This window comes from Ictidomys tridecemlineatus, chromosome 5, assembly GCF_052094955.1.
Source record: "Ictidomys tridecemlineatus isolate mIctTri1 chromosome 5, mIctTri1.hap1, whole genome shotgun sequence".
Taxonomy (NCBI): domain Eukaryota; kingdom Metazoa; phylum Chordata; class Mammalia; order Rodentia; family Sciuridae; genus Ictidomys; species Ictidomys tridecemlineatus.
This window is the reverse complement of record NC_135481.1, coordinates 159,380,941-159,498,675: the sequence shown is the minus strand read 5'-3', so window position 1 is coordinate 159,498,675 and position 117,735 is coordinate 159,380,941. Positions and strand designations below refer to the sequence as shown.

At 45.3% G+C, this 117,735-nt stretch overlaps 1 protein-coding gene across 4 annotated transcripts; it reads right to left on the bottom strand.

The window, feature by feature from the left end:
* Positions 1–3,815: 3,815 nt before the first annotated feature.
* On the bottom strand, positions 3,816–73,358 carry Rrbp1 (ribosome binding protein 1). 4 transcript variants are annotated; one of them, XM_078051362.1, is made up of 24 exons: positions 73,224–73,358; positions 47,584–49,906; positions 32,187–32,335; positions 30,948–31,070; positions 28,361–28,513; positions 27,235–27,353; positions 25,047–25,200; positions 20,175–20,313; positions 17,894–18,063; positions 17,749–17,783; positions 14,429–14,519; positions 13,554–13,646; positions 11,911–12,003; positions 11,751–11,834; positions 11,515–11,604; positions 10,696–10,788; positions 10,232–10,303; positions 9,529–9,624; positions 8,766–8,849; positions 6,858–6,974; positions 5,957–6,040; positions 5,531–5,629; positions 4,909–5,052; positions 3,816–4,376 (listed from the first exon to the last, which is right to left on the bottom strand). In XM_078051362.1, exons 2-24 carry the CDS (start codon positions 49,883–49,885, stop codon positions 4,338–4,340), a joined length of 4,623 nt encoding a protein of 1,540 aa, XP_077907488.1. In that variant the 5' UTR covers positions 49,886–49,906; positions 73,224–73,358; the 3' UTR covers positions 3,816–4,337. The 4 variants fall into 4 exon arrangements, with proteins under 4 accessions (XP_077907488.1, XP_077907489.1, XP_077907490.1 ...); XM_078051363.1 differs by having other exon boundaries at positions 6,867–6,974; XM_078051364.1 differs by having other exon boundaries at positions 47,593–49,906.
* Positions 73,359–117,735: the final 44,377 nt, after the last annotated feature.

Genomic DNA, 117,735 nt, shown 5'->3' with positions numbered 1-117,735 from the left:
GTGGAAGACTTAGGGTTCTTTTTGTAGTTACTCTTAGGCCCTGAGAAAGAGCAGGTAAAGCCAGTGCCACAGAATCCAGCCAAACCTTCCTTAGCTATGATGTTTGTTATTTCAGAGAAGAGTACTCTAAGAAAAAGCCCAGTGACTTGGGTAATAGAATCAGGTTTAGTCTAGTGGCCTCCTTTTTGTAGAACTACTGTTGAGAGTGGACACAGTTTCTGTTTCTTGACAGGCTTGTTGCTCTTTGGAACATGGGAGACTGGATTTGCCCAAAGACACACCAATTTCTTATGATTTGGGGCACTTCTGAAATACAGTAACAGGCTCCAGACTAGGAGAGAGGACATAAGTTGTACTATATGGAGTACCTCAAGCTGAGTGACTACATTTGGCTGGCCAGGGCTTTCTCAGAAGGGAATCTGGGAAGGGACTTTCAGGGCCTCTAGCCAGTCCTTCAGTAGCCAGCCCAGAGGTAACTTGCCTAATTACATCTCTCAACTCAAGTGGAAGAACTGGGACAAACTCGGATCTCCTCATTCCCACTAATGAAAATTCCAGTTTGATGCTCACTGGAATTCAAAGGTTAGATCTTGTTCATGCATTGGATGAGATTTAAAAGAGGGGAAAAAAAACGATCATTTCTTTTGGTCTCAGTGTAGATCCAAACCTGAAGGAAGCTCAATGAGGAGGCATTTGGAGGGTGCTGGTCAAGTGGCTTCTAAGGCTGTCCTTGCCCCTCCAGTCCAACACCAATGTCTTGCTGATGTCCCTACTCTCCCTGTCTTTACCACACCGCTTCCTCCTCCAGGTGCGTTAGGTGCTGCCTTACAGGCCAGGCATCCTGGGGCCTTTGCGTTTCAGTGTCATTCGGTAGATGACCAGATTAACATCATCAAAGAGAAGTGGTCTGTGTGATGGGGTTTCCAGGTCTGGTGGAACAGTTTATGAACCATGTGACCCTGGGATGTCTGCACTCTGAAGGGAAGAATTTCGGCTGGATGTTTTTATTCCGCACCCTCCCAGCTCTGGTACTGGAAGAAAGGGTAGCAGCAGCATAAGTCCAGGCCATGGCCCTAAGAATCAGCCCAGGGAGAGCCATGCTTCCTCTGTTAGATTTCTGCTTTCACAGTTAACAGCTTCATCCCAAAGGACTACAAAAGCTAGTTCTCCATTGCTGCCTGAAAACTCCTACATTTCTAGTTTAGCAGGACAGGGATCTTCAAATGGCCAGCCCCATGAGTCGGGCCCCCATAAGGATCTGTACCATGCTAATACTGGAAGAACACAGGGAGCATGTTGGCAGTCATGACACTGTTTTGCAAGCAGTCTGCCAGGGGCTGCGCCTCAGGTGTCCTCCTGAGCAGTTTTCTTCTGCCTTCAGCATGGTGGTGGAACCTTGCCCATGAATAGCTGGGTGACCTGGCCCAGCTAAGGCAAGGCACACTTGGGCTCCCTCTGCTGGCCTTTGAAATGCCACTACTGGGGTAGGTGAGGTCCCCTGAGTTTGAGCTGCAGTAGGAAGGTCCCCATAAGTGGCACTTTCCTGAACTCCCCAGGCCAGCTGGGCCCACACTATGCACTCCCTTTGTCTTGCCTCCTTTCCCACAGGTGGACACAGTGTTTGACAAGGGGGTAGGGCCATGACCAGAAGCCATTGCCTCTTTGAACCCAAGGTGGCTTGATAACCCCAGCAATTTTTCCCTCAGTTCTCCTCTTCTACTAAAAATGAGTAGCCCTCTCATTCCACTGCCTTTGAAGGCATCTACCCAGTGTGGAAGCTCTTCATTTGTGCAGTCAGTGTAATGCGGTGGAGAGGAGTTTATTGGAAATGCAGGCTCCCAGATTCATAATGGCAATTGAGTGGGAGTTCTGGTATAGGGCACAGGTCTGTACCACACCCACTCACCAGGGCCCCAAACCAGTGACCTAAATAAGGCCACCTGTGTGGGGTTAAACTTCTGCCTGGCAAAACTAGGACAGAAATTCAGATCTGCTTCCCTCTACTCCTTTGGAAAATTCCAGCTTAATGCTAACTATAATTCAAAGGTTAGATCTTATTCAGTGGATTGGATGGGTTTGAAAGGGGCAAGAAAAACAATGCATTTCTTTTGGTCTCCGAGCATAGACCCAAACCTGAGGAAAGCACAATGATGAGGCATTTGTGGAGGATATTGGTCAGGTGGCTGCTCAAGCAGTCTCCACCCTTCCTGTCCATCACCAACATCTTGCTAGTGTCCCTGCTCTCCCTCACCCAGAGACTTTCCTTTGGCTCTGAGCCTTGCTTCAGATGCATAGTGCACACAGCAGATGCAGATGCAATTTGGGGCACCACAGACGTATAGGGCCACAGCTATTAGTGGGGTTTGCATCCTTAGAAAACACCTGTGGCCCATTCAGAGTGCCCATGCATGGGGGGGGGGTGAGAAATGGTTTGGAACCAGCCTTGCAGCTTGCCAGGTGAGTACCATCATTTCCATGGGCTCTGGTTCACTTCATGGAAGACCAGGTGCTGTGAGTTGGGTATGAGTGGGCATCAGGTGTTCTTGTCATTTGCTTCCTCATTCTCCTGGTCAGTATTTCAAGACCTGTGGGGTGCCCCTCCACATCGCCTTCCTCCATAGAATCCTAGAACAGGAGTATCCCCCTACACCTGCTTAAAAACCCTTAGTGGCTTCTACCTCCCTGTCTAGTCCAAACCCCTTGGTCTTAATGACTTTTCAGCCTCACCTTCCCCTCTGCACCCACTGTCCCCTGAGGGAACCCTCTTGCAAACTCCAGCTTAAGCCCACTTCTCCAGGGAGACTGCCCAGGATTTTCCCAGCACCTTGTCTCCAATTTAGCCATTAACATTCAAGTGGTTCACACACAGGTGCTGGGATGGGGTGGGGTGGGGTGCTGAATAAAAAGGCAAAAGGACACATCTACCAGCATTACACCTCCCTAGGTTCCTGGGACAGCCACTGGAATCATACCCACCACTCAAGGGGGGCTGAGATACAGATCCCAGAAGTGTAAAAACAACCCTGTCTTGTAGGATCTGCCATCTTAAGTGCCCAACATCCCCTAGCCAAGTTTTGGCAATTAGACTCTCCAAAGGATTTGGAGACTCGGCAGGGCAGGGAGATGAATGTGGAATAGCGCTTGGCCAAGGCAGCCCCTTAACAAGACTGGCTGATATTGGACACTGGACCTGCTCAGACCTACCTTCCCATCCTTGCTTGGTTCAGGCCTTGCTGTGATTCAGGATCTCTAACATTCTGCATAAACTCCAGATTTCAGATTTATTTCTCAGTTAAGAAGCTCCACACTTCTTGGGCCAAAGTTCCCCTGGCCCATTCTGTTATGGGCCAAGAACTCTGGGTCTGAGAGTTGGCAGAAGTCTAAGCTGGCTTCTGCCACAGGACAGGTGGGAGGGGCTGCTCCAGCCCTGAACCCCTCCCAAGGTATGGACCTTCATCCAAGGCCCTGCACACATGGAGACCCTTGTTCATTCACAGAGCTTACTTCATACCACAGTAGGCCACCCACACGCCTGCTCACAGAAACCTCACATCCTCAAGGGTGGGGTATAGCAGTCAGGCCATCTGACCACTGGGTGTCAGGCATTGTTTCCTCATCTGCCCACCAACCACTGAAGCCTGGGAGGCGATGGAAAATACTGGGGCCCCAAAAAAGGTTTTATCCCCATTTTACATAGCTGCTGGTCCCCTGCTTGCAGAGAAACCAAGACTATGCTTACACTTTGTCCCAAAGACAGCCCATCTTGGGCCCAAAGTAAGATGGGGGAACCCCAGAAGACCAGACGACACTGCAGCGCCGGGCAACACATTGGTTTTAATGGCATTAACATCCAGGTGGTCACACGTCAGTTCTGCTTGGCAACTTCCAGGGGTGAGGAGCTGTTGCCTCACTGGGCTGGGCTGAGGCCCTCCAGTCTCCCCAGCCTCTGAGAACTCACCACCTGGTCCGGCCACTTCCCGACCCCAACCCCACTGAAAAAAGACATGACAATTGCACTGATTGACATAGATCCCTAAGCACCCTGGCCTCCCGGCACAACCCGGTCTGTCAGAGTCAACAAGGGCTTTGGCGTCGGCTCAAGGTGGTCCAGGACTGCTCCAGGGAATAGTGTTTATCAAATGTGACAAATGTTCTTGTACAGACTGGGGGTCTGGAAGATTTATTTCTGTGGTTCTAAGAGACTCTTGTCTCTAATGGCTTCTCTCGGAGCTACTGGAAGTTGGGCCTGGATAACGCTGTGTTGTTGGTTTATTTATTTATAAGGAATGTGTAAGGCATTTTGGTAAAGTTGAACAGTAACTTCTTTTTGCAGAGACTCAGACGGAGGTGCCCTCCTTTGAACTGCTGCTATCCTCCTGCAAACAAAGGCAGCCATGTGAGAGAAAAGCTGGGCAAGGAGCCAAGGCATAACCTCTCATGCCATGCTAGGACCTGCAGTCCCCTCCCTAGGCTGACAACCCCAAGCCACTTGTCTGGAGACCCAGAGCTGACTTCCTGGGGCTGGCTGCTTAGGAGTTGGTGGTAGTGAGAATGCAGGATGCAGGAGTGTGAGGGCTTTGAGTCAGGTGAAAAACCCTTCAGATAGGGGCCAGGACAGAGGCAGGGGGACTGGGATGGGGCCCAAGCAGGCTGCAGTGAGAACCATGCTTCCTGGGCTCTGGGCCCTGTGGGCTAATGTCCGTGTTACAAGTATCTGTCCCCAACACCTAGTTCTGTTTCTCCCACTTCCTGCTTGTCCCGCTTCCCTGGGGCTCCAGCATCATACCCAACTCTTTCCAAAAGCTCTCTCCCATCCACCCTCCTGGGGGTCAGGGCCTACCTCCATAACAGGCCAAGCCACAGGGGCTGGGAGCCAGCCCTGTGGCCCCACATGGATGAAGCACTCACTGTTTTTTCCAGCCGTTCTTGCAACTTCTTCACTGTGTCCTTCTCCTTTGCCAGCTGCTCCTGGGTTGTCTTCAAAAGCTCCTGTAGTTTGGTTGCAGCACGTCCCAGATCACTTGTTAACTTCTTCTCTTTTTCTAGTCTCTCCTGTGGGTTTCAGGGTTGGAGAGGATCAGTCCTCACATGACATCAGAGGTAAGACCCTGAGCTGTATACACCCACAGGGCCCAAATACCCGGGACTGGAGCTTTCCAGGAGCACAAGGAAGCTGTCTACGGGCCACTCAACAACAGACAGTGCTGGTTGGCAGGAAATGGTCTGTGTTGACTGTGCTTCCCACCAGCCCCACTTACCTCCTGGCCTAGGACAACAGGTGTGGGCTATTCTGCACTGTCTAATGTGCCAGCCACCAGATATGTATACCTACCAGTACCTAAAACATGACTTCCAAGTTTTATATAAATTATATTAAATAGCTACACTGACTAATAGCTGCCATGTGACGTGGCTCCCTCCAACCATGTGTGACGAGGGAAGCCAGTTCCTAGGGGTCTGTTCTCCCGGTCCTGGCCCCTCTCCAAGGTCAAGATTGGTCAAAGCCGCAGGCCCCAGCCCCCGCCTCTACCTTCAGCTGTACAGCCTCCTCAGTTCCTGAAGACTCCAGGGGACCAATAGCACGGAGCTTCTCCAGCTCTTCTTGTAAGCGACACGCTGTGGTCTGAGCCTTATCAGAGAGCAGAGTGGGCCTGGGTGAGCAGCCTTACCAACATCTCAGCAGTCAATGACCAAATCTACCCGGGGACCAGGGGCATCCCAAGCCTGATGGTGCAACAGCTCAAGCCTGAAGACACAGACTAGCCTTGAGGTTCCAAGAAGGCTTCAGCATCCACCTGCCAGGATCCCATTGTCCTCCCAACCCCCAGCATGCTGATGGCCCAGCCCAGACACCTGGTGGGCAAAGCAGGGGAAGGCCAGCATGACCAGATTGCTCCCCAGAGACTGTAAGAATCTGAAAGCTGATAGGGACTGAGAGCCACCAAGCAGGCCTGACCTCCTCAAACTCAGCCGTGAGCTGCTGCCTCCTTGTCTGCTCGTCCTCCAGGGTGGCTTCTGTCCGCTCCAGCTGCATTCTCAGCTGTGGAGATATCACAAACATTACTTGGGAACCTGGTGAAGGACCCTTTTGGGGCCCAGGGCTCTGGGGCAGGACTAAGACTATAGGTTCTGCCTTTTAGTTGCTTCTAGGGTTCCCCCAGCCTTGCCCTGCCCCAATGAGCCATCCCTGATGCTCCTGTGGGGAGATGGAACCTCAGTTGCAGTCCAGAAGCTGGTGGGTTAAAAGGATTCTGAGGGAACCTCTGTAATCTCAGGAACCTTTAACAGGACCCACAGGACAAGAAAGATGCCTCAGAGCCATGAGATAAGGCCCAAACCCACAGTGGCTACCCTAGTGACAGGCCCCTGCCTCTTGGCAAGAACTCTGTAAGTGGTAGCTCCTTTGGTCAAAACCCTGAAGAGGGCTGGAAGTGCAGCTCAGTGGCAGAGAGCTCACCCAGTATTTTTGAGTCCCTGGGTTCCATCCCCAGGACCACATAAATAATAACCACTCCTCTGGAGAGCAGATATTCTGCTAGTAATATCCCAGCAAGAGCCACAACAGGAGACAAGTCCCCTACAGTGGCTGCAGAACCAACCCAAGGCTGCTCTCTCAGCCTGGTAGGTGCACAGTGCACTCCCAGTCTCAGACTACTCCCACCCCCGCCCGCCTCTCTGCCTGGTCACCTTCCCTCTGCTCTGCATCTTTTGGGTCCTGGGTGCACCTAATCCAGATAAAGAGGGATGGGGAGGGTGCTGGTCAGGACTGGGAGCAACCAACACATCAATCAACATGAAGGCTGCCCACCCTGCACTGTACTTGGGGCTGTTAGTGACACATCTGAGGACCAGCTCACCACCCTAACCTTCACAGGGTCCTGCTCAGCTGGGGAGTCGCCTGTGGGGACAGCTGGGGACCCAGCTACGTCACCATCCTCTACGTGGCTCTTCATCTCACTCAACTGCTGCCTCACCTGAAACAGGGAGGGGCAGGTTTGTGCACAGCCAATCACACACACACACCTTACACACACACACACACACACACACACACACTCCCTAGAGAGGACCGCAGCTGCTCTTAATAGCCGAGGCCCCTAATGGTTTGCTATCTGTGACCGATGTTTGAGTCCCGACCACTACGCAGATTAGCTGGGCAGGGCCACAGCACCCAGTTTGAGCCAAATAGGCCTGGAGGCCAAGAAGCCTCTAGGCCAATGAGACCCATGTGCTAAGCTTCAAAATAAACTGGTGAGCAATCCTCCTTAGGAGTGAGATGGCCCCTGATAGACACAGACCACACAGGCAGTGAGTCCAAAAGGGAGAGAGAGGCTGCCAACAGTTCTGCCTATACCCTTGGTTTCTTCAAGAACCATGGCTTGGAGCCCTTTCTGGGGTCCGGGAAGATTATAAGATGACACCTTGCCTAATAAGTTGCCCCATCCTCAGCTTTATGGCTGAGGGCAAGTGGCACATCCACTGGCTCCCAAGGTTCCCAGACCACTGAGCTTCTTTCTGATTTGAAGGGTGGTAGCATCACTCAGGGAACATGGGTAAAAGTTCTAGTCAGGAGGCATGGTTGGGGACTGCGGTCATGAGTTCTCTAGGTGGTCTCAGGCTCTATTCAAGAGGCCCTGCTCCAAGGGGCAACCTCAACAATCTCTGACCCAACAGCCTGCAAAGGCAAAAGCCAAACTGTAGTTGAAAAGATAAGAAAGCCTAGGGGTGGGATTCTGCACATACCCCTGTATGGGCTGTATACCCTAGGCCTGTAACACCGACCTGGCTTAGCCAATGGCCAAGATGACTGGCCTTAAACTCAGGAGGAGACTTGAGCTGGGTGATACCCCCTCTGGTGTAGTGATCCTGGGTGAGCTCAAGATGGGGACCCAGGGAGCTGGGAGCACCTGCTGGGCTTGGTGGAGGCTGTGGGGGGACACCAGAACTTCTTTCTTCTCAGACATCAGTGCTGCACATTTTAGCCCCAAATATCTCAATCTCTAAATGCTGGTGACTACTTTAAGACTTTTAAGAAAGCCTGTACAGATCTGACAGATGGACTGTGGTTGTAAAGGCTGCCTCAAGCAGGTACTAGATAGAGTGTGACCTCTTTATGGAGGCAAGAGCTGAACCAGTCAAGCAGCTGGGACATGGGATTAGACACCATAGCTGAAAACTAGGCAAGCCCAGCAGGACTCAGGTCACCTGCACAGCGCAGCTCCTCACATCTGAATGGGGCTTGAGCTCTGCACCCAGAACTGGCACTAGGCCAGGTGGGGACTAGGTCATCCCCACACACCTGTGGATTTGACTGAATGGGTCTGAGCCATTGCTGAGGTGAGGAAACCCCAAGAGGGCAAGGCCTTGCTAAGAGCCACAGTGCGGTGGGTAACCAGGCCAGGAGGGATCTACAAGGGATCACTACATCCTCAATGCTCGTAAGTGCTGAAATGGGCTTACAAGGTGAACAGACCCCCAGAACCCCCACTTCCTTGAGCAAGAGAACAGGCTACCAGTGGGAGGGAAATGGGGTGTGCACCCTGGTCCCAGCGGTCACAGGCCCAGCTCAGAATTTTAGGCAAATGTTCCAAGAGGGCCTCAAAGAGCCTTCCTGCCCCACGTGGCTAATGGATGAACACTGTCCCCCTCTGCTAAGCTGCAGAAATCTTTGAGTGAACAAAAAACAAAACTTGACTGGCAGATTCATCTCACACACACGAGCCCCGCACGCCACAGTCCCCATGCTGGACTCCATGTTCACCTACCAGGGCGAGCTCGTCACTCTGTTTCTGGGCTTCACTCTTGGCTGTATCCAGCTGAGATTGAGACTCTAATAAAAGTTGCCTCAACTTGAGGAAGAAACAGCCAGGTGATAGGGAAAAGGAGAGAAGAGAAAACCAATTCCAGTGAATTAGAGGCAAAACAAAAACCTAACATCTATTTATCCAAAACACTAGTGATCATCACAGAGCAGGCTTCCCATAGCTACAATTTCCTTTTTGAAGACTTAGGAAGGATAGTGTTCACTGCACACCGATCTCAGGCCTTCTTAGACATCTGCCCTAATCTCTTGTTCAAAAAAAAAAAAAACAAGGCCCCAAGGGTGAGATTAAACCAGGACTCAGGTTGCCAATTTTTTGCTTTCCTCTTCTGAACAGTCAGAAAACAGTTATCAGATTTAAACCCACTCCCTACTGGAAATGACATCAATCAGTAAGCCAGGCAGAGAATTCTCATGCTCAGGGGATGATCTGGAATGTAAAATGCACCCCCTGCTGCAGTGCCCAGCCAGATCTATCCCTGTTCTGCCCCTGCGCCCCAGAGTGGGGCTGCCTTTTCACAACCTACCCCCAGACACCTCAGATCTCACCCTTTGATGAGGCATAAGCAGGATTTAAGACAAAACCAAATAACACAGACTTCAAGGCTCATGATGACAAGAACAGCTCCCTAAGGGCTGAGGAAGAGCCACTAGGGAGGACCCAGACTTAGCTAGGCAGGGCATACAAGTCCGTGGAGTGCACTCACCCCTGCCACCTCCTTGGCGTAGTTCTGGCACTCAGCGCTGGCAGCTGCCATGTGCTTCTCTAGCTCTGCCTCCAGATGTGAGGTGTGCTCCCTCACCTGGATGGACATACACATACATCAGAGCCTCTAGTTGGCCAGCAGGGGGCACTAGCCACAGAGAGTGGGGTGATGGACATAGAGTCTGGCTGGCTCTGATAAGCTCCTGAGGCCCATCAGTTTACCAAATAAATCAAGACTAACAAGAAACCAAGCCCTAGCAAGAGAACTCCTTGCTGAAAAGAGTACCTCAACTCTAGTACTCCTGGGTCCTGACATGTTTTTGACCTAAGAAGCAGGGGAGAGGGCAATTCTTAGATACACTTGCAAAAGTAGGTACCAGGGGCACTTTCTCCAAGGCCAGGGATTGCTTAGGTGCTTAAAGGAACACCAGGGCTCCCTTGAGCACACCCTTGATTGTGAAGGCCAAGACCAAAGCCACCATTGATCAGGGCTGGACAACTATGCACAGATCTGTAGCTGTCTTAGGCCTCTGAGGTTATTATGAAGGTCTCTCATTAAAGCAAAACAGGATAGGATCACTTGGCTTAGGTGAGAAGCCAGTGATCCTTGAGAGAAGAATAACTCAAATGGCCTCTGCGATGTCACTTTCAAAAAGACTCATAGGACAAGAGAAACCAACTCTCAGAACAGAAGCACCACATACCTGATCTGAGCTTTCAAGTTCTCCTTTTAGCTTCTCTATGGTATCTTCGAGATGTTTCACTGTGACCCGTGACTACAAAGCAAAAGAAATGCCCCGTGAAACATAGGTGTCTGGGGATGTTTCCCAGGACGAGTAGTGCCACCATCTCCAAGCCAAGTTGAAGCTCTGGTGGTCTGTAGCAGTCTCTCCTGGGAGTGGGGATAGAGTCCAGCATGAGAACAGGAGCACAATCTCCTAGAGACTGAGGAGCTCCACTGTCATTCTACAGTTCCGCTTCACAGGGTGTCCCCCAGAAATGCCAACAGCGATATGCATCTCCTAAGTGACAGATCCTGTTAACTTCTCTTGTGGGCTCTGGAATTTCAACCCAGCCATGTGTCTTCAGTAGAGTACACTTGGCTTCCCTGAGCCCAGCAGCAATGTCCATGCCACCAGGCCCTGGGGAGATGCACATGCCAAGATACCTTCTGGAGCTCCTCCTCCGCAACTCCCACTTTGGCCTTCCACACCTGCTCCTCCTCCTCGACACTCTTCTGCAGGTCTCTGAGCATGCCCTCCTGCGGCAAGAAGGAGTAGAGCGGTGAGACAGGACTGTCACCCTCCTCGACCTTGCCCTACACTCAAACGCACTCCTGTCCCCAGGTCCTCTGTAATGATGGCCCGTACTTCCTCTGCTTAAGACTCAGTGTTGTGTAGGGAGGGAAGGTGGCCACTGTCCCAGGAGCGAGGTTTCTATCCTGTGTGCTGGCATGTAGGACCATGCCAGGAAATGAGGTCTGTGATCCAAATGAGGCTCTTAGAACTGTTGTTGCTCTTGGGCTCTGCCACAGGTGCTGATCCCATTGGTGGCCCAGAACAAGGAACATAACACAGAGCTGCTCAGAACTGGGAAGGGCTGGACCCAGCATTGCTCCTGGAGTCAGGGAAGGGTTCAACCCAGTTGGGCCAAAGCTTACCTTGACTTTTCCCACAACTGCCTGCCCAATTATTCCTTGTTGTTATAACCAAGTCCCTTCTCCCGCTGGAGACCAGCCTCAAACCCTCAACTCAGCCCTCTCCTCAGCTTAGAAATAATGAAGACCTAAGAGACTTATCCATCCCATTACCATCCAGTCTAAGAAATGAGGTCTGGAGGGCAGAGGTCTGCCCAGGTCACAGAGAGCCAGAGGGTTTCTGGAGATACTATGCCAACTCCTGCACTCTAGGCACCAAAGCTCTCCTCCTAGCAGCACCCTCTTATCACCCAGCACAGAGTTCCCAGAGACCCTGCCCTGGCTGCTCACCGTTTCTGCCAGGATGGTGCGGTACTGGTCGCACTCAGCCTGCAGGGTGTTCTGGGTCTCCTCAGCCTCCTTCAGCTTGGAGGCCAGGTCCTGAGGGCAGAGGGAGAACAAGTGTCTAGTGAATCCAACACAGCTACCTGCTGAAATGACTCTGGGCACTTTCTTCCTAGGGGTAGGAGAGCTTGGGTGACAGTGGCAGCCCCTGCCAAGGGCACCTGCTTGGCAGCCTTGCTTACCGAGGAGGGCTCTGTGGTCGCTGATGGCTTCTTCAGTAGCTGGGAGCCCTTTTCTTTGAGTTCCTGCAGCCAGTCAGCATAATTCTACGAGGAAACGTGGAAGGTGAGGGTGGGGAATGCTCCTGGGGGAGTACAATCCCTGGGAGCCACCCCCCACTACCTGGTGTTCTGAGACAGAGAGCTCCGGGAGCAGCGCCAGAAGGGCCTCCTTGGTCTGGGCCTCGGCCAGGCGGAGTTGCTTCTCTGATTCCTCCTGGAAGGGGAGAGGGAGAGGGAGAGGACAGGGTTCAGCCTCCTACCAGGAAGGGCCTCAGCTCCTCATCAGGGGTGAGACAAAAATCAAAGGAAAAGATGGGCTTCCCCAGTCTGTGCTCCCAGGAAGGACAATGGGAAGCCCCAGGTGGCAGGTGCCAGTTACCCCACACCTCCCAGCAGTCACTCAGACTCTGCCAGCTCTTATTTTCCCAGCCCTCCCAGCATGCCACAGTTAGGGCCAGTGCCAGCCATGAACAGGTATCCCCAGGGAGCTCATCTCTAGGCACCCATTGGAGGAAGGAAGAATCAACATTCCTAATCTCCAGAGGAAGAAACCAACTCAGAGAAGACAGGGCATCGCTTGGGGTCTCTCCTGAAGCTTGACTTCACACCCTGTATGGGGCTGGACCTGATTTTCCTCAGGTGACAACAGACCCCCAGTCTGACCACAAAACCCCTGGTCTGAACTAAGCCTGAGAAGCAGACCCTTTTTGGCTTGCCCAATTATCCAGAGATGATGCTGTGGCCTGCCCTGGACTCCTGGCCACATGACCACCATGCCCACTCAGGTTCTCCAGTCATGAGTCAGAAGGCAAAGCACATGAGCCTTGGAGGCCACCTTCTGTCTTTCTCTGCCTGTGTGGCCACAAGCTGTCAGCCTGGCAACAGCTTCTGCACTTGCCACACAGTGGCCAGACTATCTCTACACTCACTTCTGGGGGCCAAAAATCTAAGATTCTAATAATCTAATTACAACTTCTGCCCTATTTCCTGCTTTCTGGGTCTCATCTTTATACCCTCAGGCTTTCTGGGAGGATCATGGGAGTCACTACAAAGTTCAGGTACTGGGACAGGCTCTCCCTCTGTTGGAGCAAGGCTGGAAGGGGCTAGCCTTTCACAAGGGATGGAAATGTGTGACAAAAAAGGGTGGGCTCGAGCGTCAGTGCTGCTGCCCTAGTCAGAGCCTCCACCCTGACTCCAGCCAGCCCAGGGCAAATGGGGGCCCCAGTCACAGAGAGTTGGATACAACACCCTAAAAGCTCACTGCTAAAGATGTCCTTCGCTAAGAACACACATGGAACCAACTGGACGGTGACTTCAGAGGGCCTGAGAAAGAAGCAGGACAATTCCAAGTACCTCTGGATAAAAATAATGATTGAAGGCCATGAAGCCGGTGCAACCCTGGGCACACTCACAGAGTGTGCAGTCCACAGCGCTCCCCAAGCCCGCTCAGTCTTTGCTGTGGCCATGCTCAGCTCTGTACCCTCATAACAGAGTGCCCAGTTGAGGAAAAACAATTGAGGGTGCACATTTCCCTCCTTTCTCTTAAAGAAAAATGAAAGGGGGGCAGGAAGGAATAGGGAGAGGAAGGAAAGAATGAAGAGACTAGAGGACACTGCATGCTGAGCCTGGGGGCCCTGGTACAGATTTATGAAACACTGAGGCCAAGACTGTCCCCTACACAGTTTCCATATCTTGTGGACTCAGTTAAACCAGGCAGGTGCTGCTATCCCAGCTGGCCAGCCTAAAGATGCCCAGGGCTCTGACCTTGGCCTGGGTCAGGGAACGCAGTTTCTCCTCACAGGCCCGCTCAGCCGAGGCCAGTGCCTCCATCGCCTTCCAGTTCTTCTCTCGGAGGTCCTGGGAAGGGAGATGAGGGGAAGTCAGTAGCCCACACCCGTCAGTCAATGACCAGCTCCTGTGGACTGGTCTCAGCAAGGGCTGGGCTCAGAGAACCCCATGGCCCCACTTCAGACCCTGCATAGGACCCACTCTTTTCTTGGCTCACATTCATGTGGCCTCTCCTGGGGGCACTCAGCACAAGGCCAAGGTGCTGCCACCTGATGCCGGAATGGTCGAACACAGAGGATGAAGAGGCAGGCGCCCTTTCAGTGGAGACTAGACTGCAGGAGGAGGAAGGATGGATCTATTTCCTCAGAGAGGAGGTTCCTGCCACCAAACAGCAAGCTGACTCCCTCGGCTGGCTCTAGGAGTGAGACCTCCTTTGTGAGCAGCAAGGCAACCAGCAAGCCCTGCTCCATGACAAGGGCAGGTGGGAAGGATGTGGGTGAAGGCCCTTGCCCTCTGGAGAGGGCAGGCATGTCTCTCTCCCCTTCTCCTAGCTCCAGCCTCCCTCACCCACATCTGCTCAGGGTGGCTACATGACCCAGACTAATGACGTTACCTGCCCCAAGGGCAGTCAACCCTGAACATATGGAGGAGCTGGAGATGAGGAGGCAGGAAGAGGAAACTCCCGGAGTAAACAACAGTGAGAACAGAAGGAGAAGCAAAGCTGGGCTCCCTGATTGTCCAGGGCAGGTTCTACAGCAGACGCCTTAAGGTGACTCTGTGAAAACCTTTCCGGGGCTCACACGGCTCTGCCTTGGTCCTCCCACCCCAGCTCAGAGGCCCTCCACACTCACATTGTTCTTCCCTTTCTGCTGCTCCACAGCCTCCTTGAGCTCAGTGGCCTCCTTCTCCAGACATGATACTTGTGATTCTAGCTCCTTGAGACTGGTGGGGAGGTGGGAGAGAAAATGGTTACCACAGCAGGTCACCACCTCAGCTCCAAGGGTCCGTGCCTACCCTCCAGTTCCATCTCAGGAGGACCCCTTTCTTCTACCCAGGGCACCCAGCCAGCCTAACACCCCCCTCTACCCAAGGAACACCTGTGAGGCACACACCCTTCTACCTTGCCTCATGCCGACCACTCAGAGGCCAGGGCACTGGCTCCAGAGCAGCCAATGGCCAGCAGAGGATGTGCCCCAGCAGTTAGGTCTCCAGGACATCTACTCTTTGAACTGAGTTTGGTATGACCCATCTTGTCACCACAGAACATGCCAGCTGGCCCTTCCACATGGCTGCACCTGACTCTCAGAACTAGGCTGGGCCTTCTAAGGTGTGAGCTGGAAACTCACAGTAGTGCTGTCACCTCACACCTGGGCACCACTGCTCCTGACAGCTCCCCAAAGCCTGACTTCTAACTTTTCTGAGAACCAAGGACCAATGGAGGACCATTCATTTCTATATCCTGGGATTTGGGGAAGAAATGAGCCTTGAGACGACTCCCCGGCACTGTAGAATCCCTGAATGTCAGTGCCTCACTTCCTTGTGCCCTTCAACCAGAAATGAGAGGTCACCATCACTACAGCACTGTACTCAAGGCTCTCGGGACCAGTTCTGAATGGACACTTTTAACAAGCCCCTTTCCACATTATGATATGCAACAGATGGAGACCCAGGGACATGAGAAATCTAAAGTCTAGAAGTGGTCAACAGTGGTCTGAATCAGCAATTCAAGCCACTTCCTGAGATGCAGGAGGAAGTCCCCAAAGGAGCTAGCACCCCAGCAGCCTGAGGAAGGAGGGCTGTGGTGGACACTGCAGGCCACATGGGGACAGACGTATTTGTGTTTCTTCTTGAAGGTCATGGTCAAAGACCTTTGAAAACAACCATTCTAACACACACTAATGCTGACCATAATGCGAGTGTGGGCTGAGCATGCTGGCTGTCCTGACCATCTATCTATTAATGAAGTCTGGCTTATCACAGCCCTATATTTTTAACCTGCATACAGTTTGCATATAGCCTTGAGAGCTTTGTTGACTTTTGGACATTGAGTTTAGGCCCACAGAACTGTGACCCCACCCTCCAAGTTCTACTGAAAGGCTGGGCGCGGCAGTGCATGCCTGTAATCCCAGCAGCTCAAGAGGTTAAGGCAGGAGGATTGCAAGTTCACAGGCAGCCTCAGCAAAAGTGAAGTGCTAAGCAACTCAGTGGCACCTGTCTCTAAATAAAATACAAAATAGGGCTGAGGATATGGCTCAGTGGCCAAGTCTCCCTGAGTTCAATCCCTGGTACCTGTCCCCGCAAAGCCAAAATTCTACTGAAACCCCTCAGACTATCCCTCCAATCCCTGTATTACACTACAGCATCTTCCAGCAGACCACCTCTGGAGAGACCCCAGAAGAACAAGATCCTGAAGAAGAGTCTGCAGGTCAGTGGTAAGGACACACTGACCCTCATCCCCTTAGCAGCTTCTGTCAAGTTGTAGAAACAAAGTTTGGGACTGAATCACTTCTCTGTATCCCAGAACAGGATGGCCCAGCATAAACAACTTGCAGGTAAACTATTTGAGAAGGAACCAGTTTCGACCAGATCATTTCTGCAAAAATTTGAAATTAAAAAATAACTGCAATGTGACTTAATTATCCTAGTAGTTCATTGAGTGGTTCAAGAATCTGAGCTTAAAGAAAAAAAAAAATAGAGCTTCTCTGCCCCTAAAAAAATAACCACTGTGAGAAATAAAGTTTACCCATGCTTCCTAGGAAAGGAAGAAGGGAAGGGTTGGGTTCTGGGCTTCCACAAGAAGGCGGCTGGGTTCTTTCTCCAGTCCCCAAACCTCAGAGCCTTAGGGATGCTGAGGAACACAGGCTATATGCCTAGGAAGCTGTACCTGCTGAGAAGCATAATAGTAGGTGACTCTTTGGCAACAATGGCCAGAATAAAGGGATCTTATTGGCTGATATCCTAGAATGCGTCCAGAAGTGTTTGAGCAGAGAGAAAAGACATATTCCATGGCTCATCCCACCCAATGTTCAAGGGAACCCTGGCCATGGCAGCCAGGACCCACCTCTCAAGACTGTGAACACCTGTCCCAGAGTTGATGGTCACAAGGACTCTGTTCCCTGATTTCAGCGACTCCACCCAGGTGTCAGCTCTGGCCTTAGCAACAGCAAGCAGCCCCTGAGCAAAAAAGTCCAGGACTGGGGTTGCTGACTGAGGGAAAATGAGATCTGCCAGCAATGAAGTCATCACAAACAAAGGAAAACAGCCCGTGGCAAGGTCAGCTCTAACATCCCAAACCTCTGGTCCAGCAGACAGCCTGGGCCACAACCATTTCCCCATTTGATTTATAGACCTCAGTCCCTAAAATCTCTTGCCTTTTAATCAGCCAGTCTTCCCCCACAGGAGATGACGACTGGATGGATGCAGCTGGCAAGAAGCCCGACCCCAACCTACTGAAGCACTTGCCACTCTTCACACAGATAGGTGTTGCTCCTTGAGAGAGGGCACAGAGCTTGCTATGGTTTGGATGTGGTTTGTCCCGTTCTCCCGCCACACACACACACACCGGGTTCATGTCTTGGAAGCTTATTCCCTGATGGGAGTAATTAAGAGGTGCTGGGATCTTTAAGAGGTGAAGCCTAGTGGGAGACAGCTAGGTCACTGGGAGTGCTGCCTTATGAAGGGGCTGATGCTGGTTTCACTGACTGAGTTGGTTCCTGACAGTGAGTTGCTATTAAAAAAATAAGACTGGCCCTGCCCCGATTTCTGGCTTCCTGGCTCACCATGTGCATGCTTCCTCTTTCATGCTCTTCTATCAGCCCTCACCAAAGGTCAAACACAAGGAGCTGCCCAATCTTGGATTTTCTGCCTGCAAAACTATGAGCTAATAAATCTATTCTTTATAAAGTACCCAGCCTAAGGTATTTTGTTATAGCAACAGAGAATACATACATAGCTCTTTGCAAAGGTGACCGTTTGCCTGCCCAGACCTGTCTCCTGTTCTCTAAACCACTGAATGACAGGAGTAGAAGGGGGCCTCTGAAGACATTCTTCCTGGGAAACTCAAGTGCCATAAAGAAAGCCTGAGTTTCCAGGAGCCTTCAATCACCTCAGCTAAGGCTGAAGTGAGTGGACAAGAGCCCTATGGCCCCCTGCAGCCGCCCTGCCAGCTTACCGCATCTGCTGCTGGTCGGCTTCAGCTTGGCTGGCCTGGAACGAGACACAGAAAATTCCTTGATCTCCACTAGGCTCACTTGTACAGCAACTAGTCAGGAGGGGAGCCCCTTTCCTCAGCAGTATCCTCCCAGGAGTGGGCTGACCTGGTTATCCCGGGCTTGGCCTGCCTCCAGCAGGGCCTCAATGGACCGAATCCTTTCTGTGAGCTGTGAATTCTCTGCCCTGGCCTCCTTGAGCTGCCCATGAAGACCACTCAGCTCCTCACACTTGCTCTTCACCTCCATCTCAGAGGACTGTAATTTGCTGTGCATCTCTATTGCAGGAAAAGGAAAAGGAAAGAGAAGTCAGGGGCTGGAAATGCCTGGGATGAATACCAGGACTGCGGTCCTCTCCATGACAGAGCTCCCTCCCCAGCCTCCTCTGTACCTGGGGATCTTAAGACACACTTTCTAACCACTGGGGCTTCTTAAATCACTGCTGAACAAAATCACAGCCTGGTAGTAGCGTTCTTGAGGACTATTAGGGCAAGATGAAATGCCCAAAGGCCACTAATAAGAAAATGATAGAGATTTAAAATGGATTTTGGTCGAAGTTTCTGAAGATTCATTCTCTAGAACACTCTGGCTCATATTAGCTGAGACCAAGGATAGGGGTGACATGGCCAGAAACTATTTTGAAAGTGACTATATGGATCTCAGGCTATACCCTCCCGAGAGCCTATCCTGCCTGGGGCCCTACTCAGGAGCTGTCCTCTTCTTCAGGTGTTCTTAAAGTCTCATGGCTGAGTATAGTCCACCTGCCTGTGACACTGCTGTCTCCACCAGGACTGACCTCATCCCCAATCCCAGGCTCTGCCACCTGCCACTTCCAAACAAAATCTAATTTAGCAACTCAAACCACGCCTCCTGCCTCCCAGGTCTCATCCTGGTTGCTCTTTTTCCCTTTTCTACCTCTCTCCCACTACTAAAGCATGGGGACTCCACAGTCACCACATGCCAAATCTGTTCCCATCAGTAGCAGCACCTCTGTGATCACCTAAACCAAGCCCTGTCACTCTTCTGGACAACTACAGAAGCCTGCCCGTTCTCCCTGGGCCTTTCCTGCCCCCATGGTCCATTCTCTACCCAAGAAGTGCAAATGAAATTGTACCATTCCCCTGCCCCGACCTTCCTGTTAACACTTTTCACAGGACCCAAAATCCTCACAGGGAGGTGACCAAGGCCCTGCCCATCTGGCCCCACATTAATCATTAGCCTTCTCATTCACTTGTTCACCTTTTTCCAGAGAATGAATCTTTAGAAACTTCCAACTAAAGTCCATTTTAGAGTTCCATCATCTTCTCATTAGTGGTCTGCAGGTATTTCATATTACCCTAGTAGTGCTCATGAACACTGCTTTGTGGCTTTGTAGCTAATAAGAAGCCCCAAGACCAAGTTCAAGTTCATTCCCCTCTCAGGGGTCTATGCTAGCTAGATTACTCTTCATGGGACTGACCCCTTCCATCATTCTGATCTAGGTTTAAATAACCCTCCTGCCTCAGAAAGGCCTCCTGTGTTTAAAGCCACACCAGGCCTTCTAGACCAGTGATCAGTGAGCTGGCTTATAGGCTCCTCTCCTGTGTCTATTTTATAAACAAAGTTTTATTCAACAAGATAAGCCTTCCAGGTGTAGTGGTGCTTACATCTGTAATCTGAGTTACTCAGGATGTGAAACAGGAAGATCTTAAGTTTGAAGCTAGCCTAGATACCTTAGTGAGACCCTGTCTCAAAATAAATAAATAAATGAAAGAAGGGAGGAAGGGAGGAAGGATAGGAGGGCTGGGTAGCTCAGTGGTAAATGCCATAGTTTTCATCTCTAGTGGGTGTGGGGGAATAGCCAAGGCTGCTTGTTTGCACGTTGTTTATGGACACTTTTGTCCACAGCTGCAGAGCTGAGTAGTTGTAATGGAGACTGTCTGACTCAGGAAGCCAAATGTATTTACCATCTGTCCCTTCACAGATTAAGTCCTTGTGTAAAGGGCACTGCTGCATAACCCTGTCCTTGCAGGTGGCACTATTCCTGCCAGCCCAGTGCCCATGGCAGTGGCTCAGGAAATATAGTGAATGAGGGTCAACTTCTCACCAGCCTCACCTGCTGGGTAACCAACCTTTGCAGGCCCTGCCTCTGTCCCCAGACCCCAACCCCACTAGTAGTCCACACAGGCACCATCCTCTATATCCAGCCCTTGCAGGCCCTACTCTCCAAACCCAGTGGGCAGTCTGCTCTTAATTAATCTCACTCTGTGACTCCAGCCAGTCCTGACATCCCTGCCTCTTCAACTTTTGAGGTGTGGGGGTAGGTACAGGCCTGGCCTTGGCAATAGGACAGTCGGCAGACTCCTTTGGGACCCACCCGGAGCAGGGGCCATCAGAACACTGCCCTTACCTGCCAACCGATGCTGCTGCTCCTGTGCCTTTTCGGCATCTGCCCGGAGGCTGGCATGGCTGGTCTGTGTGCGGCACAGCTCCCGGCTGACCTCATCTAGGCGCTTCTGCAGAGCTTCCTCACTCTCCTTGTGAGACACCTAGAGAGGACAGAGAAAAGATGACTGTGAGGAGGGGAGGAGGATGGGCCCTCATCAGTTCCCAGGTTGAAGAAAACAAAAATCTTTACACCTCCTGCCCTTCCCAAAGCCCCATATGGTCTCTGATTTGTGTATAATGTAAAAACTTCCTAGAATTTGCCCAAATTTCACCCAGCATCCTTTCAGTGAGAAAAGCAGCTGCCAGGGACCTACATGCATTTCCCACTTGGGGGGTGGAGGTTGTGAGGTGGGTTTCAATATTTTTTATCTTCTCAAGTGATTTGTAAATACTTGCTTGTAGCAAAAGTCCAAAGATACTGATTCAAACAAAGTATATAAGGAGTTTCCCAATGGAGTCCTTGATGCCTTCTCCAGAAGCAGACAGTTGGCTGGGTCTCCTGCCTATAGCAATATGCGTTTATACCCACATGGATGTGACACATGCTCAGGATCATTAATATGGCAGTTCTCTTAGTTCTTTCATTTAATATTAGAACGACCCACATAAAATTGCCAGTATTCAATCTTTCCTCCACAAAAATGACAATTTCATATTTTTCAATCTGATATCTTACAGACTTCCACATCATTGGGTCCTTAAGAACCACACACAGCTTTGAGGTGCCGAATGTTTCCCAATTTCCCCATTCAGTGGCAGGCAGGCTGCTCTCAACCTCTGGTGGTCCCAGTCAATACTCCAATGGACACTCTAGTCAATGATTCCCAAAACTGAGCTTCTGGAATAAGAATGTCGGTCAAAGCCTCTCACATCACCAGATCTTCAAAGAAACTAATTCTCCAAAGGGCCAGATCCCTGGCTACAGAATTAACAAGCTCATTTTGGACAGGGCCAGGAAGGATCTAACAATAAATGCCCCTCATTGACCCAAGTGAGGCTCCAAGTCCTGCTTCTATCACCACACCCAGCCGCAGTCTGGCTGGGCACAGAATCACGAGCCGCTCAAGCAGGAACAAAACTTTATTTTTGAAAATGCCGCCAATACCCCCTACACGTCTGGCAAGCAAGCCAGTCCACCCATGCGGTCGTGTCTCCCGGAACCCGGGCCCAGGACCTCCCCCGGAATTCCCTCCTACTATCCTTCTCCAACCAATGGGAACTCTCCAGGAGTCCCGTAACATGAGTCCCGTAGCTGGGCAAGGTGAACAGTACAATTTCCATATGAATGTAAATCTTAACATAATCATATCATCTCAATGGCTAGCTGGCAGTCACCTTACAACCAAAAGTGCTATGCATCATATTACTTTGCTGTGGCTCCTAGCATCTGCCCCCTTCTGTTTAATTAAGCAACAGGCAATGTGGCTAGGGACCGTGCCTGTTAGGTATGTCCAATTCAACATATGGTTCTTACCTGTCATCGGAAAACTGACCTCTAGGCGTCAGCCTCCTGTCTTAGGTTGATACCACTGCAACCGAATCATACCCATCACTGACTACCGGTCCAGTATATAGCCATACCTGTGGATAGGCCTATGCACCAGTGGGGGGGTGAGGTTCTTTGCCTCACCTCTGTTGGCCCCCAAATTTGGCCTTGGTGCCGGTGGGGGGGTGAGGTTCTTTGCCTCACCTCAGTTGGCCCCCAAAATTAGACCATCACTAGTAGAAGGGAGGAGGATACAGAAATGCCACGACATCAAGTCAATTGAAGGCTCCTTGGGAAAAATTGTAACACTGGTGACACATCAGCTAAAATATGCCAGCACTACCATAATTCGTTGTATCAACAAATAGAGCACAATGCATACAAGTGATACATTGTCCAGGCAAGTTTTGTAAGCAGTTCAAAGTGGAGGAATCTATCAATAACACCCCAATTTCTTTTTCTTTAGCCCAATGGCTACACAACATGGTGCTAGGCTAAATGCTCTGAAGAGAACCATGAAGGCAGAGGTAGATCTGGAGCCAGAAAAGTCGTTGTCAAGTCATTGCATCAGACTGTAGACAAAATCAGGACAGCTTTAGGGTCCACAATGTTTTCTGCATTGGCATATAGCAAGGGGTCGGTTTCATTCTAACTCTAAGGGATGAAAGAGAAGGAAGGAATGACTGCCACAGGCTCCTCAGGAAGCAGACCAGCTTTTTCTCCTGGGCCCAGCCTCCCTCTCAGAGCTGCAACATCCTTAGCTCTGCTCCTGTCACTGAGATGGTTTTTCCAGATTGTCATTGGAAAAAACCACTAGCAATTTCTTCCTTTCTTTTTCTTCTTTAAGAAAGGGCTGTAGGGAGACTGAATGTTTTTCCATTCATTAGAATAATGATTCCAGGGCTGGGATTATGGCTCAGTGGTGGAGTGCTCGCCTAGCATGGGCGGGACCCGGGTTCGATCCTCAGTACCACATAAAAATAAAGGCATTGTGTTGTGTTCATCTACACCTAAAAAATAAATATTAAAATTAAAGGGCTGGGGATGTGGCTCAAGTGGTAGCGCGCTCGCCTGGCATGCGTGCGGCCCGGGTTCGATCCTCAGCACCACATACCAACAAAGATGTTGTGTCCGCCAAGAACTAAAACATAAATATTAAAAATTCTCTCTCTCCTTTCTCTCTCTCTCTCTCTCTCTCTCTCCTCTCTCACTCTCTCTTTAAAAAAAATCTGTTTAAAATAAATAAATAAATAAATAAACACTTCTAATTAAAAAAATAATAATAAAATAAAAATTAAATTAAATTAAATTAAAAACAAAAAAGAATAATGGTTCCAGCAACAAGCAAACAACCCACCCCCCTTTGGAACCAAAAACTTAGAATCTTCAATGGAACCCATGAGCATACATCTTAGGATCACAGTTGCCTGGAAGGAGAAGGTAGTCAACACAGCCAATCACACTGAGCAATTTCAAAAGCTGGTCCTATGGCCGGTTGGGGATTGGTATAAAATGCTCCTGAGTTTCTAAAATTCAGTTCACTCACTGGAACAAGAAGCCAAGACAAGTGCCTCCAGCACTTTCAAAGGACCCTTTGCACTCTCCTTCACATAGGCCTCATCAAGCCACTAAAGGGGAAGGGAAGAGATGGGGGTCTGCTTCCTGATGCTAAAGCTCTATTCCCAAGGTAAGCACAGGAGGCCACACCCATCCTGGTCCTTGAAGAGCTGGCTCACAGTGAAGACGCCTCGGGTGAGAGAAGGATAAAATGGAAAGAGCCCCATTTCCACTTCAGCACAACAGGGAAAGGCCCTTTCTATAAGCTACACTTCTAGTCAAGAGAAATTTCCTGAATGGGATCCTGGCATTTATTGAACTTGTTTTCTGCTCAAGGCAGAGTTCTTGGTCTAGGCTCTGAGTATGTCAGCACAACTACCAGGACATATCCACAACTACCCTACAGGACAGACACTGAGGCTCTGAAATAACTTGCTGAAATCTGAACCCAATAGCTGCTGCCAGGGGCCTTCACTATCAATATCATGAGGGACAATGCCACATCCCCCAACCTCCCTGACCACATGCCACAGAATTTGTGGTGTTAAACTAGAAAGAATGGACTCCTCTGTCTAGGCCCAGGGTGTGGATGAGAGTCCAGAGACCTCAGGGGCAGCAGACATCTGCAGGTGGTAATTTGCTGGTAAGAGCCAGGGCCAGGCCTCGACCCTTAGGAATGACATGTGACAGAAAACCAGGATGCAATAGTGAAAAGTCCTTCCTCAGATGTATCAGAACCACCTAGGAGCCTTTAAAATATAACCACAGGCAGGCCCACTTCCAAGAATCTGATCTCAGTGGTCTGCTTTCCAAAAAAATCAGAAAATACCAAGTTATCCATCTTGATTCCACCCAAATTCAAACTGTGTTTGTTATGTTCTCTTTTAGTATCTTGTATCCTTTCAAACATCAGTCTTAGAATTTCATGTCTGGCTACTCTAGTCCCATAGCTTGGTTTTGAAGATACAGCAGAAAAAAAACAACCCAAAGCCCCTTGAGTCACCAGGATTTCCTTGTTTTCCAGTGATTTAACCTCCACATGAGTATGGCATCAAAGCTCCTCATGCCTAAGGTAACTGCCCCAAGCCTGGTCAAACTTCCCTGACACAAGCCAGTGGAAACACTGGAAATCATCAGACCTGTGGGCAGCAAAGCCCCCGGGGCTGAAGAAAACATGCTAGATGATGCCCAGTGCACTAAGGGAAAAACCTTCCTCTCTTTGAAGGAGAAAGGACACACTCTTGGGGAAAATAGATTTTAGCTATATCCAAAGGCTAAGAAAGAAGAAAATCCCACCTGTCCTCGAAGCAGTAGGATGTGTATGTAGCCAGTAAGTTCACTGGCTTCTCCACTGCTGCAGGATCACAATGGTGGCAAATATGTGAGGATAAATACAGATCTAGAGCTAGACTCAGGGGGTTCAAATCCTGCCTCTACGGTGTCCTAAATATGATTGCTAACTTCTTTGTGCCTCAAATGTGCTTATAGGTAAAATGCAAACACTAAGAGTAGGTACTTCATAGGGTTACAATGTTTATAAAATGCTATAAACAAAGCTTAGCACACAGAAAGCATCCATTTAATGCTTAGCACATAGAAAGCATTCATTTAATGCTATCACTTTTATTAATGAGGCTAGCTAGGGTTGAGGGTTCAAGAACTGCCTACATCTCCATCTGTTACTCATGGCTAGAAAGGGATGACTTAGTGTGGCTACAAGCCCTGCCCATCCCCATAATGCAGACAGGCTCAATGGACAGTGAATGGTGGCACTGAGGCACCCCTACTCACCTGCAGCTGCAGGACCTGCTTCTCAAAGGCAGCTGCCTTCGCTTCCAGAGCCTTCCGCTGCTGTTCCTCCTGCCTTGAGGCCTCTGACTTCTCCATCAGTTCCTTGCTGACCTTGCTGAGCTCCTGCCGGAGCTTTGCCAACTCTGCATTCTGCCTGCAAGACAGTCACAGGTCCCTGAGAAATAGGTGATATGTGGCCTATGCCTCTCTGGTATATCTGCTCTTTTTTGAAGTATGTGCTCACATCTTGGAGCCATCACCAAGGCCTCTTTTGCATTATCATCCATTGAAGTTTGGTGTGTGTTTTGTCAAAGATGTTGTTTTACCAGTATAGCATATGGACCAGAGAGAGCAAAGGGCAAATTATGTGCCAAGCCTCCCACAGGAGCTCAGAAACTACAGGAAAGTCACACAGAAAAAGGGTCAGATACTCTTCTCATTGCTGACCTGGGTACAAAAGAGCTGCAGATGAGGTAAACATGCCTTGCTTCCTGCAGGGAAGGGCAGCAGCTTGCAGAAGCCATGTGTCCCACTCCACTGGCCTACACAACCATGACCATGCCAGGGAAACCATTCTCAGCCATAGCCCAAGGCACTTATGGAGCAGACCCTTCAACACTGCATGCACTTCAAAGTGGTTCTCAGGACCTGAGAGCAATATTTGGAGTTACAGAAGGAAACTTGATTAAGATGAAGGAGGGCAGCTGTAGGCCTGCTCCTTTGCAAGCGTGAATTGACAATAAGACACCACCAGACAGGGTGGCAAAACCTGGTCTAGGCCAGCCCTGCTCTGCTGACAGGTGGGGTCCCACCTTTCTGACTTGGGTTTCCTCATTTGCATCAGCTCCTGTGCTTTACAATGCCAAGACTCAAGCAACCTGGGGTGGAAGTGGGAGGCTGGGTAGCAGCCCCTTGGGACTGCTTTGGAGCTGAAAAAACCCAACACCAGGCAGGGCTTCCAGACTGAGGCACAGTCACCATAGTCACCACATCCAGACTGACAAGTCCCCATGCTTTAGAGCTTTTCCCAGTAAGGAGGCCACAACAGATTCTGTGTCAGGGAAGCCAGCGTGTTCTTTAGCCCCATGCTCCTCTTGTGCTGTGGCTTTTGAGGAAATGGCAGTCTAGACACTGATGTGTCAGGGAGGAAATGAAGATGTGCACACACACCTGGAGGTGACCTTGATAGAAGGACAGCATGGGAAAACAGCTGTTAGACCTCCCTCCACTCTAGGGAGCCACCAAAAAGCCAGGGCTAGACTTCTTTCCCTGCCCAGCTCCTGTACTAGGTCTCTCCCCATCTGACTCCTGGCTACATGATGAGTGCCAGTGCTTTCTGCCTTAGCCAGTCCTCTCTTGGTAGGAGGACATGCTCTGGGGATAACAGAACCCCATAAAGTCTAAAGTCCCTACAGGGCACTTCAAGCCAAAAGAAGGCAGACAAGCACATGGATAGATAGCCCACTGGGTTTTTTTAAGAGATGGCCCAAGTCAAGGAAGCAGAAGAGAGTATGGCTATACTCAACAGCAGAAGTGAAGAGCTGCCCTCCAGAGCTGACCAACTCACTGTGGGCTCTGTGACATTTTAGCAGAGGCAAGAGAATAGGAATTTTACTCAGCAGGCCTGTGTACTATACAGTATTCATTACCAGGGTGTAAGAATGGAAGAGGGCACTGCCAGTGGAGAATGAGGTCCCCACACCACCAACAAACTTTCATCCTGGACAAACAGCTTGGCTGTGATACTCTAGGTCACAACCAGGAGTTTTATGAAGCCCTCCATGGGGCATGTTATGAAGATGGGCACTGGGCAAGTTTCACTCTTCCAGGAAAGCAAGAAGCTAGCAGCAGCCAGGGGCTGAGGGTACATGATCCCACTGATACCAAGCATGCTAGCAAGGCCAGCCTAAGGTTGGAGCACCCTGACTCTTGCTGAAATCTTCACCACCTGAAAGGTACCAGGCCACCTACCAGAAGATTCAGCTGCTCAAACCCACACAAAAGATGGAAGCTTGGGATGCGGCCCAACACAGGGAGGGAGCAGAAACACCCGCAGCCAGGCCAACCCCACATTCAGTAAGAACTAGAGTGCACTGTGACGGCCTTGCAAGAGACCTGCAGAGTCACTTGGATTCCAAAGCCCTTGGAATGTGACATAAGTGGTTTCTGCATAGAATGCTCAACTTACTTGCTCTCTACCTGGCTTGTGGCCTGGTTCAAGGCATCTCTCAGGATAGAGTTCTCCTGCTGCAAGCAGGCCAGTTGGGTGTTAGGGCCATTCTCCAGCTGTTCCTGAAGAGTTCGGATCTGAAAAGTCATTAATAAGGGCATCAGAGTGTTGACCATATCAAGAAAATAGATCTCTGGGGTAGGGTTAGTGAGGTCACACCTCACCAACAGAAAACCCCAGAGGCTCCACTTGCTCCACATAGAGGTTGGGAAAATGCTATAAAATAAGAGGACTGAAAACAGCATAGCTCCAGTGTCAGGAGCTCAAAGCTAAGTGTAACCCAAAGCAATACACCCTTTCTTCCTCCTCACTGTTCTCAGAACTCAGCCTGAACTCCAGTTGAGCACTCAGCTAAGAGCCTCAGAACCACTCCATGCATGTCTGCCTCCAAAGTCACACGGGTTGACTCTTCTGAGATAAAGTGATAAGCCACAACTACCAGAAATGAGAAAGACTCATTTCTGACCCTCTAACCTCCCTAGCACCTCCTGAGATGTGCAATGGGGAGGCAGCCACGGACCAAGCAAAGGGCAAGTGTCAGGAGATTAAGCTTCAGGCTCTGACAAGGAAGGCCAGCTTGGACAGGCAGCAGCCCCGCAAAGATGTGCTGGGGCCATCCTGGAGCTATGGAATTTCAGGCCTACTATTTTACAGAATCATCCCAACAATATCTGGAGAAGGTGGAGCTGACATTATTCCAGGTTCACTTGGAAGCTAACACCTTGGTCCATGGTGGGCCCCCACAAACTGGGACACAATGCTGGCCACTTGAGGCTAGGCTCTTTTTTTTTTAACTTTTAAGATGTTAATGGGCCTTTATTTTATTCATTTATCTATACGCAGTGCTGAGAATTGAACCTAGGGTTTCACACATGCTAGGCAAGTGCTCTACCTCCAACCTGAGGCTAGGCTCTTTTGGAAGTGTTCTTTAAAATATATTTTATGCCTTTCTGATTATTAACATAAAATGCACACATAACGGGCTGCCTGGCACCATTCAGCCAAATGCCACAGCCTCAGGCCCCTGCAGGCATCCTCAGCCCTGGGCAGACAGACCTTGCACTAAGCCTGTCCCCTTTCATACCTTGCCCTGCAGCTGCTGCACCTCCTTCACATGCTCACGGTAGCTGGCCTGCATGCGAGCCTGCACAGCTGCAATCTCCTGTTCCCGGGCCACCAGTTGTTTTTTCACCTTGGCTTCACCAGCCGCTGCCTTGGCCTTTTCTGCAGCCATCTCCTGGGAGAATTGGAAAGAAGGAGTGGTCAGCAGAGCAGAGATGAGGTCAGATTTCTTCTCTTTCTCTTTTTCTTTCTTTGGCAGTATTGGGGTTTGAACCCAAGTTTATAGCTACCACTGAGCTACTCCAGGAGTACAGGGAAGAAAAGTGGCGAAATACATCTACAAACATTTAACTACTTATAATTAGAGGAAGATATAAAATGCCAACAAAGGTTTTCTCTCAGCTACAGCTGGTCTCAGCCTCTGTGGCCAGAGATTGCTTCCCAAGGCTTGAAGTCTACCACACAAAGATATGTGACAACAACCTCCTCTTGGGTCAGGAGGTAAGCAAAGGTAGGACGCGTGGGGCACAAGTGAGCAACAGGGAAGGGGAGGAAGGCCAGAAGTGGGGTGGGAAAGACGTGGAGCTCAGGGTGTAGACTTAGGGCTGAAGATTAGGAGCCACTGGCAGAGCCTGAAGGGCATCGTCTTAGGACAGATAAGCATTTGGAAGCTCAAGAGGACCTCCTCAGGCTGCAGAGACCAGAATGTGGTCAGGAGACAGAGAGCTGTGGTTGGACATACTGTTAAACTTCTTTTGCCCCAGAGTCAAGGCTGGCAGGTGAGAAGGGGAATAAAAATCATAGGCTGTATCTCTGCAGCTCCTACTAAGGGACACATTCTACTTCCCCAACAGGGGTGGACAGGATACGTATCTCGACCTGATTAAGGTGTCTGGACTGTGGTTTGGAAATTGTGTCATGCAGCTACCTCTGAGGATGATCTTGGGCACTGAATGGCCAGCAAACACAGGGGCCACATCTAAGGGGGCCAACAACAAGAGGCACTCCCTCCCTCACACCTACCACCCTGTCCTTTGTGGACACAGACCCCATAATAGGAAAGAGGGACACTATTCACCACAAATGTGACTCACCACAAAGCCCATTCTAAATAAAAAGGGGGCAGCTACAGGTAACTAGCCAGGCAAAACCAGCTGGCAATGTAAACACCCCCGATTCCTGTCACTTAAATTTTCATGAAATTTCTCAACTTGGTTTAGAAAAAGGATACAGGAAAATGGACTCTTAATCAGTGGGAACGCTAGTCAGTTGGTTCTTGAGTGGTAGGAAAGTTCTGATTCGCAGGACTGGACAAATATTGTGGTGTAATACTCTTTACCACAGCCTAGGCCTAACTCCAGCATGATGTGTGTTGAGTCAGGAGGAGATGTGCATATCTGACACTGATGAACAAGGGCAAGCGGCTCTAGCTGCCCTGCATCTGACCAATAACCCAGGGTGGTTCAAGCAAAGATCATGTGTAGATACATCTTGGAAAAAAGAAAGAAAACAACATGGATGGATAGGTCACTGGGCACAAGGGAAGGTCATGGGAGCCTTGTCTGTTTGTTTGGTTGGTTTCTGCTTCTGGGTAAAACACAAAGAGTAAATATCCAAAGGCTCCCACCCAAAGAACTTTCTTGTCTGGCTCAGAGGTACATCCCCTGAATGAACAATAAAATTATTTCACTTCCAATTCTTCTCAAGTTAGCAGATAGAAATGCCTAGAGGAAGAACTGCAGCCAAGATGGTGTTGGACCCTCCTCAACCTAGGCCATCTCCCCACTGGCAGGTAGGTGAGCAGAGGTCAAGAGCATGCCTGCAGGTCTCTGCAGGGAAAATACAGCTTTCCAAGCAGGCAATACCATCCCTGCAGAAGGCTCCCCTTGCCCTGCCGAGCATTTCCTCCATGAAGGCTAGAGAATCAGGACTCACCCCTCAAAAACAGATAAACCAGGGACAGATCCCAGTGAATTAGGCAGAGGGAAGAGCAGCCCCTTACGCCTTAGATCCTGACCCATTTTGACTGATACCCCCAGTTCACTCCCATAGCACTGCACACCCATTACCAATTACCATTCAGAGTACAACTCTTCCCTGACCCTCCATGGGCTAGTTCTAAGGAGCCAGGTGCTTACTAACACATCATTACACTGACATCAGAAAAAAAGGAGAAAAGCAGTACCTTTTGCCTCCCTGCCCCAATTTTCAAGGAAATTCAATCTTAGAACAACTGTGTCCACTCTCCTTTCTAGAATATTCCCCTGTCACCATGAGATTGACCAGGTTCATCTCCATGACAAACTGAGGTCCCCAATCTTCGCTTGACTTGCATATGTTCCTGCAACCATAAAGAAAGAACCCACTCTGCTCCCGACCCAACCTCATCCCTGGGCTCTTCAAAGACAGCATGTAATCTCCAGCCCCATCAGTCACAGGCTTGATAACAGCTCCATGCCTAGCATGCAAGTTGGATGGGAAAGCTGCCTGTCTCAGAGCTGATCCTGGCCTGGTTATCATGATCAAGCACAATCATGGCCAGGGAGGGGCCGGCAAGGGACTGGAAGGTGTGCTTCCTGAGTGGGCTCGCCTTCCTGCTTGGGCTGTACCTTATTGAGTTCCCTCAGTTTGCTCTTGGCAACAGCTGCATCTTCCTGCTCAGTGGCCAGCAGCTTTTCCTTCTCTTCCAGCTGGCGTTTCAGAATTGCCACAGGGTCGCCCTTCTGAGTGGCCTAGAAATGCCATGGAGCCAATGTTAATACAGGGGATTGACAGACAATTTGCTTGTCCCCTCCCCCCATTCTACCCCAAGCAATCAGGTAAGAGGGTCTGATGAATTGGGAACAAAAGCTTCAAGGCAAGCAGGTCCACACTAACTCCAGGCATCTATAGGGAGAAAAGGTGGCCCTGCTCAGCCACTCAGCCTCTGCAATAGGGATTCCTGGGGTAGTACTTAGGATCCTCATATTTCCAGCCCCCTGAGCCAGTATGTGCAGTCTGGAGGCCACTGGTTGCAGCCCAGGGAACCAGAGGGAGGTGTACTACTCTGGAGACAGTGGCCTGAACTAAGTCTCTTGTGTGGTTACCCTGAACTCCTTCAATACTCATGCCCAGTAGACCCCTAACATTCACTGAGCAAGGAGCTCCCAGTATCGTTGAGATTATACATGATGCATGACACCCCCCAGCAACAGAAAGGAATTAACTCCCACTGGCGTCAGGAAAGAAGCTCCCAGCCTAGCTCTCAGGGCACCCCCAAAACCTCTAGCCACTAAATACTCCAGAAAAGTTACCTTGACTCCAGACTTTGGCTAAGAAAGAAACACATGCACACAGCATTTCTGGGGCAGAGGCACCAAAGGGTAAGACTCAGAACTTGCCTGATAGCATGAGGTCCATCAGAGAAGCTCCTCAGGGCTCACCATCAGGTTCTCTCACCCAGTGTTCCTACACCTTCCTTCCCACACTCTTGAGCTCTGGCCCCAGATCAGTGAGGCCCCACCTTGTGTGTTCTATTCCTCAGACTCCCTGTGATGCAGAGGTCTGCCTCTGACTCTTAAGAGGCTTCCCATTTTGGTAGCCAGGCTGGTAGCCAGAAGCCAAAGCATTTTCAGGGTGATTCACGCTACTTGTGCATGGGCATAAGTGGCTAGGTCCTGCCAGGAAGATGTGAAGAATGTTTTAGGAAAATTCTCTCTGCAGCCTGGCAAGCAAGCATGGTTGATGAATTTCTCCCGGGGATGGAGGTGTCTCGGACCAGGCAACCACTACAGCTCAGTGGTCCCTGAAAGGCAGTGGAGAGGGGCCACCAGCCCCAGCCCACTACAATGGTCTCTGAATGGGCCCACCTTATGCCAGGTGTCCTGAATGATGCCAGTCTTCTCAGACAGGATCTCAATGAGCTGCTGGGCCTCACCCTCATTGAATACCATGCTTCCAACCGTGGAGACCAGTGTCTTGTAAGGCAGGTACAGAGGGCTATTGGAATCCAGGGACACTGAAATTGGAAGGAATAGAGCATTATATTCACACCCCAAAATGACAGACGCCATAACAAAGCCCATCAGAAGGAAAAGGATCTGGTCTGTCCCTCTGCCTGGGTTCAGCAGGCTGGTGGCATTGTGCTCCTTCAGGGCACTGAAAATGAACAAACAATGGTACCCTGCACTGCCCTTTTAACTTGCCAGAGAAAACTCCAGCCTGGGATCGAGTAACATCCCTTTATCATCAGGATGCAGAATTAAGCAAGGGGTACTTTTCCCAAAGTTTTTTCTCCCCTTCTCCACTCCTTTTTTTCTAGCAAATACCTTGGTCTAGTTCTCACCCTGTACAACTCCAGAAGATTTTCCCTTAACTAACATGTCCCTGTGTTCCTATAGGGTCTGACTGCCCAGGGAATCCATCATTGACCACTTGCAGAACCCCCAGGATGGCATACCCCAAGCCACGCAGAAGGATGGAAAATGAGGGAGGCTGCTTCCCATGCATTCAGGGTCAAACACTCTATTTCCAATACTCCCTGAATGAAGCTTAATCAGTGACAGGTTTGGGGAAAGGACAAACTGGGCTAGACTCTTCCAGAACGGGCAGGTCTACTTGGTGGTACCTGAATGACTTCCTAAAGGACACAGAGCCATTCGCCAACAACCAATTATCACTAATGAAGAACTCCTCACCACCTTCCCGCTCCCCATGCACAGTGTCTCTCATCACAGTTCTCATGCAGCCTAGAGGTAAGAAAGGGTAAACTGAGGTGCCTTGCCTGAAATGCTAAGGCAATTCCTTCCACTGAGGCCCCAATCTGCACCATGGCTAAAACAGAGGGCCAAAAATGAGCTAAAACAAGATGAAACAACAACAAAAAGAGAACAGCCTGCAGCAGCACCTTCAGCTAAGCCCACCTTACAGGGACAAAAAATGGGAAAGGTTTCTATAGCAACCTCGAATTTTCTGACTTGTCACAATATTTTTACTTACCAGTCACAATATTTTCATTACAAGTTAAAGCACTTAGCATGATACCTTAATAAGGGGAATGCAGGATGTGGGCGAGCTGGTTGCTATGAACACCTTTTATTTTATAACTTCTTACCCTGGTGAAGCTTGGGAGATTAAAAAGAATGTGGTTCACACTGAAGGCCTAAGAGTTGGTAAGTGCCACAAAAATGGGTATGGGAGGGTATGCCCCCTTCTTTCTTTACACTGGGATATCTGTATATAAAATAATTTTAATTATAAACTTATGCACACAAGAGAAAATTCTGGGTATACACAAGGCAAAAATAAGTAAATAAATACATAAAGACCCCTTGTGAGCTCACCCTCAGAAGACACCCCCATTGGTACCATTTTGGCTATGGTTTCTCGTTTCCCCCCTCAGCCTCCAGATGCATGTTCACTGTCAGCACTGTCCAGGAGAAGAAGACCACCTATTCAAAGACACAGGGAGTTGCAGAAGAGGCAGGACAGCCATGAAAGCCTATGTCCAGCCGATGGCTGCAGAAACATTTCCTTTTCTGATTCAGAAAGGTCCAGCCACACGTGGCCACTGAGCACTTGCAATGTGGCTTGTGAGATTTGAAATATGCTACAAGTGGAAAGTATATACGGGATTTCAAAGACTTGGAGTTTAAAAAAAAAGTGTGAAATAGATGTAATAATTTTATATATTGATTACTTATTGAACTGTTTTGGATAAATTGGGCTAAATATGTCATTAAAATACATTCCATTTGTTTCTTCTTGGCCTATGTTAAGTGGCTCACGAGGAGCATTTCGGTTACGTAAGTGGCACATGGCTGCAACTCACACTATATTTCTCCTGGACTGTAGTCTCTACTCCTTTCCAGTTCTGGGGACCTGTAAAATGCTTCCTGCTGAAATCCTGGCAGGCACTGTCTCTGAAAAGGGTCCCCGGTGACTGAGGACTCTGGCCTCAGTCTTTGAAGACACTCTGTCAGGCCCTGTGGTCCCACTCCACCAGGGGAACATCTGGATAACACCACTGGAGGAGGCCTTGCTAGTGAACACCATTTTCCTCACAGGCTTGCCTCAGCCAGATGCCTCCCCAATCTTGGCACGTGTATGCACTCCTGCATGCTCTGTCCACAGTGTTTCCTAGGGTCTTCTTCCAGTGGTATTCTAATAAATCTTTATTAAAACTTTCTAGTATAATTATATTAAAAATTGTTAGACATTTTAATTTAAAAATATAAGCAACTTATAACAAGTAAAATAATCCTAAGCTACGAAGAGCAAAACTGAACACTCTTCTCTGCCTCCTCACCCCAACAGAAACTTTCACAGAAATTTCTCCATGCTTACACAAACATTCCCTTTTATGTTATTTTTAGAAAGCCATTAACTTCACAAAACTTTTTTCATTAAATATTTTAGGTAAGAATTGCACCACCTCTATTCTCCCCAAATCAGGGACAGTAAAACTGAAAAAAAAAAAAAAAAGGCAAGCACTTAGAAGCAGGAACCAGAACTTCTGAGCTTCTCAGTGAATCACAAACATCATACCCACAGGAGCCTAACATATGCCTGACACCTCACTCAGGTCTCCAACAAATACTTGAGGACTTGGTATTGTGAACTTTTAAGGCACTAAAATCAATCCAAAATATATGCCAAAGATATGTATATGTTAAGCCACAGGGTTCAAAAAAGCATAGGGGCAGGGAATTTTAGAGGACACCAGCTCCCTGAGGGGCAGCTGCTACACTCAGTGTTTGCCCTTCTTGGTGGGTCTCAAAGTCCAAGAAAGGACAGGCCAGGAGGCTTGCAGAAGGAAGAGGAGGAGGAAGAGGAGGGAACAGAAGAGTGAAGGAGATGCAGGCTGTGTCTTGCTGTGATGGTATCATCAGACCCTTGCCTGGTCGTGGACACAGCAAGACAGGTGTTATGACAAATGTCCACACAGGCCTGGTCCCAGGGGATAAGCCTCCCCTCAACTGGGTGGTCCTAGTGTATTACCTCATCTCCAGGTTACGACTCCCAAGAACCCTCAGAGCTGCAGACTTGTCCAAGAGACTAGAAATAAGATTTTCATGTGTACCTCCTGACCCTCGATGCTCACAGCTAACTCAATAAAAAATAAATTAATAAAACCACCATGTGGCTGAACAAATACATCCATGGATCAGGTTCAGTCTGCAGGCCACCTCTGCCCTTGGCCAGAGTAAGGCCTTTGTAGCCAGGTGGCCTGGGCTATAGCTTTTAACTTAACTCCTTCCCTCCTGAGTTCTTTGAACAAGGGGCTTAACCGCATCCCCCCTCCCACTTTGCCTCTCTTTCTCTGTGAAGTAGGAGTAATAATCATTCCTTCCTAACAGTGTGGCTGCAGACAGTATACTGCAACATGCTTGAGACAATGCCTGGCACAAGGTAAAGCACTGAACAATAAATTCACAGGACCAGCCTTCAAGGACCCCAGGAAGAATACAAGACCTTGACCCCCTTCTAAAGAGAGCCCCCTGCCCATTGCCTATTCTCAACAAACAAAGGAATGAAGAAGTCATGCAAGGGTGAAGCTTGGGAACCATCCCCTCCATGGCCAAATCTGTCCAAGAAGATAGGTTGGAGAGAACACCAGAGTTGGGGATCCCCTTGCTCTAGCCTCACACCATTGTCCTTACTCAAGATGCTAAATTTAAGTAAGCAGAGCCTTGTGCTTCTAGAGCTCCCCACCAAGAAGCTTGCAGTGGCTCAGAAAATGTGCTTAAAGCCCCAAACTTCAAAACTACACTGCCTTCTGTGACCACACAGGAAGGCTTTATCACCTAAAATTAAATTTATCTTACAAAAAGGCATTTAGGGGTCTCTTTCTCTTTCGCTGCCAACCATGAATTACTTTGAATAAATTATTCTTTGCCTGCATAATCACCAGGCCTCAGCCATTAAAGGAAGATGTCAACCAAAAGGGGATTCCTGAGACTAGGCAGCCCAGTGCTAGATCAGCAGCTGACCCCCATCTCAACCCCCCAATCTCCAATGTTTAACTGCTGGAAAGTTCCTGCACAGCTCACACTCAACCTCCTTTCCCAAGGGGGAGAGAATCAAACCATTCCAGTTCCAGGAACTGCCTTCTGGGTGCCTGGTGACAGCTGGTGGCTAACAGGAGGGGTTATCACCTCAGCATCAGTTTGGGCCAATCAAAAATCTCCAGCTCAACTCCAGCTGCAGGTACCCAGTTGCCCTGCCCAGAGCAGGCAAGTCCAACTATTCTCCAAACACAAATACTGTACCTACTGTGTACCCAGCAGTATGCAAATACTAGGCCTGAAAAGGCAAATTAGAAGCAGGACTACATGTAGAAAAGGCAGTGGACAGGGGGCAGTCATGCAACAGCATAAGATGAAGGAGACCGGGGGAAGCTCCTACTGTAGCAACATCACTTTAAAGCAGGCTCCTGAGTCAAGCACTACTACAGGAATGGGAGCAGCCCAGGAAAGGCACTGAGACTAGCAGGAGCCTGGCTAGTCAGATTCCAAAAGAGGGAGGTGAAGCTAAAGTAGGTCCAAGGCTTCACAGGCTCCAAGGATCTGGATTTTACCCTGTAGGCAGAGAAATGCCTAAAAGGGAGCAAGGTCTATAGTTTGGGGAAATGATTTCAGTATGCCAAGATGGACCAGGATAGAGGCAGACAGTACAGGTAAAACCCCCAAGACAAGGGTCCAAACCCAAAAGTATTTAAGAAGCCAAGCTAGTGGGAGAAAGGCCCATGCTCCTAACATGGAGCATGATCTTGGGGGCTGGGAAAAGAATCAAAATCAGCTCCAAAATCAGCTCAGGCCAGGCACTGGCCAGCCTTCCTGACAACAGGCAGGCAAAGGAAGAGTGCCTACATTGACCCCTGACTGCTAAGGACAATCACACCTGGCATTCAAGTGCACTGGAAGTAAGCACAAATCAGGTTGGGGCCTTTACTGAGCCCTTTCCCTTTGATTAGAGGAAAAAGTAATGTTACCAAATTAAGAGGACATGTATTAAATGGTTCTAATGAAATTTAAAATGTCCTATAGACTGAATGACTCTGTTTCCTCTGTATACTTCTATTCTCCCCTCCTCCTGGAGATTTCAACAACAACAACCAAAAACAATTTTTTTTTATTTTTTCTGTGGGAAAAAAACCTCACACATCACAATATTTTAAAAAGACAGATAACTAATAGAGGACTTCTGGGCAAGATCCCTCCTTGGGTTTCCTCAGGCATACAAGGTTAGTGGAAGGAGAACACAATTTCAATGACAATCAAGATTTTACCTAATGCCTGCAGAAATAAACAAGATGTTTACAATCTTGGTCTTTCTGACTACAGTTGCCTAGGCAGTGATTAGAGCCCCAGCACTGCCATGCCTTAAAGTGACCTAATGGCGATTTCTGGAAGAATATCATCTAGTGGCTTCTCACTGATACTTGGCTCACTTCCCTAGGGTCCGTTTTTGTTCTCCTTTTTAAAAAAGAGGAAGAAAAGCAAAACTTGGGTTTGAGAACTTAGCACAGAAGGTGAATAATGGCTCAAAAGCCACTGAGAGTTGTCCTCAGAGCCTCAGACCCTGAGAAACTGACTTAAAGTCAAAAGAAAAAGTATCACGACTTGTTGCCAGTGGGCAAAGAGCAGTTTGCAGGGAAGGGCAGTGCTGGAAAACTGCCCAGAGAAACTCTGTGCTGCCATCTGCTGGCTGTGCAACTCCTGCAAGGTCTGAGTTCTACTTTTCCACTTTTTTGAAACAGGAAACCTATAAATCCACTGTACAGAACTGTAGGGGATAAATGCAGGCAAAGGAGTGTCATGAGCCACACATCTCAACACAAACTAAACAGCATAATGGTCACCCTTCCTGTGGTGACCGGCAGGAGGCCTAGGACACAGTGGGCCCAGAATGCAAAAAGGATGGTGGTAGTAGTGAGGAGTAGGAAGGGGTGTTACCATCATTGTAACAAATAGTATAAGTAAGGAATATGCTCTGCTGTGGTTACCTGGAATAATTTTCCTGGTAGCTTTGATAATTCCTCCCTATACAATCTAAGCTCCGCCCTCATTAGGCTATAGACTCAACTCTAGACTTTGGATTGTGTTTCCTATTGTTTATTTCTGCCTAATCTGGTGAAGGTTGAATGGTGGCCCAGGGAGGTTGCACACAACAAGGGCTCACAGGCTCCATCCCACCCTCATCCAACAGGATGCTGCCAGATTACAGGATGTGGGAAACACCTTTAACTTTCCACCTTTCCTCAGCTCATAGACATTTACCAGTGTGTACCAGGGGCTGGGATGAGCATTGGCATCATGATGGAGGCTTGAAAACTGGCCTCCATTCTAATGCCCCAAAAGAAGAAGGTATTCCTTTCTGCTGTTTTCTCCCTCCTAAAGGGTGGTGGGGCTTTCCTGGGCCTTGACACTCTGGCCCCAGAGTAAAATCAGTAAATGTGAGCAGGCTGGAAGAGGGGGTGGGTCACTCAATGAAAAGCCAATCCACAGTCTATGAGAGAAGTACCATGCCCTCAAGGGCCCCCCTTTCCCATCAGGCAGGAACAGAAAGGTCTTTGGTAGGCTCCCCACCTGTGACCTGGTCTCAGACTCTTCCATAGCAACACAGAGTGAGTTAAGTTCCAGTTAAAAGCATACTGTTCTAGACCCATTCTAACTGCGGAGTCCCTAAACAAGAATACTATGCAGATCCCAGTCTCTCATCCATTGCCCATACTACATTGACTTAAACTCAGCTCCAGGTACTGGGACGGAGTAGTTCTTCTGATAGTGTAACACCAAGATGCCAATTAGTAAGCAATCGACAGCCCAGGTATCAGGGCAGAAGGTAATCTGACATAATTACAAGGACAAAGACTAATTCTGAGGATAAAAACAGATTTTTAAAAAACAATCATAACCATATACATATGCTTCCTGTACAAGAAACTGGGCTTTCCTTACATGCTATGCACAAGTTCTGGGCTATCAGCTAAGGTCAGTAATGGCACCCCAAACACAAGACACTTTAGTTCTGGGGAATTTCTACTTTAGGATTCTGCCAATTCTCTTCTCTCTAAACAATTAAAAAAGACTCCAAACTTTTTGTTTCATAGGCCAATGTTTTTGCTCACTCCATGCTGGGGTTATGATGCTCCCCCGTGAACTTACAACCCTTTCCACAGTGCCATAACAAAGACCATGTGAGCAGTGATTAACTCAGAAAACAATTGTGCTGGCCTCTCATCACAAATTGCAAAATGTTTTGGGAGAGCAATGCAATACCATCTTCCTAAATTAAAAATGTACCCACCTTTGACTCAGCAATTACACTTCTAGGAATTTACTTTATAGACACTCATACAGCAATATATGTACATCACTGCAGCATTAATTTTAGCAGCCAAAAAAGCCTGCACAGTACTTAAGCATCATTTAAATAAATTACGATACATTCATGCTTCAGAATGTTATGCAGCTGAATGTGGCCATTTTGCAACTGCAGTGTGGAAAGATGTCACCAATACACTGTTAAGCAGAGAGCAGTTTCTAAGCTGTGTAAACCACTGTTTCCATGTGATGAGTAGGGTCTCCAGGGGGAAGAGGGTGGTGATAGGCATGAAGTGGGAAGACTCAATTTTCCTTCCATGCCTCTATACTTTTGAAATCCTGCTTTCTGGAAACATTTATGTAATAATAAATTTTAAGAAGCAAGGATTAGGAAGGCAGGTGTTCACTGTCAAATTACAGCCATGGACAAGTGGTAAAAACCTGTCACATGGCCCCAGTCTGCTCTTGTAGGAAAATCAGAACAGACGTTCTGGAAGAGTTCCAACTTAGGCCTGCAGAATCATGCCCTATGTTTGCCTCCACACCTGCCAGGTCTCTTCTGGGGCACCTGTCAGCAAGAGCCCCCCCCCCCAACTTACCAGGTGCTAGATAAGACCAAGAAAGCAACGCCAGTTTCTGATAGACCCCAGCAGCTCCAGTGCTGGTTCTGCATTGGGACCTCTCTCATAGCACCCACTGTGATGCAGAGGACAACAGACAGCCCAAATCAAGCAGGAAAGGAGCCATGTATGATTCTAACATAGGGCTGGCAAACACATTTCTGTCTTCACAGGGCTACCTGAAGGTGACCCAAAAGGCCATCTCCCTCCAAATAGCTCTTGTTCACAGCAGGGCTGTCTAACAGGACTTTCTGTCTGATGGAGATGTTCTTTCTTTGCACTAAAAGGCCAGCCACTGGCCACACCTGACTACTGAGCACTTAGGTTGTGGCTAGTGCCACTAAGGAATTGAATCTTTAATTTTATTTACTTTTGACTGATTTAAATGACAATTTAAATGGCCTGTGTGACTAGTAGCTCTCACAGTGGATTGAACAGATCTAGACCTTCACACTCTGTTGTAAACTGTTAAAGGATCCCTGGATCCTTTTTTTTTTTTTTTTTTTTTTTTTTTTTTTTTTTTAATATTTATTTATTTATACAACATCTTTGTATGTGGTGCTGAGGATCGAACCGGGGCCGCACGCATGCCAGGCGAGCGCGCTACCGCTTGAGCCACATCCCCAGCCCGATCCCTGGATCCTTTACCTGCCCAAGTAAAGGTGTCCTAGATCAGTGGGAAGAGCTCCCTTCCCAGTCTGCTCCACACCAGTAATCCAGAACCCAATGCCCATTCATCTCCCTGATCCCAGAAGCATGGTCACCAGGCCACTTCACCCTGTCCTGCCTGAAATTGTGAACACTCAGGGCCAATCAGCCCACCAGGAGTTCTGCCTACAGTTCCCCTTGGTTGGCCACATGTGGCCTCTAGAGCGCAGACAGGCTCTGGATGAACGGAAGTTCAGTCTCAGCTAAGGGGCAAGGAGGCCAAGGGCAGGCCAGTTGGAGCTGACTACACCTTACCAACAAAAGGAGGAACATGTGTCTAACTGCATGGAAACACTAAAGCCTGCTTCTCATTTATGACTGCTCACCTTCCGACAGTCACAGCTGCAAATAAATCAGATTAATTCTGGTACACTAAACTCCATGTACAAGATGTAATGGCAAGAAGTGGAGACCAATTCCATAAGCCTCTGGTAAAAATCTCACCATCAATTCAGATTGGTTCTTCAAACCCTCAGTCACAGTGCTTCACAAAAGCACGGCTGAAGATGAAGAAAAAACTCTAAGGAAATGCTGGACAAAGTGGGAACATCACTGCAAATGACCGAGAGTTCCTGGCCTGGAGAAAGGCCAACATGATGGAAAATGGCCAATACTCTGAAGCACATCACCCACCTGAAGTAGGTCTTCACAGAGCAAGGCCTGAACCGGAATTCTGTCATTTATAGGAAATGTCCTCTCTGTCCCATGTTTCTTTGGTGTTTCTCGCATATTTGTAAGAAGGAAAACCTAAATTGACTGTGTGGGAAAAGGCACACACTTCACTAAGCACACTCTGGGACCTCTATCCTATACATAGCTGCAAAGATGTAGGCACTATGCCAACAGCTCACCTTGCCCTTCTTGCCCTCACTACCTGTCAGTTGCTGGGGGTGGGTCTCCCTCCTGTGCTATTAGCAGGAGGAAGATAGACACGCAAAAATTAAGAAATGTTCCTGGAGCCCTTCAGCTAGAAAGAGTGGAAAATGCATTTGTGCTGGGGAATAAGCAGACTTTCAGAGTCCATATGAGGCAAATTCAAATGGGTCATCTAGTCAAGGACAGCCTGGCCCCAAGAAAACCAGATAAAGCATTCTACATATATTCACCATGTTAACCTCATAACCGATAGTCAGTAGAGACTTCCACTTGCTTTGGACATTCTTAGATAACATCATCACAGAGCAGAGAAAAGTATACCATTCAATTAAAAAAACAGTAACTCCTGAACATGTGATGATGGCCACATGGGGTCTGACAATGTAACTAATGGATACAGTAAAAATACATGATCCTTTACCTCCATCACTATCCACACAGACTAGCTATGGACACCTCCATTTAATGCATGCCAACCTCCTCATATCACAGCAGCACCTCCTTCCCTGCCCTCCATCTAGGAGATATTCAGCTTCTGTCATTCCAGGGACTCAAAGTCTGCCACATCCTGAGTGTAAGTCAGGAAGCTGAGGAGATTCTCACCATTGCAGGGACGTGGGGTATGGGCCACTCTGTCCATGGTAGGAGCAGAAGCTGAGTTTTGAGCATTAAAAGCAAGAATTCTGCAAGGCGTGGTGCCTTGGAGGCTGAGGCAAAGGACTGGAAATTCAAGACCAACCTGCGCAACTTAGTAGACCCTGACTCAAAATTTTAAAAATAGAGGCTGGAGTGACTCAAAATGGGATAGGGAGGAAGAGCATGGGAAGAAGACTACCACTAAATAGGGAAGAGAGGTGGGAGGGAATGGGAGGGAGAAGGGGAGTTGCACAGAAGATGGAAGGAGAACCTCATTGTTATACAGAATACATATATGATATTATAATGAGAAAAAGAAAAAAAAGGGTCACATTAGATTGGATAGAAAGGATGGGAGAGGAGGGGAGGAGTAGGGGGGATAGAAAGGGCAGCAGAATAGACAATATAATTGATGTATGTACATTCCATGTATGTATTATATGTCAAGATACATTCTGCTGTCACGCATGACTAAAAAAAAATTAAAATTAAAAAAAAAATAGAGGCTGGAGACCTCATTCCGTGATAAGAGCACATGCCTAGCTAACGTGTAAGGCCCTGAGGTTGTATACACATGTATACACACACACACTCAAACACATACATTAAAAAAAAGGAAAAGCAAAAATTCTGAATCTTTCTTCCCATAAAGAACAGAAGACATCTACCCATCTACCGGAAGCAACAGAACTTTATGCATATTAAACAGGCACAGAGAGTTCCTGACCTAGAGAAAGGCCAATACTCTGTAGCAAATCATCTACCTGGTATTGGTCTTCACAAAGTATGGCCTGAAATACTTACCTTGGAGACTTTCTAATACACTGTTCTAATTCTATGGAAAAATAATCTACTGCATACATGCTCTTGTCAATTAGGCAGCACCTGGAACTTCGGGACTTACCACCTATCCATGTGTTGGCTAATGACTCCCTTCCAAGTTCATAAATGCCTCCTTTCATCTGTCCTGAGCTTACACTGCTTGAAAATTTTAAGAGGGTCTCCTTAGTACAGCTAGAGCTCTTGACCCAGTCATTAAGGCCATTTTCCCTTAATGACAATTCTGGGTGGCCTCTCCCAGCCTTTGATGATATGAATGACCTTCACCCTCTTGGGTCATCTTCTATGACTCCTACTCAAGGGTCCTTCTCTGCATTTCACCACAACTCTAAGATAAATCCACTGCAGAGGCCTGACATGCTAAGCTATATCTAGAGGGTTTACCAGATGCAGGAAAAGCAGTTCCACCTGCCTCTGACATCCAGGTATCTCTGGATTGTTTTCACATCGGGAAGTATCATTATTGCTGGAGTTGTGTTTTTTTGTTTTTGTTCTTTTGGAATGATGAACAGAGAATTTAAGATAATATATCAAGACCCAATTTTATGCCCCTAAAATAATTTAAAAGGTCATTAAATAAGAAGGATTTTAATAGGAAATTCTCTACTACAACAGCTCATTAGAATTTCTGTCCCATGTGGCCTTGCACAGAAAATTATCAAAGGCCTTCCACACAAGTATTTTCAACTTCAGGGGGCACTGTCACAGCCACAAGATCCTTCTTCAAGGTTACTTTCTGACTTCTCTGAAGAATAAAATATTATTACATTGCAAAAAAAAAAAATCAGAAGACAACTGGACTTATCAATGTGGAAAGTCAGTACTCTGAATCCACAGGTTCCTCATTCACGAATTCAACCAATTATTTACATAGCATCTATACTGTATTAGGTTTAAGTAATCTAGAAATGATTTAAAGTATTAGGGGAAAGCTGGGGGTATAGCTCAGTGGTACAACCCTTGCCTAGCATACATGAGGCACTAGCACTATAAAAACAAAATAATAAGAAAGTATACAGGACAATGCAAATTCTAAGTCATTTTATATAAAGGTCTTAGAGAGTCTGAAATACACAGGGGATAGTCTTGGAATCAATCCCCTTAGTCATGGAGGGAAGACTATACATTTCCTTATTTTTTTTATCAGTTATCACTCATCTAATGTCTTTGTTTTCTATTGTTATGTTGTCTAAAAAAATCTGATATCCTACTTTTCTCAAATGAAAATCATGCTGTAAAGTTTATGCATGTCACGGTGGAATATTCACACCCATCACTGTTGGTGGCTGCTCTGTGTCTGGGTGGGCAGAATGAATGTACCGAGTCCCCAGGCAGTCAAGGCCACTAAACACAAACCCTCTCTGCCACAGCTTACACTTTTTGCTCAGAGGAGAGTCTCAGGAGTAGAAGAAAACTACAAGCCCCTCCAAAAGCTCTTGATATATTTTGCTAAATTGCTTTTTAAAAGGGTCATACAATTCACAATGCCACAATCTTTTTAACCACAGCCATGTTTTCTTGCTTGAAGTAATCATCTTAAATAAAGTTTACTTTATTTGAATATTGTGAATTTTCAAAACTGTCTGATATATGAAAAGGTCCCTCCTAGCCTGTGTGTAGGCCTGGGGTAAGAAGCATCTCCTGGGAACTGGTAAAGAGTACAGTATCGAAGGCCCACCCCAAGCACTCCCCCCAGTTAAGGCACATTTTATCTTAACAAGATCCCCAGGGGATGGTCTGCATATCAAATATGAGAAGAACTGCAGGAGGAGAAACATTCAAGACCTTCAAGGATATTTTTTTTGTGGGGCGGGGGGAGGGCTGTGCGGGGGGTGGGGTGGGGGTAAAGATGGCCTGCATCCACCAACCATGAGAAAATAGCAGAAAATGCACAGTGCAAATTCAGAAAAATGAAAAATACAAAAAAGTACTTTCTCCATATTTCTAGACTCTGAAGAAAAAAGAAATCTGCCTTGCCTTTCCAGTGTCACACCAGTTGCCCATTTCCCGCTTTGTCTTTTCCTGTTGGTCCTGACAATCCCACCTGGTCATCTGTGTAGTCAAGTTTCCCCACACCCCCCTCTCATTACAACCTTGGACTGTCTTCCACCATCTGGGCAGATCAATATTAATTTCTTTTAAAATTAAATATATTTTATCTAAACTTTAAAGTTTTAGAAAGGGTAAGTTTAAGGGGGGAGTAAGTAAGTTTTTATGAACATGGTGTTCAAAATCATTCACTGAACATTTTTTTTCCTACTAAAATCTGATACATCCCTCATGTATGTTCTCAGGGGTGACAAAGTTGATTTCTGGACCATTCTACTTCCCTACTTATAATCACAATATTTGGGAGAAATGTTCCCATAACAGACAGGACAGGCCTTATAAATGCTATTTTAAAAAATCTATTCACTGTTCTTACCTTTTTCCCCTCAGATGGAGCTTTTACAACTTTTGTCAAGTTAGAGGGGGATAGCTCATTGAAAGCTTAACAGGAGACCATAAGTTAACTTGAAATAACTACCATTTTATCTATAATATTTAATCTTTCTTATCAGGATCATGGTAGTTATTTTCCTGGTTCAAATTTTCTTTTCACCTCAATCAAGCTGTTGCATAGATTTAGACAGATCACACATAAGTCTTATTCCTTACAAGGTTCTTTATTACTTGGCATATTAGGGTAATTTCAACTTCCCTTCCAATATTATTATCACCACCACATTTCTGTTTCACATCTTATTTCAGACATCTAAAACCATCCAAGGTAACAATGACCATGTTGTTGTTTTTGCAGGGGTGAGGATAAACCCAGGGCCCAGTACATGCTCCCAAGTGCTCTATCACTGAGTCATATAATCCCAGTCCTAATAATGACCACGGGGCACAGGAAGCACTATACAACTCCATGTGGGAAAATCTGACGCCAGCCAGTTCTCAGCTCTACCCCTATCTGCGGGTGCAGTGGAACAAACATCATGTTAAAGACAGGGCAGTATGCTACTCTCCAGCCTTTGGAAGTAAGCTAAAGCCCAGTTCCTCAGTGTCAAGGTCTTAAAAGGCCAACCTGACCCAGGTGGGCCTCCTGATGCTGAACAGGTCCCAGAGTCAGTCATGTGGGATGGGTTTCCTCATATACTCCGAGGAAATGTCCCATCAGAAACTGGAGTTGGGGGAGACCTGAGAAAGGGAACAAAGTTCAACAGAGGAGCAAAATAGGAAAATTCAACTTTTTAAAAACAAGAGGGCCCTATGCTATATGACACAGGTTCACACCTTCAAATGCCCTAAGATACCTTTCCTTAAAACAAACAGAATTAATTTTCCATTCAGTCAATGGCTATTCAAACACTGGAGGAGGAAAGAAGTGGAGGGGGAGGAGGAGGAGGAGACAAAGTGAAATCAAATGAGTGATGCACTCTGGTCCAATTTCTCTACTAGTATGCACTACACAGATAAAGGCAAATTAATGCTCTACATGATCTAATATCTGTCTATATGAAACAATTCCTACATTAATGTTCCATAAAACTTCCATTACATAACTAGGGTAGGAGCAGGGAAGAGAGGAAGGTTGGAGCAATATGGAAGAATGTGACTGCACCTTAAGAACATTACTCTACTGCTATTAACCCAACAAATATATATAAATGCATAAAACTATACAAAAGCATCAGGTGAAATAAGAACAAAGAACAGTCTGACAGAATACAGTCGGATATTTAAGACTGTATTTAAGACCAGTCCTATGTAGACTATTCCTCATTCTTCAAATCCCCTATCCAACATCACTTTGCAGTCCTTCTCACTGGAGACAGAGCAGACTCCTTGCTCCTTGATTCAGGCTCAGTCACATGATTTTCCCTGGCCAATGATCCCAGGATAGATATGTTTCTACTTGAAATGTCCTTTTGTCCCTCTACCCTGGAGAGCCACTGAATCCCCAGCCCAGACCTCAGAATTAATACATGAGGACCAGACCTGAGCTCAACTTGCAGCAAGGAGCTGACCCAGTTAGACCACAGCTTGAAGCAGAACCTCCAAGCCAAGACATCCCAGCCAACCTCCAGCCAACTCACAGCAGTATGAAGAAGGGTAAGTGACTGCTGTTGTAAGGCATTAAATTTGGGGGATGTTTGTTTCAGGGTCTTATTGTGGCAAAAGCTGACGATTACAGATGGCTCCTCAAGGGAATCCACAAGGCATATAAAGACAGCTTTTCCCTCCAAGGTCACAAAGAGACCAGAGTCACTTACCAGGCTCACCTTTTTTCTTTGAACCAGATTTCTTCTTTGCAGGAGCCTCTTGTTTTGGTGCCTCCTGGCCCTGGACCATGTCTGCATTTTTACCTTGGACAGGAACTGACTCTGACTTTTTACCCTGATTGGCAGCTGCATCCATCTTTTTGCCCTGGTTGGGAGACCCTTCTGCCTTTTTGCCCTGGTTGGGAGTTCCTTCTGTCTTTCTGCTTTGATTAGGGGTTCCTTCAGCTTTTTTCCCCTGGTTCGTGACACACTCTGCCTTTGTGCCCTGATTAGGAACTGAATCTGGTTTTTTGCCCTGGTTGGTGGTCCCCTGTGCCTTTTTGCCTTGGTTAGGGGTCCCTTCTGCCTTTTTGCCCTGGTTGGGGGCTCCCTCTCCCTTTCTGCCCTGGTTGGGGCTCCCCTCTGTTTTTTTGCCTTGGTTAGAAGCCCCCTCCCCCTTTTTGTTCTGATTCTGGGCCCCCTCCCCTTTCTTGCCCTGGTTTGGGGGCCCCTCTCCCTTCTTGCCCTGGTTTTGGGCTCCCTCTCCCTTCTTGCCCTGGTTTGGCATTCCCTCTACCTTTTTGCCCTGGTTCTGAGCCCCCTCTGCTTTTTTACCCTGGTTCTGGGATCCCTCTCCCTTTTTGCCCTGATTCTGGGCCCCCTCAACCTTCTTGCCCTGGTTTGGCGTTCCCTCCAATATTTTACCCTGGTTCTGGGCCCCATCCCCCTTCTTGCCCTGGTTCTGGGCCCCATCCCCTTTCTTGCCCTGGTTCTGAGTCCCTTCCCCCTTCTTGCCCTGGTTCTGAACCCCATCCCCCTTCTTGCCCTGGTTCTGGGCCCCATCCCCCTTCTTGCTCTGGTTCTGAACCCCATCTCCCTTCTTCCCCTGGTTCTGGACCCCATCCCCCTTCTTCCCCTGGTTCTGGGTCCCTTCCCCCTTCTTCCCTTGGTTCTGGGCCCCATCCCCCTTCTTCCCCTGGTTCTGGGCCCCATCCCCCTTCTTGCCCTGGTTCTGGGCCCCATCCCCCTTCTTGCCCTGGTTCTGGTCCCCCTCCCCCTTCTTACCCTGGTTCTGGTCCCCTTCTCCCTTCTTGCCCTGGTTCTGGGCCCCATCCCCTTTCTTACCCTGGTTCTGAACCCCATCCCCTTTCTTGCCCTGGTTCTGGGCCCCATCTCCTTTCTTGCTCTGGTTCTGAACCCCCTCTCCTTTCTTGCCCTGGTTCTGAGCCCCATCCCCTTTCTTTCCCTGGTTCTGAGCACCCTCCCCCTTCTTGCTCTGGTTCTGGGCTCCCTCCAACTTCTTACCTTGGTTTGGAGTTCCCTCCCCCTTCTTGCCCTGGTTCTGAGTTCCCTCTGCCTTCTTACCTTGGTTTGGGGTTCCTTCTATCTTCTTTCCCTGGTTCTGGGTTCCCTCTGCCTTCTTGCCCTGGTTCTGGGTCCCTTCCCCCTTCTTGCCCTGGTTCTGGGTCCCTTCCCCCTTCTTGCCCTGGTTCTGGGTCCCTTCCCCTTTTCTGCCCTGGTTCTGGGTCCCCTCCCCTTTTCTGCCCTGGTTCTGGGTCCCATCCATCTTCTTGCCCTGGTTCTGAGCACCCTCTACCTTCTTGTTCTGATTTGGAGATCCTTCTGCTTTCTTGCTCTGGTTTGGGGTTCCCTCTGCCTTCCTGCCCTGGTTTGGGGTTCCCTCCCCCTTTCTGCCCTGGTTCTGGACCCCTTCTGCCTTCTTGCCTTGAGCAAGGGCAGGGACACTGGTCTTGGCGCCAACTGGGGGCACAACAACCATAGGCACCTCCTTAGGGGAAGCTTCCAAGATGGCAGATTTGGAGGCAAGAACCTGAATGGAATTCACAACAGAACTGACTGCTGGTTCCACTTTGGCCACTTTTTTCTCCTTCTTCTTTCTGTCCTTAGGGGAGGAGGCTGGCTTCTCTTGGGGCATGGCTGGTACCGTAGCTATAGGGGCAACAACGATGGGGGACTGGACTTGGGTCAGGGCCGAAGTCATTTCAGGTGCACGCACTGATTCTTTGAGGAGGATGGTCACATTGGGGGCCAGGTCGTGGTCAGGTATCTTCCCATTAGGTTTCTCTTCCTTTTTCTTGGTCTTTCCTTTCTTCTCCACTGTTTTCTCCTTCTTCTTTTTCTCTACTTTCTGGTGGTGTGTTTTTGCCATCTCTTTGCGTTGGTTAGCTAGGGCTTCTTCATACGACGTCTCCTTCATGGAGAAGGTTGACACCAGGAAGATGCCGATGGCAGAAACAACCATGAACCCACCAAAGACCACAACCCCCAAGGTCTGAGTGTCGTAAATATCCATCTTGGCTGGCTTTCTTTTCACCTGCCAAATACATACATTTGATTACTTTTTGAAGAAACTGAAGCATTTGACAATTTCCATCTCCACCCCTGTCACCAAATCTAAGGTTTCACTAATTCTTTCTTCAGACTAAATTCAGATTAGAAACAAACCCAGGCAATCTTTGGTATCACACATTCTTACCTGCCCCTTTTTAGAAGAGACCAATTTTTATCCAAGATCTGAGCGTCTCTTATTGATGGGAAGTGCAAATAATAGACATTGCAAAGTGCAGATCTATAACAGAGTACTTAATGTCCAGGAGACATTAAGATCAAGTCGCAAATATGATCCCAATTCAAGATGTTCCCCGTGGCAGGGGTCAAAGATGCACTTGAGCACAAGTAAAACCAGATATGAGACAGTGGGGAGTAGTAGGGACTGTGGAGGAAAACGCCCTGCCTAAATTAGGTAGTAGGTTAGACATTCAGCCATAGTTGACTGCCATAGAAATATGAGTACTGAGTTGAGAGATGATCTAATTGTTCACATTAGGCAGAAATCCTTTTCTTCTTCTTCTTCTCTTGATGTGAAATTGACTGATTTTAAAAATACCATGTGAGTAAACTCAAAAACATCAAAGCCTTTTAGCAGTGTACATTTTGGCCAGCAGGCCACTGGCATGCCATCTCTATTTTGTTGCCTCCCTCTTACCCCTAGCACTACTGGGGTCAAAAATAAACAATTGTGCATTACAATCCTAAAACAGTTATCAAGAACTTAGTGAAGGAAAATGTCTTTTTGCCGACAATAGCTCATGCAGTCAGAGAGCCTATAATTTGCAAGTTGGGAAGTAGGAGGGGAAGTCTTGGAAAGCCCATCAGACTCCAGGGTTGGAATTTCACATCTTCGGGCTGCACAAGGGAGGGGACAGTATCAACAGGCCTCTGTCAGGCAACACACCCCACCATTCTCACTGCTGCCTATGGGCAAAAGTCTGAGGGGCCAGAGGCAACAGGGTGCAGACCTTTCTGGCTGATGGCCCAGACTTAGTTCCACTTCACCAAGGAACCAAGGAGTGTATACAGATACTCAACTTTTAACTAATGTTGATGCTATCATCAATTCTCAGTCCACTAAACTGGAAAGAGTGAGAAAAACCTAACCCCTTTTAAAGAGGATCAGCAACAGAACAGGCAAACAGAAAAGGAAAATGGACAGGGAAGGCCAGAAAGGGAGAGGAAAAGAAGAGGACACTGCCCTCTAGGATTCTTAGACACCGCGGAACCTGGGTCTAGGCTGGTGGTGGCTCAGACATTGAGACTGCTCTTCCAAAAAGTTGAGATTCCAACACCTCCTGAGCGTGTGTAGGGATGGAAATATCAAGTGGGAATTTCTAAACAACAATTACAAAAGCCAAATTGTGACAACAGGGTGATTTAAAGAAGGGACTGCAAAGAACAGTGTTTAAATGTCTCAGCATCATATTCTAAGACAAATCACTCTACTTGCAGTTCAAATACAAGATTTCACTGTCTTTCACTGCCCCTTAAGGAGGGTTTTTGATACTTCCCTCACAAAAGCTGCCCAGCACACTTTCATAGTGATCACACTATCAGCAGCTGCTGTAGCACTGACTTCTCCAACAGATGGTGAACCCTGGGTGGCACAGGGCCAAGGCACAGCTTTGCACCCTGGTCATCATGTCTGTAAACAAAGTCTGAGGTAAGCTCCTAGAGGCCTTCGACCTCTGGATGAGATGGCATTTGTGTTTCCAAGTGGATTCTGCCCTCTGGCTGTAGTAGTAATAGCACAGGGCACCACCAGGGCATTCTCTTATGTGACGATCAAGGTAAGCTGTCACAAATGAGCCTTTCCAGGAACACACTCCCCCACACTTGGCATTAAAAAGGGTCTTGTACCCTGCTCAGCCCTGGATGGGTTCAGTGGGTAGAAGGGCAGGACAAGAAGGTTTGCAATGCTGTGGGTCAACCCTATTTCTTGGTAGGTGTCTACCAACTGACGCCAAGTCCTCACAAGGACCTCTCAGAACTCTGCCAATGTGGATGCATTCATGCAGAAATAAAATAAAATAAAACCTAAATTCTAATCACTATATTCCTATTCAGATGACCAAAATCCTCCAAAATACCCCTTTCTGAAGGCAGACCAACACTGGGGTCTGAGTCACCCTAGCTATGGCTCCATAAACCTTAAGTGGCTTCCCAACAACTATGTTCTTGAGAGGTGGCCTATCCTGGAGCTGCAGTTGGCACTGGTCACCAGACCCTAACACAGTGAATGGCCATTGACAGAGCAGGGCCTGTTCACAGCAGAGGACTGTACAGCTCTGTGAAGCCTCACGTTCTCCAACTTCTAAACTCCAGCAGAAAAACCAAGGCTAGAAAATTAGCCTTTAATCTGACTCCACATAGCAAACATGAGATACAAAAATATATTCTCTGTGGGGAGCTAAGAATCAAGAAAAGCAAACTTAGGAGAATATTTTTCCTCTGCAGCACACACAAATGTATGTTTTATTGCAGCACAAATGTATCTTCCCAACTTTTGCAGAACGAGTTGCTTTAAAAAGAAATTACATCCCCACCACTAATTCCTGAGTTAGAATTTTTGAAAAGCAAGCTTTCACAGGAAAATGAAAAGCCTAGTCTTTAGAAATACACTGAAACATTTAAAGCTAGGGTAATATCACTGTGGACAGTAAAGACTTGCTCTACAGCCTCAGAGAGTCAGCTTGGGTGTGGCTACACATATCCTACATGACTTCCAGAAATGATAAAGCCAATAGGGCCTCTCAAATATGTTCTCAAGACCAGCCTCCCTAGTGCTTCCCTTCTGAAATTTGCACTGTGGTAGGAGGCCCACAGTAGGAACTCTTCCAGGGCTTTCCCCTGGGCCACGCCTAGTGGGCAAAGAATTAAGTCAAAAGTGTGCTTATCCATAATACAAGGTATCTCTATTGTGTCAATTCCAGAAACTTTTGTTAAACAGGTATTCTTACTCTCTCTCTCTTACTCTCTCTCTCTCGAGAGTACGCTTAAAAGAGTGTAAGGCAAACAGATGAAGGCCCTAAGAGGGAAGGAGTCAGAAGCAGGGGCCACCCATGCTCACTGACTGAAACTCCCTGAGCACCTCTAGGGTCCCAAGAGAATGATTCTTCCCTGGGGCTTGTCTCAGCTGCTCTGTGGTAGACCACATCTGGATGCTGGGAGAAGCCATGGCTACAGGTAGGGATGGTCAAAGAGGATAAGCCTCCATACCCTTTTCCTAGACATAAGGTGACTTAACAGAAAGAAACAGAACTAAAGCAGAATGGCAGGAAAACAGATATGGCTATATCAGAATCATTATCTCCTTTTTTTCCCCCTTAAGATAAAGGTTGAGCATTTCTAACTCAAAAATCTGAAATGCTCCAAATTCTGAAATTCTGAATACAATATGATGCCACAACTGGAAAATTCCACACCCGACCTCATATGATGGTCTCTGTCAAAACACAGGTGTACTCAAAATACTGTACAAATAATATTCAAGCTGCATGTGTAATAAGGTGTGCAGGAAACATAAATGAATTTAGACTTGGGCCTCATCCCTAAGGTAGTTCTCATTATGTATAAACAAATATTCCAAAAAAAATTTTTAAATCCCAAATCTGAGGGCTAGGGATGTGGCTCAAGCGGTAGCGTGCTTGCCTGGCATGCGTGCGGCCCAGGTTCGATCCTCAACACCACATACAAACAAAGATGTTGTGTCCGCCGATAACTAAAAAATAAATATTAAAATTCTCTCTCTCTCTCTCGTCTCTTTCTCTCTTTAAAAATAAATAAATAAATCCCAAATCTGAAACACTTCTGGTCCAAGCACTTCAGAAAGAGTTCAAAAATAAAGAAGAGCAAGAAAAATATGAAGAGCATGGAAAAAAGATTATCTCTAGATAAGGAAGAGAAGTGAGAGGGAAAGGGAGGGAGAAGGGGAATCACATGGAAGGAGACCCTCATCGTTATACAAAATACACGTATGAGAATAGCGTCAACTTAGGTTGGGTAGAGAGAAGTGATGGGAGGGGAGGGGAATGGATGGGGGAAAGGAAGGATAGTAGAATGAAATAGACATTATTATTGCTGTGTGTATATACGTGACTGCATGACCAATTCTGCAACCTGTACACTCAGAAAAATGAGAAATCATATCCCATCTGATTCAAAAGTATGATATGTCAAGGTCATCCTGCTGTCATGTGTAACTAATTAAAACAAAAAATTTTTTAAAAAAAGAAAAATATGAATGTTTATTTACCCACTTAGAGGATTTATCAAATCCTCTAAGAGTTTGCCATATTGATGAGATATTGTATATAAAATTTATACTACTACTACTACATGAGACTGCAATGTGACATGGCAACCGCAGAATAAAAATTCTCTCTCATTCCCTTCCTTGCTACCCAAGGTCCCTTTCTGAAGGCAACCACTGCAACAAAAGTCATTTTACTATTTAAAATAGTAAAATTCTACTTTTTCCTAAAAACATGAGTAATGCTTTTTGTAGTTAGGATTTCACAATCACTGGGTATTGACTTTGATAGACAACAAGAAAGAGTGATAGAACTTATCCCCATTAGTTCAATGACCAGCACCATTCTCTGACTGGTCTCTTTTTTTATTTTTTACTTTGATTGAACGCAGGGGCACTTAACCACTGGGCCACATCCTCAGCCCCTGTCTGGTCTCTTCCTTCCATTCCTCTGTTCCAATGAGTGGACCTGTTTCTGGATTCTATACTTTGTTTCAAGAGTATATTCATTTATTTGTACCCTGTATCGATACCACTATTTTAGCCTATGCATTCCTTCCAGAATATCCACTGGGATTTTTTTTATTTAAATCACACTGAATTTACAGATAAACACAGAGAGGACTGACATTTGTAACCATGGGAACTTCCTGTCAATGAACACTGTTATGTTACAGCACTACACTGTTTTAAATGTTTTCTCATACTTTCAGAAAGCTTTTATGATTTTTTTCTATAAACTCTTGTAATTTTTGCTGTTGCTATTAAGATTACTACTGCTTTTAAATGTGCTGGCAGAAAAGTATCTTTTGTAATTCACTTTTTCTATTTTCTAGCTATAGACAACCTGCAATGTTCTACAAGTTTGCATAGGTATTATTTACCCAGCTTTTATTATGCTAAGCTCTTGTCAAATCTAGGACTTTGCAGATTCTCTTTGTTAAAAAAAAAAAAATCATGTGTGAAAAACAAGACTGTATTGTTTCTTGCTTCCTAAACTGGATTATCTCATCTCTTCCCGTCTTAGCAGAGTTAGTGGGGAGTGCCCATGCAGGGCTGAGGGGTCAGTGAGGAGAGGCTTTCCCATGCTTTCTAAGTTTTTCCTTCTATGTTTCACTATCACATGTTATACTGACTGCAAGTTTTTCTCAGGTTAAGTAGTGTATCTTATCTTTTTTGGTTACCTGTTTTTAAGCAACTGAGTTATAAATTTTTGCAAATTCTTTTTCATTATCACTTGACATTTTCTCTTTTAATCTGAAATGTGTTGAATTATAATAAAGTACCCCCCCTCCTTATCAGCTAGGGATATATTCCAAGACTCCAGTGGAAGCCTGAAATCAAACAGTGCCAAATCCTATATGTATATATCATGTTTTTTCCTATTTGTACATATTTATCATGAAAAAAAGTTTGTTAATTAGAGCAAAAATTGACAATAAAATAAGACAATTATAATAATACACTATAATACGTCACGTCCCTACTTGTGTTTTAGGCCATTGTTAAACAAAATAAGGTTTACTTGTGCAGTACCATGATAGACTTAGTCTGATGACACAGACTAATGGGCAGGTAGCACATATAGTCTGGATACACTGGATGAAGGGAGTATGTCCTGAGTATGATGTGTAAGAGGATAATCCTTAGCTTATTCTAAGATAACTGAGTGACCCTGATACTAACCTTAGACAACAACCTGAGAATGACCTCTGATTTTTCTACTTTAGAACACATAAAAAGTCCACATAAAAATATTAAGGAACCAAATCTAGAGATAATATTTCATGAGATTTTATCACACTACTCAGAATAGCAAACAATTTAAAATTTATGAATTGTTTCTTTTTTAAAATTCATTTATTTATTCTGATTAGGTATATATGACAGCAGAATGCATTTTGATTCACTGTACACAACTGCAGCACACATTTTCATTTCTCTGGTTGTACACAATAAAACGTCACACCATATGTGTAGTCATACATGTATCTAGAGTAATGATGTCCATCTCATTCCACCATCTTTCTTGTCCCCATTATGAATTATTTCTATAATTTTCCATTTAATATTTTTGGGCCATACTTACCCATAACAAAAACAGTGGAAAGTGAAACCATAAGGGGGGGATTATTATCATACATATTCTGTTAACTCAAAAAGATGATTTCTACGGCATAAACGAGTCCTCAAAAGGTGGGGTGTTTTTTTTTAAATACTGTCTCTAGATTTGGTTTATTTATATTTTTATGTGGAATTTCTGTATGTTCTAAGTAGAAAAATCAGAGATCATTCTGAGGTTGTTCTCTGATCTTGGAATCAGGATCACTCAATTCTCATAGAATGAACTAGGATTATTCCCTTCCTCCATTTTTTGGAAAAGTTTGTATGAAATTGTGGTTATTTGCTCTTTGTAGGTTTGGAAGACTAGGGGTATAATAAAACTGTCAGGATGGATGTCTGGAGATATTTTCTTGGAGTAGAGAGTAGAACAGTATAGAACTCAGGTAGAGTGCTGCTTCAATTTCAATGATGATTCTAGGCCCAATTAATTTTCCCTATTTCTTTGATCTTCCATTCTGTTCTCTCCAATTTCTTGACATGAACATTTATCAATTTTCATTCCTCTTTTCTTATAGCAAATATTTAAGGCAATACATTTTCCTCATAAGTACTGCTGTAGCTTCATCCTACAGGCATCAATGAACAGCATTTTCATAACCGCTTTTATTTTCTAGCTCCCATGTGTTTCTTCTTTGACCTGTGACTAGGCAGTGCTTAACTTTCCTAACACATAGGATGAGTCTGAAGTATGGCTGATAAATCCTAATTTAACTGTATTATAAGCCTACAGATTTTTAACCAAAAAAATAAATAATTATTGTGTATCCTAGGACATGGACACAGATACATACATACATATTAATATACACACACACATAGAGAGAGAAAACCAAGTAAATAAAATTCTCATGAAACAACTCAATCTTAGTAGATGGAATGCACTATTGTTGTTTTTTTCTCTGTCATCAAAAGTTACAGAAGATGTTATATAACAAACTAAAATGACTCCAATGCTTGCAGTTTGAAAAACTCTAATTTAGATTATGTATTTGGTGATTTTTACTACATTGTAGTCAAGTTTTTTGTCCCAGCACTTGGTATTGAATCAAAGGCCTAGTGCATACTAGGCAAGCACTCTGCCACTGAGTTATATATCCTCAGCCCTTTTTATTTTGAAACAGGATCTCTCTAAGTTGCCCAGGTTGGCCTCACACTTGCCATCCTCCTGTCTCAACCTCCTGATTAGATGGAATTATAGGCATGTGCCTCCAAACCAGGATTGTGATCAATATTTATAAATATATGTATACTCTGTAGAATATAAGGTCCTGTGTGAATCCTTAGTTCTAGCTTAATAATCTTCTATACATCACTAGGTTTTTGCCTACCTAATCAAGCAGCTATTGAGAACTCATAAGTTTCCCACTATTGTGCTTTGTTTAGAGACTATCTTGTTAGGTGAACATAATATCAGAATTATTACATCTTCCTGGTAAAGAGCCTATTACCTCCCCTCTATTCTTCAATGTCTCTATTTATCCTAATAATAATTTATTTTCCTTAAAGTTGTTTGATTACTTAAAAGCCCTACCAAAATTTCTGGGGTTAATATTGGCCTGGAACCTTTTTCTATTTTTTACTTGCAACTCCTCTGTGTCCCTATGTTTTAAGTGGAGCTCTTAAAAATAGCATATAGCTGGGTTTTATTTTAAGACCAGTGGCAATTTGTCTTTTTAACTGGTAGGTTTAATCCACCAACATCTATTGTGGTTTCCTATGTAATTGGATTCATTTATACTCTCCTTTTATACTTCCTATTTATAACAGTTTCTTTACATATTTTCCCATTCTTTTTTGCACTCTTATTGGATTATTCAAGTGTTATCCTTTTTTCCTTTATGATTTAGTTCCACTTTATCATTGAATAATACTTTAAAAAAAAATTTAACTAAGCCCAGAATGGTAATGCACACTTGTAATCCCAGCTCTTCAGGAGGCTGAGGCAGGAGGATCACAAGTTCATGGTCAGTGTGGGCAACTTAAAGACCCTGTCTTAAAATAAAATAAAAAGGCGTAGGGGTATAGTTCAGTGGTTGAGCACTTACCTATCATGTGCTAGGCCCTGGACTGGGCCCAGTAGCACAGAAAAATTCAGGAGACTTTGCTTCTCTACCTCAGAACAAAACCAGGTAAGTGCTTACCTATCCTCCTCTCCCCTTATTAATCATGGGATAATGTCTGCTCTTCCATTGAGGATGCAGGCCTTCAAGGGTTTGGGACTTAAATGGCTATGTGAAGGAAAGCTCAGTTCCCACTTCCACTTCAGATAATCCCTTACCCCCTGGGCATTAAAGCAAAAAAAGACTGTAGTTGTCATTACCCCACCCCTATCCCAGGGTCAGTTTAGGCTAGGCCCCAGTCACTTCTCACTTAGCTTACAGTTTCTGGCAATCTCTTTGCTACCCCATAAGCAAAACTTTTTTTAAAAAAATGCTTATTAACTTCATCTAACATTTCTAAAATGAAATCAGAGTATCTGGTCTAAAATTTTAAATGTAATCTTGGATTTGTTTTTGTTTTGTTTTGTTTAACCCAGAGGAACTAAGAGAAAATGCAGTAACTAAAGACAGCTCTGAAATCACTTATTTCATGTGTTAATAGGATGGAAATAACTGACTTCCTACTTTAAAGAAACAATACTACTCATTTCAAAGAAGAGTTGAAACACTAAAAATAGAAATGTATTCTATTATAAGTCTCATTCATCAGCCATTTCAGATTCAATTTGTATACCTGAGGAAAAAAATAAAGAGTTGACACGTTTGTGTTTCTCAAAATCACGAAGTCTTTGGAAAAGTAGGTATCTAAATAGACTTAAATCTTCTGAGAGCTTTAAGAAATCTACAAGCTTCATCTTATGAAGACAACATGCCTATGTGGTAGGAATCAAGGATCCTGATTTTTAAAAATAAACATGAAGAGTAAAGATGTGTTGGCCCACAACAGAGTGCTTATTGCAGTTGACATGCACCTCTCAGAAAGCAGGGATGAACTTGACCTGCACTGCATGCAGCCAGCCTCCTCACATCGCGTCAGTATCTGCTGATATCAGGACAATATGTGTTAATTTATTTTATAAGGACCAAATTTACAAAGAAAAACACAACTGTCTTGAAGGAGAAATTAATGTCCACCATGAAGTCTTACTCATTTTTTCAGAGAGTTATTTCTTGGTTCTTCACGGTTTTTACACACTTGCAAAAGGTCTCTACGTTTCATTTTCAATTTGTTACTGGTATAAGAAATGTATTTGATTCAGGTATGGTAAATTTTTGCCTAATTCTAATAATACATCTGAAGACTTTTTTTTAAGTTTTCTATATATCTAAGCATATGAACCATTGTTTTGTTCTTTTCTTCCCACTCTTGATATGCTCTGTTTCACTCTTCTTGACAGGGTAGGACTCCAACACAGCACTAAAGAGAAAGGACGGACGGCTGCAGAGGCACACACCTATATTCTATCTACATGGAAGGTAGACAGGAGGATTTTAAGTTTAGCAAGACCCTGCCTCAAAATAAAAAGGGCTGGAATATAATTCAGTTGGCAAAGTATTTCTGGGTTCAACCCCCAGTATGAACAAAAAACAAAAAAGAGAGGGAAAAAGGATGATGCTAGGCAACCAGTTCTTCCTGATATCTAAGGGCAGGATTTTATGAATCCCTTTTTTCAGTGTGATGTTTGCTACAGGCTTTCTGTAGACATCCTTTATCAGTTTAAAAAAGTCCATTTTTATCCCTAGTTTGCATAAATACATGGTTAATTTTATCAAATACTTTCTCTGTATTTGATAATCACTCTGTGCTACTCCTGTAATATGTTAGCATAGGAGATGAATATAAACATATTTAAAACATTAAACCAAGTTTGCATTCCTAGGATAAATATGTCATTATACATACTAATTGATTTGGTTTGTATTTTTAGGAGTAAGATTTGAAAATTTTCTTCCCACCTATTTTCATCAGGTTTTGTATCAAGATGAGTAGATAGTGTAGTGTTTCTTTTTTCTTTTTTTGAAGAGTTTGTGAACAACTGAAATACTTTTCTTTAAAAGTCTAGTAGAGCTAATCAGTGAAGTCATCCGGAACTGCTATTTTCTGTGTGAGAAAACTTGAAGGATCTAATTTCCTTAATAATTATAGGACTATGCAAGTTTTCTATCTCTTCTTGATTCAGTACTGATAAGTTATATTTTCTAGAAACTTATTAATATTCTAAGAATTTGCAAAACCTTTGCCATGTTGAGATGTAAAAGGGAAGTTTTTGATGTATGATGTATAACTCCTCTCTAGTTATTAGATATTTTAATAAATGTTAATAAATATTGATTTTAAAATTTATGTAGCACAAGTTCTTCATAATAACCACTTATCTTTTAAAGTCTACATCATCTGTAGTGAAGTCCCATTTTACATACTTGATATTAGTAATTTATGTCTTTCTCTTGATCAATTTTGCTTGAGATTTGTCAATATTACTCATCTCTTCTAAGGGTGAAATTATGGTTTTGTTGAGGTTTTCTATTATATATTTGTTTTCTGTTTCATTAATCCTTATTTTACTTCTTGCTGATTGACAGGTTTATTTTGCCTTTTGTAATGTCTCAAGATACATGCTTAGTTCATTAATTTTCATCTTTTCTCCTTCTGAATGCATTTAAAGTCATAAATTACCTGGTAAATAATATTTTACCTACATGCTACAACTTTTAACATACTATACATTTCAACATTTTTATTTCTCATTATTTTTTTTACCTACACATGAATACTAGAAGCAATTTAAAATTTCTAAGTACACGGAGATTTTCTTTTTATTCATATTTCTGATTTAATTGAATAGTGATCTATCTTCTCTGTACAATTTCAAACCTTTATTATTTCTTGAGAATTACTTTAAAGGCTACAGATATGGCTAACCTGAAGTATGCACTGGCTATAATGTTTTATTTACAAAAAAATCATTACATACCAGCCAGGTATGGAGGCACATGCCTGTTAATATCAGGACCTTGGGAGGCTGAAGCAGGAGGATCCCAAGATCAAAACCATTTATCAGCAATTTAACTAGACTTTGTCTCTAAATAAAATACAAAGAGGGCTGGGTATGTGGCTCAGTGGTTAAGCACCAGAGTTCAATCCCTGGTACCCCCACACACACAAAATCGTTACAAACTACATTCCTACTGCTCTGTTTAGCTGACAGGATTACTAAAATTCTCTTCTATGAATATAGATTTGACCATTTTTTGAAAATTGTCAGTTCATGCTTTATGTATTAAGATTGAGCAATTTTAACTTTAGAATTAACAATCTTCAAATTGCATGCTTATCATTATGAAATGACCTTCTCTCTACATAATGGGTTTTGCCTTGAAGCATATTTGATATTACATTAATACACCAGTTTTTTTTTAATAGTTTTTCTGTAGTACCTTTTTCTATTCTTTTACTTTCACCATCTTTCATAAATACCTCAAGAGCTGGATGTTTTTAAAACCCAGTATGAACAAAATATTTACATTTTAACTGGAATATTTAGGTCATTTACATTTAATAAGAATGCTGATATTTGGGTTTAAATCTGCATTTTGTGCTACTTTATTCCCTATCCTGGGTTACTTTCTATCTTTCTTGATTATTTAATACGTTTTATTCACCATCCTCTACCCCACTATTACAGAAGTAACTCACTGTTTCTACTCTTTAGTAATTATCTTTAAAAATCAACATGCAAGGTTCACAAATTTCAGTTAAACAAAAATTTTACCCTCCCCCATAAATTTCACTACCTTTTCCAACTTAGATCTTACTATTTTTATGTATATAATCTCATTTTATTTACATTTATTTAGGATTGTTCAAAAATTAATGAGTTTTACTCTTCAATGCCTGCAGACTCACTTTTTTCCATCTGGCCTCATCTTTCTTCCAAGAATATCCTTGAGAATGTCCTTTAGCCAAGATCCATAGTAACCCTCTTGGTTTATGTCTTAAAATGACCTTTTCACCTTCACTGTTGAATTTTTCCCTCTAACCACTAACCTATCCACACGTAAACCTGTTTTTAGAGGGTTGGTTTTAGTTTTTAATCAATGTCTTATCCATTTTGCGAAAATTCTCAGTCATGATCTCTTTAGATACCCACTGAAGAGATCCAGATCCTCTCCTGGATCCCCAATTATACACACTTCTCAGTCCATTCTCTGCGAATCTCTATTGGTCTTACAAAGTATTCATCTATTTTATTTAGTTAGTTAGTTAGTTGTTGATGAACCTTTATTTATTTCTATGCAGTTCTGAGAATCAAACCCAATGCCTAACACATGCTAGGCAAGAGCTCTACCGCTGAGCTACAACCCCAGCCCCATCTATTTGGTTTTTAAAAATGAATCTATATATTTTCTTCTGTTCTACCTTCCAGTCCATTTCTTCTCTTCAGTTTTATCTAATCTGATGATAATCCCATTTGTCAGATTTTTATTACAATTATTGACATTTTCATATTTACATGTTGGACCTGGTTCAGTGTTCAAAATATGCCAAACCATTTTATAGTTTCTTGTTCCTTATGGGTATTTTCAACCTTGCCTATTACTTTCAGTAAGTGGTGGTATTTAATATGCATCAACACCACCATCTTATATTTTTACATATATTTTATATTATGTTCTTATGTTCCTCACTGACAGCACTTTGCATCCTTTGTCTAGTTCTGTGTGTTTTGTGAGCATAGGCTGTTCATTTTCCTGTTACACTTTTACTGGGAATTTAACGAGCTTACATAAAGGTACAGTTCTTCATAGACCTGCCTGCTCAGAGACTGGCACAAGAGCACTATCTGTCCAGGTCAATTATAAAATAACTTTAAAATGAGCTTGTTTCCCAGTACTCAGTTCATGTGATCTACATAAGGGACAACTTTTCATATCCACTTCTCAGGCTATGCCATTCCACACAACCTGGCTCTTGGGTAGGGTAAGCACTTCCTTTCTTCTTTCCTTTCCTTCCTTTCTATTTATTTATTTGCTGTGTACTCTGGTCCATCTGCATATTTGCTTATTTATCTTGCAGTGTTCGGGATTGAAACTTGGGCCTCCCAAATGCTAAGCAAGCGCTCTACCCCTGAGCTACATTCCCAGTCCCAGAAGTGCTTACTTAGGACTTTCCTTCTTCCTACAGGTATTGAAGTCCCTAGTGGTTCTAGCTCTTAGGAGAGGCTCTCCTATTATGCTGCCCATGTCGATCTCTGCCACTTGTGCTGAGAGATTCCCTCAAAATTTAAGAGTTTGCACAGTTCACCCAAGGCCCTCAGAGTCATGTTTATCCTTCTTCAGTATCTTCCAGGCCATTCCATGCTTTACAGGAGGTGTTTCTGATCTTCTATCTAGTACTTGCCCCAGCCCATCCCAAATCAGAAGACTGGTCTAGACAACCCAGACCTTACCTCACCAGAAACCCAGTGTCCCTTCAATCTTTAAGCTAACTGATAGCTGCTGGCACTGTTGCCACTCGCAGTCTAACCAAATTCCAGCCAATCAAGATCTTCAAAGAAAAGGGAAAACATCACTGTTATGTGACAGGAAGGCTGGCTGTGCCAGCAAGACAAGTTTCTAATCCAGACCTGGATAAGTGCTGCTTTATCCACAGTTTCCCTTTCTGAGGTTTCAGGTACCCAGTCAGCCACAGTCTAAAGTATGTATCGTCAAAAGGTCAATGTGACCTAATGCTTTATCACACTGCCTACATCATTTACTTAACTTCATCTCGTCAGGCAGGCATTGCACCGTCTCACATTGTCAACAGAAAAACAATGGGTGCAGAACAAGATACCGAGAAATACCACATTCACATAATTTTTATTACAGATATTGTTGGAACTCTTCTTCTCTGTTATGTTATTGTTGTTAATATCATACTGTGCCCAATTCATAAATTCAACTTTATCATATTACATTGTATAGAAAAAAAATGTTGTATGTATGGGGTTCAGAGCTACCTGCAATTTTAGGCATCCACAGGAGTCACAGGAATATATTCCCACAGATGGGGGAACTACTATACCCTAATCCCAAGGGTGGGAGGTGGATAAGTAGGAGATCCTGCAGGTGTATCCCCACACCACCATACTCATGGAAGGGGTGGATCTTCTAATTAGAAATGTATGAACCAGGGCTGAATAAGGTCTGGTATCCAACTGTTGTTTGCCTTGTTTTTAAGAAACCAATAGGGATCAGATCAGAACACAAATCAACTCCATCACTTAATTTTTATGAGGAGCTCCTTTCCACTTGGATTTGTGGTGAAGAAATAACATTTGCTCACTGACATTAAATCTGACCCTCCTATCAGCCCTTGCAAAGACCCATCTTTGATTAACAAATTCTGCTGGCCAGACATTCCCATGTCTGTGACAAAAGAACTCTGGTATGAAGGAATTGATTCTTATTATCAAACTTTGGTTCCTTCCTAAAGTCAGTCATTTCACAATGCACTCTAAACTCTCATATACTACTGGTGGGAGTACAAATTAATAGAAGCATTTTGGGGGAAAAGTCTGGCACTGTCTTCTAAAGCTGAGCACACACTTCCTCGTGGCTCCGCAATTCCACTCCAATGAAAACATGAATATGTGTTCACCATAAGTCAGAGGCAAGACCAGTATTATCTGTAACAGCCCCAAATTGGAAACTATCCAAGTACCTATCCAGAGTAAAATGGATAAAATGAGATATATTCACATACTGGAATATAAACAACAAGAATGAATGAATAAACTACAGCTATCCCAAATACATGGATGAAATCTTACACATATCCTGAGGAAAAGACAAGCATATGCCACGTGATTCCACATCTATAGAATTCCTACAAAGGCAAAAAGAATCTATTAGAAATAGGAGAGGGCTGGAGATGTGGCTCAAGCGGTAGCGCACTTGCCTGGCATGCGTGTGGCCCAGGTTCGATCCTCAGCACCACATACAAACAAAGATGTTGTGTCCACCGAAAATTAAAAAATAAATATTAAAAAATTCCCTCTCTCTCTCTCTCTCTCTCTCTTAAATAAAATAAAATAAAATAAAAAAATAAAAATATTACCTTTAAAAAAAAAAAAGAAAGAAATAGGAGAACAGATGTCCTTGGGGACAGGCAGCAAGTAAAAGGGGACACAGGGACACAAGAAGAGCTATAGAGAAAAATAATAGACTTCTTGATCTGATGGTTAAACAAGGGTTTATACTCTGTAAAAAAAAAATGTATTGAGCTATAGACTCAAATATATTTACTTCAGTAAAGAGTTAAAAATATGTGTGCTGGGCTGGGGCTGAAGCTCAGTGGTAGAGTGCTCGCATAGCATGTGTGAGGCACTGGGTTTGAACCTTAGCACCACATTAAAAAAATAAATAAATAAAGATATTGTGTCCACCTAAAACTAAAAAATAAATATTGTTTTAAAAGTATGTGGGCCATCTCTGCCAGGAAAATGCATCTCATGGATCCTGAAGGAGAGGTAAATTTAAGGCCTAAAGAATCTGTCACAGTTCTGTCTTTACTGCCACCTCCCAGCTCTTACATATACACAATATTGTTCTCTCCAAAGAGAGGAATTAAAGAAACCAGGCAGGTGTTATCTCCTGATGTGTCCAGGATAGCAAGGAACCACACCTACTGTGATATCCTCCTCACAGTCTTAAAAAATAAAACTGTACAACATAAGGCTCAGGAACTTAAGACAGAAGCTACATATGACAGTCAACTTAGGGCTGGGCTTCAGAGTCAAGGCTAAAGTTGACTTTTCAGAAGTTCCTTGACAAGTCCCTAATAAGACTTTTCATGAAGAGTTGCAATAATTCATTTATTTTTTAGCTCCTTCCTTCCCTGAATCATTTATTATTATAAATTTTTGAAAATTAAGATTTTTCTAAGTACTACAGTATAAATATCAAGAACCAAAAATAAGAATGTATCCAACAGAAATAAAGCTACATCAATTCCTATTCATAGAAAACTCAATTGTCTTTGATACAGTTGAGCTGTACATTCTGATCACTGAAGGACAAATTCCAGAAAACACCACACCTAGGTATGGACAAGGGTCTTTCACACTTCCATGTAAAATGAGTAGGTCGTAAACCGTCATTACAAAGGGCTAGGAATCTAGGATGTTCTTTTCCATTCTTTGCCTACAAGCAGGAGAGAAGGAGAAATGAAGGATGGCGGCTAGCCTGGAATCCACTCTCACCTACAAGACCAGCATGCCTTTGACCAGGCTTCCTCCATCTCTGCTAACTTACACACTAAAGCCCTCTGAGGGCAAAGAAGCGCACTGAGAGGGGAGGCAGCAGAATAACCTCATCAAGTCCTCTCACTCCTTAGTCTGACCAAGAGAAAAGAAAATGTAATACCAACTAAAAGAAAAGAATTCTTCCTCCTACCACTAAGAAACACTGAAATACAAAATCCACCTCTATTCAGAGCAAGCCAGCACATTGTTCAGAACCAAAAATAACGTTTTGTTTCCTGGTTAAGTGTGTCGTCACTGATATGCTCAGTTACTCTGCAAACCCCACCTCATGCTCATAATTCACACAGGGAAACACAGGATGCTGACTGCCAGTGCTCCTCCCCCAAACTAGGACAAGCACCTGGGAGGGCCTAGCCCTGCTGAGGTGCTATGAATGATGGGCTGTGGAGAAACAGGCAGCCCTGAGATCTATATAATATGCTGGCCAGGAGATTCAGGGAGCCAGGAGAGGGAGGGCAGGCACCCAAGCCTTCCCCTAAGGCAAACTTAAACCTCCAGCCTCTGCTGCCAGAGCAGGGACTGTCCATGCTTGACAGTACCACTCCACAACGTTCTTGTCAATTTCTCAACTGGAGCCAGGCTGGAGGTAATCCAAAAATCACTTGCATTTGGCTCTGGAATATGTTTTTGTGTTTATATTTGATGCTCTAGGAATCCAGACTACTTCAGGCTAAATGATAATATACCCGAAGAATATGAGCACTAGGAAATCGTCTCTTCAATTAGCTCAGCAAGGATGGCATCTACTGGGTGCCATCACTGTTGAAGATACTGGGGACACCTGAGGAAACAAAACAGATAATATCCCCATGTTGGTAGAGCTCATGCTCCACTGGGGTGGAGCATAGCAAACTCAAATATGGGCTACATTAGGTGGCGATAATCAACAGAAAGTGATGCAGAGATGAGAAAGACATGAAAAGAGACAGATGGCTGTCACTTTAAAAAGAGTGGCAACAGAAGCTGGGGTTGTGGCTCAGTGGCAGAGTACTTGCCTTGACATGTGAGGCACTGTGTACCACATAAAAATAAACAAAATAAAGATACTGTGAAAATAAAAAGAGTGGCAACAGACCTGAGGGAGATGGGAGAGCCAGTCACGTGGTTATCTGGGGAAAAAACTCCCCAGGTAGAGGCAACTGCACATGAAAAAGGCCCAAGTCAGAAGTGCGCCCGAGGAGCAAGGGACATGGTAGGCAGCCAGAGCCTAAGTGGGGACACTGAAGACCACTATAAAGACTCTGACCAAGGAGGCTCTTTAACAGAAGACTGCTTTGGAACAGATTAGAAGGCATGGGGTGAGGGTAAAAACTGGAAGGCCACTTCAGAGGGCAGTAAAATAATCCATGCAAGCGGTGAAAGGGGTTGGAGAGTGGAACCAAAAGAGGGGAAGAAGTCCAATGGGGGCTCTATTTTAAAGGTAGAACTGATGGGATTTGCTGATGTTGGAGACACTGGCATGAGAGAGCAGGGAATTAAACCAAGGTCTGAAACCTCAAAGATGGAGCCATCTGGCCTACTTTCATTTACATGAGAAACAAACTAAAGCCCAAAAAGAGAAAAGTCATGTCTAAGGTCACACCACTTATTCCTGGGATCAGAACCCCAACCAGGGCTTATCTCACTGCCCCATGCTGGAGATGAGCCAGGCCGCTCCTAGATGCTCTCCAGCCCCCCTCAAGGACTGCTGAAACCCCACACATAAACTAGGGTAGGATGCTGGTGCATGAGGGCACAGGCTCTTCCCAGAGGGTGACCACAGTTCATAGTTTTCGTGCAAGAAAACCAACATAATGTGGCCAGATATTCTCATCTTTTCCAAGAGGGCCCTAAATATTTTTTCCAAGAGATAAGCCCTAGTGGGGGTTCTGATACCAGGAATAAGTGATGCGACCTTAGACATGACTTTTCTCTTTCTGGGCTTTAGCTTCTTCCTCGTGTAAAATGAAATATTTTAATGGGGGGAAAACCCCCCCATTTTTAAAAGGTGTTTAATGACATGGGGTTTGTCAAACAAACGTCATGTGCAGGCCAAGTTCAGTCCACACAGTGCACCAGCCTCAAACCTATCTTGACACAGCTTAACACAGACCTTGTCTGCTGATAACTAGCCCAGAGGTAGGATACAGAATTAAAGGTTTGAAATCAGGATGGTCTTTTAGTACGACTTTTGAGCCAGCAAATGATATTCATTATCACTATAAATAGCTGATAACTTCCGGCACAATCTCAGTAGGCCTCTCCTCTGACCAACAAGAAATTGACTAGCTGCCCAACACTGAAGGTTCTTTGTTTAAACTTTGGTTCTGTCATTCTGAGTACTAAGATGAGCCCACCAGGACAACCAAGAATTCAACAGCTCTTCCCAAATACTGATCCTCTCAAATCCCACTGAGCCTTTCAGAGTCATATGGAGTATGAAAGAGCCTGCAAATTAGTCACTGCCCCAGGGATAGGAAAACTCCAATATGTTGGAAGATGTAAGGTTTGGCGACCAAGCAGGTGGTCCAGTCTTGCCAAAATAATTGAGAATTTACAACTTTAAGGAATTATAGGACTTTTAAAAAAAAAAAAAAACATTAAAGTTGCTGTGCATTCTAGAGAGATTGGAGAGTCACTTTTGCCTGGTTTTAAATTTGGGTGTATTCTTGCCTGTTTGGGGAGACTCAGAATTTGTCTGCCTAAAAAAAAAAAATGGTCTCTTAGGAAGTCCCTGAGTTAATGTTCTATAATGCTAACTGGCCTTGCTTGCCCACTTAAAATTAAATATTTACTTTCCTTACAAGCCATATGATTTCTACTTAATACTTATTTATTTTCCATGTTTGGTACATTTGGCCATTTAGATGCTGTTGCTATTAGGTAAAAACTGATATCCCCCCACTCCCCACTCATTATGTAGTTTACAATGCAGAGTCAGGACTAAAGTGATTAAAAGTGACATTTTATTAGATCAAAGCATATGAACTGCCACTAGTCAACTGTACTGATCTATAGAATGGGCATTTCACCCGGCTGGACATCAAAATATTTCCCTATAATCAAGAGAACAGAGACTTAACTATTTAGAGAATAACAGCTTCCCTAGACCAATGTTATCTGACAGAACTTTCTGTGATGATAGAAATGATCTAAATCTACACTGACTAATACGTGACTACTGAGCACTAGAAATGTGGCTAAGAAACTGATTTATCTCATTTTACTTGTTTTAAAGTCAAACTTAAATAGCTGTATGTGGCTATGGTGCCGGACAATACCATTTTTCATAGCAACTTCTTCAGACAAGAACTAGAAGTCCCTCATTTTTATGTATAGATTTGAAGGTCCAGAAGAGAGATGCTTCATAAAGAAATGAAATTCAAAGTACCTTCTTGCATTGCCACTTTACATTTTCAACTGACTCTCCACCTTCTCGCCAGTGAAACTTAATTTTGGTCTTCTAGTTCTATGTTGTCTCTGGGATAATTACTGTCCCTAGAAGGTAGAATTGTACAGCCCCACAGAATGTTTGGAAGGCAGAGTCCAGGTCACCTAGAAACTGGCAACAAAAACAAGTCTAAACACCTCCTGATCTGCTGGGCCTCCCCATTCTCATCCACCAAATGGGTGACAACTATACCTATCCTAAAAAATAAGGTTGTTGTCAGTCCTAAATGTACATTAAAGTTATGAAATCTTATTCTAACAGTAAACCTTAAAAATCAAGTTGTGTTCAGTTTCATTTATCCCATGAAACAGCTGGATTAATTACTGAAGATATTTTAACCAGAGATGGTAGATTATCCAACTTAATCAGTATTAATTATGGAAACCCTCTATCTCCAAACTCCAAGATCCCTTTCTTGCCATCCCTCAATCATGGCCTCCTCCAGGCTTCAGCTAAATCAGGAGTCCTGTGATTCAGGTCTGCACCACTCTGTGTCAAAGGAAACTTACTACATCTTATCCACTGTAGGCCTGGGATATACAGAAGGAAAGCACAGTCCCTACCTTCATAATTCTGACTGACCATTTTTTCCTCTGGAAACAAGATTTTAACAAAAAATCCGGTATCTCAAAAGAATTGTTGTCTCTGACTCTGTGTCATTTGTCTATTAGTTAAAGCTCCCAGCGATAAAAGAATGAGTAAGAAGAATCCAGGTTTTTACACTTTAAAAAGATATTCTGCTGCATAATAAACCAATATTCCAATTAAATCATTTGCATTCAACCATTTAAACTGAGTTTGGTGCTATATAATTATTGCAGCCTGTAGAGTTAGGGCTCATTTCAGCAAAGAGCATAATTGCTCAAATGATTCGATTCAGGATTTATTTAAAACTCTCCCATCAACAAAAAATATCCTTATACCATGGTACTGCTCTAACTTCTTAATCTCCTTTTGAAATGGTCAGAGGCAGACTTCTAAGTATGAAAGGGTAAAGTTCTCTTATAACATAGTACCTATAGCCCTACCCACTGGAAACCCTCTGTTTCCAAACCCCAGGACTCCTTTCTTGCCCTCCTCTGGGGTGTGGCTAGGCAGCCCAATAATATGGGTTTGCCCTGCTATCCAAGTCTGCCCTGTTCATACAAAGGGAAACTTACTAGGAGGTCTGCCCTGACCTCTCCTCCTCTACTTAAATCAAGAAGGAAGTGGCATCTCCAGGACCTTAGAACCGGAAGGTACTTCTGGAAGGGAAACAAGTTGGCAGACCATAGCGGGCTGACCTTTGGAAAGTTCATAAACAAATTAAGACATCACCAAAGTTAGATAGCATGCTGCAGAATCACTGAGATTTCTCGGGGTATCCAATTAATGACCAGTTGAGACAAACAAGAGCAGTTGGAAAAGTATAAGGAGGTGGAAGGGAGGTAGAAGAATGCTCCCCATAGGGCTCGTGTAAAATGTGCAGTTGTTCAGCCTGGGATATGAGACCTTACTGGGTCATTTTTCCCAAACTTCAGAAAATTCCATCCAGACACTGGCAACCAGGAAGATTTCAGCACACTGAGTGAATAGCTGGGCAAACAGAGACGTGGGAGTCTTCCAAGAGCCTCCAAGGTTTCATTTCCTTGGTACTTCCAGTCTCTCCTGACCTCTGACCTACGGAGTTATTGCCAAACTGCCTGCTGTTTGCACAAGGTCCGAGCACTTCCCTGCACAGCTCCCCTGACCCCATCGTGAGTGGGTGGTACTATCTCCAGGCTACAGATAAGGAAACCCAGGTTCAGAGAGGTTAAGGAACCAGAGATATGTAGTCTAGCAAGTGGAATCCAAACTTGTGACTTCTGCAGGCTGCAGGCCTGCGTGGTCTGCAGTAGGCAAGTAGGAGCCTGGCTCCACCTTGCTCCTGTGTCCGGCACGTCCCTAAAAATGCATCCCAAAAGGACAAGCCAACACTTGTTGACTACTTCCTACATGTGCTGGTCCTCCACAGCATTCTCTAAAGTACAGAGAATCAGGAGCCCCATTTTTCAGACGAGGAAATTGAGCCAGCCCCTCACCCCCAAGCCCCAGAAAGATGACTTGGTCCTAACCTCCACGGTGCATGGACACCAGACAGTGCCACACCTTGTGATTTGTAATACAAAGGGGATCCCTAAAGCATCTCTGAGCCCCAGTGGAAACTCGGGCCACAGTAACACTCTCCCTACCAAAAGCGCAGGAGGGGAGCCTGGCGGGCTGGGGCGGGCAGCGGGCTGGGTGCCAGAGCGCTTGGCCCGCCGGGCCGGAGGTGCCCCGCTTCCGCTTGGGCCTGGCACTGCCGACCCATTCATAGTGGCCACGGGAGGGGCAGGCCGAGCTGGGCCCGGAGTGGCCCCGACCCCCGCCGGGTGCCCTCGCGCCGGACTCCGCGCGGCCCCGCGGGGGAAACGGTGCCCCAGCCCCGCCGCCAGGGGGAGCAGGGAACCTCGTCCCGCACTCCGGGAAGTTGCCACCACGGCCGACCGAACGTCCGCGCCCGGGACAGCACCCCGGGGCGTCCGCACAGCACGCCTGCGGCCCGGGCCCGCCCCGTCGGGTCTTCCAGGATCCCCTAAGACACCGCCACTCGGCGGCCCGCAACCGGGCGCACTCGGCCCTTAGGTTGCCCATTCAATCCCGCCTTCCTCCCCACGGCCTCCACCGCCTTCCGCCAGCTCCCCCCCACTCCTCCGGCCCGGACTCCAGCCCGGCAACGTCATCCGGCGGCTTCCCGAAACTTAACCCCTTCCTCCGCCAGCTGTGCGCCGCCCCGCCCCGCCGCCAACTTTCTTCACCCAACTTAGGAGCGCGCGGGCCGGCCCGACGGCCGAGCCGGGAGGGAGGGGTCGCCACGTCGCGCCGCCGGGCCGCCACAGCTCGCCAGACGGCCAGGGACGTGGGGTCCGCGCAGCTCGGCGCGCTCGGCCGCCGCCCCTGCATAGGAATGGGCCTTGGCACACGCCCCCCCACCCGAGTCCCACCCCGAGGGGCCGCGGCCGCGGTGACGGCGGGCGGCGGGCGAGCCGGCGCCGCCGGGGGAGGGGCCGCCAAGGAGACGTGTCACTCGCGGCGCGGCGCGGCCGGCCCCGGCACCCCGACGGCCGGGCCCGCGCGCCGCCACCGCCGCCGCTGCCGCTGCAGGGCCCAGCCAAGTTTCTTACCTGCAGGCGGAGACGCGAGAGGGAGAGCAAGAGGACAGGAGCCGGAGCCGCCGCCGCCGCCGCCGCGGAACCGGGAGAGAGGAGCCGGCCGAGCCTCCACCAAGAAGCCGCCCCCAAGCAGCTGCAGGCGCCGCGACCCCGACGCCGTCCGCCCCGTCCGCCGTCCGCTCCGGCCGCTCGCTGGCTGCGTGCGCGCGTGTGGAGTCGTGGCACTTTCTGCCTCGGAGCTGGCGAACGGCCCCCACCGCCGGGATCGCCGCCTCCTGCCTTCCCCACCCGGACCAGCCATTCATCGAACCGCCTCTCCTTATTGGTCCGCTACCCGCCACTCTGCTGGTCGCTGGCCAGTAAGGACGCGAATGGCCGAGCCACGGCGGCGGCCATTGGACAAAGAGGAGGGTCTCCGCCTCGGCCAATGGGAGAGGGGAGGAGCTGCGGGGAGCCGCGGGGGGCGGGGCCGAGAAGGGGCGGGGCCGCGTAGCTCTGGTCTCTGCGCGGGGGCGGAGCGGGACCCGAGCGCTCCGCCCAGCTAGGGGTGGTCCCCGACCAGCCCCGCCCACTCCGGGCCTGGACGCTGCTCGCAGTAGCTGACTTGGAATGGGCTCCGCCTAAGCGGGCGGCGGAAGGTTCGAATCCCAGCAGCCCCTGGCCTGCGCCTTTGGACGTCTCCGGTCTGAGGTGGCGGTGGGTGTCACTCTAAGCAGAATTGCGCAATTCAAGAAATTGCTGTATTCAAACCCAACTAAACTTTCCGGAAAGCAGAGCCCCCTGGGGTTTCTGGGTGGGAACACAACTTCTGCTGGGGGGCAACTCAAGATAAGTAATCATCTTCAAAGAGATTACAGTCAACACTAGAAAGATTTCCTTGAATAAAGGGGAAAATTGGGGTGAAAAACCCAGAAAGTGTACAAGGCATTGTGAATATCACACACCCTTTGTTTAGAGAGGGTGCACCCAAGGCTCAGTGTGTCTCTTGTTCTGGCCTAAACCACAGCCCCAGAATAATAATTCATCACCCACCTTATGGACTTTTTATTCCAGGTAATGGGAAAGGTGAAAGGTTCTGACCCAAGAAAACTCACCTATACCCCAGGAAACTGATCAGTTGGCACTTCCTCATTACATGTGTTCCTTCCAGATATTACCCAACACTGTCTTCATAACCAAATTTAATTAAGTTAACTGTAGGTTTAGATTTTAACCATTATAACAGTCTCTTAAAACTAATCCGCCAGATCCAGTGGTGCAGGCCTGTAATCCCAGTTACTCAGGAGGCTGAGGCAGATGGATCCCAAGCTGGAGACCTGCCTGTGCTATTCAGCAAGGCCCTCCCTTAGAATACAATGTAAAAAAGGCAGGGTGTGTGGCTCAGTGGTAGGGGACTTGCCAGGTTGCATGAGGCCCTGAGTTTGATCCGTAACACTGCAAGAACAAAAAACTAAGCCTTCAGCAGTGGTGCGGGTCTGTAATCCCCAGTGACTCAGGAGGCTGAGGCAGGAGGATTGCAAGTTCAAAGTTAGCCTCAGCAATTTAGTGAATCCCAAAGCAACTCAATGAGACCCTGTCTCTAAATAAAATACAAAAAGGGCTAGAGATGTGCCTCAGTAGTCAAGTGCTCCAGAGTTCAATCCCTGGCACCAAAGAAAAAAAGAACAAAAACTAACCCTTCAAACTAGAGCCAAAGCCAATTTCTTTGAAATTTAAGTTTCTAAGAGGCCAAAAGGGCTGTGACTGTCTATCTGCTCACACCACTCCTCTCATCTTTGTGGTTGCAGAATTCCCTGCCTAATATCTATTTTTTTAAAGCACCACCACCATTTGCCATTGGTACTATACTTGTTATTGTTAGAAAGAAGTTGAAAATAAAAACCTTTATGAGGGAATAAAGAGGAGTTAGGTTGAAATTAAACTATTCATTTCTATTTTCAATCTCAGCAGTTCCTTAGCACATTAATGATTAATCAACGGGAATTAACCTGGATTAGCTTTCTACGCTCATTTTCTTCAGTGAACCCTAGCTTGAAATAAATTCAAGAATTCTAACTTCTGGCTGGCAATTACTACCAACTGGTCTTACTTTACCACAGATAAGCCATTTAACCTCTCTGAACATCGACGTATTTATTGTAGGACAGTCACTTTCTTTTGGGTTTTAGGGAAGAAATTCATTCATTCATGGATGTTTGTTGAGAGACTGGGATAGAGCAGGAAGCCCAGAGTAATACATAGATCCAGTAAAGACCCAACCGCCCAGGGGCCTGTTCTCGTGTAGGAGCCTCCTTTATTTTGTTCACTGTTTAAGTTTTCCCAGCAGATCCTGGCACAAGGATATGGTTCAAAATTTCAATTGTTTCTTACTATTCAAAGGAGATTTGGTATCCAGGACCACCACTCACAGATGTAAAAAAATCTGAAGATGCTCAAGTCTCATCTAAAATGGCATAGTATATTCATATTTCCTACATGCATCCTTCCATACATGTTAAATCATCTCTAGATTACTTATAATATCTAATAAAATGCAAATATGATAAAAGTGGTTGTTATACATTTTGTTTATGGAATAATAACAAGGAGGGGAAAGTCTATAGATATTTAGTATAGATGCAGACTTTTTTCTGAATTTTGTTTTTTATCTTCAGTTGAGTATGTGGGTGCATAACCTGTGGATAGCTCTGGAAGGCAACTGTAATTCATTTAGAGGTGATTATAAGAAACACTGATGGATAAATAGGATAGGAAGGAGCCAGTAAAGAACACAGTATCATGCACTTAACTTATTTTTTGTTTTTTGTTTTTTAGCAGGGTCGGGGGTTAAACAGTGATTGAACCCAGGGGCACTTAAACCATATTGAACCATATCCCTAGTCCTTTATATTTTTTTTATTTAGAGACAATGTCTCACTAAATTGCTTTAGGCCTCCCTAAATTGCTGAGGCTGTCTTTGAACTCACAAATCCTCCTGCCTCAGCCTCGAGAGAACTGGGATTACAGCATGTGCCACCACACTCTGCGTCAAGAGAGTAACTTCTGTAGGCTGCCAGGGCTTGGTGTCACTGGAGATGCTGGGAAATGATACAGAACACACCTCAGAAATGTCCCACCAGAGGGATAAGGACATGGTTGTTTTGCACTCCCAGTCCTTGTTGGTTAAGGGGCTTTAACTCACCCTACCCCTTATTAGCCAGAGAAAGCCTTGAAGAAAGAAGTTCTTGATAGAATGGTGAGTGCCAGAGGGTGTGGGAGGGAGCACCTTAAAGCCTTCCACATGGTACCAGTGCCTGCCACAGCAGCTGGTGTGAATGGGTAATTTAAACACAAAACAATATATCTGTAAATATTGTCCAATGAATGATAGGATCATGAAGTCTCTAGGAGTAAGTGCTATTTATTACAAAAAGAGGCTCCCTATCTGTTCCTCCCCCTAATTTAATGTTTGGTTCAGCCTCAACACAACATTCAATTCAGGACCCAAGGAAGAGTGGCCTCCTCTGAGCTTTGCTTACTGCAATCCCTCCCCACTCATCTTCTGCCACCCCCAGCTATGCACTAGAGACTCCCATCTGCAGCTTCATCTTCTTCAGGCACCTTTGAGTGGAGAAACCGACCTCCCTCAGCCAAGCTCTATCAGAGCTGGTCAGCCTCACATCCCACCTTATGGTCTGATCCTCATGGCCACACTGCTGTACCTGTGGAGTCCCATCTTTATCCCTGCACAATCTCATCAGCTCTTCCAAGGTATAGATGGGGAAAGCCATAGTTGTCCCCTGGACTAGATGTTGGGGGCAGTAAGAGGCATCTCCTGAGCTCTGATCTTTCACCACAGTCCAGAATCTGCTAAATCACACAACTCACCAGCAGCACAAGGAAGATTCCGTCTGTGACCCAGACTCCAGGTGCCATCTGCTCAGTGTCAGGCTTCAGGCTCGAGCCTAGGAAACAGGTCCTTTCCGTTCCCAGATGGCAGTCCACTGAGGAGCTCTCTGGTGTGAATGGATGATTTAAATACAAAAGAAAGAGAGGACCCAGATGGGACAGGTGCTTTGGGCAGAGGGGTTCCTTCAGACACAAGGACGAGGAAATAAACAGGGGCTCAAGGGAGACATTGAAGGTAACCAGGTCCAAAGTATGCCCCTGGTGAGGAACAGCATGATGCACGTGGGACAGCTACCTGGAAAGACCTCAGGGACAAAGGAGAGGATAGGAAGAATTATTCCCCAAAGGTGATCATAGGGGGAATAAGGGAACTTTTTTGGAATGATATAAATTAAATGTTCCATATCTTGATTATAGTAATGGTCACATGATTATAGCAATACTCATCAAATTGTATACTCTTTGAAAGGCTGAATTTGGTTTGTAAGAAAAATTATGATTAAATCACCTAACTGAAATAAAAGGATGCATTAGACTTTAGTTGTACATTTAAAACAAAGCATTCTTATTAGGAAAAATTAAACATGAGAATAATTTCCTAGTATAGTCTATTAATTCATGATAGTACTTTATTTTCTCTACAAAATTGCAAATATTGTTTTAAAAGAATAAGAAGAAATGGGGCATAGTAGTGCATACTGTAATCCCAGCAACTCATCAGGAGGATGGCAAGTTTGAGGCTAGCCTGGGCAATTTAGTGAGACTCTGTCTCAAAAAGAAAATAAAAAGGGTTGTGCAAAGATCACAGAATGTACTCACATAAACTAAGACAGCTATGATGTCACTAGATGATACAGTCTTATGGGACCACTCTTACGTGTGCTATGTGTCATTGACTGAAATGTTCTAAGGCTCAGGACTGTATTGCTCTGTAGATCCAAAGTTTCATATTGAAATCAGGGTTGGCAAAAGAGTTTAGAAACCTAAGCATGCCAAAGCAAGGTCAAATCCCAAGAACAACAATGATCATACATAACATATAGAGCTGGGAGCTGGGTGTGGATGGTGACAGGAGAAAGCTGATGCTTGAGCACTGGACAGAAAAAGGAAAATCCACAAAAAAGCCTGTATCAATCAGCCTTTGCTGCATAACAGAAGAGTCTAAAACTTAGTGGTTTAATACAAGTCTGGTTTCTTGTTAGGGCTGAGGCTTCTGTGAGTCAGCTGAGGCTTGGTCAAGTTTGGCTGGCTCACTCATTGGGCACTGGGTAGACTGGGGACTCACCTCTAGCCTGGGCTTGACTGAGGAACATCAGAAGCCCTGCTCCTGCTCCTAACTCTTGGCTTACACCCTCCTCTTGGGATCAGCAAGCTAGAGGGAACATTCCCTTCTCATGACAATGATTGAATCAGAAGAAAATGATCAGAAATATACAAGGACTCTTGAGGTCTTGGCTCAGAACTGTGTTGCTTCCATATCATTCTTTTAGCCAAACCATGTCATACAGGTGAGCTCAGATTTACAAGGAGGGGAAATACAGGCTGGAGTAAAGAAATGGCAGAATAATTGATATAATCTACCACAAGGTCTAAGTGGGAGCAATGGGCAAGCAAATCAGGAAAGGAGGGATTTACAGAGGACAGAGAGTTTCAAGAGTTGGGGAGGGATAAGCACTATTAAAGGTAGCCTGGAAATATAGCAAGAGAAAGATAGGAGTAGTGTTACACGTGGCAACTCAGAAATCACCAGAGACCTGGGGGAAACAACTTTAGATAATGCAGCGAGTGGTAAAGTGGCCACTAGATTACAGAGGGGTTGAGAAATGAATGGGAGGGGAAAAGGTAGAAGCAAAGTGCATCTGTTCATCCAACAGACACACAGCTGAGTACCCACAATGTGTCAGTCACTGCTCTAGGTGCTGGGGAGACAGCCATGAACAAGGTGAAGGGTCTTCTTTGATGGAGCATACTCACATGGTAGTGGGGAGATGGACAATAGACAAATCAACTGATAAATAAGCAAGATGAGTCAAAGTGGTGCAAGGAAAAGTGGATGGGGCTCATGTAACAGTGAAGGACCAGGGATTGGGAAATGAGCAGTGCAGTGAGTGTGAAGAAGATGGTCAGAGAAAGACTCTCTGGGGACGGGATGGTTGAGTTGAGAGTTAAACGATGAGAAGCTGATCTTGTCTCAGAATAAGGAAAAGGAAGTACAAAATTCCTGGGACAAAGGGGAGGTCGGCAGCTGGTTCAGGGAACAGGAAGGAGGTTACACGACTAGAACTCAAGGAAGAAGGGAGAAAAGACAGGGGATCTGTAGCAGGAAGGTCCCAGATCAGGGAGTCCCTGTGGGAGGTAATGGGAAGCCAAAGGGGAGCTTTACACAGGGACTAAATGCAATCTGATCTGCATTTCAAAAGACTACTTTATCAGTAGTATGCAGAATGGTTAGGACAGTTTTCATAACAGAGGATTAGGCACCATAAACTAGGGAGGTATTGAAAAATTCCAGGCAAGCTGCAGTTGATGTTTGCCTTGTAAATACTTAACAACTATCTGAAGAGGGCAGGGAAAGTGGAGGAACTCCCTGATTTGGGGCATTTACCAATTTCTGTGGTGCATGTATTCCCATCAGAGCCCAGTGATTTCAAACTATCTAATTACTGAAGGCAAAGATGGGAATAAATTTGCAGTCATACACCACTGTGTACTATCTTGGCCATGGACATCCAAAAAATAGACATAACTTCAAGAGCTTTGATATGGAGTAAAATAATTAGGAAGTAATGATTTTGAGTATTTATTAACTTTTTAAAAATATAATTATTTCATTATACGCTTATATGATTTAATTTTTAATACTGGTTGTGTTTAACACATTGCCATGAATTCCCAAAATGTAACAATAAGTTCTTATAAATTCTTATAAGCTCCACCACACCGCTGAATATAGTAGTCATCTAGACCAGAGCGGAGTTGAGTGGGGAGGAGAGAAAGAGAGAAGAATGGAGGAAAAACTCAGCAGAATGTTAAAGTATTCAAAAAATTGAAATATTGTCTATGTTCATGTTGATACTTCTGCACTCTCACTGTCCAATGCATCATTATGAAAACCTAGCCCAATGCCTTGATTATGTTAAGAATTCACCATAGTCCGGAATGCTGATGCACCCCTGTAATCTCAGTTACTTGGAAGGCTAAGGGCAGAGGTAGCATGTTTGAAGCCAGTCTGGGCAATTTAACAACACCCTGTTTCAAAATTTAAAAAAAAAAAAATACTATGTTGCATAGCATTGTGAGGCACTGGGTTTAATTACTCCCCACTACCAAAAAATAAAAATAAAAAAAGCAAAAACAACACTCACCATAGATTTATCTCCCCAGAAACAGACCCTGAAAAAAAGATTTGAGTGAAAAAAGTTTATTTGGAAGACAATCTCAGAACTACCAGAAGGGGAAACCGGGAAGTCAGATAAGGATGAAAGCCTGTGAATAGTGCATCATAGGCAAGTTACTGCTGTGGGCAGCTGTGGTATGATCCCATAAAAGAACGCTAGAAGTAGTATAGAATACGCCTCACGGTCATTCAAGCTGAGAGGTAAGGAAGCTGAAGTACTTATTCACCAACCCCTATCCATCACTGGCTGAAGGCTGCTCCTGAAAGCATTAGGCTGGCATTTCCAGCTCACATTCCAAAGAAAGCACTTAGAAAGACCAGAAAGACCGTTGTTAGTGTTTGTAATAATAGGCACTTGATATGCAAAAGAATGACCAAGGGGATATGAGCAGAACACTGACAGTATCTGCACCAAACTCATAAATATTTCTTGAATGAATTAACAAACGTATGAATGGGTGTTAGGGTCAGGGCCCATTAAATACCTTTAAACACAAATTCAGAATTTAAAAGTTGTAAAACAGAATGGACATCTTTCCATTCCCCAGGCAGCCCATGTATCATATGCTTTCTCACAAGATCTAGAGCAGAGAATCTACATGATACCCCAGATTAAATTCTGCAATAGTGTTCCTTGAAATGAGTAATATTATTGAGCACATTGGGGGAAAATATCCCTATAGACTGTAGAAATTGTCAAAAGAAAAAATAAAATTGATACAAATAAAATAGATTGTGTGAGCCCAAGTTACCAACACTTGCACTTGCTAGTGGTAGTAAAAGACAACCTGAGTTAGAAAATAACTAACGGATTTGTTGTGTGAGTGATGTTGGAAATGAGCATAGAGTTAGAGGCTTTTGAGAAATGACAATGATTTGACCATCTGTAGGCTCCCAAAGAAAACAAGGAAAAGTAAAATGATGTTTGGCATTTTTTTTTCTAAAGTGCTTTGCAGATGATCCTTATTATAACCATGACAGTAAAGTATTATTGGTATTTTCAGTTTACAGATGGGGGGCTTAGGCTAGGGAAGTGCAATAGCTTGCCCAAATGTTCACACTTAGAAATGATAAAGTTAAATAACCCTGAAAGACTCCAAAAACAGCATTGTTCCAGGCTTCATCTCTGCTTCCTCTATGGAATCATGAGTGAAGAAATGAGCCAGCACAACAGACCCTACATGAGTTATGGAAACCATCTCCTTTCCACCATTCTTCTAGGACTCCATGTATCTCCCCTTCAGCCTTAGATAATAAGGAGCACTTAGTTAGCTGTCAAAAAAAAAGTTTTAATTTAATCAAAGACAAGTCCAGTTGTGCTGTCCAGCTGTGATATTCTAGGAATTGTGTGATTACACCCCTCCATCACAGGTGGGAAGTTACTGGTCAGGAGAAACACTTCATGTCCCTAAGGTCAGCCTGGCGTGACCAAAAGCCCTTACAATGAGCATCTTGGGACAAAATGGGTTTCCAAAGCTATTGGATTGGAAGGCACAAAAGGGCTTCATTTTTCCATCTTTGAGTGGAAAGCATTCTTTAACTAGTCTAGCTAATTAGATATCTCAGCTCTTCTGGAAGATTACCAGAGATAAAAAGCTCAGGATTTGACCTGTACATAGAACAGAACTTCATCTCTCGTTCTTGGTTTACTTTATTTTCATCCATGTTATGGTTTAGATATGAAGTGTCCCCCAAAATTCTTGTTCATGCAGGAATAGTCAGAGGTAAAATGATTAGATTAGGAGAGCTATGATCCGATCAGTCCATCCTAGTCTGAATGAACTGACTGGGTGGTAACTGTGGGCAGGTAGGGCATGGCTAGAGGAGGTAGGTCAATGGGGGCATGCCCTGGGAGAGTTTTTCTTCCCTGTGGTCCCTCCCTTCTTTTCTTCTTGACCCTCTCATGAGCTGAGCATTTCCCTTGCCTGGGTCCTTCTCTCATGAGCAGTGGAGTTAGCTTAACTGAGACCTCTGAAACCATGAGCCCCAAATAAACTTTTCCTCCTCTAAGTTGTTCTTGTGAGGTGTTTTGGTCACAGAAACTCAAAAGTTAATGAAAACAATTCGATAAATATTTATGGAGCACCATGGCATAATACAGTGTAGCTGCTAAGACTTCAACAGAGTCAATTCCTAAAAAACAAATACCAAATGTCGTCTTTGATATAATGAGAACAACTATGAACAGAGCAAGGAGGAAGAGCAGGAAAAAAAGATTAACATTAAACAGAGACATGAGATGGGAGGGAAAGGGAGAGAAAAGGGAAATTGCATGGAAATGAAGGGAGACCCTCATTGCTATACAATATTACATATAAGAGGTTGTGAGGGGAATGGGAAAATAAACAAGGAGAGAAATGAATTACAGTAGATGGGGTAGAGAGAGAACATGTGAGGGAAGGGGAGGGGGGATAGTAGGGGATAGGAAAGGTAGCAGAATACAACAGTTACTAATAGGGCATTATGTAAAATTGTGGATGTGTATCCGACGTGATTCTGCAATCTGCATTTGGGGTAAAATTGGGAGTTCATAACCCACTTCAATCCAATTGTGAAATATAATATGTCAAGAGCTTTGTAATGTTGTGAACAACCAATAAAAAAAAAAAAGACTTCAACAGAGAACCAATCTTTAGGTCCCTCCCCTCAGTGAGTTAATAGTCTAGTGGAGATGGGGGAAGCAGGCAATCAATAGTTTAACAGCTCTGCATTCAGCTCCTGGTATGTAAATTTCAAGTAAATTCACAGAGTAAAGTGATATAAAGGACCAAGCTATCTTTTTTCCCCCCTCTCTCTCTTTCTAGTCCATTCTTTAGTAAAATTTACCTCCAAAACTAGTCCTTCTACCTTGTCATGCCTCTGCCTCAGCAGCCAAAAATAGTCCTGACTATATCAAGTCTTTCTTTCTCTGCCCGATTTTTATAGACCCTCATATGCCAGTACCTCTCTGTTCCCCAACGTCTGCCTCTTCCCATCTGTAGGCACCAGCTGCCTCTGCCCAAGGAGCACTTTTGCCTACCTTCAGCACCATGCCCACCCCACCCTGTCACCTTTCGAGTCCTGCCTTCCGTCATTCGTTCTGTAGTTGGTTCTAGGTTTGCCAAGCGCCCTCTCATAGGTGGATGCAAAGCTGAATGCAATTTGGTTATTCTCTGCCCTTGAAGAACCCACAGAACTCCTTCTTCCACAAAACCTCTAAATATTTTCCCCCTACCAATGCCTACTTTTGGAGGCTGCCCCAGCCCAACAGGGCACTAGAGTTTGCTGCTAGATTTTAGATCCAGGTATCCTAACTCTTCAGAAATAATAGCTTATAGAAGGCATGAGTGGTACTATTTTCCTTCTGTATTTCCTGTGTTCTAGGTTCTGCAGTGTGTTTCTTTTAGCTCCCAGAAGTTCTTTCTTAAATCGCTCCTGCCTCACTGTGTACTTATTTCTTCAAGCCTTATTTTTACCTAGCTTTAGGGCAAAGCTAAAGCACCCTGCTCGGTGCTGGATCTTCGCTAAACATTCACCAAGTGGTGTCAGTTGATTAATAAGAGCCCGGCACTTAAAAATTATCATTCGATCCCCTCTTCCAGGTTCTTGCCTCTAGACTTAAATTCTGCAGCTCCTTAAACCTTTCTTCCCCAACCACTTCATCACTGTATGGCTCTTCTCAAACTCTGCTAATCAGCTTTTTTTTTCCTTCTTCTTTATTTTTTAATCATCAGTGAGAGTTTTGAAGATGGTCCTTAAGCCAGAAGCCAAAAAAAAAAAAATGTATAATAAAATTCAGAAAGGCCCACTAGGGCGATTGAGTTCCACTCTCTGCCTTTGGCCCGGCAGGCCCTTCAACCAGCTAATACATCAAGTCGGCTGGCCCGCCTCAGCACAGTCCTCCCAGCCTCTGATCTGAATGTGAACTGCATAAAAATTAAATTTGGAGGGTTGAGAATTAGCCCACAGCTCCATCAGCTCTCTTCTTTAGTCTGTTGAGAGTCACCGTGGTCCAAGAGCCCCAGGTCAGGGCACAGTTTCAGTTTAAGATAACTTTAATTTAGATGATTTTTGTTCTTCCTTCCAGGGTCATTTCTTCTCAAGTCCAGTGATTTCCATGAAGCCCTAGATGCCAATATTTATGTAAGAGCATGATTGAGAGAGAGGAGGATGAAAGACTAATTCACACTAAAGTTTTACTGGCTTACTATGCAGCTCCTTCTCAAACGTTCTTGTCAAACTGACTCTAAAGGTAGAGGGAAGGGAAGGTGGACATTGAGGAAGGGGGTTATGGCCCCTCAAGCATCTGTCCCAGGAAGGCATTAAGATAGATCTTAAAATACCCATGTGATTATTCCATTCTTCTCTAACATATATCCACAGGAGCAGGTATTCTCAAAATGGAAATAGTTTTATTGTAATATATATATATATATATGTATATATTATAACTTCCCTTGTATAATATATATATATATATAGTACAAGGGAAGTTATCAATAAAAATATGAGAAGATCATGGGAAGTTCCAAACTTCTGATGTGACATTTTAAGTGTTTTTCCTTCTACACTATTTTCTATTTATAAAGACACATTGTTTAAACATAAAATGTTTTTAAATTACTTACCACTGTGTAAAATATTCTGGCTATTTGATGGCACCAAGTCCAGGCACTGGGGAATTGACCCAAATTGCTTTCCAATTTGAAAAGCAGACACTTGGGTGTGATCTCCTCCAGGAACCATGAACATTCAAGAAGAAAGAAGGGAAGAGACAGGGCAAAAGAACTTTCTGGAAATGTACTGGGTGGTCACTTTAGGGAAAGAGGGAGTGTGTTCCTGTCTCTGCTCAAGTCATCCAGGACAGTTGGCAGCCATCAGTGCAAACAACACACTATACAGTGGGCTGGGGTGGGGGGATTCCCTGAGGGACCCACCTTCCTCCCAGGGAGGCTGGGCACCCTCCTTCAGCAGAGCAAATATTCCAATTTCTAAAGAAGTGTTTTCTTTCAGCCACGAAAATTAATGAGCTCCCTCTTTGGCATGGGTTAGAAAATTCCACTGTGGTGCTGGCAGGGCTTGTCTACAAGCACCAGAACCTTAAAGAATCTGCACACTGAGTTACAAGGAACAAAGGTAAAGCGGATTGTTCTGATTTCCTTGCTCTGGTAGGGGAAAGACAGGAAAGGAGAAGAGAACAAAGCACCTAGCCCGGAGAGGTGTGTCTAATGGGGAGGTACTTTCCCTGAGCTGTTCTCAGAACGCATCCATCTTTGAGCGCAGCACAATGCCCTCCTTATTCTCCAGTTCCCCACAACCCAGCGGCTGACGTGGAGCCTTACCAAGGTGGCAAACATTCAGACCTGTGGCCGACAGGCACGTCTTGAGCAGATTCGTTCAGTCACTGGGTGGGAATGAACAGTATTTCCCTCACAGTCTCTTCTTTTTGCAAAAAAAATGGTTGGAAAACTGAACTGAATACATACAATGTTGTAAAAAAATATTTGGTCAATGCATGATTTTTGAGCAATGAGCAAAACGGACAAAACTCCTCTAGACCAGGAGGTAGGAGGTTGACAATCAGTACCAAACAAATAAGATAATTTCAAGTATACTAGTCTCCCTACAGTGGTTTCACTTTAATCATGGTCAACTATGAGTCAAAAATATTAAATGGAAAATTCCAGAAATAAACAATTCATAAGGGTTTTATTTGCATACTACTCTGAGGAGCACAATGAAATCTCATAAGCCTGAATCATTTGTTCAGAGTATCCATGCTGTATAGGCTACCCACTCATTAGTCACTTAGTTGTCATCTATCAGGTGGATTGTCACAGTATCACAGAGATCAAATTCAAGTAATCCTTATTTTACTTAATAATGGCCCCAAAGCACATGAATAATAATGAGAAGGAGCACCTGTGCATACAAAATGTAAGGATGATTACCTATGGTATTATGTGGTAACACAGCTGAGCATATAAGAAAAAAACAGAGTATACATAAGGTTTGGTACTATCTATGGATTCAGGATCCACTGTGGGACATGGAAAGCACCCCACCCACCCCCAGAAAAGGAACAACTACTGTACTAATAAGGGAGTGATAGGTGCTGGGTGTGGCGACATGTGCCTGTAGTCCTAGCTACAGAATCACTATAGAGTTCAGGAGTTTGAGGCCAGCCTGGGCAACTTAGTGAGACCCCATCTCTAAAAATATAATTTAAAAAAAGGAAAAAAGAACTGGATTAATGTGACAGAAAGTGATAGTGGGGAGAGCCTATTTTAGGATGTTCAGGTAAAGCCTCAAGTGACACTGAGCTGAAATCTAAATCATCTGAAGGAACCCATTGTGGGAAGACATGGGAGCAGAAGCTTTCTAGATAGAAGGAACAGCATGTGCAGAAGGTGGAACGAGGTGAAAACGGTTGACAATTTCAGAGATCTAAATGGTGAGCAAGAAGTGGTAAAGAGCAAGTAGTAAAAGAGGTCAGAAAGAAAGCTATCGTCTAGATTTATTATATGAACACCTCACGTACCAGTGAAGCATGTTTAATAGTTTGCAGAGGGCTTTGTGAACACAATTATCTTCATTCCGATCATCCCATCAGCCCTACTAAAAAGATAAGAAAACTGGCTCAGGAGACAACCTCTTCTAGGTCACAAAATAGACGTGATGGGACAGGGACTCTGAGGGCACCATCCTCCAGCTGAGGGAACCATTTGTACGATTGCTTGGCATTTGTGTAGTGGCACTATACATAGTGCCAGCTTGGATTTATTTTCTCTAAATTTCTGTGTTAAAGTCTGTTGGAAATATGAAGAATAAAGACTTATTCCCAGTCTAGGATGGGTGAGATTCTGGGTTCGGTGTCTATGAGAGCAGTGGAGGGAGGAGCAGAAAGGGAGAAAAATTAAAGATCTCATCACAGTCCTTGGTGAGCATCTGATGTGGCTATAAACAAACAATATATGGAAAGATGCTGGCTGGAACAAATTTTGTCAGGGGCCTGGATGATTTGGTAAAGAATGTGAGATTTGAAACCAGCTTGAAGACTTAGATTGGTAGATATGCAGAGGAAAAAATCCATAGGATCTCATCACACAAACATACAGTGAAAATATAGTATGTTGTAGACCACCATCAGCACTTGTTTCCAGTAGCTTGCAATTTTTTTAAATGAACACTTTATTATATTAAGAGAGAGAATCATATAGGTAACTTTTTGTTAAATACAGAAAGAACGTCTATAGTCTCATCCATGAAACACTAACCCTTTACATACAATAGTGTATTTCCTCCTAGTGTTCCCCTAGGCAAGAAATGTGTGTAAGACAATGTAAAATATGAAGTGGACACTGTGATCCCTGGCCTACAGAAATACTAGCTAAGCTCCCTTTACTTCTAGCTCCATCCTGAGGTCTCTTTCCATGAATATGATCCTATTGTCCAGAGGCAGAGCTTGTGGCTGTTTGTAGCCAATTACTTTTTACATCATGGGTGAGACTGAAAAGGTTGATATTGTTACTGACACAATGCGTTAGTAAGACAGGCTTCATTCTTCCCAGAGCCACTTCGAAATGTGAGGAAAGAAGAACCCTGGAGTTCTTTGTCCCTTAAGAATGATCTGGGATGGTGACCAGCCAAACTGCCATTGAATCCATGCAGTAGCAACTCCAGAATTTCTGTACATGAAGTGTCTGGTGGAAGAAAACGGGTCCTGAAGTGTATTTTTTTTTTTATTGGTTGTTCACAACATTACAAAGCTCTTGACATATCATACTTCGAACAATAGTTTCAAGTGAGTTATGAACTCCCATTTTTACCCCAAATACAGATTGCAGAATCACATAGGTTACACATTCACATTTTTACATAATGCCATACCCTGAAGTGTATTTTCATGCACATTTTTATTGGGTGGTATGTTTGTTTGGGGAGACTCTGGGAGGACTGATGATAATGATGGGGAAGAGAATATGGAAGGTGTTGGGGGTGGGAACTAAGACCTACTGCTGAGACAAGGGAAGGAGTGGATCAATCCTGCCATAGTACAGGTATAAGGCTGGGCATAGCCATGACACTGGGCCAGTCACCAGGAAAGCATGATCCGCTGAGAGCCTTGTTTTACTCAGCTTTTTGGCCCTTGGGTGTCAGGTCTCAGGGCAGGTGGGGGTATTGTGCTGGCTGCCCTTTGGAGTAATGCAAAACCTAATAACAACAATTTTAAGGAATAAAAGTTTATTTGGAGGCTCTTGGTTTCACAGGTCTCAGTCCATAGACAGCCAACTCCATTCTTCGGGCCAGAGGTGAGGCAGAACATCATGGTGGAATGGTGTGGCAGAGGAAAGTAGCTATTGACATAACACCAGGAAGGAGAGAGAGAGAGAGAGAAAGAGCGCTTTCCCACATGGGACAAAATATATATCCCAAAGACATGTCCCCAGCGACCCCCTCCTCCAGCCTCACCATACCTGCCGACAGTTACCACCTAGATAATCCCTACCAGATGATTAACACACTGATTAGTTAAGGCTCTCATAACCCAATCATTTTACCTCTGAGCAGTTTTGTCTTGTTGCACACATGAGCTTTTGGGGAATACCTAATCTAAACCATATTAACCCTTACCAATGATTCTCCAAGCATCCCATGCTCCCTAAAAGTGTGAACAAGAGCTACATGTTAGATGGTACAAGCTCTACCTCCCTATTCTTATCTCAGTAGGAACTGTCTGGGAGGAGTGGGAGGCAGGAGGAATTGGTGTCTCAAATTTGTGTCCTGCAGGTTGCATATCCCAGCCTCCCCTTTGTGAAAGGAAAGGCTCTCTGGCCAGGCTACCAGGCTGCCCCCTGAGCATATCAACTGGTGCATTTCCTCAGGGCAACCTTGACGGTAACCCAAAGGGCAGCCAGCAGGACACCTCCATCTGCCCTGAGACCTGACACTCACCTGCAATCACCAGAAACACCCAACTGTTCTAAACTGGTCTGTGTCTTTCCCTTCTAATTGTGACCTTATCAAAGGTAATCACCATTCCTTATTCTTAGTGTCTTTGTTTAGGTTGCCTCACAAGGCAGGTTCTCTGAGATGAGGATTGGAGTAGAAGAAGTCTATTTGGGGGCTGTTCCCAGGGAGTGGGAAGTTGAGACAAGGGAGGGAAGCAGCAATAGAAAGTGTGTTATCAAATTAGTTACCACTGAGGGCACCCAAGGCTTGATGCTTTGGGGACCTCTGGGACATGCAGCAGAACACCTCTAAATCATCCCACCTGAGAAGGGAAGGAGCTGAGGTATGTACTCACTCGAGCCTGATACTCATTGGTTAAGATTTCTGGCTCTTACTCGCTGCCCTACTTGCAGGCAGGGTATGCTCCAGCAGCTGGAGAAAGCCCCCAAGCAAAGAGATGCAGGCGCTGGCAGCTGGAAATCAGGCTGTCTTTACATTCAGAAGTGTCACAGCAAAGAGGCTGTGGGAAGGGTCCGAGCAATGTCTGAGTCCTGGCAATAAATAGAGCCTCAATAAATCATGTTGGTTGAACACAGAGAACCCAGCTAGTTTGACCTCTAGCCACAGCTCCTGTTTGTTCCCCAGCAACCTCAAAATACTGCCATCACTGGAAGTACCCTTTTAGGATCAAGACCAGGAGATTGGCGCCCCTAACATATTCTCAAAGTGTAGCCCCTGGACTATCTGCATCAGTGTCATCTGAGAACTAGTTAGAAATGTGCATTTGTGGGTCCTATCTCATATCTATGGGGTCAGGATCCCTGAGGGTGGAGTCTGCATTTTAACAACCACTCCAGATGATTCCTATGTAACCTAAAGTTTGAGATCCACTGTTTAGACTCTGAAATTTAGGAAAACCTGGCTGGGTGTGATGTGCCTATAATCCCAGTGACTTAGGAGGCTGAGGCCAGAGGATGGTAAGTTTGAGGCCAGTCTGAGCAACTTAGTGAGACTCTGTCTCAAAATTAAAAGGGCTCCCCAGAGGTGCTTCCCACCCACCCCAAAAAGAAAATAAAAAGTACCCCCTACTTCCAAACCTAAGCACCAGAAGGAAAAGGAGAAGTTTTCTATTTTGCCCCCTTTGGTGGGTTTTTCTTTGCTTTTGAGCCTTATTAAATATAAACTGTGCCTAATTATCAAATGCCAACCACAGAAAGGATCCAGAGCATTCATGCTATAGAGGAGAACCTAGAAGACATCTGTGTTGGATTTAACTGTGGATGGCAGGGGGACACAGGGTGGATTTGTGTTCCTATTTGTTTTCCTGAGCTAATATTTAAATTCTTTTGCTCGTCTTGAGGCCACACCAGGTGGGCAGTAGGGGGAAAAGTCAGGGATATTCAGTAGAAATAACAGCTGCTGAGAATTTTAAATGTGCCAACTTGGAGGTATCCACATAAATGAGTTTGTATGGGAAAACTTAAAAAAGATAGGCTTGGTTTAATGGAATTGACCCAGGCCGGTCAGGGGTGGGGATGGTAGCGAATGGTGGCAGGGTGGTCTCATAAGGTTTCTCCCGGGCTGATATTTTCTGCGCCTCATTGCTTCTCTAAGCTGCTGGCTGAGAACATACACACACAGGTTCATTTCTTCCATCGGGGGCAGTCAATTCTACTCCACCCTATCCCTGACACTAGCAGCCACAGAAGGCCTTCCTCTGTGGCCACCTCAGTGGTGTGACATCACAATGTAGTCCACTCAGGACATATGTTTAATCTCCTAGAGCTGGCCTGCAGTCCCAGATCCTCTGCAACGGAGTCCAGCTACCTGCTGCCTGCCGCTGCCTAATCAGGTGCACCTGGTGAGTATTCGGAACTTCTCCCAGTCCATGGAAGGAGACAGGGCCAGAATGGCTGCTGGCACAGTGCCTTGGAATCTCACACTCACCACAGGATTAGGTGGCCTGAACTGGTGGCCAGGAGTGTGGCAGGACAAGACCCAAGCTTCCTAGAAAAACTGGCACATGGGATACATTCACCCCTTCCCCAAGCCTCTTTCTGATGGGTAACCATCCGCAGGAGGGGGCACTCAGGTCACCTCTAAGGCTCAGTTTGCCACCTGCACCAACTCTCAGGGCAAAGGGCACCGGTTCTTAAAGGTCTGCTTGAAGAACCTCTCCATGGCAGAGGCCAGCTCTCTAGTGGAAAATCCACCGGAGCATTGTTTCTAGCCCTAATCAAGGTCAGAGGCGGCCACTGGCCACAAGGACACACCCCACAGCAGTGTGAGCAGAGGCAGCCTTGCAGCTGTACTATAAGGGACGCACAAGCCACCTTCCCTCCCCTCACCAAAATGCATTTGATGGCCTTTCCTTTCTGTAGACGGCCCCTCTTGTTTTGCTTTTAAATCCATCTCTTTATGACACTCTGCTGTATCAAATCTTTTATTTTGGGGGATGGTAGGAGAGCTTCAGAACACTAACAAGAAGTAGGTGAATGGATTTGAATACCAAAAAGAGGCAAAATTGAAGAGGGTGATCCGGATTAGGGCAGGGAACGATGCTATTTCAACCAGAGAATGCTGGCTCTTGCCAGCTGGGCCACCAGGAGCTAGATGAGGGTGGTGTTTCAAGGCCCAAGACCCTTCTACAACTCACGGTGGGATGGAACTCAGGGGCATCAGCCTCTCCTCTGTGGCCTCTTCCCATTTGTCCACATGAGTGTCCACCATGTTTAGCCTCTTACAGGTCTACACAGCAGCACCATACACCTTGACTTACAATCCCAATCCTGTTTTTTCTGGTCCTCCTTGATCTTGAGAAGACTCTGTTTGACCTGACTGTGAAAGACAGGAAAGAAGGGTGGGAAAGAGGAGGAATCTCATACCCTGAGGCATGATCATCCCTCTTTTTTCTTTATGTGGTGAGGCTGAAGTTGATCTCTGCTTGGTCCGAGATATCAATGGGGTCCTAGGCCTACTGATGACATTTAAACCCCATCTTAGGCCCCTCTGGAAGAAAAGAACAGTAAGTGGGCCAGAGTTAGAGGGGTCAAATACAGTACCTACTATGTGCCAGGCCCATTAGGTGTGTTACCACTCTTAATTCCTACTACCACACCATGAAGTAGTTTATTCTCACGCTCGTCACAGACACAGACACTGAGAATGGTGTCCTGTGCTGGGTGCTACCTTTTAAAAGGGACATTAACATGGAGTGTATCGGGGCTGGGGATGTGGCTCAAGCGGTAGCGCGCTGGCCTGGCATGCGTGCGGCCCAGGTTCGATCCCCAGCACCACATACAAACAAAGATGTTGTGTCCGCCGATAACTAAAAAATAAATATTAAATCTCTCTCTCCCTCTCTCACTCTCTCTTAAAAAAAAAATAAGACACATGGCCAATTGGAACCCATTTAAAAAAAAAAAACATGGAGTGTACCTAGGCTCTGTGTTAATGGTCCCCAAGAATAGAGAGCTCTGGAAACAGAACAGGCAGTGAGAGCATGCAGGCAAAGTGGGGGCCTTCTGTCAGCATAACTGGGGGGTGGAATTCTCACCATAAGATGGGAGCTGGCCCAGAAGACCTTTCACGGCCATTTCCAAATCTAACCACTGCAGGATTCTGGGTCTCAATGGCTTGCTTACCTTCTGTGTTTGAATCCAGATGTATCAGACCATGTGGACTTTGTTAGGCTGGGAGAGCTGGAAGGAGCTATAGAGATCAGCCAGGGCACCTTGCTGGGCCCCAGGTGGGCAACAATGATTAAAGGAGTTATCCAAGGCCATGGGGCCAATTCATAGAGTAAATATGTGTTGAAGAACTGGATGGAAGAGCCAAGCCCAGGCACTACTCAGCCATCCCTGTGCTCATGCATTATTCTCACCTGACCCTTTTCCATCAAGATGATCATTCAGCCACCATTAGCTGAGCACCTGCTGTATACCAAATGTGGCTCCAGAGATTATTTCTTGTGTTCCTTTCCTAACGCCATCAGGTGGGTGCCATTGTCCCCATTCCTCAGATAACAACGGTTATGTAACCACCCCAAGGTTAAGGTACTTAGAGAGATGTCGCAAGCACTAGGTGATGAAGCAGGTCCCACTAAAGCCTAGGATATCTTGCATCTCCATCTGCTGCTTCCCAGCTCGCAGGATAGGCATTCTCCTTTCTTGTCCTTCTCCTAAGACCGTGGCTTTGACTTGTCTGGTTCCACTGAGATTATTTCAAGCCCCTCCAGGACTTTTATCCTGTCTGACGCTGGACTCCCCATGGGCCTGCCTGGTTCATTGCCCAGGCCTCTCATTTTGATGGGACAAGACAGAGCGATTGTTTCCACACCAACAGATGTTATGAGCCCAGCAAGAAAATATGCTAATCAAAATCAGCTTCGGCTAATTGTGGCAATTTCCCTTCTGCATGTCGCCCTGAAATAGTAGCCATGCTCCGTTCTTTTTTTTCACATCAGGGAGCCCCGCAGTGGCAGCTTAAATGAGGTTGCAGAGAAGTCAGTTCAACAGAGCTCTTCGCTGCCGGTTACGAGGGTAAGGCCTTCATCATCTCTTATGAGTAAGACCTGGGTTGGACCCTGGACTTGGCCTCTTACTGTGGATAATCTGAACCCACTCTTAGGCTGGAAGAATTTCATTTAACCCTCAGGGAAACTGGAACCTCAAGAAATTTTAAAAGTGTCAAGCCCATGGGCATATGTTTTGACCTTGAACTCTGATCCAGGTCAAAACTTCTTATTTTTCCTTTAAGCCAGTTCTGGCCAATGGAACTTGCTGCAATCAGGGGAATGTACTCTATCTGCCCTGACCAATATGGGAGCCCTGTCCAATATGACAGCTACAAGCCACTTGTGGCTATTGAGCATTTGAAATGTGGCTAATGAGACCAAGGAGCTGTGTTTTTATCTATTTAAATAAGTTTAATGAATTAATTTTGCAGTTCTGGAGATTGAACTCAGGGGTACTCTACCACTGAGCTATATTTCCCAACCCTTTTTATTTTTTTTTTTTATTTTGAGACAGGATCTCACTAAATTGCCTAGGCTGGCCGTGAACACAATCCTCCTTCCTTAGACTCAAACTAATTTATTTTTTGGGGGGAGGGGTGGCAGGTACCAGGCATTGAACTCAGGGGCAGTCAACTACTGAGCAACATCCTCAGCCCTATTTTATATTTTATTTAGAGTCAGGGTCTTACTGAGTTGTTTTGCTGTTGCTGAGGCTGACTTTGAAATCTCGATCCTCCTGCCTCCACCTCCTGAGCCGCTGGGATTACAGGTGTGCACCACTGCACCGGGCTCAAACTAAATTTTAACTTAGATTCTATAGCCATGTGTGGTGGGGGCTGCCAGACTGGACTTACACCTCTAGCTCCTGCTGGTTTTTGTGAATGTATCTCTTATCTCATCCCCCCTCCCCCAGCTTTCCTTTGTCTCTCACTCACCACCCAGAGTTCTGTACTTTGTGGTTTTTACATTTGCTGTTCCCTTTGCTGCCATTGCTTTTCCTTCTTAGCCCTTTATAATTTGCCTTTGTTCAGCATGAGGGCCTCGGTTCAAATGTGTCTCCTTGGAGAGAATCTCCGTATTTTACCTAATATCCTCCCCACCCCCACTCCAATTTTTCCTTATCTCTCTGAAACCGTCATGTTTATGTGTTGTCTTTTGTCATCTCCCTGGACAAGAATGTCAGGTCCACCAGAATAAGGATGCTGTCTTTTCCACCCCTCCAACCCCATGCCCAGAACAGCACCTGGCCGAGGAGAATGCTCAGCACTGTGCCCAGAGCATGTGAACACCCTGCAGGTGGCCACTCCTCAGCCACCTCCTTTAATAAAGAGGATTCACTGTCTCCGTCACCTTTTGCTAGATCAAAAAAATAACAAACCAGCTACTTAAACAGCAAAGATTAGTTACTTCTCCTGATTCTCTGGCTCAAAAACTTGGACAGGGCTCACCTCCATGTGACACCAGGAAAGGTCGCTCATTCAGCTGCATTCAGCTGTGGACAGGGCTGGACTAGGCTTTATTCACATGCCTGGGACTCTGGGCCCTTCCAAGTGACACTTCCATGCAGTTGGTAGCATGAGGGTCTCAGGGTAGTCTGACTTTTTATACAAAGCTGGGTTTTGAGCGAAGAAATCAGAAGGGGCCAGGCCCTGAACTCAAAGCCCCATTTCCATCCCATCTATTGGTCTAACCAAGTCATGGTGTGAAAGGAGGTGAAGTAGTCCACCTCTTGATGAATGGGGCAGTACATATGTTCAAGGAGGAAGGAATCCTTGGTGGTCACCTTTGAATGATTCCATGGTTCCCATAAATTATCCCATATGGTGCTTCTCAAACTTGAATGTACTCACAGACCACCTGAGTCTGATTAAATGCAAATCTGGGGCCATGCCTGAGATTCTCCATTCCCAAGAACTCTCAGATAAGGCCAGTACTGCAGGTCCACGGAACACACTTGGAGAAGCAAGGTCATATCAGAATACAGCCCGTCAGGGCTGACTGTACGCTTAGGTTTAGCATTGCAGGGTCCCCCAGTTCCACCTCTGGCCCATCATTCTACTGGGGTAAGCACTGCTTGCACCTGCTGAGGCCCACGTGATCCGTCACTCCTCCCTGGCAGCTGGGTTTGTGCCCACACTCTGTCAGGAGGGAACCGTCATCAAGGAATCTTTAACATTTGATTCTCACCATGCCCCTTGTAAAATTGGTGGAGTGAGGTTTTCATTTACAGCATTAGAAAGCCAAACACAAACTGCAGATGGTCCCCAATGGACAAGAGTTCCACTTAATGATTTTTCGATTTTAACGTTGGCGTGAAAGTCATGGGCGTTCAATAGAAAGTTTGAATTTTGGTCCCTTTCCAGCCTAGTAGTTGTGAGGCCAATTCTCTTTAGTGATGCCAGGTAGCAGCAATGAGCCTCTGCTGCCCATGCAACCACAAGAGTTAACAACAGATACTCTACAGTGGACTCTACTCAGTGCATTACATGAGATGTTCAAAACTTTATTACAAAATAGACTTTGTTTTAGATTGTTTTGCCCAATTCTAGGCTAATGTGTTCTGAGCATGTGTAAGGCAAACAAGGCTGAGCTACGATGTTCAATAGGTTAGGTGTACTAAATGCATTTTTTTTTTTACTTAAAATATTTTCACTTTCAGTGGTTCTATGAGGATATAATCCCATCAAAAGTCAAGGAATATCTGCGGGGTTTCAAGAAATGGAATTGATTGGGGTGTGTTATGGCTTTAGGACTGGCTATATCCAGGACCCCATGTGATGTTCTCAAGAAGCTGCTTGTCACCATCTTTGGTACTGCTTTCCCCTCAGATGTCTCTGGCAGGATCTCTCCAAGATGGAAGAAAAAGTGACATCCTTCCCCATCACACACTGACTTAGCAACCCCAGCAACCCCATTTCTTTCCCAATCTTTCCAACAAAACTGCCAGGGTTCTTCTGTCATATATAACAGATTAGAATAATTTTTTTTTAAAAAAGGCAAATCTCTGATTTGCCTTTCTGGAGTTACATGTCCACAAAGTAGCAGTCACAGCAGGGAAGAGGATGGCCAGGCCTGGGTCATGTGTATACGCCTAAAGTCAAGTGATGAGGCCAACCCACCTGAGCCATGTGGAATAAAAACAGCAAAGGGGTGTTTGAAAAAGGAAGAGCTAATAGGAAGTCAAAAAATTGCCCAGCTAGCCACGAGAGCAAGTGTCTATGTTCTCTTGTAATGGCTGAGAAAGCAGAAGACTGGGGTCTTACATATCCCAGAAGGCCGGCAGAGGGGTTGGAAGGGAGGGAGGGAGGGACATGGGGTTAGAAATGAAGGTGGAATGTAATGATCATTATTATTCAAAGTACATGTATGAAGACACGAATTGGTGTGAATATACTTTGTATACAACCAGAGGTATGAAAAATCGTGCTCTGTGTGTGTAATAAGATTTGTAATGCATTCCACTGTCATATATAAATAGAAAAAAAAAAATCCCAGAAGGCCCACAGCTAACCAGGCATCCCAAATCCCAGCACAGACTCAAAGGGACCATCAATTAAAAAGAACCTACACACCAGAAGAAACCTAAAATTTAGCCAAGGAATGTTCCATTGAACACTTACTTGTTCAAGGGATGTTAGTTGATGTTACCTAAAATGCTGTGTGGTCAAGGGAGGTGACAATGGATTAGACCAAATCAAAAGGTTCCTTGCTATGCAGGTCTTATCAGAGCCTTAAATCAGCTGCGGGTAGACTGTGAATTCCCAGGAGCTGGGGAAAGATTAGGGGCCATTGTTTGGACAATTATTAATCTAACTCTGCTGTGTTGGAAAAACAAACTGCCTATTCTTTCTCTGCTCTTATGCCATAATCAGCATAGAAGACCTCTGTGACCACAAAAGAGGTGGGGATTTCTCCCCTCCAGCCAATAAGCAATTCTGTAATAGTAGGCACCAGTCAGGTGAGCTCCAATTCAATTTAATTCTGACAATATTTACCTAGAGAAGTATCCGATCCCACTGGTTGAGGGCTTCATTCCGAGACTGCCCCCCTAAATTTAGATGCCAGTTTTGAGCCCTGGGTTACTTTACCTGTGCTTCTGAGCCCCTCGTTAAACTTAGGGCTCCCATGAGCTCATGCTCAGGTTCAATTAATTTGCTGGAGGGGCTCATAGAGTTCAGGAAACACTTACTACCTTACAGGTTTATTATAAAGGCTATGACAAAGGATCTAGGTAAAAGGACTCTTAGGGTGAGAACTAGGAGAAGGGGCTGGGGGCTTGCATGCCCCCTCCAGGTGTGCCACCCTGCAGTGACCTCCACCTGTCCAGCTAGCTATCTGGAAGCTCTCCAAACCCTGTCCCTTTGGGCTCTTATAGAGGCTTCATTGCACAAGCAGGACTGAAGCATGAACGATCATGTATCAATGTGATAAGACAAAAAAGTGTCCCCTCTTGTGTTAATCAGCTTTGTGTCACTGTGATCAAAATTCTTGACACAAATAACTTAGAACAACATGGACTTTTGGTTCATGGTTCCAGGGATTGAATCCATGATAGGCCAAGTCCACTGAGCTGGGCCCAAGGTGAGGCCGCACCCTGTGGTGGAGGAGGACTGCTCTGGTCTTGGCAGCTGGGAAGAGAGAGAGGGAGGGGAGGGGCCACAGGGAAGATGAGCCCTTCCAGGGCACATCCCCCAGCGACCCACCTCCTTCAGCCACGCCCTGCCTACCTACAGTTACCACCCAGTTAGTCCATTCAAACCAGGATGGACTGATTAGGTCACACCTTTCATAATCTAATCATTTCACCTCTGAATAGGACTGTACTCACACAGCAGTTATTTTCTGGACACCTCATATCCAAACCCAAACAGATCCAGTGCTAATAGATGAAGAAACCCAGCAAGGCCTGTCGATTCAGATTCTTTCTGGCCTATCTATGCAGCATTCCTTCCCCCAGGGTATGGGGCAGGAATTATCTTGAATGAGGAAGGTCCTGTGACCTGCTATCAGACAAGGTAACTCAGCAAATTTCTTTATGGCCAGGTAAGGATGGGGGAAGATTTGTGCAGGAACAAGACCTAAAATAGCATGTCTGCTGTGCCCATCTGATAGATGCAGAAACTAAGGCCAAGAAAGTGTCAATGACCACGTAGCTCGTTAGTGCTGGCTCATCCCTAGCTGCTGTGATGGTGACGTGCTCTGTGCTAGTGACGCGCTCTGTGCTATGTTTTCCTTATACATCAGGGCAGCCCTGTCCTCCGTGGTGTTCTTTCTGTGTCTCTGTTTTGCTTTCTTGAACACGTCCCTGTGAAACAGCTTACACGATGCATGAGGGGCCATGGGCACCCAGAGTGCCCCCGCCCTGACTGGGATGTACTCCTCATGGCTTTGGGCCTGAGGGAGCTACCAAAAAGCTCAGAAGGCCCCATGCATGCGTCTGGTCTTAGGAAAACGTGGCCACCCAACCCGCAAGATGACGGCATTGGTAAAGTTGAAGAGGCTCAATGCTTGGCTGAATCTGCAAGAATCAGTGCCAGTCACAGGGTGCCAGGCAGGAGGGGCCAGAGGGAAGGTAATATTCCCAGAGCCAAGCACACACACTTTGAGCCCAGGGAGAGATTGTGCGTCAGGGCAGTGGTTTGCCGATGTAAAGGGAACCATTACAACGTCATTTTGAGCACCTCCTTAGTCTGGGCACCTCATGGGGCCACTCAGTCATCTGGCACAGACATTTTCATGACTCACATAAGTAGGAAAGAAAAGCAGACATCGGCTAGTTGGCTGAATTCACGGTTAGCATTTGCTAAAGACTGGGAAATTGAGCTCTGGTTCTTCTCCTGGCCAAGTACACAATCAAACTCTCCAAGCCTCTATTTTCTCATCTGGCAAATGGGGCTAGAATGAATTCCTGCCTCATACACTGTAATGAGGATTAAATAAGATATTATCTGTGAAACAGTAACATGCCTGGCCCATCTAGCATAAGGGCTCCATAAATGGTGGTAGGAATGGACAGGTGGGATCAGGTCCAGTTGTCCAGCTAGTAAGGGGCAAAGGCAAGATCAACACACGTCCAGCTGTGCCTCAGCTGGGCTCCTCCTGCCCCTACATCACCCACCACTCAGAGAAGAAGGCAGCAAACAGTAAGTAGATGGAGATGGCTCAGAGGACAGAGCAGAGCAAAGGGCTTTCTCTCTAGTCTTCTCTACAAAGGAGGACAGGTGGCCCGTGTGTCTCTTTGATCACTTCCAGATGACTGTATCCAAAATCCATCCAGAGAAGTAACCACCATGAGCAGCGTTAAGTGTGCATGCCTCCCCCTCTGGGGCAAAGCCAGGCTGGGAATAACTTGGGTGGATATCCAGATGCCACTAGTACCCACAGGTCACCAGAGGGAAGATACTAGAAACCACCCCTGGCACTTTCAGCTGGGTTGGCATGCTCTGGAAATTCAGCCTCCACCAGGGCACGCTTTGGAGATGAGAATCCCAGCAGAAATTTAAGGGAAAATTCTGGGAATAGTGACTAGCCGCTGAGTGGAAGGTGGAGGTGGAGGTGAGAGGTGGTGGTCACCTGTTTGTAGATGATTTTCCTGGGGAAGGTCAGAACATGTCCCTAGGTTGAACCACAGTCAGGGTTGAGAACCAGTCAACTCAAGATGAAGTTTTCTTAAGAGTAGGAACTTGACTGCAGAGGTTCCTAACCCCATGTTCCTGGTCCACAATACCCACATGTGTGATGTCAAACTATTCAATATGTGTAAGTGGGCATTTTTCTGGAAGGAAAGTCTATAGCAAGAGAGGCACTCTGGTGGCATGGCTTTGTTTTGTTGGTTCTACAGAGTATTACAAATAGAAGAATTATGGCCCAAGGTTTTAAAATTAAGAATCTGGACATGAAAATCTCAATGTGGAACTTCTGAAAAGAACTCACAGATTTGGTCCCTGGGACCTACGTGCTGGAGAGAGGGCTGCCTCCTGTCGATGGGCATCGACTCCACCCAGACATACTCCACACCCCTTCGGTGGCCTCCCTAACGGCTGCCCAATGTCAGTCCTCTTATATCAAGGCCCTGTGCTGCTTTTCCTCACTGACTTATTCTCTTCATTTACTTGCTCCCTCTGACTTTTGCATTTGTAAGCCCTGTTCTGAGCTTTTCAGAGATGTTTGAGAGGCACCTGATTTCAAAAAGGTCCATGTAACTAAGACCTCTTCCAGCTTAAACTTCCTGACACGGGCTGGAAGTGTAGCTCAGTGATAGAGCACTTGCTTTGCCTACGTGAAGCCCTTGGTTTGAGTCCTGACGCCAGGAATAAAGAAATAAACCCCCAAACCAAAAACTTCCTGATAACCCAGGGGAGACTAACCCGCAGAAGGAGCAGAACACCCCTCTGAGTGAGGTTTATGCCTTTTGTCCAAAAGTATATTTGTGATTGGGCAAGCTTGTCTTTTGACACATACAAAACACCAAAAGGTTTCCAGAAATCACCAAAGTTCCTTCCTATAATCTCTGCTAGAGACTTCTCAGATGACAATGCTGTAAGTGAAAGCAATGTCAATCTTTTGGAAACCCTTTCTTTATGGCCTTGAGAATTTGGCTTTGAATGCAAACAAATCAAAAAGAGTTCTCGTGCTGAGTGAGGTCCTCTTTTTGAAGCCCAAGCCAACCAGCAGGGTGTGTGTGTGTGTGTGTGTGTGTGTGTGTGTGTGTGTGTGTGTGTGTGTTTATATGGTCTTAAGTAGGTCTTTGCATAGGGAAGATCAGGCAAGTCACTCAGAGCCACTTTCTGAATCGAGACTCACTAATGCACATACCAGAGACCGGAGGACCCAGAGGGCTACCTTGGTCCTTAGAAGGTACCAGTGCTGTTGTGCTAGGCAGGCACACAAAAATGTGAGAGCAGAGGAATAAAGGAAAAAGAAGCTTGGGCAAGACATTCTGTCTGGCAAAGAACAAAAGAAAAAAATAGCACGTGAACCTTAAATATCTTATGGATGGAACTGATGTGATTTTAAGACAACACGCAGTTCCACAATTCCACCTGTATCCCAAGGCATCCCCTGGCTGGCCAACAGCCAACTGCTGCAGCCCCTGTTTCTATTTGCACCCAAAGAGAATTCAGTCCAGAGATACAAGGAGGGAGAGTGATGGCCCAGGAATCCAATGGAAGTCTCTAATGACTCTGGGGTGAGAACACAGTTATTAGCCTGAGGCACTCTCAGTGTGAGGCTTGGCTGCCCGTCTGGTCAGTGAATGTATCTTATCTGAGAAATGGGGATAAAATTAGAAACTGCCTGATCACATGGATGAGCAGATTAAGTGAGATGATCCCTGGGAAGAGCTTAGTAAGGTGCTGTGGGAAGCCAGGAGAAGCATTAGCTGCTCTTTTAGGTTGGGCTTCCCAGCCCTGAGAATCTAAGTGCAGGAATAGGCTGTCCTGGTGGTTTGACTCCATGAGTTTTCAACTTTTTAACAGTATGAAAGTGGTGCGCATTCAGTAGAAACTTTACTATGATGTTTGGTAGATTAAATGCATTAAGTGCATTTTCAGCCTACAGTGGGTTTTTGGGGATATAACCCATCACAAGCCAAGAAGAATCTGTAGTTGATTTGGGAAGGGACCCATGTCACACAAATAGGGAAGTAAGGGACTGAGACAGGGTAGAGAAGGCAGTCACAGCAGGAGGTTACCTCCATGAGCAAATGAGGCTTGTTTCCATTGGGTGTGGGACATGCCCCAGAACTGTCCCACCTGAAGGACCTGGGGCTGATATCTATCTACCTGCTTGCCTCCCCCCCTGGCTGGGGGCCGTCTTTTCTCTTGCTTGTTCCTAGCACTGCAGTCCTGCACAGTCTCAGGGCAGAGCCACAGGCGCTTACCATGGGTATAGTTAGGGACAGCATCTGCAAAACTGCCCCCTGATGATTCCTATGCTGGAGAGAAAAGAGCTGAACTTTGGAGGCACCCAGATCTGAGCTTAGATTCATTGCTGCCTTTTACTAGATAGGAGTCCCTCTTTGCCCTTCTCTCCATGCCTCGGTCTCCCTGTCCCTCAAAGTAGGAACAACTCTCTGAGGTTGCCAAATTGATTGTGAAGATTAAGTGTGACAAAGTCCGAAATGAGACAGGCACATGGTAGATGCTCAGCCGATGTGAGTCTCTTTACTCACCAGTGCAATTTGTTTTGCTTCTCCTCCCTTGCCCATGGTCATTCTGTTTCTATTCCCGGAGTGAGCCCAGGCTGACACCAGAACCTCTTTCCCCATGAGCAGGGATGTACTGACATCCAAACTAGTGTTTGCCTCCAAGGTGACTTCTGAGTGACAGGTTGTCCTGTTGCAAAGATCTCTCTAGCTATGTATTACCATTCTGTCTCCCTTTTAGCCTCCAGCTTCCTAGGATGGCTTTTTTTTTTTTTTTTTGGATCCATAGAAGGGAGGAGTAAGTGTCCAGCCTCTGGGAGTGAAATCCCAATAGGAAAATTTCTGACCCCTGCATCTCCCCCCAGCAGCCCCGAGTCAGAAGTGCAGGCAGATCTGGGGGATTCTGCTGAGTTAGACCATATGGGAGAGGGTTGATCTTGAAAGAAAAATATAAAATGCTAGTTAAATTTAAATTTCAGGTAAACAGTGAAATACCTTTGTTAGTATAAGTATGTCCTATGGGGTCATATAAAAATGCTATATTAAAATGTTATTTATTTACTTCTCTGAAATTCAAATTTAACTGAGCATCTTGTATCTGCTAAATCTGGCAACCCTAGTTTGAAGGGAACCAGAAACCAAGTTTCTGGAAGCTTGGAATTAGAGATCAGCAGAACTCCTGCCCACTCAGCCCTGCAGGCCACAGAGAGTGCAGAATGGCCACCTGCCCCCAGATGGTCTCTCCTGGGCCCTCACTCCGGGGTCTTGTAAACCCCTCATTAGAGTCACTTTCGTCTTATGACATTGTTAAATTAATGTAGTGGAGTCACAGTTTCACTCTCACCACACTTACAGGTGCAAAGAAAATATTCTTTATTCTTAGGCATCACCACTGAAAAGGGTACGGGGGCACACAGACTAGTTGGCAAAACATTTGTGTCTCGAGTGGTGTTCCCCAGAAATAGAGCTGCAGACCAGGATTCAGGTGCACACGGCTTAGGGAGGGAAGCAGGAGGGGGCAGGGAGCTAGCTGAGCAGTGTCAGGTGGAATCAGCTTCTGCCTGATCCCATGGGGCACTCTGAAGCAGGAATCGTGCCAGAGTTAGCCTCACCTTGTGACAAGGGGACTGAGCTCTTGTGCTTCCGTGTCTGTAGGCCATTAGCTGCCCTCAGCCAGGGGGCTGGGCCTCCCAACCTCCCAGGTGTCTCCAGGTGTGGCAGCTTCCATTTCCGTTTCCAAGGCAATGCTCCTCTGCAGTGAGATTAACTGCAGCACCTGCAGCAGCTGGGGAGGGGTGCACCTGCTGGGCAGGTGGACCCGGGCATAGTGCCTGCGGTACCCACGATACTGCCTCTTCAGGTTCAGGCTGAAGAGACATGCGGTATGAATATGTTGTTAGCTTCTGTCCAGGATGCCTTGCAGAGTGTCTGTTGGGAGATGAAGTCTCCTTAGGGACAGCTCTGCCCCTCTTCATACCTCCTTAAGGAGTGATGTGACTGTCAGGGTGTGGGTGGGGACAGTTCTCACTGTGCCTTGGTAGTGGTAGAGAGAGGAGACTTTGAATACCAGTGGAGTCTGCAGGACCATGGCCTGATCCTTGTGGCCCTGTCACTGCTCTCTGGTCTGGGGCACTCAGCCCTTCCTGGTCTGTTAGGGATATCTTGATCCTCACTGCTGGCTGCAGCCTGTGGCCTAGCGGGTGGTAAGGGTCCCAATTATGGGACCTCTTCATCCTGAGTCCAGGCTTTGGCTTACCCATCCGTCCTTAAAGAATCTTCTGCCCTATCTTGCCCTGGATACATGAATTTTTTGCTGCACAATGTCAAGGACATCTCCTTGGGCTCATCCACCCAGCCACTGTTCACTGATGAGCCTCTTCCCCGAACACTTTAGAGGTGGCCCTGCTCTTGACATCTCCTCCTGAGCCCAGGGAAACAGGCCAAGTCTCCCAGGTATGGTTCCTGTGCCTCGCCAACATTCCAGAACCTCCCCTCTGCAACCTACCATGCCTGCCTTCACCTGCCACTTCCAGATTTGTGTCCCAGAGAGGTTCACAAGCCCCCTGCTGCCGTTACCTGCTTCCCACATATTCATCCTTTCTCCTTCACCTTCCCCGAGAGGGTGGTATTTAAAAGGGGAGGGCTTTCCCTTTATTTCTAGAGTTCACGAGGCAGGAAAATTAGACCTTCCGAGGACTCTCCTTCCCAGGATGACACTGCTTTCCCCTTCTCTTTGGGACTGTCATGATAAAGCCGGGAGGAACCAAAATGCTCTACTCACAAGGAGCTGTAAATGAAGAGGTTTAAAAATAGATCTATTATCGTACACCGTGTTCATTGCATCATTATTCACCGGTAGCCACATCCCAGGGTCCAGGATGGATAAGCAAAATGTTGCCTGTCCTCCACATCTCTGGGTTCTTTACCCCAAGATTCAAAAATATCTTTTTAAAATTCAATGAATCCCACTATTATGTATAATTATAAGGCACCAATAAAAATAAAATATGAACAAAAGATTTTAAAATTAATCTATACTGAGCATGCACAGATTTTTATCCTTGTCAATATTCCCTAAACCATATAGCATGGCTACTGTTTATGCAACATTGATATTGTATTAGGTACTAAAAGCAATGTGAAGATGATTTAAATATATAGGGGGATGTATGTAGATTACATGCTAATATTACTGAATTTTATATAAGGGACTTGGGTTTTGGTATCCATGACAGTGGTCCTAAAACTGACAGACAACTGTGTGTGTGTGTGTGTGTGTGTATGTGTGTAGACACACACACACTAGAATATTATTCAGCCTTAAAAAGGAAAGAAATTGGCCTGGTGGATAGTACTTGCCTAGCAAGTGTGAGGCCCTGGGTTCAATTCCAGAAAAAAAAAGGGGGGGAGGAGAAGAGATCTGTCACATGTTATATAACATGGGTGAACCTTGGGGACTTTACACTAAGTGAACTAAGCTAATCACAAAAAGGCAAATACTGTGTTCTTACACATAGGAGGTACTTAAAAGCAAATACAGGGACACAGAAAGTGTTAGAGGCTAGGGGAAAGGGAAGAAGGGAGTTGTTTACTGGGTTTGAAGAAATTCTGGAGATTGGTGCACAATATGAGTATAATTAACACTACTGAACTTAAAAATGGCCATAATGGTAAATTTTATGTTGCACATGTTACCACAGTTATGAAGAATGAAAAATAAATAGTAAAGAAAAACATATATCTGCTACAAATGCTGATGTCTTGTCCATAGAGGATAAAACCATGCATTTATCCACACTTTATATGACTTCTTAGATTAGTTCCTGATCATTTGCAGAGAACAGGACCCATAGGAGAGACAGAATATTTTCCTGAAGAAAAGATGCAACCAGAAAGAGTCCCAGCTAGAACCACTCTCCAGACACAGGACATCCAACTAAATGGGTCTTTTCAGCCGTGTGTTGCTTATGGATGGGAGCACTTTCTGAGAAGTGCTCTGTTAGGACATTTCATGATTGTGTTGAATGTCCTAGACTGTGCTTGCACTCACCTAGATGGACTATGTCAATCACATGATGTGGCTCTCGATGCAATCAAGAGACGGGATAAAAGAGATATTTTTAGGTGCTGTGGGCATAGCAGTGTATGTTAGCTTTACATTTCTACAACAAAATGCCCGAGGCAGCCCACTTTATAAGAGAAGTGGTTTAGTTAGTTCACAGTTTCAAAGACTGAAGGTCCAAACAGCATGGCACAGGCTCTGGCTCTGGCTCTGGCATGGGGCCCATGACTGATGGAAGAGGGAGGAGCACATGCAGAAGAAGGATCACATGGAGATCCAGAAAGCAGGGAGAACTAGGTGAAGCTAAACTCAGACTTTGATAACAACCCTCTCTTGAAAACTACCAAAGATCCTGTAAGAAGTACCTTGTGAGGAAAAACCTCCCAACTTGCCCTCTCCTAACAGTGCCATCTTGAGACCCAAGTCATCAATCACAGCAGACACTGGGGGGACCCTCAAACCACTCCCAAACCATAGCACACACAATATGATTTTACAGCGAACTTTTTAAAAAAAAATATTTATTTTTTAGATGTAGATGGACACAACACAATGCCTGTATTTTTATGTGGTGCTGAGGATCGAACCCGGGTCCCGCCAGTGCCAGGCGAGCGCTCTGCCGCTGAGCCACAATCCCAGCCCTACGGCAAACTTTTTTAAAAGTAAAAATATACTCTAAAATATAATGAAAAGCATAGTATGGTAAATACATAAACCAGTAACAGTGGTATATAATCATTATCAAGGATTATGAACTATACATAATTGTACGTGCTATACTTTTCTATGACTGGCAGCACCACAGGGTCACCACAAACACATGAGTAATGCATTGCTCTATGACAATAAGACAGCTGGGATGACACTACTAGGTGATAGGAATTATTCTGCTCCATTGTAACTTTACAATTAGACCAGTCATATATACTGTCCATCACTGACCAAAACAGCCTTATGCAGTGTGCATAACTGTATAGCTGATATTTTGAAAGGAGGCTGGGAAACTTAGAATTACGGGACAAGAGTAAGTGAGGTGTGCACCGGTTGGGGGACAAGTGCCCTCTTTTTCATTACAAGTTGTCTGGTACAGGTTATCAGTCTCAGTGATCTTGGTATAAGTCTATGAAAACTTTCTCAAAAAATGTTGGGGAGAGAAGTTTTAAGGAGTTCAGATTCTTTTCCCTTTAATTCTAGAAAAGCAAAAGGTACCTATTCTGTGCATCCCAGACATTCCCAGTGGAGTCTGGCTCAGCACCCAGTAAACAAACCCATTAATATTCCTGCGGTGAAATGTATAAATATTCACACTAAATGGGATAATAAAGACTATAAATAGTCTTATGTCAGTGCAGGCCAGGTTTGGCTGCTCAATAAGTATCCCTTGCCAAAAGAAAAACAAAAGCAAACATCTTCTGGATTCTAGAGCTTTTTGGATATTAAAATGGTAGAATAGGGATTGTGTGCTTATATGAACTTGGTGCCATCTAAAAACTGTAAACTAACAAAGAGACAAAACGTTGGAAGGAACAAGGAGGATGAGTTCTGATATATCCAGCATTCTGATTTTATAAATATGAAACAGAGGTGGCTGTCTCAAGGTCCCTGAGCTGGTCATGGGCAGAGCTGAGATCAGACTTGATCTCCCAACCCAACCACCACGTCAGGAATCAGCAGTGACATTCAGATCCAGTTTGCCTTAAAGGAGAGTCTGGAGTCCATGAACGTGGCTCACGCTCTCCTTCCTGGTTTCCTGAAGAGATGAACTCCTGCCTCTGGAATGTCTTTTGTGTAGTGGGTTTGGGTATATCCTATGATGGACTGCTCAAATATTCTCTGGTAGAGGAATCTGCAGAAGGCCCTTTCTACTGACTCACAGACTTAACTCCAGGCCTTGCCTATAGACAAATCTCAGTGAAGTTCTGGGGACTACTGCATTTATTTGGTTATCACTTAACAATCAAAAGAAAAATCTAGAATGAAAGGATTATGTGCAAGCCAACCAAGAACAGAGGAATAAGATCTTGTTTTCCATTGTAGAAACAGAACTAAGGGTGGAAAAGGGAAATGTTACCTTTGTTTTTGAAAGATGAGCACTCATGGTCATTGAAAAATGATTTCTTCTGTTCCTGAGGTCTAAGCCGTAGGACTGATCCTATCCAAGGTCTCTGATGGAATATGGATGCTTTGTGTCTGGCACAGAGCTCCAGCATTAAAGTAGGTAATCCAGAAACCCTTGTTGAATGAATGAGTAAATGAATGAATATGGGGGTTGTCTATTTAAAGCTCTTCAGTATAAATGATGCGATTCCAGCTTAAACTGAAGCAAGAAAAAAAAATGCCTATTTTGTTTATTTTGTCTAATATAATTGAAAACATCCAAGGATAGATGCCTTCAGGCATGGCTAGATCAGGCATGCAGATTATTATGGATCCCTTTCCTTCTCTCAGAGCTGTTTTCCTCTGTGTTGACTTCCTTCTCAGATGGTTCTCCACAGGCTCAGAGCCCACCAGCTAAACAATCCTTATAAAGAAAGTAACTTATATGTCCTGAGAAGGTGAGGCATAGTCTCATATCCATAGCCTCAGGATACCATGGTGAGCATGGTGTACCCTGAAAGGTAGTTTTTGAGTTGACTATATGAAGTGGAGTCCTTCCGAAGCTCTTTAGACCCCCAAAGAAAGACATGTCTCCTAATGTAGGAATTCAGCCTTGCAGTGTCTCTTCAGACCCTTAACAGCTTAAGGGGAAGGTGGCTCCTAGGAGCTGGACCTCAATGTCATAGGAACATTATGACCCTTCTTTTTGTTGTTGTTCTGGTTTTTTTCTTCTCTGTGCAAGACTGCTTATTTGAAGGAAGCAACTATAGCTTTGAAGAATGAGGACAGAGATAGAGAAAGCCAGGAAGTAGTATGGACAGGTCACTGGGCAGTATTCCCTCAGACCCTGATCAAGTGAGAAGTGTGCCTGTGTCCCCGCTCCATCCAGGCCCCACTCCATCAGTAGGACTTCCCATCTGCATCACGCTGGAGACCAAGCGCCCACAGACCTCTGCAGGGACAGCCCTGAGATGGTTCTGTTCCTGGCTCCTTCCCCTTTCTTGAATGCTACAAGACTGCTTGGTTTATGAGATATATTCTTTGTATCTTTGAGGCTTTGACTATATAGTAACATGGCTTTAAAAAAAAAGGTGTGAGTATTTTAAGTATATTATTTAGTTAATTTAATTTGGGCTTTTCCTTATTTCTACTGGGGTTATACTGAGCTACCACCCCAACATTTTTTTTTTTTTTGAGACAAGGTCTTGCTAAGTTGCTGAGGCTGGCTTCAAACTTGCTATCCTCCTGCTATTAAGATTTTTTTTGAGAGAGAATTTTTTTTTAATATTTATTTTCAGTTTTCGGTGGACACATCATCTTTATTTTATTTTTATGTGGTGCCTGAGGATCAAACCCAGCGCCCCGCGCATGCCAGGCAAGCGCGCTACCACTTGAGCCACATCCCCAGTCCAAGTTTTAAAATTAGAATTAAGATAGAGAAAAATGTAGGCACTGGGCAAAATAAGTAAATATAATTAGAAGGTGAGGGAGGTGTTAATCCATGCTAGTTTTTCTATATGATCATCATGTGTTGATAAATAAAAAGGGAAATAGGGTGTTTACAAATCACTTTTATCATAAAGGTAGAAATATACCCATTTTGAAAGGTATACTTTTCCCCTTGGCATTACATTTCACAAGAAGTATACCATGAGGACTATTTTATACAACAAAACGTGTATGGTAGCATTCTCAACGACCTTACTACATGTGTAGATTTCCCCCTCTGTGATATTCCTTGCAATCATCTTCAATAAAAGGCAAGGATAAAACATGAAGGTATTAACTTCTCAATTCTCATACTATATATGCCCAAATATAAAGCAAACATAAACACACAATAATCCCTCATTTTCTCAGAGTGAAAATCCCCCCGAAATGTTTTTTGGCCATTTGAATATGTAAACTTTTAGGGCTAGAGATAAAATAGTCTGACTTTTAGGGAATTGATAGAATGTTCATACATATACTATTTGATTTCATAACTTGATTACATGCATTTCAAATCACAGATTGCAGAAAATATTTAGAAATATAGTACTTTTTCTGTTCACATTTCAACAAAACAATACTATTCTATTCAGAGTCACTTTTTGTGGCATCTTATACAATCTCTAGAGAATAAAAACTTCACTTCTAGCTAGTGGTGGTTATGGAGAGATGTCATGAATTTCTGTATAATGCCCCACCCCCACCCCCCACTGGAAATTGCATCCTAAGCTCCAAATACTTGTTTGCATGACATCTGAGCAGCATCCCCACCCCGACTCCATTTATCTGAAATAAGTGTATTTGTGCTCACCTTCTCATAAAGACTTAGCATGGAGCTTTTTTAGATGACTTTTTAAAATATATTTTCGTTGTTGTTGTAGATGGACACAATACCTTTATTTTACTTATTTATTTTTATGTGGCGCTGAGGATCAAACCCAGTGCTTCACACGTGTTAAGCAAGTGCTCTACCAATGTACTGCATAACCCCCGCCCCTTAAAAGACCTTTAAAGGATGTCAAACATTTGTGGCGGAGACCTCATTGCTTTGGGAATTGTGATTAAATTCCATTGACTCCTTGATTCCTTATCTAATCAGGTGATTCTCTAAACATCTAAAGCCAGAACCAATAGAGGTCATTTCTAGCCAATGTATCCTCCCCAAACAACATTTTGTGGTTCAGAATAAAGTAACAGAGAGAATACCCCCATTACTTGGGAATTTTTTACCTGGTGGGCTTATATTGAGGTATTTGCGGTGACTCTGTCAATCTGACAATGCAAACGAACCCTGAAGGTCACCCAGGGAATACTGCATGCTTTAGAACAGGGATACTCCACCCTGGGAACTTTGACAGGACGTGGTCCTGGAGCAGGATAAATTAAGCAGTTAAATTCTTGGGGCTTGATTTTCTGGTAGGTGCAATGAGGAGGTTAGGCTAATCCGAGATGGGCTTTGGGAAAGTACAAGAGGCGACTGGGATGGTGACCTCACCTGATTCCCTAGTCAATAGAATAGTTTTCCTCTTTGATCTGTTTGATATAAATGGATTCCAAGTAAAATTCCCTTTGAAATAAATAAGTCTTTTTTAATTACCAAAAAAATGGAAGCAGGTTATTGAGGTCTGACTGCTTAGAAGCTTTCTGACTTCAAAGCCATTGGGGGGTAATCATTAAGTCTTCTTATTGACTGCTAATGGGGATCTTATGTGCCTTGCAATTCTGGGGGGCTAGACACAGCCCAGGAGACAGGGAATATATGCCATATGGCGACACAGACCTGCAGATCCTGCCATAAAGTCTCACATAGCCAGAATTCGATCATCCCAGCAAACCTAGCATGGAATTTCATGAGAAAGAGGCAAATGACAGGGAAGCATTGATTCCCAAACTGTTCACCATATCAGAAATAACTAAGGGAATATTTAAAAATTCCAATGTCTAGGTCTTACCACATGCCAATCAAATCAAAGTCTGGAGGAAGGACCCAAGCATCAGAAATTTGTAAATCTTCCCCACGCGACTCTAATGCGCTGTCAAGTTTAAGCCAAATGCAAAACAGTATGGTGACTCTTCAGAAAATTAAAAATAGAATTACCATATGATGCAGCAATCCCACTTCTGGCTAAATACCCAAACGAATTGAAAGCAGAGTCTTGAAGAGATATTTATACACCCATGTTCACGGCAGCATTATTCACAATAGCCAAAAGTTGGGAGCAACCCAAGTGTCCATTAGCAGATGAAAAATAAGCAAAATATGGTATAGACACACAATGGAATATTATTTAGCCTTAAAAAGGGAGGAGATTCTGATACACGCTACAGTATGCATGAACCATAGGGACACTGTGCAAAATGAAATCAGACAAAGGAATGATTTTTTGTGTGTGTGTGTGTGTGAGTGATGCTGAGGATTAAACTTGGTGTTTTGCAAATGTTAGGCAGGTACTCTAATACTGAGCTATTCATCTCCAAAGAAAAAAATATAAGATTCCATTTACATGACATATCTAGGGTAGTCAAATTCATGCAAACGATATGGAAAGTAAAAGGGTGAATGCAGGGGCTGGGGATGTGGCTCAAGCGGTAGCGCGCTCGCCTAGCATGCGTGCGGCCTGGGTTCGATCTTCACCAGCACCACATACCAACAAAGATGTTGTGTCCGCCGAGAACTAAGAGAAAATAAATAAATGTTAAAATTCTCTCTCTCTCTGTCCCCCTCTCTCACTCTCTCTTTAAAAAAAAAAAAAAAAAAAAAAAAAGGGTGAATGCAGGGGCTGGGGAAGGGAGAGATGGGAAGATAGTACTTAATGGTACAGAGTTTCCATTTTGCAAGATGAAAGAGTTCACAAGACCGTTTGCACAGCAATGTGAATGCATTTAACATTACTAAACTGTGCACCTAAAAATAGTTAAGATGGTAAAGTTTGTTTTACTATAATTAATAAGTCATATAAAAGGAGTAAGTGGTATCATGCAGTGACTTGCTAGTCAAGGTGGGATCACTGGACCAGCAGTACCAGCATCTCCACAGAGCTGGATAGAAATGCATCATATGAGTCCCGCCTCGGGTCGGCTGGGTCAGGACCTTCATTTTTTCACAAGAACCCCTGAGGAGCTCCCTTCACACACTAAGCTTTGAGAAGCCCTAGTTGTAATGAACTGAATATTAGACCAGAGTTGAGAAGACGTAGCAGACACCCATTTCCCCACTTCCTTCCTTTCAGAATCCCACATTCCCAGAGTAGCTTAAAGGGCTGCTCATTCATCCCTCCATGGTGGTCCCACTCCCCTGGGTTAGTGAACTGGGTTATGCCTGGTCGTGTTACCTGCTTCTGGCCACTGAAACTAAGGAAGATTCTGGAGAGTTTTTTCCAGGGGAAGGTTACCTCCCCTTAAGGGCACCCAAGAAGAAACGGCATTTCCTTTCCCCTTAGATATTTTCATGTTCGGATGGGATCTAAGTAAATTCAGTCAGTATCTTGAACCTGGGGAGCAGCTAGCCTCGCCCTTATAACACAGAGCCACTGACTCAAAAAATCCTGGGCCTGTGTCATCAAAAGACCTTCTAGTTATGTGAGATGTACTCACTGTTTAATATAATCTGAGTCTGAGTTTTCTATTACTTGTGGCCTAAGGTCTTTCAACTTCAACACTATTGACATTTAGGGCCCAATAACTGCTGATGGTGGGGTCCGTCCAGTGTGTTGTAAGAAGTCTAGCAGTGACCTTGGACTTTACTCTCTAGATACCAATGCCCCTTCTCCTTCTCCCAGGTGTGACAACTAAGAATGTCCGCAGACATTGCCAAATTCTCCCTGGGGGGGCAAACCACCTCCAGTTGAGAACCACTCTTATAGCCAGAGTCAACCTAAAGAATGTCAAGATCTTTTATTGGGATCCCTCAAGCTGCTATGGGATCTTCAGAAGTTATAACTTACAGCCCATTGACCCCAGAGGGGAGGTGTTCCAGGGACCCAATGAGTCCAGTGTGAGAAAAATCAAACACACACAGGTGTTACAAATCATTACCGGTCTTTGATGCTGTGGGTGCCTTGATAACCATGTTGTAGTTTCCATTTAGACTTTGAAAGTTTAAAAGGCATGGATGTTTAACTTAACAGATGGCCAACATGGATAGTGGGTGGAATTTTCCCTCAGCAAAATTGGTGCGGTTGGTAAGACTTCCAGGTAATTCCTCATTCAGAAACCCTGGGGTTTATACCAGCCTGGCCCTGGGTGGGGCCACCCATCCCAACTGATCATCCCATAATGCCGTGGATACTGAGGAGTTTATCAGTTAATACTGGAGTTCCACACGTTTTTGTTATTTAGAAAATCTATTTTCACAGACGAAGCCAGATTGATGTCTTCCAAATAATAGTTCCCACGTCAGTTTATTTGACAACCTCCGTATCAGAAGACCCTGAACAAACTCTCCTGTCTTATGTTTCCCTTCCTAGACTCCACCAGCACATCCAGACTACTCTTCTTAGGAACCCCTCCACCTCTAGTGCCTTTGGATCCATCTTTTCTCGCAGAGCTTAGTTCCATCAAAAGTGTTCCAAAACGTCTCGCAGAACAAAAAGGTGTACCAGAGGAGGTCGACTTGGCAGAAAGGTCTGGAGGAGGATCTGGAGGGTGGGGACAGGAGAGGGACAAGTATGGTGAAAAGGAGGGAGGCTTTGGATGCATTTGATCATTTATGCCCAGTGCTTCCCTTATACTAATCACAAGTACTAGGCACTGGGGCCGGGGCTGGGGCTGGGTGGGAGAAAGGCCATAAGGAGGCACTTACAGCCCTTGGAGGGCCTCAGGATCTGTTGGGAAATATGTGGTAGATGTTGGACTGCCCTTCTAACATAATCCCCTCTGCTGGTGTGGGGTAGCCCTACCCAGTAGCACGGTCACTATCTCAGTTTTTGTACCACTCTCTTCACCGCTGCAGCCCATGAGCTTTCAGAACCCAGAGGTGGATCATGCATCTCAGATGATAATTTTTGTTTTAGGGGTTGGCATATGACAATTGGGCTGGCATGACCTGGGACAATGTGTAGCTTTTAGGGAGAGAGCTCTGTGTTTTCCTTTGAGGGAGGGACGGGGGAGGGGAGGGGAGCATGGCTGACAAAAGCAATGGCAGGTCCTGGTTCAGCCTGTTCCATGAAGGAGTAAAGTTGAGGATTGAGCTGATTCACAAGGAAGGCTGAATGAAGAGAAATGCAAGGTAATCGAGCTGGAGCCTTGGTGAAACCCCATCTGACCTCCTCTGGACTTATTTATTTATTTTGGTAGTGTGTGCTACTATAAAAATCTTCCTTTTGTAGAAGCCCCTTTGAACTGGATTTTCTGTTACTTGCATAATAAGTTGACACAGAATCTGGTACTATTGATGTGACAGTGGACAAGCCTCAAATGTAGGACTGGTTGCAAAGAGATGTTCAGGCAGAGACCAGGAAGGGATGTCTTTACTCAAACTAGGAGGATGGTAACTGTCACTCAGCAAAATGGCCATCCTGGGAAACAGATCTTACACTCTGGAGTCCACACCATGTTAACGTCTTATGGGATATTCAGGATATTGGCTACCACTAGCAGTTGTCATTAGGGTCCTAGATGACTCAAATTTAGGAGAAAGGTGGCCCATTTGAAAACGGAGAAGGAAAAAAATAGGGCTTTGCTATGAGACGGCCTTTCAGTGTGATCATTAGTCTAAAGTGACAGGAAATTGATAAGCAAGTGCTACGAGGTTGGAAAAGCTGATTTATCTGGTTAAATTTAGAGCACAGATAACAATGGGGAACCTAATAGGAGAGAAAACTGGGGGCTCTGGAAAAACATTCCCCTCCATTCCCAGGCCTCTCTCAAGCATCTCATCTTAAGGACATCAAGCTTGACAAAGGAGACGATTGACTTGTGAAGATGCAGTTGGGTTATCACTCAGGGATTAGGAACCAATCTTGGGGGGGGCGCTCCTTATTCATAGATAAAGGAAGACGCCACTAATCTGAGAAGCAGGAAGATTTGGGCAAGGCATAGAGGCCAGTGGCAAGGATTCCAACCTAAGAAGATCTCCAGCTCTAATTAGCAGCCTACAGACTTGAATAGAAGAAATACATTAAGTTCTTCAAGTCTGAGTTTCCAAGAAAAGTGGCCAACTCTGGCCTGAGATTGCCCCATCTGTCAGGCAATCCCTGAATTTGTACCTACAGGAAGTGGGTGCTCGCTCGCATAGTGGCTCTCTTGGGAAGGCATCTATCCCACGCCCACTCCAGTGCCAACAGGGCAGTACAGTGAACGAGGGAAATCCACACGAAATCAGAAATGGGCTGCCATTTTGTCCAATGGAGGAACTCGATTTACCATCAGGTCGGGGCGAGTCTTCAATATTTCCTTTAAGCAGGATATTGTGTGTACTGTTGGCCAGTGGCTACTAAATGTTTTCCATTTTCCCCTCTCTAAAAAGAAATTCTTTTTTTTAAAAAAAAATATTTTTAGTTGTAGATGGATACAATGCTTTTATTTTATTTGCATATTTTTATGTGGTACTGGGGATTGAACTCAGTGCCTCATGCATGCTAGGCAAGCACTCTGCCCACTGAGCCACAATTCCACCCCCTCTAAAGAGAAATTCTTATTGCAGATGTCCTTTGACTGTTTCCCCCTACCCTCAGCATTATTGGTTATGTTAAAGGTGGTGAACTTTGGCATTTAGTTCATAGGTTACCTCCAGACAGTGTGAGATGTACCTTCCCCAACAAGATAACCTTGAATCTGAATCTAGTCACTAGATGAATCACAGGGTTGCTCCCTTTGTGGGAGGGAGGGAGTCCACTTTAGCCATATATAGATATTGCCGATGATATGTAAGGGAGAGGGTGTTATATGGATATTGGATAGCCAGAAGTAGAATTTTGGTTGAACATTATGGTTAGGTTTTAACACCCATATCCCCTTCTCTAGATAGTGATCCTGATTTTTTTTTTCAGGTAACTACACATGAACTCACAGCTTGTATGTCTTGGAGAAAGCCAATTCTATTCCCAGATCTAGGTCTGGGGCATTAGGCTGACATTAAGCTCACACTAGGGGCCCCAGACAGATCTTCAAGAATGGATGAGGCATTTTCCTGGGACTTCTGAAAGATGAGTTCTCTCTCTCTCTCTGATATATATATTTCAGAAATATATATATGTTAGTTGGGCACAATACCTTTATTTTATTTGTTTATTTTTATGTAGTGCTGAGGATCGAACCCAGAGCCTTGCACCTGCTAGGCAAGCACTCTACCACTGAGCCACAACCCCAGCCCCTCTCTTCCTGCTTTTGAGGTGACATTTTTGGAGAATATGAATGCTAGAGTAGTCATTTCATCCCCATGATCAGAACAAGGAGGGAAAGTCTTGAAAGAATCATAGAGAAATAGATCTGCAACCTTGACTGTACCATATCCACCTTCACCCCTGGACGTCAAGTTATACAATGTCAGTTTGAAGA

Excerpts from the sequence above, each read along its gene's own strand:
- Rrbp1 (XM_078051362.1), bottom strand. The coding sequence starts at position 49,885 with ATGGATATTTACGACACTCAGACCTTGGGGGTTGTGGTCTTTGGTGGG. Across the intron at positions 10,789-11,514 it reads GCACCATCCTGGCAGAAACG|GAGGGCATGCTCAGAGACCT; the intron begins GTGAGCAGCCAG and ends TTCTTGCCGCAG. Across the intron at positions 5,630-5,956 it reads TCACGGCTGAGTTTGAGGAG|GCTCAGACCACAGCGTGTCG; the intron begins GTCAGGCCTGCT and ends CTCTCTGATAAG.